At 40.8% G+C, this 144,179-nt stretch overlaps 5 protein-coding genes and 2 long non-coding RNA genes across 14 annotated transcripts; 4 read left to right on the top strand and 3 right to left on the bottom strand.

Annotated features, from left to right (window-relative positions):
- Window positions 1-30,668: 30,668 nt before the first annotated feature.
- On the top strand, window positions 30,669-53,847 carry LOC128622164 (lysophosphatidylcholine acyltransferase 1). Of its 5 annotated transcripts, none has more exons than XM_053648654.1 (16): window positions 30,670-30,997; window positions 31,191-31,240; window positions 32,151-32,291; window positions 41,214-41,353; window positions 42,068-42,282; window positions 42,606-42,718; window positions 42,920-42,980; window positions 43,698-43,759; window positions 44,069-44,103; window positions 44,449-44,503; window positions 44,642-44,724; window positions 45,646-45,771; window positions 46,676-46,823; window positions 47,794-47,892; window positions 48,086-48,227; window positions 48,485-53,847. In XM_053648654.1, the coding sequence occupies exons 3-16, from the start codon at window positions 32,166-32,168 to the stop codon at window positions 48,643-48,645; spliced, it is 1,566 nt and encodes a 521-aa protein (XP_053504629.1). In that variant the 5' UTR covers window positions 30,670-30,997; window positions 31,191-31,240; window positions 32,151-32,165; the 3' UTR covers window positions 48,646-53,847. The 5 variants fall into 5 exon arrangements, with proteins under 5 accessions (XP_053504799.1, XP_053504629.1, XP_053504547.1 ...); XM_053648572.1 differs by having other exon boundaries at window positions 32,046-32,291; XM_053648741.1 differs by lacking the exon at window positions 31,191-31,240.
- A 5,849-nt stretch (window positions 53,848-59,696) lies between these two features.
- LOC128622095 (mannan-binding lectin serine protease 2) lies at window positions 59,697-68,527 on the top strand. Its single transcript, XM_053648362.1, has 11 exons — window positions 59,697-59,783; window positions 59,961-60,159; window positions 60,437-60,617; window positions 60,805-60,927; window positions 62,261-62,445; window positions 63,178-63,325; window positions 63,446-63,561; window positions 65,261-65,327; window positions 65,454-65,579; window positions 67,125-67,208; window positions 67,585-68,527. Exons 1-11 carry the CDS (start codon window positions 59,770-59,772, stop codon window positions 68,325-68,327), a joined length of 1,986 nt encoding a protein of 661 aa, XP_053504337.1. The 5' UTR covers window positions 59,697-59,769; the 3' UTR covers window positions 68,328-68,527.
- A 7,868-nt stretch (window positions 68,528-76,395) lies between these two features.
- Window positions 76,396-91,429, top strand: slc6a3 (solute carrier family 6 member 3). 2 transcript variants are annotated; one of them, XM_053648008.1, is made up of 14 exons: window positions 76,396-76,819; window positions 77,876-78,007; window positions 81,950-82,163; window positions 82,418-82,556; window positions 82,669-82,803; window positions 83,415-83,518; window positions 86,861-86,985; window positions 87,985-88,097; window positions 88,458-88,586; window positions 88,751-88,850; window positions 89,983-90,083; window positions 90,459-90,626; window positions 91,076-91,147; window positions 91,353-91,429. In XM_053648008.1, exons 1-14 carry the CDS (start codon window positions 76,396-76,398, stop codon window positions 91,374-91,376), a joined length of 1,980 nt encoding a protein of 659 aa, XP_053503983.1. In that variant the 3' UTR covers window positions 91,377-91,429. The 2 variants fall into 2 exon arrangements, with proteins under 2 accessions (XP_053503983.1, XP_053503905.1); XM_053647930.1 differs by lacking the exon at window positions 91,353-91,429 and having other exon boundaries at window positions 91,076-91,250.
- Window positions 76,673-79,322, bottom strand: LOC128622047 (uncharacterized). Its single transcript, XR_008388350.1, has 3 exons — window positions 78,981-79,322; window positions 78,766-78,847; window positions 76,673-76,802 (listed from the first exon to the last, which is right to left on the bottom strand). It is a non-coding gene; the product is annotated as an uncharacterized LOC128622047 (long non-coding RNA).
- Window positions 90,877-100,308, bottom strand: LOC128621993 (uncharacterized). Of its 2 annotated transcripts, XR_008388346.1 has the most exons (7): window positions 100,164-100,308; window positions 99,293-99,429; window positions 95,648-95,721; window positions 95,284-95,446; window positions 94,679-94,901; window positions 94,312-94,433; window positions 90,877-93,816 (listed from the first exon to the last, which is right to left on the bottom strand). It is a non-coding gene; the product is annotated as an uncharacterized LOC128621993 (long non-coding RNA). The 2 variants fall into 2 exon arrangements; XR_008388344.1 differs by having other exon boundaries at window positions 95,284-95,721; window positions 100,164-100,232.
- A 12-nt stretch (window positions 100,309-100,320) lies between these two features.
- On the top strand, window positions 100,321-115,483 carry LOC128621809 (doublecortin domain-containing protein 2-like). The gene is made up of 9 exons (XM_053647824.1): window positions 100,321-100,918; window positions 101,387-101,438; window positions 102,221-102,297; window positions 102,997-103,131; window positions 103,367-103,516; window positions 105,683-105,737; window positions 106,321-106,474; window positions 113,463-113,545; window positions 114,577-115,483. Exons 1-9 carry the CDS (start codon window positions 100,632-100,634, stop codon window positions 115,045-115,047), a joined length of 1,464 nt encoding a protein of 487 aa, XP_053503799.1. The 5' UTR covers window positions 100,321-100,631; the 3' UTR covers window positions 115,048-115,483.
- Window positions 115,484-117,984: 2,501 nt separating this feature from the next.
- nrsn1 (neurensin 1) lies at window positions 117,985-123,037 on the bottom strand. 2 transcript variants are annotated; one of them, XM_053626500.1, is made up of 3 exons: window positions 122,914-123,037; window positions 119,960-120,147; window positions 117,985-118,576 (listed from the first exon to the last, which is right to left on the bottom strand). In XM_053626500.1, exons 2-3 carry the CDS (start codon window positions 120,137-120,139, stop codon window positions 118,193-118,195), a joined length of 564 nt encoding a protein of 187 aa, XP_053482475.1. In that variant the 5' UTR covers window positions 120,140-120,147; window positions 122,914-123,037; the 3' UTR covers window positions 117,985-118,192. The 2 variants fall into 2 exon arrangements, with proteins under 2 accessions (XP_053482475.1, XP_053482386.1); XM_053626411.1 differs by lacking the exon at window positions 122,914-123,037 and having other exon boundaries at window positions 119,960-120,884.
- Between the last annotated feature and the right edge of the window lie 21,142 nt (window positions 123,038-144,179).

The following is a 144,179-nucleotide window of genomic DNA, read 5'->3' as shown; positions in this document are numbered from 1 at the left end:
TAAGTGAAGTAGGTGTGGCCCCATGTCTGTCTTTTAAGTGAAGTAGGTGTGGCCTCAGTGTCAGTCCATACTCAGTGAAGTAAGTGTGGCCTGAGAACATTGAGAACATAGAAAAACCAAGAACACTGAGTACACTGAGAACATCGAGAACGTTGAGTACACTGAGAACATAGAGAACATTTAGTACACCGAGAACATCGAGAACATTGAGAACATCTAGAACATTGAGTACACTAGAGAACATCGAGAACATCGAGAACATCGAGTGCACTGAGAACATCGAGAACACTGAGTACACTGAGAACATCAAGACCATAGAAAAATCAAGAACACAGAAAACTGAGAAGATCGAGAACAGTGAGATCATTGAGATCGTATCCTGTCGACACACATCTCTAACACAAACACAATTTTCATCTTTGAATGGTGTCAGATGTGTGTCAGGGATATCAAAGCAAATTAACATGAATGGGGCCTGTCACAGGCATGTCGACTTCACGCACGCACACACACACACACACACTCTCTGATCCACAGCTGAACCCATTCCTCTTTACACACACACCCTGTCTTCCCCATCTTGCCCTCACTATTCTCCAGAACATGCAATCAGCGCCCGAGCGAAAGGTCACATTTGCAATGCAGGTGACTGTACAGGAGGAAAAACGCAGGTAATTGGCTCTAATACCTTTCGGCGTGATACTGTGATGGATGTGGAGCGTTTTTGGAGGGCAATTAAACATTTCCGAGGTCCGAGAAAGTCGGCACACGCCGACCTGACAGCCGCCACCTTATTATCCGATCCAGAGGGGAAAAAAAGCCCGGCTGAATCAAAACGCTTTTCATCAAAGTCTGGCTTGTTTGGCTTTTTCTTCAGGATTTTCCTGTTCACTGAGATGAGATGCTAATTAAAGCACGTCACTGGCTCCGAACCGTGAGCGCCGTTATCTCACGCTAGCTCTTTCGGTGTCAAACCCACAACGCGGTATGAGTAGCGTCCTCTAAATCACCGCACCCGCTCTCTCACACCAAATTTGTGAGAAAACCTTCTTCGAATTTTCCAACGCAAACAAAATTTCCCCTATCGTTTACGTCTAAGTTAGCGCCTTCACGTTGAACACTTCAGCAAACTAGCTAGCGAACTTGGCTAACTAACATTAAAACGAAACGCCAACGGTTAGTTTGCGAAGCTGTAGAAAGCTTAACATTACTTAATTAGCGTGAACATTCCTACGGTTGACAGTGGAAAACTCCGGAGTTTTCGCCTCGCGTCACTCGTATTACTCAACACTGAACACTTGTGGGCGTGTCCTATCTTTAGTTTAGTGCTGTAGCACTAGGCTAGTGCAGTATCCACACCAGCTAGCTACAAAATAACGTTCTGGTGACATCATGTGTGTAAATAAGGTTTTGCGGTTTCATTTAGGAACAAATACAATGGAAATGAAACTTTTTGCTTCCCTTTTGCATAAAATGAAACTCCACTCTCAACTCTATCGCGACGGTCGTCCCGCCCACTTTGTGCCGCTATTGGTTGCTTTGTCAGCTGTCACCAGGAAGTCAGTCTAAGTTAGAAACGTGCTGTGTGACTCCGCTGATTCGTTGATTCTTTTCCGATAACCGCACAACACGGAAGGTTTTACTCCTTACACACGAATCACGACGAGTTTTAGTTCATCTTAACCGATAAATCAGAAATCAGTGTGATATTTTTGGTTTTTTTTTTTTTTTTTTCCTCCCTGCTGTCTTCTCCAGCTCTTCATGTCCTCCATTGTTCCCCTTCAGTTCCTACATTAATAATAGAAGAGGCCTGCGTTCTATGCAGCCATTCCACCCTCCCACCCCCCCCCCCCCTTTTTTTCACGCTCAGTTTCACAAAAAAATGGAGCCGCAACAAGCGGCAGGTTCAGCAGCTGGCTCGGACGCCTTAAAGCCAACAATCCCCCACTCCAATACAATTTGCTTTCGGTGAATGCTATTGATCTTTTCTTCCCTCCTTTCAATTACAGCCGGTGAAGTCAAGCACACGAGTGTTTGTAGTCATTAGAGTGGCTCTTTGTTGTGTCACCGCTAGCAATTATGTCAGGCCGATGGGACTCTTTCCTGAAAACCTCCATGTGGAACCATTAGAATTACTTTGGAGAACCGGCGGCCCGGCTCTGTTCCTGCTTGGACGACTCCACCACTGTGGAGCGTGCTACTAGTAAAACAAAAACAAAAAAAAGAAAGAAAAGAGCTTTTGGTTTGCACTAGATGTATTACCAGTAGGACCAAAATGCTCAGATGAACACTAGAGACATGGTATAAATGGTTAAATATTATTTAACAGTATCGCTGTAGACCTTGAAACTTTGCCCGAGTTTGCATTCTTCATCAAAAGAACTCCGTGTCCGAGTTACAGTCAAAGACTAGCGCTTAGATTTTTCAGTAGCAAATTCCTTTTTTTTTTAAACTATGGTAATTTTGTGATAAAATCCACATTACGTCATGCTTGTAATGCGTAACCTTACCGTCCAACACCAAAATTATCACCACCCTTCAGAAGGATGAGTAAAAACGGCTGCGTGACGTAAACAGTCGGCGTTTTGCGCTAGAAACCGATCTCTGTCCGTAAAAAAAAAAAGAAAACAAACAACAACAACAAGAAGAGCGTGCGCAAATTCCTTAAGAGTTTCCTCATTCCGCAGTATGTAACTGTGAAATAAAAATTCCACAGAAATTCCCTTCGTACAGGTTTATTTTACAAACATAATCCGGCTATTCACGCATTAAATATTTACTGAAGATTTTTATTTATTTTTTTTTAAATTCCTGAACTTTCCGCTGACAACTTTACGTCCAAGTTGAGGTTTATATACTTGTTCGTGAGTTGATTTTTTTTTAGGTTTGAATTAGTGTATTCAATTCAAGTGGCCAGTCAAACAGGCAAATAGACAAAGATATATAGATCCCAGACATTCATAGCTGTGCTTTGATACACTTTGGTAGAAGTAATTCCAATAAATATAAATACAATTGTTTGCTTTTTTGTTGTTGTTGTTGAAAATGTGTAAAATGAGGACATGGATTTGACTCAGTGGTACTTTGGGTCTGTTTTGAGGTTCTTAATAAGATTGATGGCATTTTGAATTCTGATAGTAGGATATTTCACACAAAACTTGGTTTGCTCTGCCGGGAAGTTAAGTCTCGGCCATAGATAGAGCTTTCAACGAGACGCTCATCCAGACATACTTTTTGTATCTGAAAGACTATCTCAATGTCTAAAATGTGTGATATTACCATGTACTATTGGACCACACAGTGTCCGTCAAACCACGCGTGAACGAATGATATGTTCTGTACACTGTTAAATATGACAAAATATCATTTTGAATAAATGACAAAGCTTCGTGACATTCTGAGAAAACGAACGCTTTGGAAGTTCATGACGGTATCCGTATCAGTGTCCACGCTGTCCGTCGCTTGTGTCCACAGCTCTGTTTGTTCATCCTCACCACAGAAATGACTTGCATATTGACCGAAAAGATTTGAACACTGGCGTCCGAGCGAATTTGCTTTCTTTCCGTTCGGGACCGTGGCAGCAGTTCAGGAAAACACCAAACAGCACTGGCTGTGGTTTTAATCCTCACTGTGATCTGCTCTCATAATAACATTTCATTATTAGTGTTTGACAGGATGTATGTACAAGGAATACAAAGAAAAAAACATGCCAGATTGAATTTAATTTACAGTCGTATTGAGAGCAGCTCACAACTATATATATATATATATATATATATATATATATATATATATATATATATATATATATATATATATATATATGTATATATATGGTAGGATCGTGTAGAAAATGTTGACATCGTTACTGATGGAGGATTAAAGCTTAAGTTCATGTGTGAAATAATGTCGGTTATAGGTTCCAATAAAATCGGTCAACTCGGACAGTCGATTCATTGAATCGGACACGCCAAATGAGTCGACTCGGTAAAATGAATCTTGAGGATATCGAATCATGGAACATGAGAAATAATGAAACAAGAAATTAGTCAACAAAATAAAATAGTAAAAAGCCAAATGATGATAATGCAATAAATAAGAGCAGTGACAGAAAGAAGAAAAATCATAACGATATATAAATAAAAAAGAAATACAAATGTGCATACAAATAGAATAAAAGCACAATAATTAAAGTAAGGTAAACAGTAGCAAATAATAAAAGCTAGTTAAAAGCTAAAGTGAAATATATATATATAATATATAATATATATATATATATATATATATATATATATATATATATATATATATATTAGCTGTATATTTTAACATTAGCAAATGTTTGCGGTGCATAAAAACAAAAGGCTGCTTTCATAAGTGGAATATGGACAAGGCTAGCATTAGATGATCTGGCTTAGCTATGCTTTGTTGTTAATTTGAGACAAATCTTTATGAGTAAACACACCAATATGCTATCAGGTTCCACATGAAGAAACTCAAGAACTGCAATTTGAATACAGTCCCCAAACTTTCAAACTGTAATACCACCATAACAGCACCGATGACTTAGACATACAGCTCTGGAAACTGTCAGTCCCAAACTACACCTCCCTAGCCTAACCTTACAGCCCCAAAACTCCTGAGCAGAGTCCCAAACTCCCAAACACAGGCAGGAGCTAATAGTTTAGTAACATAACAGCAAAAAGAAAAAAAGTTGTGATTCAGTCTGAGGTGTGATCTGGAGAGCCAGGGATTTTTCTTAATAATGACATGAGCTCTGTGTGTGGGTGACAAAGTGAGCGAACGCGACTCGAGTACTTCACTCTCCCATCTATCAAGCCGTGTTCTTTTAGTAATTACACGCCAAAATGAGTTAAAACCCTCGGCGCGCACTACACGCCGGCACAGGAGCTTTAATGACACGCCACTTTCACCTCCAGGAGTTCCACACGTCCTGTAGCAACTAATTACAACCTCTCATAAACCCCGACATCTCCCCCATACACACACACACACACACACACACACACACACACACACAAAACCTCAACTCCTTTATTCGAACCAAACAAGTTTTCCTGCAAGAACGAGAGAACGAGAAAGTGCAAGAACATCCATCCGCCATTCAACCCTGACGATAATCAGCTTGGGCGCTCATGAGACGCAATGTTCGCGACAAAGGTCCATGCTGTTTGTTGAGTTTAAGAGTTCTGAAATGTCTTTGTTAGTAAATATAAGCATTTAAGTGTTCGGTCTTTGGTTTTTTTCCTTCATGATGGAGTGGAAATGATAACGCAGTGTTAAGAAAGGTGGCTCTGAAAATCAAAAACTGGTCCATGTTCCAAGGATCGTGCTAAAAATACTTTTCTAACAGACCCTGAGGTAAAAAAATAAATCATTTTAAAAAACCTGTCTCAAACATCACACGTTCACCTCAGAAAACATAGTTGACCTCAGTAATATGATTTATACATAAACAGTTTCATTAGAAAGCAGAATAAATCAGAAATACGAATCAAACGTGAATTATTTTATCCTCCAATACACTTAGCTGCTGCTGCTAAGTGAGAACAGGAACTAACTTGTTTTCGCAGACGTTACACAGTCTTAAATGTAAACAGATTAAAGTATGATGTTGTCGTTCTTTAATAAATAAAACATTGTGTATCACAGGGAAACTGCTGTGGAACAAGAAGAATAAAACACCACATTTTGTTTAGACAAGTACTTTTAAATTTATATTCAGGCACATCGCCATTTTAAAATAGTTTTAAAGCTGAGAAGTGAACTGCAGCGCCCCCTTGAGGTTAGGTGCTTAGATTAGCATTCTGCAGTTAATTAGTATCAGGAAAGGCGGAAAACTTTGGCAAGCTGCTCGTTGAAACTCGGTAGTCTGAATATAATATCACTTTATATCAGGTAAGCAAAAAAAAAAGTCATTTTCTTTTTTTCTGTATCTCTCCAGGTTGCGCTTTATGCTAGCTATGGGGGAAACTAGCCGGCTTTTGCAGTTGTTCATAGCTGTCGATGGAAACTTGCACAAATATGTTGTCATTGAGTACTATCACTAATATTTGCATATTATACGTCTTGTTGTAAGATATGATTTGGCCATTCAGTTTAAAAGTTACTAATGTGTAAAGCTTTGCAGCTGAAGATTTTTTCGGAGTAGCGTCAAGAGAGATAACTGGAAAGGGAGTGTGGACCAACTCTCGCGAGAACTTGCGCTGCTCAGTGCTATGAGATTTCAAATGAACTACACTTCCACGAAATTGTGTGTGTGTGTGTGTGTGTGTTTCAACAAATTGTGATCCAACAACCATTTAAAACAAAAAGAGTTAAATTTGTAAAAGTCTCGAAGACATAATAATAATAACAGTAATAATAATAATGTCAGTTTAAAAATGATTGCTGCTTCTCAGTGTGGATTTTGGGTGAACCGAGTAAGATACTCTATACACATACTTTTTTTTTTTTTTTTTTTTCGAACCCAAGACACCGCCTAATTTCATGGTTAGTGATCCTAGACACTGTAGATTAATTTTCCATTTAAACTGTTTTGGGCTTAAACAGTCATCTATTAAACACTGCCACCTGATACCGACTATTTCTTTACATAAAAGTACAGAACAAACTGCACACAGTACAATAAAAAACGAGCACCTAATATAAGTAACTCCTAAAAGCCAATTAATAAATAATAATAATAATAATAATAATAATAATAATAATAATAATTCGTTAAAAAAGTGCTTACAATTTTTATTACTTTAAAAAAAAAAAAAGACAGCACCGGAAGCCTGCACTTTTTCTTTACTAAATCAACACTGACCTCTTTCTTTAACCGCAGGAACAGCAGTAGTGACTCTTTTCAGTGAGTCAAATCGTTTGACTCGGTTCATCAAGAAGAGTCGACTCAAACGACTCACTCCCATTTTTGTTCTAAAACCAGACAGAATTTGTGATGTTTTGTGGCTGGAGCTCCTTCGGGAAACGATGCTCTCTCTACCTTGTAATAAATAGAATTTACATTGAATTGCGTTGTTATAAAATATATTTAAAGAATTATTTTGAAGCAAGCGCACGTCTCACGAGTCACGTCAACAAACAGTTTCAGTGGTGAGCAACGATTTGAAACATGGAAATTTTTTGATTAAGTTAAAATAGCAGAATTGTGGAATTGTCTATATTCACTGTATATCTCCAAAAAAAATAAAAAAGGGAAGGGGGGATTAAACTTCTCACAGGGGAGTCGGCTCTCAAAAAGAGAGTTGACTCCAAGAGCCAATTCATGCACAAACGACACTGAAATTCTGTTTACTCACACAAATCTCTCTTTATTTATTTTAAAAAAAAGAAGAAAAAAAAAGAGCAGAACTGTGGAATCAAAATGTCGTTCTTTTTTTCCTTAAAAAAAAAAACAGGACATTCTTGGAGCACTCAAATAAATAAATAGATACATAGATACATATATAAATAAATATGCATGCATGTTGTCCTAATGTGATGTTGCACACTGCACTGCAACACGCAAGAATGATGCAACGTGACTAATATGGCGAAAATACCACAATGTCATGCTGGATTATAACAAAATGCCAGCAAAACAGGATAAGGGTGATAAAAAAGAGCAAAGAAAAAAATTGGACAGTATTTTTTAGTTACATAAATTACTTGACCGGGAACAATGAGAGCAAACAGATGAGAGAGATGAAACATCAGTATATTTCCTTTTCTCCAAAACATGTGCAAAACATCCCGTACCAGTAAAATTCTGGAAAATTTGCACTGTTTAAAAAAAAGTCATAAATATTGAAATGACATGATCCGCACACAGTTTAAAAAATAAAAGTCTGTATATTTCCCCGTATATTATTTTAACTTCTTTCCCCAAATAAAGTAGCACGAAGTCGTGTTTGTTATCATACGATTATACAGTTTCCCTCAAATTAGCTACCTTGCTAGTGTGTAATTGATAAAATAGTTTCATTATCAAATGTTAGCTAGCGCAAGTACACGTTAAAATAGTTTATATAATAGTAGCGACCTTTTCAGGATCAAATGTTAGCTAGAAGAGTTACACAATAAAATAGTTTCTATAATATAAGCTAGCTCAGTCACACGATTAGTTTCGTTATCAAATGTTAGCTAGCACAGTCGCGCAGTTCATATTTACATAAACAATCAAACAACTTCCCTTAGACTAGCTAGCTAGTGAACTTTATCTGGCTTTTCGTGAGTTTTAAGTGCGCAGTAAAAAGGTATTTATATGTGTAGGTATGATGGCATTGTATTAGCTGAATGATTTTAGTTAAAAACTCAAATCGTGGCATCACTGATTTTATTTTCATGCACAGTTTAGCATAAAATACTAGTTTTAATCACACAATACATATTTACCTTTATTTGTTAGTAAACCTGGCTAATAATTTTAATTACACAATAAAATTTCTACCTAAGGTCAGCTAGTTCATTAGCTAGCTATATGATCAATTTGACCAGGCGATGAGAGTCACTTATTTGAATTGATGTGCTGCTTAGCAGAAAGAAACTAGCTTTAAAATCTAGCAGAATCAAACATTTAGTGATATCAGCTAATAAACCAGATAATGGCTAATGCTAGCGTCCTAGAGCTAAAGGTTGAAGATGAATGTTAAAAGTTAATCCGACCACTTCGCCCTCTCGCGTTGAATGTTTTTCATTTTCTAAACAAATATTTAGTCATATCAGGTTGTGTTGACTTAAACGACAAAGTAGTGACACTCCCACTGTGCTAAACTAGTCAGTTTATTAATTTTCATTGTGAAAATATTTCATGTTTACCTCAGATTAGCTAGTTATGTCATGTTAACATTTGCTAAGCGAAATAAGGCAACTTGGCTAGTTTTGGTGATGTTGCTAAACTATTATACAGTATTGTGTAAATAAAACCTGTTGGTTTTTTTTTTTTTAATGCTAGTCCCGTAATGTTTATAGCACTAATTGGTCTCAGGATTGAGAATTTCAGCAAAACGCAATACAAGAAGGTGGAATGAAGGCACATGTTAGCGTGTTCATGCTAGTTCCCCACATGAGAGTTAGCTACAAGCTACACTAAAGCTACATTTCTTTGATGTTACTTCTTTTGCTAATCTGAATAGGTGGTAATCTGGAGGTGAAGCAGCTAAAAATGGTGGAAAAAGCAATTTGCTGAGGTAAAAAGGAAGCAGGATGTGCGTAGCTTCATTGCCTGAAACAAAAACAGAGGCGCTGCTAATTATGGAGTAGCGTCACACTAACCTTTCGCCTTGCTGCGCTGTTTTATTTTCCTATTGTTGCGTCTGAAAAAAGTGCACATCGAATTAGCTGCTTCTCGTTTTAATTGTTTTGTTTTTTTTAAATAAAAGATATTTCAGAAAAGTGTATTGTGACATAGTTTATCATGATATCATCTCATCCAGCGACGTACGCTCAGATTTTCCTTCCAGCATTATACATTTCAGGAAGGCGGAATGAAGAAGTGTGTTCATGCTAGTTACCCAGAGGAGCGTCCGGCACCCCTCAGGCCGCCGAGTGTGACCGGTCCGGCCGAGTGAACGACTGAAGCCTCCTGATGGGACCTGAGCTACAAGCTACAAGCGAGCGTGTTGTAGAGCGCGGGCACCCTGGCATGACGGCTCGCTTCGGCTCGGCTCGGCCTGGCACGGAAACGGCAGGATGGAGCGGCTTCCTGTCAGCATTCATCATCTCGCTCCCTACTGAGGGGGAAAAAGTTTTTGGGGCTGTGAGAGAACGAGCTCCTGACAGCATGTCACGGACTCGAGTTACATGGCACCGCGATACGTGTTTATATTTGTTGCTGTTGTTGTTGGTGGTGTTGGGTTTTTTTTGTTTTTTTTTTCTCGTTTTTTTTTTCACGTCCTCCTGAAAAAATCAGGAGGTACGTCAGTGTCGGGGATCTCGGACATGCGAGGAAAACAAAAGCGAGAGGAGAAATACAAAGTGGAGACAGCTGCATTTTTCGCCGTTTAAGACTCAAGATGAAAGCAGCGATGAGGAAAAAGTGGGCGACGAAAACCACTGCTGCGGATTCACAACATGTCACGTAACATTAGATAGCCCTGTCCGTAAAAGTGTCTCTCTCTCTCACACACACACACACACACACAAACACACACACACAAAGTGCAACAATAAATAATTTGTTTCACTTTTTAAAGGAATAGTTAGTGGTTAAGAGAAAATATCAAAATCTAAATAAAACGCTTTAGTTCCAAGCTAACAGTAGTGATATTTATCACATGGACTGGCGAACTACCGTAACTCCTAGAGTAGCAGGGCTACCGTAAATACACTAACAAACACGCATATTGCAGTTATAAAAAAAAAAAAAACATGATAAATGATATGTATCTGTGTCTGAAACAATATTTAAAGTATAATGCTGAGCAGGCTACGTTAAAAAAAATACCTAGCTAAAGCTAGCTAGCTATACTTCAAGCTAAATTTAGGTTTGATGACACTACTTTTGCTAAATATTGATGTTGTTGTTTGGTTTTTTTAAAACAAAACAGTAGCCCGACAAACAACGTGTTCTTGTAAACAATCGCTATTATTAGCAGTCACAGTAGTGGCGACGCTTACTGTTTAATTGTAGCGTTTCCGATTGCAATGGTTTTTTTATTGTCTGAGTGAACTTTGACCTGTGAATTCATGAGCCAATAGGAAATGAGAAGGCGGGATTGTGATCTCTTGGCGTATGCTCACCGACATACGCTAAGGGTTTTTGCGGTAAAATTCAGGGTATTTTTTTTTCTTCTTAGCAATGATGGCACTTTAGGATGTTTGCTTAATTTAAAGACTAGCAACACTCTCACTTTTGCTTCTGGAAAATATAGTCAGCTAAACTAGCTACAAAACTTTACTTCTGGTGCTAATTTAACCACAGGTAGCTTGACTAAACACTCGGTGGTAAAAATAAAGCAGCACGGTTCGGTCTGAAGATTTCCGCTGTGTTGTGTTAGCGCCAAACTAACGGCCGTGTTCATTTACTACGTGGAATCGACAGCTACCGTAATTCCTGGAGTAGCAGAGCTCCTATGAAGACTCTTAACAACTGAGCATATGAGAATTAGGCCAAAAAGTGATGAATACTATTTAAAGCTGAAAGAATATGCAATTTTGTGCAGGCTAGTTAAAATAATAATAATAATAATTAGTTAGCTATAGCTAGCTAGGTACACTACTCATCTCAATTTCCTCACAGTGCAAAAAAGCCTAGAGATCTAACCCTTAGGTGTTCCTCTTATTCGGATTCCCGGACACTTATGAATGGGAAATGTATCCTCGGGACTTTAGGGGGGGTTAATCATAAAAAGTTTGGAGGACAGAAATCGTGAGTTTGCATCGTCAAGTCGGATAAACCCGCTAATTCGGCGTGTGTGTTCCAGAGATTAGCGATATGTGACGACGGACTCCAAGAGATTCCAGAGAATTCTGATTCACGGTGTCGAAAAGTCCTCTGTTTGTGGATTTGCATGCTGGTTATTGTCACTTTTGGGGGAAAAAAACGAACCTGGATATGATCGCGAGGGGAAAGTCAGCTAGCATGGCCGTCTTTGTTAGCTCAATGTCCTCTGATTGTTTTTCATTGTTTCGTCTAGTTTTGTGCTCGAATGATAGAGCCAGTTTTCTAAATTCCATCAGTGGGAACGTGTTGTGTAGCTTGGATTCATACACACACACACACACACATATCCACATGGCCCACGTCACCGTGTTAAGCTGTTTATGTTCCACATCCAGCGTGTAAACACAGCAGCGGCCTTTTAATTGCGCTGATGAATTATCGCTCGTTCTCTGTACAGATTATCGCCGCATCGGCTTAAACTTTGCACAGCGAGCGTGGCGGCGCGCGATAACGCTCCGGCTGTGTGTTTGCCGTGGAGTGACTTCCCGAGCCTGGCACAGAGGAGCAGAGGAACGGAGCCCGTTAAGGTCATGTGATCACAGCGATTTTTAGTTTGATTCCGATGCAAGTAGATTTGGGATTAAAAACGGTTCCCTGAGCTGGAAGAGAAAGATTCCGGAAGTGACGGGGATGAAGAGTAGATTAAGGCTTTTGTGGACGTGGGTTTGGATTTGGGGAAACCAAGTACGCTAAACGGTTTCCTTTTCAGAAAAGTTACACGTAAAACACTTTTAGAAAGTTAGAACTGTTAACCGGACCCTTAACTAATCTCGTTTTGTTTTGTTTTGTTGGGGTTTGTTTTTTTTTTTTGCAGCGTCTTATTTCCTCATGACTGAGATCTCACTCGGCCAAATGAAGCGATTTTGAGCCGTTCCTCCCCTCTCTTAACCCTTCACCGCCCAGCTGTGGCTAGTGACATTCAGATCCAGCCTCATTATGTCACGCCTAACAGCTGTTCCTTTCCTTTTGAATATCGCGATGGGGCAATTAAACGTCCGTCTCCTTCACTTCCTGTCACTTCCTAAACACTCAGCAGGGTTAATGAGAGCCTGCTCGGGCCATTTTCACTCCCTCCTCCTCCTCCTCCTCCTCCTCCTCCTCGAGCCTTCAGCTTCATCGTCCTCGGATCCTCCGGGCCGGGACGCTCCTTATGCTTATGTCATGTCGTCGTATCCCTGAACGCATGGAGAAAGGCCATTACAATATTCATGAGAAATCTCCTTATTCCTCCTTCTCTCTCACTCTCGTTACACTCGCAGCATGAATGCCAAAGGTCGCGACCTCTCGCTTGTCGGTTTTGGCAGGCCTCAGCTCGGAAAAAAGGGTATCTGCACTATTAAAGGCCTCCGAGACAAACAGAAGAGGAAAAAGGGATGCTTTTGCGCTTCTTTAAAGTTTGAAACTGCCGATGTCCAAACCAATTAAAGACCAGCTGAGCGATCTGCGTTAAATATGCAGAAGGGCTCTTAGGAACTTTCCTTTAATCAGTGGCATCCAACTAGCATATTAATGAAGTATTGTGGATTTTCATGGAGGTAGATTTGACAGGAAGTGGATCTTACAGAAACTAGATTTTACAGGAAATTAATTGTGCAGTGGATTTTAACGGAAGTAGATTTTTTAGGAAGTAGACTTTTTAGGAAGTGGATTTTAATGGAAGTGGATTTTTTAAGGAAGTGGATTTTAATGGAAGTAGATTTTTTAGGAAGTGGATTTTAATGGAAGTAGATTTTTTAGGAAGTAGACTTTTTAGGAAGTGGATTTTAATCGAAGTGGATTTTTTTAGGAAGTGGATTTTAATGGAAGTAGATTTTTTTAGGAAGTGGATTTTAATGGAAGTAAACTTTTTAGGAAGTGGATTTTAATGGAAGTAGATTTTTTAGGAAGTGGATTTTAATGGAAGTAGTTTTTTTTAGGAAGTGGATTTTGCAGGAAGTGGATTTTTTTAGGAAGTGGATTTTTTTAGGAAGTGGATTTTAATGGAAGTAGATTTTTTTAGGAAGTAGATTTTTTTAGGAAGTGGATTTTGCAGGAAGTAGATTTTTGTAGGAAGTGGATTTTTTTAGGAAGTGGATTTTAATGGAAGTAGATTTTGCAGGAAGTGGATTTTAATGTTTAATGGAAGTAGATTTTGTGGGAAGTAGATATTTTTTTAGGAAGTGGATGTTAATGGAAGTCGATTTTTTTAGGAAGTGGCTTTTAATGGAAGTCGATTTTTTTAGGAAGTGGATTTTGTGGGAAGTAGATTTTTTTTAGGAAGTGGATGTTAATGGAAGTAGATTTTAATGGAAGTAGACTTTTTAGGAAGTGGATTTTAATGGAAGTAGATTTTTTTTAGGAAGTGGATTTTAATGGAAGTAGATTTTTTTAGGAAGTGGATTTTAATGGAAGTAGATTTTGCAGGAAGTGGATTTTAATGGAAGTAGATTTTGCAGGAAGTGGATTTTAATGGAAGTAGATTTTGCAGGAAGTGGATTTTAACGGAAGTAGATTTTGCAGGAAGTAGATTTTTTAGGAAGTGGATTTTAACAAAAGTTGTCTTATTTTTAGGAAGTGGATTTTAGTGAAAGTAGATTTTTTTAAGCGAATTCTAATGGAAGTAGATTTTGTGGGAAGTGGATTTTAATGGAAGTAGATTTTTTAGGAAATGGATTTTAACAGAAGCTGTCTTATTTTAAGGAAGTGGACTTTAACGGAATTAAATTTGGCAGGAAGTGGATTTTAATGATGATAGATTGTGCAGGAAGTTGATTTCTTTTCTTTTCTTTTTCCAGAAGTGGGTTCCGATGGCTTTGTTGATCAGAATCTGGAAGTGGATTAGGTGCAACATGAAGTTCGTCTCTTGTGGCGGTCATGAACGAATAAAAGACTTATGAGTGGGAAAAGTAAATGTTTTCCACAAGACCGACCGCGATGGTAATGTAAAACTCACGCTAATTTTCTACACAATATTGTAATGTATTCAAATACTGGATTTCTTCTTTTTTTTTTTGACAGTCCTGCCGGCGTCGGCAGCCGGCGAAGTCGTCGGCGTTTTCTGAGAGCGCTCGCGGCTAAAACAAGCCGCAGTTATTTTCACATTGATTTACTCCAATTAATCCATCATGGCTGAGAAGTGAGTTTTCGCTCTCAAGCTCATAAAAGCAGATTCACCTTCTCAAAGACTTCACGATTTGACACGTTGACATTTTTTCCCCCGCCTGTGATATCTCCGTGCTGGAGAAGCCTAAAGGTTGCTGTCTGTAAGAAAGGCGAGATTAGCCGTGCTCCTCTTGTCAGGTGTGTATGACGAGCCGTGCCGAAGCTGTTGAACCGTGAGATGCTCCGGTGCGATGTGGAACTCCTCTGCAGTGTTCTAGCGGAGATAAAACTGCCGTATTTCAACAACTCTCTGAGATAGACCAGGTTCGAGAGCTGAGATTGCTACGTGCTAGCGACTGGACACTTTCACAGAAGTGGGGTTTTTTGACAAATTCTCATGAGTCATGGCTCCAGTTAGCATTATGGCTGCTAGCAATGTGGCTAGTTTGCAAGTATTCATAAAAACAAGGAATTACAAATCCTCTGTCAATTAATTCCTGTCCATTGATGGAACAGTTCTTCGAATTGGGTTTTATTATTGAACTTTATTATGCTTGCCATTAAGGTGCATTAGTATCGGCACCCTTGGTTTCATCAGCAAAACAGAAAGCAAATGGCCTCAGTATGAAAAGAAATCCCATTTTATTGCTGGGAATGGAGTTACATCATATTGCTGGTGAAAGCCAGCCGAACACCGTCTCGGGACGAAGTATGCTGAGGCGCATTTTTGACGTATCACTTTTTTCTAAAGAGTTGATTGGTGATTAAAAATCTGAAAAGTCCAAAACAGCTCCAGGTCACATCATTTAAAATAAAGTTTTTTAAAAAAAAATGAATCCAGGAAGTAACAAATGATTGGTTTCCACACGAGTTTCTGGAATTCGGAGTGAAACAAAACCATCAATTATTTTTGGAGAATCTTTACTTTTTCCTCAGACTGAGCTGAGATTCCTGAAGCATGTCCATGACTTTGACAATAAAAGTCAGATTTCGAAAAAAAAAAAAAAAAAATTCCCCTCAGAGGGGGGGAAAAAAAAAACACACGACGAGGTGATGAAACCGAATGCAAATGGAGTAGGCTAGGTGAGGAAAAAGGAAAAGTAGACTCTCTCTGTCTCTCTCTCGCTGTCTTCGTTCAAAACTCGGCGAAAAAACCTGCAGCTCTTGTGACAAGCCGCTGTCACAGAGACAGGAGAGCGCCGGCAAATTAGACGGCCACGGATCCGGAGAGAGCGAGAGAGGGGGAAAAAGTTGGCGCTAATGCGAATAATTCTCACTTTTCAGACACGGCGACGGTACGGACCGAAGACAAACACCTGACAGACTGCTTGTCAGGGTGTTGGGTAACTAAAGGAGGATAAAATCAACTTGACAGCCACAAACCCAGAGTGCGTGCGCCCACCGTGGACAGACACGCAACATTTTACAGTAAGACAGTCCCGGGCTGAGTGACACCCTCCCTAACCTTCCAGGTTACACTAACACACATCAAGGCAACCAATCAAGAAAGAAAGAAAAAAAAAACGGGAGAAATTTCCGCTCGGCCGTTTTCGACTGACAACCACTTTAAAAAGACCTGTCAGTCCAACACGAGGCGCGACGTGACCTCCGGGGGCCTAGTCGCGGAAATCCCCCCCCTCCAAAAAAAAAAAATTAATGTAAATGTACACGGAGTCATTCTCCTGTGAAGCCTCGGCCCTTCCAAAAAAAAAAAAAAAAAAAAAAATGAAATATTCATTTTCAGTAAGAGTTAATATACGAGAAGTGGAAAGAGGTACATGGACGCCGGCTTGTGTTTTGAATTTATTTATTTTTTTATCCAGAATATATTTCATCCTCGCCTGATCTACTTTAAAAAAAAAAAAAGTCAATGAATTATTCAAATGGTATTTAAAAAAGATCCGGTCTTTAATCGCAGAGAGAGAGGGTAATAGGTCACGAGGGGACGCGCCGGAGCGTGACGGTGTGATGTTCGCTCGCTGGTTCTGGTTTATTATCAAAAATGGCACGGTTCATGAGAGTAGCCGAAGCAGTGCGCTGATCTGGGAACAGTATTTTAGATTTTTATAACTGGGTGAATAAAAATAACGTTTTAAAAACAATCGTCTCTTTGCTCCCATGACTGAACGAATCAGTGAACTAATCTGATTTTTTAAAATTCTCTTCCTTTCTAATGATGGAGGTGTGGCCTTTGTGCCTATCTCAATGATGGAGGTGTGGCCTTTGTGCCTCTTATTATGAAGGAGGTGTGGCATTTGTGCCAGTCTCAGTGATGGAGGTGTGGCCTTTGTGCCTGTTGTAATGAAGGTGTGGCCTTCATGCCTGTTATAATGAAGGAGGTGTGGCCTTTGAACCTATCTCAGTGAAGGAGGTGTGGCCTTTGTGCCTGTTATAATGAAGGAGGTGTGGCCTTTGTGCCTATCTCAGTGAAGGAGGTGTGGCCTTTGTGCCTGTTATAATAAAGGAGGTGTGGCCTTTGTGCCTGTTATAATGATGGAGGTGTGGCCTTTGTGCCTGTTATAATGATGGAGGTGTGGCCTTTGTGCCTGTTATAATGATGGAGGTGTGGCCTTTGTGCCTGTTATAATGAAGGAGGTGTGGCCTTTGAACCTATCTCAGTGAAGGAGGTGTGGCCTTTGTGCCTGTTATAATGAAGGAGGTGTGGCCTTTGTGCCTATCTCAGTGAAGGAGGTGTGGCCTTTGTGCCTGTTATAATAAAGGAGGTGTGGCCTTTGTGCCTGTTATAATGATGGAGGTGTGGCCTTTGTGCCTGTTATAATGATGGAGGTGTGGCCTTTGTGCCTGTTATAATGAAGGAGGTGTGGCCTTTGTGCCTATCTCAGTGAAGGAGGTGTGGCCTTTGTGCCTGTTAGAATGAAGGAGGTGTGGCCTTTGTGCCTGTTATAATGAAGGAGGTGTGGCCTTTGTGCCTGTTATAATGATGGAGGTGTGGCTTTGTGCCTGTTATAATGATGGAGGTGTGGCCTTTGTGCCTGTTATAATGAAGGAGGTGTGGCCTTGTGCCTGTTATAATGAAGGAGGTGTGGCCTTTGTGCCTGTTATAATGATGGAGGTGTGGCCTTTGTGCCTGTTATAATGATGGAGGTGTGGCCTTTGAACCTATCTCAGTGAAGGAGGTGTGGCCTTCATGCCTGTTATAATGAAGGAGGTGTGGCCTTTGAACCTATCTCAGTGAAGGAGGTGTGGCCTTTGTGCCTGTTATAATGAAGGAGGTGTGGCCTTTGTGCCTATCTCAGTGAAGGAGGTGTGGCCTTTGTGCCTGTTATAATAAAGGAGGTGTGGCCTTTGTGCCTGTTATAATGATGGAGGTGTGGCCTTTGTGCCTGTTATAATGATGGAGGTGTGGCCTTTGTGCCTGTTATAATGAAGGAGGTGTGGCCTTTGTGCCTGTATAATGTGGCCTTTGTGAAGGAGGTGTGGCCTTTGTGCCTGTTATAATAAAGGAGGTGTGGCCTTGTGCCTGTTATAATGAAGGAGGTGTGGCCTTTGTGCCTGTTATAATGATGGAGGTGTGGCCTTTGTGCCTGTTATAATGATGGAGGTGTGGCCTTTGTGCCTGTTATAATAAAGGAGGTGTGGCCTCTGTGCCTATCTCAGTGAAGGAGGTGTGGCCTTTGTGCCTGTTATAATGAAGGAGGTGTGGCCTTTGTGCCTGTTATAATGAAGGAGGTGTGGCATTTGTGCCTATCTCAATGATGGAGGTGTGGCTTTGTGCCTGTTATAATGATGGAGGTGTGGCCTTTGTGCCTGTTATAATGAAGGAGGTGTGGCCTTTGTGCCTATCTCAGTGAAGGAGGTGTGGCCTTTGTGCCTGTTAGAATGAAGGAGGTGTGGCCTTTGTGCCTGTTAGAATGAAGGAGGTGTGGCCTTTGTGCCTGTTATAATGATGGAGGTGTGGCTTTGTGCCTGTTATAATGATGGAGGTGTGGCCTTTGTGCCTGTTATAATGAAGGAGGTGTGGCCTTGTGCCTGTTATAATGAAGGAGGTGTGGCCTTTGTGCCTGTTATAATGATGGAGGTGTGGCCTTTGTGCCTGTTATAATGAAGGAGGTGTGGCCTTTGTGCCTGTTATAATGATGGAGGTGTGGCCTTTGTGCCTGTTATAATGAAGGAGGTGTGGCCTTTGTGCCTATCTCAAAGATGGAGGTGTGGCCTTTATGCCAATCTCAATGAAAGAGGTGTGGCCTTTGTGCCTGTTATAATGATGGAGGTGTGGCCTTTGTGCCTGTTATAATGAAGGAGGTGTGGCCTTTGTGCCTGTTATAATGAAGGAGGTGTGGCCTTTGTGCCTATCTCAAAGATGGAGGTGTGGCCTTTATGCCAATCTCAATGAAAGAGGTGTGGCCTTTGTGCCTGTTATAATGATGGAGGCCTTTGTGCCTGTTATAATGAAGGAGGTGTGGCCTTTGTGCCTGTTATAATGATGGAGGTGTGGCCTTTGTGCCTGTTATAATGAAGGAGGTGTGGCCTTTGTGCCTATCTCAAAGATGGAGGTGTGGCCTTTATGCCAATCTCAATGAAAGAGGTGTGGCATTTGTGCCTGTTATAATGATGGAGGCCTTTGTGCCTGTTATAATGAAGGAGGTGTGGCCTTTGTGCCTGTTATAATGAAGGAGGTGTGGCCTTTGTGCCTATCTCAAAGATGGAGGTTTGGCCTTTATGCCAATCTCAATGAAGGAGGTGTGGCTTTTGTACTTTAGCATCAGAAGGAGGGGTGGCCACCATACCTGTCCATCACAGTGAAGGAGATGTCTCGAGGTGTTATTTAGCATTAGTCACTGCTTTTTATTAGCAAGTGTAACGGTTTAGTAACGTTTTTGAATTTAGCCCTCTTCCTGTTAATCACTCACACAACCCTGTGGCAGATCTCGCCTAAATCCACAGGCTCCAGCATCCCGTCGTTTCCAACTTCTCAGGATGAATAAAACAAGAAATGAATGAATTTTGGATGAAAGCGTCACACAGCGAGTCGACATGCTTCATTAAGAGCTTTATTGTTAATCGCAGGAAACCTCATCGCTAAAACTCGCTTCGGAAAAATGCTAATGACTTGTAGGACAGTGACATGTTGGTGCTGCTAAACGAGCAGATTTTAAACCAATCAGCACTGCCGGCTGACGCTGAAATGAATAACATTAATATGCAGAGCGCTTGTCTGGCCTGATTAATGCTCGACCATGTTTCAATATGAAAGGTCATGCAAAATACAACAAGAAGCAAGACAGAGCCGGGAGTGTTTCAGGAATGAGTCGGTTTTAAAGGTTCACAGGACCTCATACAATTACACTGCTCTCTTCTTAATGAGAATAATTATACCTGGAAAAATGATGATGGTTAAATAAAACTGGATAATATTCAAAAGTTCAGTTTTCAATGCGGGAGGTGTGGCATTTGTGTCTTAGTCACAATGGAGGAGGCGTGGCCTTTGTGTCTTAGTCACAGTGGAGAAGGTGTGGCCTTATTATTGAAGGAGGTGTGGCCTTTGTGTCTTTGTCAAAATGGAAGAGGTGTGGCCTTTGTGGCTTAGTGAAAATGGAAGAGGCATGGCCTTTGTGTCTTAGTCACAATGGAGGAGGCGTGGCCTTTGTGTCTTATTCACAATGGAGGAGGCGTGGCCTTTGTGTCTTAATCACAATGGAGGAGGCGTGGCATTTGTGTCTTAGTCACACTGGAGGATGTGTGGCCTTATTATTGAAGGAGGTGTGGCCTTTGTGTCTTTGTCAAAATGGAGGAGGTGTGGCCGTTGTGGCTTAGTGAAAATGGAAGAGGCGTGGCCTTTGTGTCTTAGTCAAAATGGAGGAGGCGTGGCCTTTGTGTCTTAGTCAAAATGGCGGAGGCGTGGCCTTTGTCTCTTAGTCACACTGGAGGAGGTGTGGCCTTATTATTGAAGGAGGTGTGACCTTTGTGTCTCAGTCACTTTTTTGCGTATATCTTAACTGGTAAGTGTGCAATACTCCAAGTTATTAATTGTTTTCTTCTTGGACACTAAACTTGGAACCTTCTTGAAGTTGGAAACTGGTGCTCCTAGAAAAAGGGTTCTTCAGATGTTCTCTAAGGTTTGATTGGACACTTGAAGGTTGAAGTGAATGACAGATGAGACCCAAAGTGGAATGTGATACATAGCAGCTTTACAAACAACTTAATTATCTGAAGAACCCTAGAAGAACCCTATTACTGAACTCAATATTAACCATACAAGTTATTATCCAATAAACCCTTAAAGAACGCCAAAGTATTGGTCCTTATTTTCTTTTTAATTCCTGTCAGGCTTATCTAGGCACATGGTTTTTCACAGGTTCTTTATGGTTCCTTGGGTTCTTAGAGTCCAAAAAAGGGTTCTACTTGGAACCCTTTCTGATCGGGAAACCACGCTGTTCTAGCCAACGTTCTAATTTTAAAAGTAAAAACAGAAACTTAGCATGGGAATGTAGGAGAATGAACCCGAGCTCTTTTTATCGTTCGCTGGTTCTTCTTTTGGACACGTGACCCAGCAGTTCAGAAGCACCTTCCACATCTTCCCTCGTTGTTTTCTTCCAGGCGCCTGTTTTGTTTTCCTGTGGAACAGCTTGCCATGAAAGATTTAGCAGACACCGAGCAGCTAATGCGTTTTCTCCGTCTCGGATAAAAGCGATGAAAAATTAACAATGGAAATAATTAACTCTGATCGGTATCCTCTTTAATCATTTATTCATGCGCATGCAAATGCATCCAGAATCACGCTGTTGTATAAATTCTGTAAGACTTTGAACTTATGTTCCAGTGTGTAGTGATTACAGCGTGCTAAAACTTTTAGCGTTTTTATTCGAAAGAAGTTCTTCTGGCGTGTTTTATACGTCTGTACGCGGGGGATGAACAAACTCCGCTGACAGCGAGACGCTTTGTAGCTATTAATCCTGACTTTTCTCTACACTTTCTGTGACTTTTACTTACACAAACCTCCTCACAGGAGAGAAGAGAAAGAAGGCGAAGATTAGCCGCTAGTTCTGCTAGCTAGTTCTCCAAACATTGTATAGCTAATCCTAATAATAAATATTTATTTTTAAAAACACACACACATTTCTGTGAAAGGAACGAAATGGTTTCTCAGAGAAAGTGTACAAATTAGGAATGCGACTAACGTGCTAGCGGACAAAAATCTTAGCTAGTTTAGGTAGTGTAAATGTTAAATGATATGGTTGATGGACTGAATGAATTAAATTAAATGTTCAGATTTCTTACTTAATTATAAAAATGTTTTTTTTTTTGTTGTTGTTGTTGTGTGTGCTTTTATTTCCTGGAACATTGTGAGGGAAGAACCACAACAAAAAAATTCTACTTTTCTCACCTTCTCTGAGGGGCAGTTAGCATTATCAAATATGCTAATAGTGATATGAAGTAACAGACATCAAGGTCCGCTTAGCATCGTGATGATAAATTCTGATCGCATTTGTACAATTTAAGGAATGTTAGCAAGCTAGGTTTGATTTGCGCATTTATGAAGTTAGCATAAAACTTCTGGAACACTGTGAAGTCAAAAAAAAAAAAATGTCTGCGGGCCAGTTAACTTTATGCAAGCACTACCATGCTAACAAGCTAGCAAATATTCTAAAAACAGCTAGCAATCTTTTGGTGAACATTACGATAATTAAATATGATAGCATTGTAGCTAATATTGTACAATTGACAGAATGCTAGGAAGCTAGTTCTGCTTTTTGTTGTGTCATTTTAAAGCTGGCATCAAAATGGTGGTCGGAAAGCCATTTTTACACGCGTATGGACGTAAGAAGAAGAAAAAAAAAAAGTCGTGCTGGATTGTTGAGCTCGGCGATGTCCGAGAATCAAAGCGTTTTCCGATAAAAACAGATTTGTGCTGCAGTTTTGCGCTGATAACCTCCAGCACGGCCTCGCTCAGGAACAAGCGGCATTCTCCAGCCTGGGCCCAATCTGATCCTTGTCAAATGATGAAAGAGGCTGTAAGAGGTCCTGACAGTGTGTGTGTGCGAGCGTGTGCGAGCGTGTGCGAGACTGAACGTGTGCTACAGAAGAGGAGCAACGTGATAAACGTTAGCCGTAGCATCGCTCTGCTTTCACTCCTGTCTGTCAGGGTCAGGGTCGATTTGTGTTTAAGCTGGGGGCTATGTGTGTGTGTGTGTGTGTGTGTGTGTGTGACTGTCCTGAGGAGTGTGTGACTGACAGCGCCTACGGTATTTGAGCACACACACTGTTTGACCTCTTTAAAATGGGGTCAGTCTCAGGTCTCACAGCGCACAAAATGTTACCTGAGGTAAAAAAAATGTAAATAACAATTTAAGCTAGCACTTACGTCCCAGTCAGAAAACATTTCTGTTCCCGGTGATAAATTTGTGCTAGCGATGCTAACGCGGTAATACTGAACAGAACATTAGGGCTAGTTAGCATCACTCAAGCAGTATCATGCTAACTGGTGTCCACTCGCGTTTGTTTACCGTTGTTAGCGCGAAATAGCCTAACGTTGATGCTAACACGATAGTAAGGACAAGCCGGACGAGCCGGAGTCGCTGCGAACGAGCTGTTACTATGGAAACGATAACGTTTTAGAACGAGCGTGTACTGACCAATAAGAGCTCGGCTGACAAGTTGATCTAGATTGTGGTAGACATGTTCAGACAAGTCTCTCTCTCTCTCTCTCTCTCTCTCAGTTTGTTTTATACAAAGTCATCCATATTTTCGTACGAACGCCACACTTTTCTACCCTTTTCTTTCAAACCCTCTTTAGACTGACGCATGATTCACACACACACACTTTTTTAAAGACGGCGTCCCCGGGGCACACGACGTCGCCGCCTCACTGAGCATCGCGTCGCTGTTTGAATAAAATATAACGAGGGAGGAAGATAATTACGCCGACAGCGTCGGATGAAATGTATTTCCTCTGTTTCGGTTTACTTTCCCCGCCGAGGAACAACGGCGTCCCGGCAGAGCGCAACACAAAGGAACATTACAAACACCGATTTATATTTCATACGCACCGAAATGTTTGGCGCCGCTTACCAACGGAGGTCCGTTGAAGTATTTACGTTTTATTTAAGTTTTTATTATTTTTTTTATAGCATAATAATAATAATAATAATAATAATAAAAGTGTTGGGTGATTACATCGTAAAAAAATATCATATCGCGATACTTCGACGACTTTTCCACCGCTTACGACTGCGGTTACGTATGTCCTATGCATTTTGGAACGTCGCTATAAACAGTGGGCAGTTGTCATGGCAACGGAAGGTTACGTTGCTAGCTAGTTGACAGCACTGAGACGTTGGATATCGTAGTACACCATTTTGGACGTGTCTGTGCGCTTAAGGTGTCGAGTTATGATGTGAAGTCGACGAAGGCACGATAATAAAATACAGTAGTTTTACTAACGGTCACATGACTCGGCCCCGCCCTATAAGAATACGCCGGGCATCCTAGAACGGTTTTAGTTACAAATGTCAATGTACGACGTACAAACAAGTCCTGTGATTTGAGGCTGCGCTACTGTCCGAGCTGCTCTTTCTGGAACGTTCCCCGACACCTGACCGATCAGAATCCCGAATTCTGGATATAAATGCTTTTATTTGCCGGTCGGATAAATACGCACCTGGAGGCGCGTTTAGACTGGAGATTTAGACTGTCGGCAGCTGTAATAATGGCTATCCATTAAACGGAGCTCGCGGCTAACGAGGTTATGCAAAACACGGTTCGAATCCAATACTGAAATGGAAACGGATGGGTTCTTTATTTTTTTTCTTTTTTCCCTCCTCCATCTGCATTCCGTACGGTAATTAAGTATGCGCAGGTGAGAGGCGCTGATACCGACGCTCTTCCTGAACTAATCCAATAGCCGGGCGTGATAGCGATCTTCTCTTTCTTCCCGTTCTCGCTCGCCCGTGTCCCGCGGTTATCAAATAATCAACGGAATTTGTCCGAGAACCCGGGAGGAAGACGTTAATTACACGTCGTCCCGTGGCAGGTCATTAATAAACCCTAGTTATCTTCAGTCCAGGGATGAGGGAAGCCCCTCTTTTTTTTCTTCTTATCCTACTCATCTTTTTTGCTTTTTTTTTTTTTTAAAGAGGAAATTCCATGAAAATAATTCAAGATGATATCAGTGGCGATGATATTCACAGTACGTGTGTGTGAGTGTGTGGGTTCTACAAGGTCCTGCTTGGAGAACATTGATGGATCTTACCAACCTGCGAATGCAGATAAGGAGCTAAATGTTTATTTAAAGGCCTGTAGGTTGCATACGCTTTAGGTATCGCTTGGTACACATGCATCAATGCCACTGCGGGCGGAAAAATGAATATCGGGACGGTGCATCGTACACGGAACAGGGTGTAGCGTCTTCGTTTTCCTCGCGTGTGACCCTAAACGGAGATACGCGCAGGCCGGTCCTGTAGCATGTCACCGCGCCGGACGGACAAAAAAAAACAAACATCCAAATTACACCGACTGAGTAGCACGCTGACTCACACGGGATTAGCGCTAGCGTTGTGACGTCATTATTTCACACAGGATGGATCTCCAGTCAGGGTGTAGCGTCGAGCTTCTAAACTCTTCACTCGTATATTCCGCGTACGTTATTATTCTTACGCGTTCTTCCGTCCCACCATGGAAACCCTCGAACATTCTAGAACAGGGGTGTTCAATCGTATCCGCAAAGGGCCGGTGTGGGTGCAGCTTTTCAGTCTAATCGGGCAGGAGCCGCACAACGACGCAAGTCATTGGCCGTAGCTAGAGTTGGACTAGCATGTTTCCTGTGTTTTACATGAACCTCGGGAGATGAACTGATTTTGAAGCGACGTCCATCTGGCGCCTTTTATCTTCCTAGCTGTCTTTCTCTCAGCGCAGGACGCCACGGACGTTCAGAGAAGACAGAAGAGAGAGAGTCTCTATCCGTTCACTCGAAGTACTCGAGTTCATTCTCCCGGCTCTCTGAAACCCCGGTGTGCTCGGCTTGGCTGGAAATCAAAGGGCGTGATACGGACTGTTCGCCCGGATATCAGGTTCGCTCAAAACGTCCTTTCATAAGCGTGACGCGAGGCACTGAGGAGGAGCAGGTGTTCAGGCTTGAGTGGAGGAGCTGCAACCTGAAGCCCTTCATGATAAGCGTGACCAGGTGGCGTCCACGACAGACGATTAGCCGCTGTTGCTAGCTTTGGCGATACGTCGGCCATGTTGGAAGGGAACCGATTCGGACGTATGACGGTCTATGGAGAGATGCTCCGTGTCGTGCTGGCCTGAACATGCGGCGCTGACTGGCACTGGAGACTCCTTCCTTTAATGTATGCTTATAAATAAAGGGTGCTGCCTCCTAGAAAAACAAAGCTCAGGTGCTTGAAGTAAGACGACTTGCAGAAACAGGCTTAATAATCGAATCATTTAATAATCTAATCTGAGACGCTCTCGTTTGTTGTTTTATAATTCGTGTTCCTGGACATCGAGTGCGACGTTTCGCACTGAATTAAAACAGAACCTGCGAGTGAACCTGCGACGTGTCACGGTTAAACACAGAGCCTCGTTTATTCGACTAACATGACTGTCCTCGTGTCAAAACACCTACAGAAAATAGATCAGACTGCTCACAGAAAAAAGACTGCTCTGTCTGTCTCTCTCTCTTTTTCTCTGCCTCTATCTCTCTCTCTTTCTGTCTGTCGCTCTCCTTCTGCCAATAAAGTTTTATTTAAAGGCAAGTCTCTGTCTCTCTTCCCCATTCCCCCTCTCTCTCTCTCTCTCTCTCTCTCATCGTTTTTCTGACTCTCTCTCTTGCTCTATCTTTCCTTCTCTCTCTCTCTCTCAATCATTGTTTCTCTCTGTCTCTTCCCCATTCCCTTTCTCTCTTTCTCTCTCTCTCGCTCTCTCTCTCATTGTTTCTTTTTGTCTCTCTTCCCCATCCCCCCCTCTTTCTTTCTCACTCTTATTGTTTCTTTCTGTCTCTCTTGCTATCTGTCTTTTCTCTCTCTCACTCTTATTGTTTCTCTCTCTCTCTTTCTCTCTCTTCCTCATTCTTATTGTTTCTTTCTGTCTCTAGTGCTCTCTCTCTCTCTCTCTCTCTCTCTCTCTCTCTCTCTCTCTCCAGATGAATGAACATCACTAGAGCTCCCCCAGCTGGATGTTGTAGAAACCGAACATCCCCAGGAGCTCCAGCCTGCTCGACCTAATCAATAACGATAATAATAATAATAACAATAATAATAACAATAATAATAATAATAATAATAGAGTTTTTTTCAATCATATATTTGATTTCTTATGGGAAAAAAAAGAAAAGAAAAAAAAAAACCCATAAGCGATTTTTCAGTTTAATTTGTATAAATGTACATCCCTACGTTCTGATGCGTATTCGCGTTGTGTTTATTTTCTACATTAATTATTGGGAAACGTCCATAACGACATCATAGACCGTGCCGGTTGTTTATGCTGCTTACACCAAACTCCCGCAGATTCACACAGGTGTCGTGCTCGCACGCCGGATTCGAATAAACCGAAAAAATACTTTTTAATTGTAAAAAAATAAAGAGTAACTCTTTGCGTAAACGCTAGATCAGCTAGCTTAATATCCAGCAGCTGTCACTGGAGCGCTAGCTAAACATTTATTCACTCATCTTTGTTAGCTAAACATTAATTAGCTAATAGTGCTATAAAGTATGAGGTAAATTACAGCTAGCTGGTTAGCATGATTGTGGCAGATGAATATAAATAGCTGAAAGGGCTGATTAGATCTACTTTTAAGTGAAAGTATTCAAAAGAAGGTGATAACTAAGGTAAAGCTGTGTTGAGGAGCTTTTGTTCAGCTAACACTCGCTGACAGGGAGTTACTAGCCAGCTGGCGTTAGCATATGTGTGTGAGACGAGACATTCTGCCCCGATGCTTTTTTCAGGCTCGAAAGACACTTGTTCGCACTCGAGCTCTGACTAACAGGAGCGTTTTTGTTCTTCTCGTCAGGAAGAAACCCGAGCTGATATGATTTTTTTTTTTTCCCTCCTCACTTTGATTCGGCCGTCATCGGCGCAGATGCTCGGCCAAATCCTGTCCCGCTCCGAGCGTCTCCACGTGCTGCTGTCCGTTTCTCACGCCGCTGAAAGACATGGCAGGGTAGAGGACGAGGTCAAGGTCACTTCATCGGTGTGTACGTCCTGTATTACACTGGGCTCCGGGGTTAGCGTTTTGTAGCCGTGGTAACGTACACTTGTGGTTAGTGTCTGTGGACATTTGTTTTTGGAAAAAAAAAATAAATAAATGAAGAGAAGAAAGAAATCTTAGAGAGAAAAAAAATCTGCTCCTGAGGTGAATCGTGACACCGTGGAAAAGTTCCGAATTAGCAAAACAGCTTTCAAATGCTAATTGTTTTTTTTCTTTTTTTTATTTCCCGTATTTTTTTTAAGCAGTCGTAAAACAAATGCTAATTCAATCCGTTTGTATTTGTATCATGACTAGAGTTTACATAGAGATAACAGAGGTGATGGTAATTGCCAAATGCTAATTCTTTCTATTCCAGTAATGGCTTGTTTAAGCTAGCTAAAAGTCTGCTAGCCAGTCCGTTAATCGTTGACTAGCACATCTTGACATTAGTGCTCTACGTACATTACCACACTCTACAGTATGCTAGCTGTAGATAACTTTTTGTGTTTTTTTATGACTGTCGCACTGCTCATAGTGCATTCTGGGTAATCTAGACGCTACGTCAGTATGAAGAAAAGCTCAGAAATCTCTATAAACTTGAGATCTTTCTTGGTTTTGTTTTGTTTGTTTTTTTAATGGTCATTAGATAACTAGCATTTGGGGCACAGCCATCACTCTGAACGCTAAACCAGAGGAACGCGCTTGACTCTGTGAGGTGAAGGTAGACGGACAGGCCGCAGTTTTCGTCCCCCTCCCACCCGAGTCGGATAACCTTAAAATAAGAACCGAGTCAGAGGTCAACGACGCCGTGGCTCTTATCTCGACTCGCTCATGGGAGAAAATCAGCTCCCACTCGGCGAACACTCGAGTCTGTCCATGCCGGACGAGTGGAACACGTTTTCCTCTCCCTCCACGTCCTCCGCTCGCATTCCACACTCATCAACCAGAGAGATAAATAAAAAATCTCTGCTTTGAGGAGCACGGTGCATTCTGGGATGTAGGAACATGACGGGCGGAGCGCGTGTAAATGAAATATTTTTCAAACGTTCTCATATTGTAAAAGATTGCTAGGATCATAGGTTTTAACAATAAATAGCTAGTGGTTGCCATGGTAACATTCTATTTTGGTACTTATAACATAACATGATGTGGTTTGGGCTACTTTTGGGGGCGTTTACGAATCATTGCATATTCATGTGTATTCAAATTAATGCAGAGAGATGTTTATTAGGCATTATTATTTGTTTTATTTATTTTCTTTTTTTATAACATTCGTGTTAATTTTACGCTAATGTTTTTCTTTTTATGCTGGCATTTTTTTCTTGCTAAAATGTTAGGTTTTTTATTCTAACATGATGCTAATTTAGTTTATTTTTATACTATTTCTTTACATTTTCATGCTAAATGTATGTATTTATTTATTTATTTTTTGCTAGAATGGTTATGCTACATAAACGAGTTTTAATGACGGGAGTTTATATCACATTATGAATGCTAGCCCTGGACACCGAGAGCCCAATGATTGTATTGGGGTTTTGCGTCTGCCTGTACTTCCTGTGTGTACTTCCTGTGTGTACTTCCTGTGTGTGTACACTTGCTCTAAACTCTTGCTCTGGTTTATTGATGTGGAAAAACATGTGGCTATATTGAGTTATAATATCATACATCCTCTCCTACAACACAGCGGTCACGCTCCTGTGCCTCCGTCTGATTGGACGCCATTTTGAGCGTGGAAAGCGTCGCTCGCCGAGTTTCCCGAGCACGCCTCGGGTCGTGCCATTTGCATACGCCGAGGCTGCTGGGAAAAAAAGTAGAGGGAGGAAAGACAGGGGAAAAAACCCAGGATTGTGTGGAAATTAAAGCGGAAGAAATGCAATTTAAAGACATGAAGTAAACAACGTGTTCTCGGCGCCGATACAATTTCTCAGGCCGTGTTCAATTTGGGAGCGTAGCCCGAGGGCCGGCGGCGGCTTTACACGCCGTTCTACACCGATGATTAGAATTGTAATTCAGCTGTAAAAATCAATCCCGATGACATTTGGAATGAGAATGAGACGTGGCGGTTTATACACACACTGTTTCCCTACGGAGAGGAAAAGAGAGGAGCGTGGAAAAGACTGGTATACTGCCAGCGCACTGTGGACGTGTCCCAAACCACACGTCCTGTTCACTATAAATAGGCCACATAAACACCATCGTCTGTCCGCTGTGGACAGCTCACAAACCACACACCATGTTCACTACACAGGCCACTGTGGACGTCTCCCAAACCGCACACCCTGTTCACTATAAAGGCCACATAAACACCATCATCTGTCTACTGTGGACGTGTCCCAAACCACACCTCCTGTTCACTATATAGGCCACTGTGGATGTGTCCTAAACCGCACATGTCCTGTTCACTATAAGGGCCACATAAACAGCATCAACTATGGAACGCGTCGACGTGTCCCAAACCACACGTTTTATTCACTATATAGGCCACTGTGGATGTCTCCCAAACTACACTCTCTAGTCACTGTATAGGCCAATTAAACACCATCATATGTCCACTATAGACACGTCCCATACCACACTCCTTGTTCACTATAAAGGCCACATAAACAACATCATCAGTCCTCTGTGGATACGTCCCAAATCACACTCTCTAGCCACTATGTAGGCCACATAAACACCATTATCGGTCTACTGTGGACACGCCCCAAACCATGCACCCTAATCACTATGTAGGCCACATAAACATCATTATGGGTCCACTGTGTGTGTGTCCCAAATCACGTTTTATGCACTGTATAGGCCACTTAAACAACACCATGTACTACAGCCGCTACACTGGGCATGTCCCAATCCACATGTCCAATTCACAATATAGGCCACCTAAATATCCTCAGTCTACTGTGGACATGTCCCAAACCACTAGTCGTAGGACCAGTGAATAGTCATCATATCGGCCACATGATAATGTCTTTATGTGGCCTGTGTAGTGAATAGGGCCTATGGTTTGGGACAGAATAGGTGTTTACGTGCTCTATATAGTAACACTGCTGATGTGTCGTTCTGAGCGATTCGGCTCTTTGATCTGGCTCTTTTTAGCTCAACACTGAGAGTCGACTCGAATATATTTAGTTAGATTTACGTCATATCCTTACTCTTGCTGTTGATTTAATGTTCGAAATGATTCCATGGAAACGTTTTTGTTTTTAAAACATCCGAACTGTTTCTTTGGCGTGAACAAATTCATGTTCTGTGACCTTGTCATCCTGATCACGGTGTCGGAATCGGAGTCGCGGTGATTGAATCATTTCTCTCGACTGTCTCCTTCGGTAATGTTTTATGTTTAGACATCGCACTGAATCACGCGACTCATCTTCCTATATCGTTATCAATTATTATTGGTTAAAAAAATTATAAATATATATGTATATGTTATTATTATTATTATTATTATTATTATTGTTATTTTAATTATTATTTTAATTATAATAATAATAAATCGAAAAAATGTGTCCATGTTAGCCTCAAATCGCGATGATCCGTTTTCATGTCGAAAGAATCGACGCTCATTGGTGAGTTAAGTCAGATGACCTGACTCATTATTAGATGCCAGTTCGGCTGTTGGCCACAAGAGGGCAGCAAATCTATATTATTTTCCCCTTTTAATAATGACGTGTAAATGCGTTTATCCACCACCAGAGGGCGGCACAGGTGTGTGTGTGTGTGTGAGAGAGAGAGAGAGATCTTAATCTTATTATTTAATTATTAAATTACAAATATAAATAAAATGAATAATGTAAACACGATACGAAAAGAATTATACATTTTAAAAACTTTTCTCTGAGCCGAAACCCAAACACTACACCTTTTAAAAACGTCACTTGCTTTTGAGTTTGGTTTTAGGTGAAAAGAAAAGTTTTCTACACGAACTGAACAGACGTCGATGATCCGCGTCCATTTCGTTTAGACGCAGAAGCCGGAATTTGAGTGTTTTTTCTTCCTTGCAGTTGTATCACGCTGTTTGAAATAGAAGTAGAAAAAGTGTAGAAACACCAACTTTAATTTATTTTAATTTATAAGCACTTGAAGACGGTGACACGGCTAACAAAGAATAATAAATAAATAAATAAATAAATAAATAAATAAATAAATAAATAAATAAATAAATAAATAAAGGTAAGGGCAATAACGAGAGGGCGCGTCACCAAAAAAAGGCGTCGATTTGAGACACAACCGAACCGCGCATGCGCAGTTGCGTTGCTTTCTACTTCAGGCCAGAAGCCTGTGCGCGTTTGATAATCCAGCGGGATTGTAGCGACTGTTGCGCACGAGAAACACATGATCCGATTAATATCAGACTTCTCTCTCACCCGCAAGGACACTCGGATAAACCCTCAGGTGCGGAAAAGGCGCTCGTGTCATTAACTCGAGTGTGATTTGGGCTGGTGTGTGTGCGTGTGCGCGCGCGTGTGTGGGGAGAAGAAGAAGAATAAGAAGATGAGGCTGCCGGACTGCAGAAAGCGGCGCGGGATGGATGGAGAGGTTGGAGAAAAGGAGCTGGCTCTCCCTTTAAAGAACCCGTTTGTGCACGAGTTGAGGTTTACACTGTTTCAGAAGCTCAAGGTGAGATCTTCAGGCTGTTTTGGTTTTGCATTTTCATGCAAAAGATGCGCCAAGATGCTACATCACACCCATGCACTGTATTAGCCTGCTGTAGGACCTCATGCACGTGCGCACAGGAACATCTCTCTCTCTCTAGCTGTAGATTAAAGATAAATAAACACACATTATTATACAGATATTTTAAATAGTGCTTTGCCTCATTTGCGTTGCTGTGTATGTTTAACTCCATATGCATTGGCCTTGGCTTTGTAATTTGCACTTTTCCTTCATGCGTTTATATGGAGAAAAAAAAATCAGGGTTTTAAGATAAAACAAATTTTACACCTAAAATGAAAAAAACTATATATCTGTATCTAACTGTAATTAGAGTTTAAATGCTTTTCCGAGTGCAACAGTTGTTTAAACTGTGTTGTAATAAGTCAGTACACTAAAACAAATAATAATAATAATAATAATAATGCACCATGTTTTGTTTTAACGCGAATATAAAACGCACTCATTTTCACATCACAATGAAATACTTCAGTTTTAAACGCTACAGGTTGTTTTTGTTTTTATTTGGTTTATTGCGTTTTAGCCCCGATGCTAACATCCTGGCTAATCTTAAGCTAAATGAAGTTAGCTAGTGCTCGCGAGCTCTGCCTTTTCCTCTCATTTTAATACATATCCGTGTTGTTTTTTTTTTTTTTTTAAAGCATTTATAGTTAGTTTAGTGTCGTTGTATTACAGTTTGATTTTCTGTTGTGTATTTATTCCTCCTCCTTCTCCTCCACAGGTTTTTATTTATCATTAGCGGCTTGACTCGGGGCCTTTCTCACCGCCTCGGCTAGCTGTGCTGCTGCGCTAGCTAACGTTTGACTTGCTGTAAGCTCTTTTAAGAGGATTTAATAGTTAGATAAACTCCGACTTCCTGCCAAAACAGGAACTTAAAGAAGAAAAAAATAGGAAATAGAATTTTAGTCGGTTTGTTGTTCTGCTTTTGAGAAAGCGGGGATGTTGTTCGTTTTGCCCAAATAACTAGCATCTCTGTGGATGTTGGACTTGAGACACAACTAGAAAGACCGGATGGATGGAGAACTGGGTGGGTGGATAGGTTTGAGGATGGAGAGATTGATAGATATAGATTTGATAATGGAGAGATGGATAGAGTTGAGGATGGGTGGATAGACAGACTTGAGGATTGAGAGATGGATAGATTTGAGGATGGGTGAATGGATAGATTTGAGAATGGGTGGAGGGATAGGTTTGAGGATGGGCTGATGAATAGATTTGAGGATGGAGAGATGGGTCGATTTGAGGATGGAGAGATGGGCTGATGGATAGATTTGAGGATGGAGAGATGGATAGATTTGAGGATGGAGAGATGGATAGATTTAAGGATGGAGGGATGGATAGATTTGAGGATGGAGGGATGGATAGATTTGAGGATGGAGAGATGGGCTGATGGATAGATTTGAGGATGGAGAGATGGATAGATTTGAGGATGGAGAGATGGATAGATTTGAGGATGGAGAGATGGATAGATTTAAGGATGGAGGGATGGATAGATTTGAGGATGGAGAGATGGATAGATTTGAGGATGGAGGGATGGATAGATTTAAGGATGGAGGGATGGATAGATTTGAGGATGGAGAGATGGATAGATTTAAGGATGGAGGGATGGATAGATTTAAGGATGGAGGGATGGATAGATTTGAGGATGGAGAGATGGATAGATTTAAGGATGGAGGGATGGATAGATTTGAGGATGGAGAGATGGGCTGATGAATAGGTTTGAGGATGGAGAGATGGGTCGATTTGAGGATGGAGAGATGGGCTGATGGATAGATTTGAGGATGGAGAGATGGATAGATTTGAGGATGGAGAGATGGATAGATTTGAGGATGGAGGGATGGATAGATTTGAGGATGGAGGGATGGATAGATTTGAGGATGGAGGGATGGATAGATTTGAGGATGGAGGGATGGGCTGATGGATAGATTTGAGGATGGAGAGATGGATAGAGTTGGGGTGGAGAGATGGATAGATTTGAGGATGAAGGGATGGATAGATTTGAGGATGGAGAGATGGATAGATTTGAGGATGGAGGGATGGGCTGATGGATAGATTTGAGGATGGAGAGATGGATAGATTTGAGGATGGGCGGATGGATAGATTTGAGGATGGGCGGATGGATAGATTTGAGGATGGGCGGATGGATAGATTTGAGGATGGAGAGATGGATAGATTTGAGGATGGAGGGATGGGCTGATGGATAGATTTGAGGATGGAGAGATGGATAGATTTGAGGATGGGCGGATGGATAGATTCGAGGATGGAAGGGATGGATAGAGTTGAGGATGGAGGGATGGATAGAGTTGAGGATGGGCGGATGGATAGAGTTGAGGATGGATAGAGTTGAGGATGGGCGGATGGATAGAGTTGAGGATGGAGGGATGGATAGAGTTGAGGATGGAGGGATGGATAGAGTTGAGGATGGAGGGATGGATAGAGTTGAGGATGGAGGGATGGATAGATTTGAGGATGGAGAGATGGATAGATTTGAGGATGGAGAGTTGGATAGATTTGAGGATGGAGAGATGGATAGATTTGAGGATGGAGGGATGGATAGATTTGAGGATGGATAGATTTGAGGATGGAGAGATGGATAGATTTGAGGATGGAGAGTTGGATAGATTTGAGGATGGAGAGATGGATAGATTTGAGGATGGATAGATTTGAGGATGGATAGATTTGAGGATGGAGAGATGGATAGATTTGAGGATGGAGGGTTGGATAGATTTGAGGATGGAGAGATGGATAGATTTGAGGATGGAGAGTTGGATAGATTTGAGGATGGAGAGATGGATAGATTTGAGGATGGAGGGATGGGCTGATGGATAGATTTGAGGATGGAGAGATGGATAGATTTGAGGATGGGCGGATGGATAGATTCGAGGATGGAAGGGATGGATAGAGTTGAGGATGGAGGGATGGATAGAGTTGAGGATGGGCGGATGGATAGAGTTGAGGATGGATAGAGTTGAGGATGGGCGGATGGATAGAGTTGAGGATGGAGGGATGGATAGAGTTGAGGATGGAGGGATGGATAGAGTTGAGGATGGAGGGATGGATAGATTTGAGGATGGAGAGATGGATAGATTTGAGGATGGAGAGTTGGATAGATTTGAGGATGGAGAGATGGATAGATTTGAGGATGGAGGGATGGATAGATTTGAGGATGGATAGATTTGAGGATGGAGAGATGGATAGATTTGAGGATGGAGAGTTGGATAGATTTGAGGATGGAGAGATGGATAGATTTGAGGATGGATAGATTTGAGGATGGATAGATTTGAGGATGGAGAGATGGATAGATTTGAGGATGGAGGGTTGGATAGATTTGAGGATGGAGAGATGGATAGATTTGAGGATGGAGAGTTGGATAGATTTGAGGATGGAGAGATGGATAGATTTGAGGATGGAGAGATGGATAGATTTGAGGATGGGCGGATGGATAGATTCGAGGATGGAAGGGATGGATAGATTCGAGGATGGAAGGGATGGATAGAGTTGAGGATGGAGGGATGGATAGAGTTGAGGATGGGCGGATGGATAGAGTTGAGGATGGATAGAGTTGAGGATGGGCGGATGGATAGAGTTGAGGATGGAGGGATGGATAGAGTTGAGGATGGAGGGATGGATAGAGTTGAGGATGGAGGGATGGATAGAGTTGAGGATGGGCGGATGGATAGAGTTGAGGATGGATAGAGTTGAGGATGGAGGGATGGATAGAGTTGAGGATGGATAGAGTTGAGGATGGAGGGATGGATAGATTTGAGGATGGAGAGATGGATAGATTTGAGGATGGAGAGTTGGATAGATTTGAGGATGGAGAGTTGGATAGATTTGAGGATGGAGAGATGGATAGATTTGAGGATGGAGAGTTGGATAGAGTTGAGGATGGAGGGATGGATAGATTTGAGGATGGAGAGTTGGATAGATTTGAGGATGGAGAGATGGATAGATTTGAGGATGGATAGAGTTTAGGATGGAGGGATGGATAGATTTGAGGATGGAGAGATGGATAGATTTGAGGATGGAGAGATGGATAGATTTGAGGATGGAGAGATGGATAGATTTGAGGATGGAGAGTTGGATAGATTTGAGGATGGAGAGTTGGATAGATTTGAGGATGGAGAGTTGGATAGATTTGAGGATGGAGAGATGGATAGATTTGAGGATGGAGAGATGGATAGATTTGAGGATGGAGAGTTGGATAGATTTGAGGATGGAGAGTTGGATAGATTTGAGGATGGAGAGTTGGATAGATTTGAGGATGGAGAGATGGATAGATTTGAGGATGGATAGAGTTTAGGATGGAGGGATGGATAGATTTGAGGATGGAGAGTTGGATAGATTTGAGGATGGAGAGATGGATAGATTTGAGGATGGATAGAGTTGAGGATGGAGAGATGGATAGATTTGAGGATGGAGAGATGGATAGATTTGAGGATGGATAGAGTTGAGGATGGGCGGATGGATAGAGTTGAGGATGGAGGGATGGATAGAGTTGAGGATGGAGAGATGGATAGATTTGATATACTTATATATTAGACTTACTAGGATAGCCTTCTTTCATCTCAGAAATATTTCTAAAATAAGAAACATATTGTCACTACATGATGCGGAAATACTAGTTCATGCATTCGTCACCTCTAGATTAGATTACTGTAATGCCTTACTGTCTGGATGTTCCAGTAGGAATATAAATAAGCTCCAGTTAGTCCAGAATGCAGCTGCTAGAGTCCTAACTAGAACTAGAAGGTACGACCATATCACACCGATATTATCAATACTGCATTGGCTCCCAGTAAAATCTCGCATTAACTATAAAATACTTTTATTAACCTATAAAGCACTAAATGGTCTCGCGCCACAATATCTAAGCGACCTTTTGGTTTTATATAATCCGCCACGCCTACTTAGATCAAAAGATGCAGGCTATTTGACGGTACCTCGAATAGTGAAGGCTACAGCAGGGGGAAGAGCTTTCTCTTATAGAGCCCCACAGTTATGGAACAGTCTTCCTATTAGTGTTCGGGACTCAGACACAGTCTCAGTGTTTAAGTCTAGGCTTAAAACGTATTTGTTTACTCAAGCCTACCCTGACTAGATTCTGTTCTACTACTTCGCAGTCATAATAATCTTTTTTCTCCCTCTCTCCTTTCGCCGAGCCCCACATGAATTTATGGAGATACTAGAGATCCAGATCCTTTCTGCCTCTGGATGGAGCTCAAATCTTCTCTAATTCCAGACTGCTGGGACTACGGCTGCTCCTAAGGCCATACAGACTTCATATAAATCCATAATGAACTTTTTCACACTATCTGTTGTTACCCAGATGAGGATGGGTTCCCTTCTGAGTCGGGTTCCTCTCAAGGTTTCTTCCTCTTAAAACATCTTAGGGAGTTTTTCCTTGCCACCGTCGCCACTCAGTGGCTTACTCAGTTGGGATAAATTTGCACCTTTAATATCTGTATACCATGTTGATATTTCTGTAAAGCTGCTTTGAGACAATGTCTATTGTAAAAAGCGCTATACAAATAAAATAAATAAATAAATAAAATAGATTTGAGGATGGAGAGTTGGATAGATTTGAGGATGGAGAGTTGGATAGATATGGATTTCAGGACGGTTCGTGTGTCAGGTTTAACGTCCTTCGCGTTCTTCAGTGTTTTTTATCCTCTCCATCCTTGCTCCGACCACACAATTACGCAGCGCAGCTTTTCGTCCGCGCCTCGCACATTACAGCAAACACGAAAGGTCTGGGGCAGAGACAAAGCGGGGGATGAGCTTTCTAGGAACCTTTTAATGTTTCCCTCCCAGGAGAGAAAGACGAGATCAATAGAGGAAGATTTCTAAAGCTTCAGGAACGTGTGAATACGTGTGAATACGTGTCTAGGCCGAAAAACAGCGTCTCGACACGACGTATCACGATACATGTACGTATGTAGGTTTGGTAAACAAAATACTAGAAAAGCTTTCACGTCTACAAAGATACGTTTAAGCGTGTCGTATCGTCGTGGCCCTGCTGCCGAATTGTGATTGGTCAGGAGGTGTCGATGAATTTTCTAGAACAGCAGCAAATCGCAGCTTGAGCTTAACGCACTGGACAAGTTTCTATAGTAACGGCTCATTCACAGGTACTGATGCAGTTCAATGATTGTCTTTCGCTTCAGCGGGAGTTTTTGTCCGTTTAGTGTCACTCGATACACGCCATCTCTTTCACGTGAGGAAGTCATTCGCGGTGATGCGGCGCAGGTAATACCGGTTTGTACCTGAAACCTGGCTCTGTCCTCTCTGAAGCCGGGATTAGCTCTTAACAGACGGTTATCAGTAAGCTAGCAGTGTTATCTCCGAGGTAAACGTTGACTCGAGATAACGGCGAGACTTTAATGGCGCTTTAGTGATAAGCGCCGTAAATAAACCCGTGGCTGCGTGTAACAGAGACACGAGCGTTCAAATCGGATCACTGGACAAGTTCCGGCGTTCCTTTTCTTTTAATCGATTGTTTATTAAACGCTAAAATTGTTTACAAACCTGTGATAACACGTGCTTTCTTTTCTTTTCCTTTATGTTCTCCCCTTTTTTTAAAAAAATTTTAAAAACCTCAGTGTTTGATCTTCTTATCCTTGTTTTTTGTCTTCCTGTTCCTCTGTTTTTACTTTTCTCCCTTTCTTCTTTTCTTTTATTAAATGATTCACATCTTTTTTTTTTTTTTTTTTTTTCCTTTTTGCGTTCAATTAAATTATTCCTGTCATATGTTCTCCATCTCCTTTTTTTTTTTTTTTTTCCCTCTGTTATCGTGTGAAAAGTGGGGAGTGTTCATACCTATATTTTTGAATGCTTGCTGCTAGTTTAATGTTTTGAGAAGAATCAGTTGGGTAATAATTAACAAAACTAACCCTCACGGAGGGTTAAGGCCTCGCTTGAAGACCTTCGGCGTTCACTCGTTCACGTTTCAGCAGTAAACGTATCCACCTACTTTCTCAGCAAAGTGCATAGTTCGATAGGCGATAGCAGTTGGTCAAGTTTAGCATGCGGACTTGACGCTGATAACAGCTCGGACGGTCCTTTTCCTCTTTACCCCGGTGAACACGACGGCTGTTTCGTCTAAAAACCATTTGAAATGTCGACTCGTCAGACCACAAAACACGATTCCACTGTTCTACTGTCCATCTCGGATGAGTCCGAGCCCAGAGAAGTGGGCGGAGCTTCTGGACAGTTTTGCTGCACGGCTTCTGCTTTGCATACTAAAGCCTTAACTTGCATATGTGGATGCAGCGGCGAATGGTGTCGACTGACAAAGGTTTACCGCAGTATTCCCGAGCACATGTCAGGATCTCCGTTACAGACTCATGAGGATTTTTAAGACCGTGACGTCTCAGGGATCGGAGATCACGCGCGTTCAGAAGTAGTTTTCGTCCTCGCCCTTTACGCACCGAGATTCGACCGGATTCCTTGAATCTTTATTTATATTGTGCGCTGTAGAAGGTGAAATGCCCAAAATCCTCCCGATTTGTCTTTGGGGAATGAATGTTCTTCTCAAAGTGTCGGATTATTCTCTGACGCATCTGTCGGCAGATCGGCAAGCCTCGACCCGTCCTCGCTCTTGAAGGACTCTGCCTTTTCTGGAGGCTCCTTGTGTACTATGATTAGACGATTGCCTCACCTGTTTCACATCACTCCTCTTTGTTTTTATTAGTGTTTTCCACACTGTCCCAACTCTTTCCGAATTGGGGTTGTGCGTGTGTTTTTATTTATGTATAGCTGACCAACGTCGGATAAACTAAAAGCTTGTTATACACAGTGTCCGGTAAAAATATCAACACGAAGCAGACGTTAGTCAAAGTACGCATCTACATAAGGTCTCTCTCTGCACAAAATTTGTTTTTTAATGTTCCTCTCCAATGTCACTTTCACTTTTCAGCGGCACCATTCAACAACACGCGTCTCTGTACTGCTCGTCTCTCTCTCTCTCTCTCTCTCTCTCTCTCTCTCTCTCTCTCTCTCGCTCAGTCATTACAGGAGACAATGGAAGCACAAACAGACATATAAGTAAACATAAGGCTAACCGCTGAAGCTCTGTCACGCCCTCACCGCCACAATCGCATATAGCGATTACGCATATATGCATAGTCCAAAACGTTCCAGTGCAAAATAAACACCGCAACAAGATGATCTGACTTTTTCCAGTTTGTCCCTTTAAACTTAATCATTCCTCGACACGTCGACCAGCGCCAAAATTTCCCTGTGGAAACTCTGAGAGAGAGAGAGAGAGAGAGATATATATATACACACATAAAATATGCATGTGCATGTGTCATTAAAGCCATATTTCCATTCATAATAAAACATCTGTCAGAGCCATATCTCCCTGCAGCTCTCGCCTGGATTCCCGTTGACGCTAAGCAGGGTTGAGTCTGGTCAGTACCTGGATGGGAGACCTCCTGGAGAAAACTTAGGTTGCTGCAGGAAGTTGTATAAGTGAGGCCAGCAGGGGGCGCTCACCCTGTGGTCTAATGCCCCAGTATAGTGACGGGGACGCTATACTGTAAAAACAGCACCGTCTTTCGGTCCTGATTCTCTGTGGTCCAGGACACTTACGGTAAAAGAGTAGGGGTTTAACCCCGGGGTCCTGCCCAAATTCCCTCATTGGCCCTTCTCCATCATCCCCTAATAATCTCCATCTGAACTGGCTACACCACTCTCTCCTCTCCACTAACACGAGTAGCCTTCTCGTTCTCGTCATACACCGATTTTATCCGGCTGTAAATACGAGCAGTTTCAGACGATTGAATTAACCTGCACACGTTCATTACATGTCTGACTGATTGTAAATAATAACGGTGTGATGTAATTGTGTGTGTGTGTGTACAGCTGTTTGTGATGACGCTGACCCTGTTCCCCGTGCGCCTCTTCTTCGCTGCGTTCATGATGCTGTTGGCGTGGCCCTTCGCCTTCATCGCCACCCTAGGACGCAGTGAGAGCAGCGTAGAACACCAGTGCTTCTGGAGGAGGTGAACACACACACACACACACACACACGTATTTACATGTTTTTTACATCCTTTTTTCACGTTTTTACATCCATACGATGACCTCGTTAATGAAACATCCACGATAATGACATCATACTCGTCGAATGTCAGCATCTGGCACAGCTGTAGCGACTAATCTTCATCTCTTAATCTGGAGTGTTCTCTGGAATTCTCCGCGAGTTTTCCCTTCATCTCCCCCCTCTCCTTTTTTCTCTCCTTTATTTACTCTCTTTTTCGTTTTTCTTTTTATTATCGTGGCTCTCTGGCTGCTTTTCCCTTTTTTTTCCATTGTTCTTCCGTTATCCTTCTGTGGATATCTGTTGCTGTGGTCACGCAGCGTATTTCATTTAAACACCTGGGGAGTAACCGAACGAATGTGAAGAGCGATTTGCATGAATGAAGTGTAGCCTGACGCTGGAGTTCATAACACACTTCCTCTATTCATATCGAGTGGTTTAGAAGTTCATTGTTAAAGATCTAGATCTGCTGAACTTGCACTGAGTTTGTGTTTAGCTCGCACGCACGCATGCACGCACGCACACACACACACAGAGCTTGTTTGTTAGTGCTGGAGTTCCTCACACATCTAATATAAGGACCGTCTTCTCCATCCATGTTGTCTAGGCTACAGGCAGGTCACATGACACACACACACCCTTGTGTGACGGGGTTTTTTTTTTTGGTCTTCCTCAGGGTGGTGGACGTCGTCCTGCGTTGCATCATGCGGGCCATGTGGTTCGCAGGCGGCTTCCACTGGATCCGGGTCAAAGGTCGCCGCGCCCTGCCCGCCGAGGCACCCATCCTCACCCTCGCCCCACACTCGTCTTACTTCGACGCCATGCCTGTTACCATGACGATGGCCTCCATAGTCATGAAAGCTGAGAGCAAGGACATACCGCTGTGGGGGAGTGAGTGCGCGCGCACACACACACACACACACACACACACATACACATACACGTAGTAACAAGCATGTGAGCTGAGACTAGCCTGATATGAGCTTGTCCAGGTGCTGTTCTAAATAGACTAGTGAGAAATGTTCTAATTTGCATATTCATGTATATTCGTATCATATTGTTGCATTTTAATGAGGGAGACGGTGTAGAGATGTTGCGCTGCCGTTTTTAGCCGGTTTTCGAGTCTCAACGGTTACATTTTAAGATGTGATGTGTGTGTTTGTTTGTTTTTGTTTGTTTTCCCCCCTTTCACTTGTTTTTGTCGTCTCCTTCAGCTCTGATTAAGTACATCCGGCCCGTGTTTGTGTCGAGGTCGGATCAGGACTCGCGCCGGAAAACCGTAGAGGAGATCAAACGCAGGGCTCACTCCGAAGGGGTGTGGCCTCAGGTAGAGTGATGGGTCTTTGACCACACCCACTCAAAAGCTACAGAGACGTAACTTTAAGCGTTAAAACGTTCTTTCGGCGTTGTTAAACGCTGCACGTGATGGAATAGGAATTCAGTACGTTTTTGTTTTTTTTCTTTTAAAAAAAAAAGAAAAGATATTTTGGTGCTAAATCTTTTCCACTTTTCTTATGGCCTTTCACAGATAATGATCTTTCCTGAGGGGACGTGCACGAACAGGTCCTGTCTGATCACGTTTAAACCAGGTGTGTGTGTGTGTGCGCACACGAGTGTTTGCACTTCAGCTCACGTACGACACGTGCACACTTCCTTCCTCCTGTAACTGTCGACTCACCGTTGACTTTATACTGATACTGAGTGTTCGGCTAAAACACGGTCATGTGCTGACAAACAGGATATAATAATTACGGAGGAACGAGTCCTCAGAGCGTCTCCGCCACCAGCGAGTCTAGTCAGACGTAAAGGAAACTATTTGACACTTGACCTTGCTGTGACCTTGACCCTGTTCCAAAATCAAACCGGTTCATCTGCTGGTTTACAATCACAATTCCGTATTTAATCCTATAAACGTTCAACCACTCGCGCTACCCGGAGTTCAGATATAAGTTAGATGAAAAACATGTTGCGTTAAAGGAATAGTTCTTTACCGTCAGGCAGTAAACGTCACTGTCTGGCTAGCTTTGCTCCCAGAAATGTTATTGGGACAAACAAATTAGTCGGTAAATATCTAGCTAGCTTGATATAAATAGTTAGCTAGCTGTTGTTATTATGTAAAGTAAACGTAGCGTTAAGAACGGCTAAATGGCTCGCTAACTCGTGCTGAACATCACAGCGACGCTAAACGGACAATGACAGCTTGTAGATGAAACGTGTGAAATGGGTATTTTACTGTGGCGTTATACACGTAGTGATGTATTGGTTGAGATGATCATTGTTTGTTTTCGTTTTCTCTTCTTCCACAGGTGCTTTTATCCCAGCAGTGCCCGTACAGCCGGTTGTCATTCGCTACCCCAATCAGCAGCTGGTAAATAATAATAATAAATAAATAATCCTTTTTTTTTTTTTTAATTTTATTTTAAAACTCTATTCTGCTGAGAACTTTGTGACGTTTGTGATTATAGGGGTCCAAGCACCAGAATAATAAAGATTCAAATCAGACAGCAGGGGAATTGTTGCATGTTTTTTTTTTTTTAAAAACAGTACTATATGCTCAGTTGGTATTAGTCGTTTTAGAACGTTCATTTTCTATTTTGTATACCGTACAAACGTACTGTATGTACTCAGTCAGTACACACTCTCGTTATGGTGGTGTTACGCACCTTTCTCTCTCCAGGACACCATCACTTGGACGTGGCAGGGTCCCGGAGCGTGAGTACTCACTTTTATTTTTTCATAAACTGTTAAAAAAAAAAACCAACAGTGTGATGTTTAACTGTTGCATGTGAAGTTTGATTGATATATATGTATATATGTATGTGTGTGTGTGTGTGTGTGTGTGTATATATATAATCACACACACGTATGCGGGGTTTGTGTGAGAGTTTGTTCCCATGGTGCAAAAGTCGCATTAAAATTTTTTTTCCAATGAAATAAATATTCCTTAGTGTGTGTGTTCAGCACCGATGTGGGCGTGGGTACGTTTGAGACGCAGCCGAGATCTGCGTGTTCTGCCGTGATTATTAGTATTATTAATTATTTTATTTTAAATCTCAGGTTTAAGATCCTGTGGCTCACCCTGTGCCAACTCCATAATGAGTTTGAGATTGAGGTGAGGATATTCTCTCTCTCTCTCTCTCTCTCTCTCTCTCACACGCACACGCGCGCACGTTCTGATACTGTGTCGTGTAAGTGTGTGTTATCTAGTGAGCGTGTGAACACTGATCATGCTTTGGTTGTGGTGTTTCAGTTCCTACCGGTGTACACCCCTACCAAGGAGGAGACGAGGAACCCACAGCTGTTTGCTCAGAACGTGCGCCGCATCATGGCCACGTAAGTGTGTGTGTGTGTGAGTGAGCGAGAGAGAGAGAGACCTAGACAGTTCCCCTAAACATAATCTCATGTGCAGGGCTCACATTGTTCTGTGTGTGTGTGTGTGTGTGTCTGTCTGTGTGTGTGTGTGCACACTCAGGATCAAGGATGTATTTATTCCCTATGATTCTCATTTCCACTTTCTCTCTACCTTTACATCAACCATATAAAAGCCCTATTGACTGCATGCGAGCCCTCTAAAGTGTTCGCTTCAGCGATTAGCTAGTCTGTGCTCTGTTTTTAGCAACCGCGCTCTCGCACTTGTGTCGATTGATTCATTAATTGATTTTTATTCATTCATATTTCGGATGTTTCCTTATATTCCCGAACCCATAACCCGTGAAAGTTAGGTTAGCAGGTGGCGCGGAGTATATTTTCAGTCATACGGAGTGTTTTTTTTTAAAATTTTTTTTTTTTTCCGTGTTATTTTACCGACGCATCTGAGGTAAATGTTGATATTCTCGAAGATGTCGTCTCGTTTCACTGCGGCTTTATATCGACTATATACGAGATATAACTAGCTCAGTCGTTGGCTTCAGTGATTAGCTAGCTTGTTGCCTAGCAGCAGCGTCCTCGAAATGTCCGAGCACATGAAAGTTAGCAGTCGAGGCTAACTGTAATTACAGTGTGGAGTCTTATTTTAGTGATTACCCATGACACCTGAGGTAAATGTTGACGTTCCGGATGGTTCTGTGTTTTTTTTTTTTGTTTTTTTTTTAAACGGTCATTTTGTATTTCCATTATATTCGATTTTATAGCTAAATTATTAGCCTCATTATTAGTGTTCTTACAGGTTTGTTTTTTACTGCTTGCTGTAGTATGATTTGTGTTTGAATTCGTGTGTGTGTGTGTGTGTGTGTGTGTGTGTGTGTGTGTGTGTAGAGCGTTGCAGGTCCCCGTGACCGATTACTCATTTGAGGATTGTCAGTTGGCCATGGCGGAGGGACAGCTCAGACTGCCGGTGGACACGAGTTTGCTGGAGTTCGCCCGACTCGTCCGGAGAATGGGGTGAGACACACTCACGTGCGCACACACACACACTCACCATCACTGACTCATGAGTCCTGTTTAGGGAATTAAACACTCCTTGTTGTGGAAGTTCATCAACAACAGATACGTGGTGTGTGTGTGTGACGAAGCGGAGTTAATTTTACAACCCTGGTTGATTATTTCCTAATAACAGCACGCCCCGGGGTGTCCTGTTCCGCTTGCACCACACCATTTCGCGCTCCAGCGGAACGTCCGTGACAAACAATCTAGTTCCTGTTCTAAGCTCGTGCTACCGCAGCTTTAAACGGTCGTTGCCTCGCTCTGATCTTTCGAAGAAGGAAACGAAAAGCACGGCTTATCGTCTCTCTTCCAGAGAAATCGCAAAGCGTGAGCTGCTCTGGCACTGGGGACTCCTTCCGTAAACGTTGACTAAACGCCGTCGTACAGAAAACGGCACATGCTTCTTTCACGTCCCCGCGAACGAGCTGCTGCTATAGGAAACGCTAACATGTCAGGACGAGCGCTTTACTTTAAACCGGACCCGCGGCGATCCGCGGACCTCGTCGACCCGTACGTTCTTCACAGTAGAACGTGGAAAACGTATCAAATGTTTAAACCGAGGAAGAGGGAAAAAATAAGGCGATTTTGAATCCGATGGCCGCGACGTGCGTCCAAAAAAGTTGGGACGGGGGCAACGAAAGACTGGGGAAGTAAGTGTTACTCGAGAAAGTTAATAGCTGATCATTCAGTGTTCACTCACACTGTTTTATTATTTATTTATTTATTTATTTAACAATTCCGATACATAATGTTTCTAAAAGAATGTGAAATGTTAAGTCTCCATCTCCAAAACACTGCTCTACCTGGTACACTGATCCGTGTGTGTGTGTGTGTGTGTGTGTGTGTGTGTGTGCATGCGCAGGCTGAAGCGGGAGGACAGCGAGATTGAGGATTACAGTCGGCGTGCGCGGGAGCTGCAGGGAATAAAGCAGAACGCGGAGCAGTTCGCTCGCTTCCTGGAGCAGCCGCTGTCCGACGTCCTGCGGGACATGTTCGCCCTGTTCGACGAGGTGGGGGACCTTCGTTACTCACGCTTTTCAGCTGCAGTTAGTCACCGGGGTGTGGTAATTCACACCGGGGTGCGTTCGGCTCCTGCGCGCCAATCATCGTGTCCTTCTATTTATATAAGCAAACGCTGCTGTTTATTTCTATTAAACACTATATTTATTTAAATAACGCATGCTGTTTGTTTTTCAGTCCATAAAACAAGCCAGGCTTTTTTTTTTTTTTTTTTTTTTTTAAATACATGCAAATAAAAACACAATTTTTGTCTACAAATACAAGCTTTTTTTTTTTTTTGTTTACGGATTATTTCGTAATTTATGCAAATGACATGAGCTGCTTTTATAAACCTATTATACAAATAGAACACGCCGTGTTTGGAGAAATAAAAAGCACTGTTTATTTTTATTACAATCATTTTTTTCCCCCAATTTTAAAAAAAAACAAAAAAAGCTCAGCGCTCATGTGAAATACATTTTTTTTTTTTTTTTTTTAATGCTGTTTGTGAAGCGTATTATACGAATGAAAGCTCTATTATTATTCAGCTGCAAAAGTGTTTTTATTTATACAAAGTGTTGTTTTTTTTGTGAATAAATAAAATGATCGCCTTTAGCTTCCTGTCAGTTCTCTCTATCTCGGTAAACTCTAAACCACGCGAATGATGGACTGTGTATCTGTGACGTTTCTGCCGTCGCTCGCCCTCTTCAGGAGTTAACACCAGTTTCTTGGGATTTATTACACAGACACGAGGGCCGCCCATCCCCCATCCCCCCCCAAAGCTCTTACCATCAGATCAAAGCGGTGTGCTGTATTGTTTCCTGCTTTTGCCTCATTTGCATATAAAAGAGGATTTTTCAGCGTGTTCGTTTATTTTCGAAAGCGACGGCCGTTACTCCGAGGTTATTGGATGAGATGATCAGGCGGTGTATTTTGTTGGTTTCTTCTTCTCATTTTTAACGGCATGTTTTTGTCTCGCAGCCTGATGAGGGTTTGATGGACGTGCGCGAGTTTGTCATCGCCTTCTCCGTAGTGTGCAGACCCACCAAAACGCTGGAGACCATCAAGCTCGCCTTTACGGTGTGTGTTTTCCTGTTACGTTTACGTTCCTCATTTAGATAATAGAAACATTGTGATGTTGAGAAATTGTACGATGAACCGTATACATGTTTAGGCCACGCCCACTAGAGACAAAAAATGTCTGACACATTTGAGACTTTTTTTTTCCCCCCCTTTCTTCTGCCCCCTTCCTCATTGTTGATTTCTGGCTCAGATGTTCGAGGCGGAGCAGAACGGAGGAGTAACGGAGGAGGAGCTGGAGTGTATCCTGCACACCGCCCTGGGAGTGACGGAGCTCCGGGTGTCGCGGCTGTTCCGCGCCGTCGACGTGGCGAACAGCGGAAAAGTGACGTTCGGTACGGAAACAGGAAGTGTCCCGGCTTCAGGTTCAGCCGTCCGTGTTTTCCGCGGCGCGAGATGTGTACTTAATTGGAGTAAAATAACCGGATTCAGCTAGTGGTTTGAAAATAAGTTTTTCGTGTTGCCAAATTGTGCTCCGTTACCCCTTATAACCACCCGTGGGTTTACAAGTAAAGCTCTGAACAGTTATTTAAAAAAAAATATTTAAAAGTGTCATTTGTGACGATTTGTTCCATTCAACCTTTCACGACAGAGATGTTCCAGAGTTTTGCCGAGCAGCAGCCTGATTTCGCCGAGGAGTTTCTGTACGCCGAGAACACGGGCTTCTTCAGCAACTTCCTGTCCTCCGGCGTCGCCTCGAACGGCTTCTGCGCCGACTTCTCCCCCACCGAGCGGCAGAAGAAGGCCAACTGAAGAACGTCGGGTCCTAGACGAGTTTACTCGTGATGCTTATATTCTTTTATTGCTCATTTTTTTTCCTGCTGCCTGTCCTTCCACTCCCCCCTCTTTTTTTTTTTTTTTTTTTTTTCCCCCCATTTCTTCTGATGGAAGGGTTACGATTCATTACATCCGACGACCAATGAAAAACAGGAGGCGGGGTTTGAGACAGCTACACGTTTTCTTACGAATTTAAAACATGTTTATCGTTTAGAAAGAGAAATACAAACAATTGAAAATATTCAGTTTTGAGCCAGTAGCTAGCTTAAGTCATGTTGCTTAAAAATTTTTTCTAGTAAACGCGTTTTTTTGTTTTTCTCGAATACTTTTATAGCTAGCATTTCAGCTAGTTCTTGCAAGCAACAAATCAAAATCCTTTCATACTTGAGAAGAACTTTTGTTTTTTTGTTTATTAAAACTCTTCCATGAGCTTCTTTTTCCTCGGTCAGTTCTTGAACTTTTTTCGGGGTCTTTTTTTTGAGAAAGGGGCGGCGTATTTTTTTTTTCTTTTTTTTTTTTTTCTTTCTGCGACCCGAACGATGCTGATTTCCGATCACGCTTTACTTGAAATCCGAGCACTTGTTTAGTTTTCACGTTTGAAATGCTGGAACTGAGAATAAAACAAAAAAAAGTCTAGGTCAAATCAAACATTTTAAAAATATATATATATATATATATAAAACTGTAGATGCCTTTCTTTAGTGTGCATGGGTTTGATGCTTGCGATCACAGTATCACATTGGGGGGTTTTTTTTTTTTTTTTTACTCGGATATGAATGCACCGGTGATTAACATCTGATTCATCAGATCTGAGGTGCGGAACGATCCGACTGGTCTGATTTCAACTGAGCCTGTATGATATATTATTTAGTTTGTTTGGTTTTTTTTTTTTAAACTGTTCTTTCTAGAGTCTTGTTTGTTTTTGAAGCTCAGGGTTTTGGTCAGAAGTTCAAGTTTATAGGCGTGTCTCTTGCATGTCGCCAAACGATGAATTTTTCATTATGAACTTGTGCCAATATTCGTTTCATATCACAATAGTGTCTGACAATATTATCATGATGATGTCGCCGTTTTCTCGTTTGAGTACACGATAACGATGATCTTAACGAGCGTGTAATCACATATCAGCACGAACCTACTTAAGAACAATTGGAAGTAACCTACAAGCATTTAAAAAAAAAAACAAAAAAAACACAACAAAAAGCTGTCTAATGGTTTTTTTTTTATTATTTTTTTTTTTAAGATTAGTGGTGAAAGTGTAAAACTGCGATATAGCGACCAAACCTTTCACTGTATTAAATTTCCAGACGTTCCGATAACTTTTTAGCGTTGTTTGTTTAAACGGTGCTAAATTTTCACCTGTCTTTTTTTTTTTTTTTTTTTTTAACTTTTTTTATTGTATGTTGTAGAGCTAACGCTAGCTAGCAGGATTGCTAGCATCCGCAACATGTGTTCACGCTAAATTTAGCATTTAAATAGCACTTGTGACGACCTACAAACACGAGTACGTGATCTTTCCACAATGTATCACTTCTTTCACTTCTCGTAAACGGTCACACCACAATTTAGCGTAAATGTCAAACGTAAAATCGGTTTTAATCGACCGAAAGGAAATCATTTGGCACGGCAGCCATGTAATATTAAATTGTAGAACTTTGTGTAAATTTAGTCAAAAAAAAAATAAATAAACGTGTATTATAGTAGCTTGCCTTTTTTTTTTTTTTTTTTTTTTTTTCACGATTTGTTTACTTGCGATATTATTGGCTATGTAAACAGCTACGAGACAAACATCCGCACGCATGTAGATCTATATTTTTCGAGGATACTGTGCGTTTTAAATGCGTTTCTCAAAGTCCTACTGATTTCAAATGCCGTAACGGGAGAGATTGTCGCGCTACGTCAACAGAATCGCGGTATCGTAGCCTTTATATACAAGGTCGTGATAATATGGTAAAACTGTGATCAATTATCGTGATAGGAAATGAAAATATTGGCACACGTCTTCACGTCGCGGTGTGCGCGAGTCCAGCCGGAGTCCGGTATTCAACCTTTTCGTGTTCAGCCTGGAGACCAAAAAAAAAAAACCATTTCACGTTCGTTACGAAAAACGTCTCGTTCTTTCTTTTCCGTCACTTTCCGGAAAGCCGATTTAACCCAAAAACTCCGCGTGCCTCGGGAACGATGTTCAGAATGTTTATTTCTGATTTGAAACACGGAGGCTTCTAGCAAAACCGAGGTCATGCTTCAACTCCATTTCAGAGCAAAGGGAACTTTTATCATGGTTTTTTATCTCAGTAATTACAATATCATTTCAAGAATTCATGTAAAGGCCCCCCCCCTTTTTCCAAAATAACAACACTAACTTGAAAACAACCTTTAATTGAGAAATAAATAGGTTATGAGGCAATTATTATTCAAAAATTTTTTTAAAGATAACATCGATTGTATTTTCGCTTCTCCTTTTCACTTTGCTGTTTTTTTTAAAGCACGCGAATGCTGACATTGATTTCGTTTCATTTTCTGGACCAGAAACTTCAAAGTGCTGAAAATGTTTCCCTTCATTTTTTTTTTATTTCTTTAATTTATTTTTCACTTCCTTGTTGTGTGGTTTTTTTTTTTGTTTTTTTTTTTGTTTTTTTTTTAATACCCCACCCCCCGTCATATAACGGAGGGTTATTTAGAATTTGCATGACACACGAGGTAGAACTTTTTTATTTTTGTACTTTGTTTTTGTTTTTTTTTTTTTAAATAAGTGCTGGATTATTTTAAAGAAGTCCTGTCGTCACTGTGGAGTGTGTTTTTAATTTTTTTTTTGTTTTGTTTTGTTTTGTTTTTGTTTTTTCGTCCCCTCCCTGAAGGGATCGTTACAGGTCTGTACATTTTTCTACATTCGAACAATCATAATGTACTGTAACAGGTGTTTATTTTGCTATTGAAACAAAGTGGCTAAAATGACCGTATACCTTTTTATATACACGTCACGCTGACTGGAAGTAATATTTCATAGATTTATTATTATATTTTTTTTTTATTATTATTATTTTATTTGATTTTTTTGGGAAATATTTGTGACCAGACTCTGTTTTTATACAAATTTGCCACCGCGCACGAATTAAAAGTAGGAATGCGTGCCGATCGCGTAATCGATCATACGATGTACCGCGACGCTCGACTCGTGAGCTCTCTCTCGACGACCGCGTCACGGCGGCTTTTTATTCACGTCCGTCCTCTGGGACAAATTTCAAGACGTTCGGCGCAGGTGAAGATTGAACTCCTCGCTCAGACTGAGGGATTATTTATAAATGTAGAGCAGCTTCCATTTGTTTTTGTTTTTTTACACGGAGTATTGATGTAACTCGCACTCTAAATATTGACTAAAAGTTATGGTTTTAATTATTTTAATCATCATTTCACGATGGCCGATTGGTGTCAGGTCAAATATCGATTGGAAGGAGGAGGCTGTCTCCTGCTATGTAGGCACCATTTTTGAGCAAGTTTTGCTTTACTGAGAGAAAAGTTCCTCTTATTTGTAAGTGTATTGCGATATATACATTTTGCATTATATATATATATATATATATATATATTTTCACGTACCACTCTGCTGGAGAGCAGGATTATGAGATGGCCTTCATGGAAATGTCCCACAATGAGGATCGTTGCCTGCCTTATTATTTTCGTATAAACGATTATCCATGAACACCTTTGTGAAATTTGGACGTTTATTTCTACTGCCATGGAGATGTGCAATCAGATTGTACCTCTGTATGCTGTATTCCTTCATAACGCAGACTACTTCTTCTTCCTCTTATTATTATTATTATTATTATTATTATGATGATGATGATTGTGGTAATTTAATATTTTTAGTCAAATCGGGTAACAAGTTTCGGCCCCCCCTCCCCCCATCACAAGTTATGAAGTGAATGTACAGACAATCCGTCACTCCAGTCCGTCCTCGACGTGCTTTTCTTCCAAACGTATGACAGGACGGAAACGCACCTCGCGGAGAGTTGACGCTCGTCATTCCTTAGCGCACTTTAGACTTTTTTTATTTTATTTTTATTTTATTTTAAAGGTTTGTTTCATTTCAGTCTCTTCATTCCTCTGACTGGAACGAATTGTGTAATGGTGCGCGATGACGGTTGCCAGTGTGAAGACCGTGGTATTCCCCGCCCCCGTTCCCCTTACAAGAGGACTCGGTTTGAGTTAGCTACGTCCTCCTCTACGTAGCCGCTGCAGCGTGTATTTTGTTTACTGTTCCGAATTTATAGCGTGACGGTAGGTTAATTTACCGCACGTGTGGATTGTTGACTTGGGAAATTCGATCACGCGGTTTATCAAGCGCTTATTTGGTCGATGATGCCGCTTTTTACAAACAATCGTGACCAAAAAGTTGGAAGTAATACTTACCTGCTTCAATGTCGTTCCATTTTAAAAGTTAATAAAGTTTTATTAGCGTCGATTATTTTTAATTGCCAACCTTGTTTGTTTGTTTGTTTGTTTGTTTTTTTCTTCCAAATTTGTCCAAAGACGATTTAATAAATCAACATGTTAAAGTACTAAGAAATAAAAAGTCCGGTTGGTCGGTTGCACTGTCGCCGTCGGCTTATTTAACTGCACGATGACGCACGATGGCGATCTTGCGTTGCTGCCTTTCATTTTTATTGATTTTTTTTTAAACCCAACTTGGCGAGCGTGTCGTGTTTTTGGGAATCGCCAGCGTCTTCACACGGCTCCCTGTAAAGCGCAGAGTGAGACTTTGTACAGATTTCTGAACACGTTTTGCGGAATGTTTTACGAATATTAGAAAATCGTCTTCACTGCCAGTTTTGTCACGTGACCGATGAGCAGATTAACACCGTCGAAACCGAACAAAACCCATGCGAGGAGATGATCAGGACCCGGAGCCCTGAGGGACACGCACTGCCTGTTTTTATCACCGTTTTCCACTCCTCACCGAGAGTTCCGAGTGGCTTCCATCCAATCACGTCCATTTCTGTAGTTTCCTGCGAGCTGAAGACGAGGGACAGACTCCGTCTCTCTGATGGCTCAGACGTTTTCTTTTCCTGGTTTTGTTTTGTTTTTTTTAATGAAATGTTTCCACTTGTCTTGTTTTGACTGCCATGTAATGTCTGATCATTCCAATCCTTAAATAAACAAAAAGTTGACAATGAAGGACGTCTGGCTGCTTGTTTTATTGTATGTTTTATTGTTTATATGTAATGTATTTATATAGAAGTGTTGTTGTATCTGTGTGTGTGTATATATACACATTGCTCTGCTGAGGTCACATCACCTGGCCGATTCCATATGGCTGGCTGGTACCGTAAGTGTTTGAAATAAACATGACTACTCTTAGTGCATCCCTCTAGAACCCCTCAAAGGGGTTCTTTATTTTCTCCTTATTTGTAAAGATTCCATGTATGATGAATTTCAGAAAAGGTTTGAAGCAGAACCCCTTTTGACACCTAGAACCTCCAGCAAAAAAAAAAAAAGTATGGCGTTTACATCAGAGCAATAGCGCCGTCTGCTGTTGAGGTGGTGTGTGTGTTTGATATTAACTTTGCTATGAGGAAGGTGCTGTGTATGCTGACACCTAGTCAATAATTGGGGACGTCTTCACTTCGCCTTGGACTTGACTCTGGGACAGGAGTTCTCTGAGGACCTGGAGGAGGAAGACTGGAAGTGTCAGGTGGGGGCGCACTTGTGCTAAAAGTTGTAGAATATAAATTAATCAGTTGTGTCCAAAGTATGAATTTCTGCCTCATAAAATCAATTTTGTGTTTTATAGGCCACAGTGGACACACCGGCTCAGGGGCAACATACTCCACTTGGTAATAATAAATAATTACTAAATTACTAATAAGGTACTAATGATATGTTCAAACGTTTTAAAAATGTTTAAAATTTGAAAAAGCTATTAAATTTTGTGAAATTATTGTTTTGTTTTGTTTTTTCCAAAAAAGTGTTTTACTGAAATCAGTGTAGAAATAAATGTGTTTATTTTCCTTTTCAAACTGGCTAGTGTTAAACATGAGTTAATTTAAGAAGAGAAATAAGTGTAGACAACAACGTTTCAAAATTCTTTGCTGAGTGTATGTGGAAGAGGCGCATCTCTGCCCCCTAGTGGCCGAACATGGAAATGTGAATAAAAATCTAAATTATTTTACAAATTATTACACACTGAGGATGTTTGAGATGTTTTATTTTTATTTATTTTAATTTTTTTGAGAATCAAATTGTAACACTAATTTATATTTATATATATATATATATATATATATATATATATATATATATATATATATATATATATATATATAAAAATATGAGAGAGAGAGATATATATGTGTGAGGGATTCGCGATGTATGTGCCCCCTGGTGGCCAAATCAGGAAATACTCCAGTTTATACAGTGTATATATAATGAAGAAGGAAAATAATAACTGTTAATAGGATATAATTACTTGGGTTAAACAAAATATATCAAAGTAATACATTTGCATCATGTAAATAAAATCAATTAAAGGTTTGTGACCTCTCTCTCTCTCTCTCTCTCTCTCTCTCTCTGTCTCTCTCTGTCTGTCTGTGTAGGTACTGCACCTGAAAAGCAACAGAAAGCAGGAGTTGCAGTTGGTTGCCAAGGATGATGCAAAGCATTCTGGGAAATCTAGCGGCACCAATCAACAAACCAATGATGTCACTCGATATTAACATGCCAGCATTTTGATTCAAGATTAATAGACATGGAGATGCATGAATCTTTAAACATTCTGAGAATTTAGCATTTGTTAGTGGCTAGCCTCTTAATGGTGTTTAGCTTTTTCTTTCTTCTGTATCTGCCTGTGAAGATAAAACCCTAGTGCGTATGCTAATATGTTGAAACAAAGAATTTTTTTTTTGTCTCATAACTCAGAACTGTCCTTTCAGTAAAGGCTGTGGGTTTGTCATGTTCCCGTTTTGTATACAGTCCATTTGTATTGTCTTGTCATGAAATGTTTTCTTTCTTAGCATAATTTGTTTTATGTTCCATTATAAATGTGTGTTTTGAGACAATTTACTGAAAGTGTAAGCTTATGTGATGATAAAGTCCTTTAACTGCTTGGTGTTGCTCTTGCTGTGGTTGTGGTGTTTGATTTATTCACATTGAGTTGGTTGATACTTTTATTCTGTTTGACCTGACCTGAGACTTGACTAATGATCCAGCAGTAGTAGTTTGCCTTTTCTTGATCAGTTAGATTAAGTTTCAGTATTATTTTGTGTGTGTGTGTGATACAGATGTATAGCAATGTATTTAATGTGTATATAGCAGTGTATACACATAGGCACACAAGTATAATAGTATACATACATAGTTGTATTCAGAGGGCTTTGTGGAAATACGTTTAAGAAAGCAGTAGTGTGCACATGTAACATTTAAAAATACTATTATACAGTATATATTAACAGCAGTATGATGTCTACAAATCTAACTGTGCAAATAGGACTATACATCATAATATATACATAGCTGGTGTGAATGTATACACATTCATTATATTCAGTATAACTATTAGTACATGGTACATATATTTACAGGTATTGCGTATATACATATTAAATATTGCTAATTTGATGTATGTACATATATGCAAATACACGTACGTATACTGTACACATATATAGGTATATACACGCATGCACAAATACACGTATAAATATACAAATGTGTGTATATATACGTATACATATATGTATGCACATATACACGTATAAATTTATACATATACGTCTGTGTATATATAGTGTATATATAGTATATGTGCGCATATATATAGTATATATATATGTATATATATATATGTATATATAGTATATATATATATATAGTGTATATATATAACGTGTATATATGTGTGCATATATATATATAGTGTGTATATATAGTGTATATATAGTGTATGTGTATATAGTGTAGTGTATGTGTATATAGTGTGTATATATATATAGAGTATATATAGTATATGTGTGTATATATAGTGTATATATATAGTATGTGTATGTATAGTATATATTGTGGTAGAAATAAGTATTGGGTGTAGTATTGGGATAAATTCGCACCTTTAATATCTGTATACCATGTTGATATTTCTGTAAAGCTGCTTTGAGACAATGTCTATTGTAAAAAGCGCTATACAAATAAAATTGAATTGAATTGAATATAGTGTATATATATAGTGTATATAGTATAGTATATATATATATATAGTGTATATATAGTATATGTGTATGTATAGTATCTATATATAGTGTATATATATATATAATGTGTATATATGTGTGCATATATATAGTGTGTATATATAGTGTATATATAGTATATGTGTATGTATAGTATATATATAGTGTATATATATAGTATATATAGTGTGTATATATATATATAGAGAGAGTATATGTGTGTGTATATATAGTGTATATATATATAGTGTGTATATGTAGCGTATATATAGTATATATATAGTATATGTGTACGTATAGTATATATAGTGTATATATATAACGTGTATATATGTGTGCATATGTATATAGTGTGTATATATAGTGTATATATAGTGTATGTGTATATAGTGTGTATATATATAGTGCATGTGTATATATAGTGTATATATAGTATGTATGTGTATATATAGTATATATATAGTATATGTGTATGTATAGTATATATAGTGTATATATATATATATATATAGCGTATGTGTATATATGTGCGCATATATATATGTATATAGTGTATATATAGTGTATGTGTATATATAGTGTATAAATAGTGTATGCGTATATATAGTGTATATATATAGCATATGTGTATATATATAGTGTATATATAGTGTGTATATATAGTATATATATAGTGTATATATATATAATGTGTATATATGTGTGCATATATATAGTGTGTATATAGTGTGTATATATAGTGTATATATAGTATATGTGTATGTATAGTATATATATAGTGTATATATATATAATGTATATATATGTGTGCATATATATAGTGTGTATATAGTGTGTATATATAGTGTATATATAGTATATGTGTATGTATAGTATATATATAGTGTATATATATATAATGTATATATATGTGTGCATATATATAGTGTGTATATAGTGTGTATATATAGTGTATATATAGTATATGTGTATGTATAGTATATATATAGTGTATATATATATAATGTATATATATGTGTGCATATATATAGTGTGTATATAGTGTGTATATATAGTATATGTGTATGTATAGTATATATATAGTGTATATATATAGTATATATAGTGTGTATATATATATATATATATATAGAGTATATGTGTGTGTATATATATAGTGTGTATATGTAGCGTATATATAGTATATATATAGTATATGTGTACGTATAGTATATATAGTGTATATATATAACGTGTATATATGTGTGCATATGTATATAGTGTGTATATATAGTGTATATATAGTGTATGTGTATATAGTGTAGTGTATGTGTATATAGTGTGTATATATATATAGAGTATTTATAGTATATATGTATAGTATATATAGTGTATATATATAGTATATATAGTGTGTATATATATATATAGAGTGTGTGTATATATAGTGTATATATATATAGTGTGTATATGTAGCGTATATATAGTATATATATAGTGTATATATAGTGTATATAGTGTGTATATATATAGTGCATGTGTATATATAGTGTATGTGTATATGTAGTGTATATATAGTATGTATGTGTATATATAGTATATATAGTGTATATATATATATATATATATAGTGTATGTGTATATATGTGCGCATATATATATGTATATAGTGTATATATAGTGTATGTGTATATATAGTGTATAAATAGTGTATGTGTATATATAGTGTATATATATAGCATATGTGTATATATATATAGTGTATATATAGTATATATAGGTAGTGTGTGTGTATATATAGTGTATATATATGTATGTGTATATGTGCATATATAGTGAGTGTATACATATATATATAAAATTTTGGGGGGTACATGGCTTTTCTCTCTCTTTCTCTGCCAGTTCCCAACCTGGTTCCAGCACTTTCACCTCACCCTAGCCGGGCCGAGCCTCGAACCTGTGTGCTTCAAGCAGCGACAGGATGGACTCATCCTCAGCCTTCTAAGCTGCCAGTGCCTTCGCTTGACAAACTTTCAGTACAGGCTTTAACTTTTACTTTGCATCACTTATACAACAAAACTAGTGGCTACATGTAAAACAGAAACCACCTACCTGAGAGTGGTCTAGAACCACTGTTCTCATAGAGGCAGAGAGCAACTTTCAGCACATACCCTTAACCCACAGCACCACACAAGCAGTTAACATATAGTTGCTTTCTCATGTTTACATCTTCTGCGCACACACATTATATAACCCACAAAACCAGCTGCACCTCTTACATGATTGAAAGACTTCATAGTTCAGCTGTCTCATATAGTAGTGTCATCGTGAAGTTATAAGTTCTCTGTTTGAACGGTTTGGGTTCAAGCCTCACCTTGCTTGTGTGTACGTGTCAATGCAATGTCAAAATGCAAACAAATAAAGCAATTGTGTGTGAAACAATGAGTATGAACATGTGTGAATACTAAATAACAAGACAACTTTGAGAGAGTGTACAAATATGACTGAAATGTGTGACTGAGAAGTGTATCAATAGGAGGATCTGCTGCTATGAGCAATGATTGTATGCCCCCTTCAATATGAATATCAGTGTCAATATGAGAATACATCTGTGTCAAAATTAACATCATCAATATATGTCAGTGTCACTATAAACCAACATGAGTAAAATTGTAGTAGAAGAGAGTATATAACATATAAGTTCAAGACAACCTTCCTCAAACAATTTTTTATTTCTATTTGTAGTGTTGAACATGTTTAGGATCATGTAGACTGTACGTCACTGCAGCATTACACTCATCCCACAATGATCAAATAAGTGTGTGCGTGTGTGTATTAAACTAATAAAGGAACTTGGCAGAAGCTGCAGCACACTCAGTCAGACAGGGTTGCTTCCACCATGCTCATTTTCTGGTAAGCCGAATCGTCCTTTTGAACATTATCTTTCTAACACTTTGCTATAATTTGGTATACAGTAGCATTTGATGAACATTTACAACTAAAAACTTGGTGAGAACGGAGATGTTGCTGGAAACTTCTGAACACGGTGCCTGTTTATCCATCTTCCTATCTGATCCGTCTTTCTCTCAGTGTGTGTGTGGTGTTGGTGAGTGTGTGTCAGTCTCTCCCTCTCTCCGGATGGATTCAGTCTCCTGGTTTTCCTTACGGATACGGCTCGCATGTATCTGAAACGTGGAGACGCTGTGCACCTCCAGGTCACATCCTGTCACTCACACTGCTCCACCTGGACCTGGAGGAAAGCTACGAGTGTAAGGACGACAGCCTGCAGGTGGACGACAGGAATCAGCTTGCTTTTTAGTGCTTGTATTTCCCTCATTTTTCCCCTCACCCCTGTGTTTCTTTACATTTTTTTTACTTTACTCCTTTTCATTCTTGATTTTAGTTAGCAGGTTCTTTTCTCTCTTTGTTTGCCTTAGGTGCTTCTCATTGCTGTTGTTCTTTTTAAGAGTTTTTCTTATTCATTTCTTCATGCCTTGCTTTGTTTTTCCCCCCTCCTTTGTAAACCTTTAATTCCTAGTTCTTCCTTTTTTGTTTCCCTCTCCCAGATTTCTGAGGGTCAGAACGTCCTGGCTCAACTGTGTGGTAAAATGACCCTGAAGGAGTTGCAGTCGTCTGTTAATCCCTCGCTCAGGTCTTCCTCTGGAGGCTGTCTCTCTCTCACCTTCCAGTCTGATTACTCCAACACGGAGAGACACGCAGGATTCAAAGCGTTTTACACCACGCAGGGTAAAAGAACAAGGCTTTGTTCTTGTCAGCGTGTGAGGTGGACCTCGCCGTCGCACATTCGCACCGGTTTCGCTGTGATCTAGCGTTTGTGTTTGTCAGCTAACTTAAAATAGCTGAAGTTTTACAAGGAACACCGAACAGGTATGAATGCTCATGTTCACAGTTGACCTTTGACCTCTTCCTCCAGATGTTGATGAGTGCTGGGAGAACGATGTGGAGTGTTCTCATTTCTGTCATAATTACATCGGAGGATACAGCTGCAGCTGTAAACCGGGTTACTACCTCGATGATGATCAACACGAATGCCGTGGTACGTGTACACACACACACACACACTCCCAATTCACTCTCACATCTCTGGTTACAAACGTTTTCCGAGAGCGTACAAGGAGAATAGCGCAGCTTGGTCAAATAGTTTTGTTTGTAAAGTGCTTTGAACTATTTCTCTTTTATTCCTTTTCATTGCTACATTTTTTTGATTCTCACTTCTCTATTCATTCCCCCCCCATCTTTTTGTGTTTCTTTTTTTTGTTCCGAGGTTATCAAGAGTTATTTTCCTTTCTATTCTCGCTTTTTTTCTATAAAATAAATAAAACCCAAAAAAAACAAAACCAAACACCCCAAATTTGAGACGAATACATACGGTTCCTCGTGGACCGCTGTTAAGATTCACCATAAAGTTCTTGCTCGTGTTGGAAAGTTTTGATTGTTCTTCCAAAAACTGCTGGAAGTTCCTCTTTCGGTTCTCTCTTTACTTCTGGTGACACTCAGAGAGAGTGAGAATGAACATAACTGTGGACAGTTTCACATCCCCTATTATTATTGGATATTTAGAAGACTTCCCAAGGCTAAACCGAGTTAAAATGGAGGTTAGGGTGTGTTTTTTTTTTTTTGGTTGTTTTTTTATGCAAGTGTGTACTTTTACGCTGCTGGAATTCCTCTATTTCATGGCTTGGCCTTTCCAGTACCGATAAAATAGCTAGGTTTTTGCACTAGTTGCTTCTGCTCTACCCTCAGCTCAGTGGTTTCTGGTCCTCAGAAAGCTCTTCCTCCATCCCTAATCTCCAGGAGAATCCTCCCCGCCCACCCCACCTTCTGGACTTGGTCTAAGAACTTCACTCATTAGTGGAGAATCTTTCGCTGCCAGTAATTCCATCTCTAGCCTCTTCTCCTAACATCAGCTCGTTCTGATGGAAGGAACTTATTTTAAAATTTCTCTCCCTTCTGTTCATCAAATTGATACTCCTCCAAAAAAAAAAAAAAAAAAAAAAAAAGCACTCTTCAGTTTCTGGTCCTAGCTCGATAGTCTTCACTCTTTAGGCACCCTATGAATTACAGTCCAACCCCTGTCCCTAAATTTTCAACGCCCAGGGCTGCTAAATTAAAGATTGTTTGGTAAGCCCAATCCCAGCCATTCTGCAGTTTAAGTTTTAAACTTAAATGACTTCGCTTCACATCCAACCGACTGCATGAGAGTAAAAAGCACCAGAACCTACAACATCCACCTTTACTCTTGTTCTCTTGCATTAACGCTCGTCTTTTAGTCTCAGTCTCAGTCTCCACGCTTGTATTTACTGGAGAGGATTTTTCATTCTCCTTGCCGTTGTATCTGTCGCTCTTTTTTTTTTCCTCCCATCATTTAGCCAGCTGCACGGAGAACCATCATGGAGCTGGAGTGTTAACGGCCCCAGGAAGTCCCGGGCCGTACTTTGAGAACGCCGATTGTATATTCTATCTCTCTGTGGATGAAGGGGACCAACTCGAGTTAAAATTCACCGGAGTGTTCGATGTGGAAAGCAGAGACGGAAAATGCATCGATTACGTAATGGTACGTGCCACTCGGTAACTATAAGCACTATGACGAGAAGAGGACGTCTGTACAACTGGCAGAACGTGGTCACAAAGTGGACCAGCCAAATATTTTGGGGGGGGGGGTCCTAGGAGGGTGGAAGGTAATGACGAAAACAGAATAAGAAACTACTCTATCCCTTGGTTTTTAAACGTTCTAAGTATAAAACAGGAATCGCATCTGATGCGAATGTCTCACTAGTTTAAAGAAAAAAAAAAAACCTTAGGAACTAATAAAAAAATAATAATAATAAAATAAAATGTACTCTGGCACTTACACCTCTACTCTGCACTTTGCTTCTTCTGGAACTCAATTAATAGATCTTGTACACGAATTGCACTACTTGTATTGTTCTCTGCTTGATAGATCGCTTTGCTTGTATTTTCTCACTTGTAAGTCACTTTGGATAAAAGCTTCTGCTACACGAATAAAAAGTAAATGTCTTCAAATGTGGAGTATTGATTAAGGGCAGTCGTGTAATTCCATGCAGCCGATCTGCACCTACTCGAGTGTTTAGTTGAGTGTTTCCCAAGTTTGTCTTTTTAACATTTCATCCATGATAAAAGGTTGTGTACGGTCAAAAAAAAAAAAAACCCTTTTATTTTAGTTGAGAAACAGGAAGATATTTGGGCAGAACTTCCGTTGCGGTAATCTTAGTCAATACTGTTCTGTCATCACTCCTAGCAACCATTTTGTCTTTGTTCCTATCAGATTAAGACAGACACGGAGACCTTTGGGCCATTCTGTGGCAAAGACAAACCTGCTGACATCCTCACCGCAGCCCAACAAGTTAGAGTCCTCTTCCACTCGGACGTGGAGGGAACGAATCGAGGCTTCTCTCTCGAGTACAAACCTAAAGGCAGGATTTAAACAGAACCATTAGCAGTGCATCGTTAATGATCATTTTAATCACGTAACATGACCATGTCAGTTTACTCCCACTATGTGGAGGATGATTTGTTGTTATTTTCCCTTGTAGTAATGGAATGTCCTGGAAAAGTGACGCCCAACTCCGTCGTGTCTCCTGTGAAAGATCGGTATCAAGTGGGCGAGTCGGTCACCGTGCGCTGCCTGACTGGATACGTTTTACCCGATGTGAGTATCGAGTGTAAAATTAAACTGGCGGGGAAAAACACTTGGGTTTTGTAAATGTGACTCGGGATCTTGTTCGTCCCTGCGAATGAGCCGTTACTACAGAAACGATCACGTGTCCGCACGAGCATGTTAATATAAACCTGTCAATTAACCTTCTGACCAATCCGAATCCAGAATTCAACAGCACTGGAGAACAAATACTCCTAAAGGTTTCACCCATCAAGGGTACGAATCCCAATCAAGCCAATCCGAATAATCATCCCAAAAAGTTTCTATTGTCAATTTGAGTTGTGCTGGGAGTATAAACATTTATTCATCTAAACAAACTAGCATTGTTTGCTCATCTCAACAAACACATACTCGAGTACTATTCTAGACATTTATGGCGTACTAAGATTAAGCGGTTTTTCAAATTACTGCTATGTAATGTCTCCTGCAGAACAACCGAAAGTGGTAAATGGTTTTGAACATAAGGTCAGAGTTTTCAACGCGAGACGTAGATCACCAAACGTGGAACCTGTCCTGGAACATCTCTCATACCTAGTGTCTGGTGTTCCCTTTGTTATTGAGGCATGTGGTTTCATCATGCCAAGATCTAGTTCTGCAAGACCTTCAGACAAAAAGGTTGCAGATACGTACGAGTCTGGCAAAGGATTTTTTTTTCCAAATTATTTGAAATACATCATTCCACTGTAAGGAATCCATATCTACAAATGGTGCAGATTTCAAAAGACTGTCAGTGAGTCCAGGACTGGCCGTCCCAGCAAATTCGGCCCAAGAGCAGACCGTCTGATGCATAGAAAAAGTCTCCAAGAACCCCAAAATTTCACCACAGCATCTGCTAATAAGTCTTGCAACTGTTGGTGTCAAAGTGCATGCTAGGACAATCAGGAAGAGATTGAATAAATTTGACCAGGAAAAAACCTTTGCAAAACTACAGTTTGCCAATGAGCATATAGGTGAAGACCAGAACTTTTGCAATAATGTGCTCTGGCCAGACGAATCAAAGATAGAGTTGTTTGGCTACAGTAATAGCAGACATTTTTGGCACAGACCAAAGACAGCTTTTCAGGAGAAGCACCTCATACCAACTGTGAAGCACGGTGGTGGAAATGTTATGGTTTAGGGTTGCTTCGCTGCCTCAGGGACTGGAAGCTTGCATTCAGTGATTCAACTACGAGTTCTGCATCACATCAAAAAGTGCTTGAGGAAAGTTGAACTGAAAGTGGGCCTTTCAGATTCCTAAGCACACGAGCAAATCCACCGAGGAACAGCTCAAAAAGAAGAAATGGAGGGTCATGGAATGGTTTAATCCAAGCCCGGATTTGAATCCCATTGAATTGTTTGGGGGGGATTTGAAACTGGCAGTACGTGCAAAAACATCTGGCAACTGAAAGAATATCGCATGGACAAAAATAAAAGTGGTAAAAAATTCCTACATTTCTGCTAAAGAGAGCAATACTGGCTTCTGAGGCCACGGGTGTACTTACTTTTTTCCACAGAATCTCACAACTATTGATATTTCTGTTGAGTAAGTGACTGAAAAAGCTACTTTTCCTTGTGGTTTTGTCCAAGTATATCGACTTTAATAGGCACTGTTTCCAAGATGATCAAAATGTTGGCTTTTTTGACACATTTGGACAAGCAAACAACTTCCATGGGGGTATACTTCAGTTTCTTCCTTCTTTTCTGTGCACAGGCCACTGAAAAGTTTCGCTCCACTTGTCAGTTAAACGGGAACTGGAGTCCCAGACAAAACTGCGAACGTGAGTGAAAATATGAAAGTGTCGACAACGCAATAATATTCTGCTTACTAGACAGAATATCGAATGAAAATAGAACAGCCACAATCCTATCATCATAATCACGGTTTCTATATCTCCTTTTCGCAGTGGTGAATTGTGGGCCTCCTGAGCTTCCAGATCTGATGGTCCTGACAGAGGAAAACCCAAGTACCTCATACAAGGACAAAATCACTATTGAGTGCTCTTCAGTGTACTACAACCTGGTTGGAAATGGTAAATATGAGCACGAGCGCGTACAAACACTGGCCCAAAATTTCTCAGAAAAGCACATCGAGCACTAGGACCCAGGAGCAGTACAAAATGTTTACGAAAGCAAAATCTAAAAATCTGAAACTTTATCTTGGTACGAGAGCAAAGTTCAATATCGATATCCAGAGCAAATACCGTAAATCCACATGACTATTTAAACAACAGCCAAAACAACATGGTGACACTACAGCCTTCTGACCGATCAGAATCCAGAAACAGTGTCCGTTTGTATAAATCCCCCAACAGTCTGCCAGTTCTCTAAGTCATATACATCTTCCCCTACATCTTGTACCTTGTAGTCTAGGTTCAACTTGTAGCGTCACTATGGTCCAGTTGTGACCCTTTTAAGAATTTAGCGCCAAAAACTAGACTCAAGCCTCGCCTCAGTAACAATACCCGAGGAAACGGAGTGAAGACGAGCTGCAAGTGCCTTGAACCTGTATCACTCCCCTGCTTAGTGGATTTAATCCAGCAAATAAAGCCTACCCAATCTGAATCAGAGAGTACTTAATAATTAATCTAAACTGTCCTCATCAAAAACCCAAGAGAAGGTTGCTTATCATCAGCGCTCTCCTTTTTTAAAAATGGAAATGGTATTTTTCATAAGTTGCAATCTGGGTTTAGAGCGCAACACAGCACCGAGTCGGCGCTCCTAACTGTTGATCAAAGAAATTCTAGTCCTTCTTGATCTCAGTGCCGCCTTCGATGCTGTTGATCATGAAATTGTGCTAGAGCATACAAGACAGTGTCAGGGATTCGAGCCTTGAACTGTTTTTCTCCCATCTTAAAGGGAGAATTCTCTCTGTAGAATTGGGAAATGTTTCTTCCTGCTCTGCACCCATTACTCATGGAGTTGCACAAGGCTCGATACCGGACCCAGTTTGATTTTTTTCATTTATTTATATACGCTTCCTTTGGCCCATATTTCTCACAAACACCATGTCCAACACCATTGCTATGCTGATGCTACTCAGTTCCCTCTAAAGCCAAGGTACAACTCTGTTTAAACGATATTAAAATGGAAGGATGGCAACAAATTTTCTCCACTTTACCGAATCGAAAGCTGAATTGGTTCACATCCGAGCCTCCTGGTTCTACTAAACATAATCAACCAACTAGGCCCTCTTGCATCTAAATTACACAATCAAGCAAAGAATGTTGATGGGATTTTTGATTCCGATTTAAATTGCGAAATCAAAACCCCTTTTGGTCTTTTAAGGATCTGGAGGTTGTTATACATGCTTTATTTTTTCAGACTGGATTACTGGTATTCCTCATGCCCTTATAATCACGCCTACACTTAGCCCAAAATGCTGTGGCTATGCTTTTGACTGGGACTAGGCAACGTTCTAGCGCATCACCCGTGTTAGCACTGGCTCCCAGTTAAATACAGAATTCAATATAAGGGTTTATGATACGTTTTTAATGGTCTAAGTGGCTTGGCCCCTCCCGTCATTGCAGCTAGTGATATCACCTTCATTCCTTTCGTTCCTGTTCCTCTTGTTTCAGCGCACTTCACCTGTGACGCTGCAGGAGTATGGGTGGCTGAAAACGGACAGAATTTTTCCCAAAATGCACCACAGTGTGTCGCAGGTAAAGTATACAGTACTGGCTCAAATATCAATACGTCCTGTGATTTATTTATTTATTTATATCCTATACACAACAGTCCTGGTTTTTTTTTTTTTTTTTTTTTTTTTTTCCCCCCAAGTAGTAGCTTTCGTTCTTGAAAATGATCAGCAGATTGTCCAACGTTTGCAGTTGGAACTTGTTTGCTTTTAAATAAATAAATAAATAAATAAATAAATAAATAAATAAATCAAAGACCTGTAACATTTTCAGGGTCCATGTACAAGTTTGATTTTTGTATGGAATTTATAAAGAAGTTCACTACACTGACGTTAAAACTCTTTCTCCATCTTACCTTTTTTTTTTATTATAATTTTTTTTTTTTTTTTTTTTTTTAAAGTGTGTGGCGTAACTAAAACATCTGTTGGCGGAAGGATTTTTGGGGGAGAAAAAGCCACACTGGGGCAAATTCCCTGGCAGCTCCTGATTAAAGATCCTGAGCGAGGAGGTGCATCTCTAATTAACGACCGCTGGGCCATCACGGCTGCTCACGTGGTGGAAAACCAGAGATCGTTGTTGTTCACTGGCGGCATGGTCGACGGTCTGGACGCGGGGAAGGTTGAAATGGAAACGGAGAAGATCATAATTCACCCCGACTATCCACGCCAAAAACCAAACTACGATAACGACATCGCCTTGGTGAAGCTGTCCTCTCGGGTCCCTCTCAGTGAAAAGATCATACCAGTGTGTCTTCCAAAGACAAAAACCAACGGGCCAGCGCTGGAGGGAAAGATGGGGACGGTCTCAGGGTATGGCTCAACAAAAAGCAGGACGAAAAGTCGATATCTGCAATACGGTCATGTGAAAGAACACAAAGGTTTTTGTTTTGAAAATAATCTGAAAGTCACTGAGAACATGTTTTGTGCTGGAGAAGACGACCGCAAGGTGGACAGCTGTAAAGGAGACAGTGGGGGTCCACTCGTCATTCCAATGGTGGGGTTTGGCTCTTCCGACACACCTTATACAATCAAGGGGATTGTGTCATGGGGTCCTCCTGGATGTGGAGCTGCAAGTTATAAAGGTTATTATACCAAAGTGGAGAATTACCTGGACTGGATTAGAGAAACCATGGCGAATAATTAACACTCTGTCCATCAGCCTTCCTCCACCAAATACATCAGGACGTGATCTGTGGTTGATTTTTCACATTCATGCTAAGCTGATTACATTATTTACACGCAGCTGTGCAGGTTTAAGCACGATTCTTTAGCCTTCATTTTAAATCAAATACCTGTTACTTGTAAATCTGATGAGTTCAGGACAAATAAACGCATTTCAAAAAATATTTGTGCGCCTTGCCTTTATTTCCACCACATCAGCGTACACGCATCCATGCCTGAGCTGAGCCGCCATCTCGTGAGCCGTTCTATACTGCAAAAAATAATTAGTATTTGTACTTGATACTAGTACAATTACAACTAGTATTAATACTAGTATTAGTACTTGAAAGCAGCAGTAATGGTATATGATATATCATCTGTCTCCATTGTCTCAGACGTTGGTACATTATGTGTAGACTTTCATCAGGAATTTGCTTTATGTTGATCGGCTCTCAAATATTTGCATGTACTCGCTTATTAATTGGCTTACAGAAAAAGGGGGGGGGGGGGGGGGGCACACACTAAAATCCAAGGTAGGAGAACAAAGTTCAAAACTGAAAGCTGGTCTGATCTCCAGAGCAAATATACGAACATTATTTAATCCAGAATCAAAACATCCACAAAACAGAAGCAAAAATCACTGATCATTTTCCTGTAATAGAAATTAACCAATACACAGTCAGATAAATTCAGTGAACAAGGGGGGGGGGGGGAATCAAAAACAGTACAATTTGTCCATAAATAAGTAAGCATACATAAACGAATACATTTACATCACAGATTCTTGAAGGTAAACAGAATTTTCCAAAATTCGCAGTTGCTTGAAATGTTAGAAAGTAAAAATAAATCAATAAATACCATTTTTATTGACGAGCAGCACGCGAGTTCCGTACAGCATTACAGTAACCTTTATTCCATCCATTACTCTTTAATATGTGGCATGTGTCTCCCTCTAGAGGACAGATTTGTAGAGACATCCAACCGCCATTTTGCTTTAAAACAATTTATTAACCTTCACCTCTTACTAATCAATGAAATCTTTATTACACTAATGACAGTTTAAAATGTTCATTCTGCACATTGATTTTAAGAAAGGACTTGATCTAATTTGACCTTTTAGTTTATTGTAAGTGTATTTTTTTGTAGCTTAAACAAACACCCAAATGCAATTTTATGTTAATAAATATTCTATTTTATTTTTTTTTAAAAAGTGTTTTTTTCCCCCCCAATTAAAAGTGTATTTTAATTGAACTGAATTTAATTTTCGAATGTTTAAACTTTATTTTTTGTGCTGCATTAAATATTATTATTATTCTGGATATTAGCAGTAACGCTAAATTGACATTAAGACATCATGAAGGCAAAGGTGGCTTTTAACACACGCGTATAATAGAAAAAATAAAAACCTGAGCAGAGAAGCAAAGCAGGCCTGAAGCGAATATTGACTCGTGTACGGAGTGAGACGGATCAGACGGGAGGATCGTTTTGCTCAGCAGATGTGGAAGGTTTGGTCGTGAGCCATGTGAGATGTGGTACATAATGTGGTACCTAAAAAAAGAAGAATGCTGAAATCTCCAGTGTGGATCTTCCAGCAGTCAGTATTTACACCGGATGTGTCCTAAACATTCTATATTCAACCTGCGTTTTCAGGAAGAAACGCTTCCGGTCATACAGTCTCGTCTGAAACGATCCTTTATATAGCAGATTTTATTTTTGGAGTGAAGTTCCATGTAGCTTTTTTTGTCTTACATATCCTTAAGTCCAAAACACACCAGCAAAGCGAAAACACATGCAAAACTAAAAGAATAACGTTAAAACCAAAAACCATTACCGCTAATCCGGAAACGCGACAGGAAATTCGCAAACATGATGACAAAACCAAAACACACAACAAGGCAGCGAATTCGCAAACATGACCGCAAATTCGGAAGTGTGATCAATTTAAAAACACCACAGCAAAACTCAAACATGACAAACAACTGTAAACCCAAAGCATGACCGCATGTTTGATATAGTCGAATTTAGAAACACCAGAGCACATTGGGAAGCATGACAGCACAAAAAAAAAAACCCAACCCACAACTGCAGCAAAACGCATTGTGTGCACGCAGAGTGCCTTGATATGGATAAGACTTCCCATCGACAGTTAGCTGTCTCACATTGTTCCCAGGGTTCCTGGAATTGGCGCCAGATGCACCGCGACCCTTAAGATAAGGCAACTGCAACAAATACTGCTGCGAAGATGGGAACACTACAGGAGATTCTGAAACTTGACCGTAAATTCATGAATCATGTCTACAAATTTGAAAAATATGACCGCAAAATCACAAACATGACAGGAAATTCAGAAACACTACAGCAAATATAAGAACACTAAAGGAAATTCAACAACATTATAGCAAATTCAAAACTCTGATAGCCAACTGGGAAACATGACAGCGCACTCAAACATGATAACTTCAGAAACATGACCGCAGATTTAAACACACAAACGCAAATTCGGAAACACTGCAGCAAATTCAGAAACGTGACAGAAAATTCAGAAGCAGGGCAACAAATATAAAAACAAGCAAGTTCAGAAACACGACAGCAAATTTGGAAAACAGCAAATTGGGAAACACGACCGCAGATTTAAAAACAGATGCCATTTAAAAAAAAAAAAAAAAAAAGCAAATTGGGAAACAAGCACAAATTGGGAAACATGAGCACAAACTCGGAAACACAGCAACAAATTGGGTAACGAGCACAAATTTGTTAAACATGAGCACAAATTGGGGAACACAAGCAAAAATTCGGACACATGAGCACAAACTGGGAAACACAGCAGCAAATTGGGTAAGGAGCACAAATTCGGAAACAGCAGCAAATTTGGAAATATGAGCACAAATTCGCAAACAGCAAATTTGGAAACATGAGCACAAATTGGGAAACAGCAGCAAATTGGGTAAGGAGCACAAATTCGGAAAAAACAACAGCAAATTGGGTAAGGAGCACATATTCAGAAACACAACAGCAAATTTGGAAACATTAGCACAAACTGGGAAATATGAGCACAAATTGGGAAACATGAGGACAATTTCAGAAACACAGCAGCAAATTGGGTACCGAGCACAAATTCGGAAACAGAAAATTGGGAAACATGAGGACAAATTCGGAAACATGACAGCAAATTGGCAAACATGAGCACAGTCGGAAACGCGACAGCAAATTGGCAAACATGAGCACAGTCGGAAACGCGACCGCAATTTGGGAAACATGAGCACAAATTGGGAAACACAGCAGCAAATTGGGTAATGAGCACAAATCTGGAAGCAAGACAGCAAACGGGTAAAGCCAAACGCAAATTCAAACAAACAGCAGTAATTTCATCACCGTGGCAGCAAATTCACCGCCTCACAGCTCCAGGGGCTTCAGTTTGATCCTGAGAATTGAGACATTCAGCAAGACGGAAACCCGAAATCACAAACAAATCCAGCAAAATCGGAAATACGACAGCAAATTCAAAAAGAGGAGCAAGTTCCGAAAAGAAACCGCCCCCCCCCACCAACCGTAATCGATTTCAAAGCAACGGCAAATTCAGAATGCGTTTTGCACTCACGGGCCTGCGTATGAAGTCCTACGAGTCATCTTGTGTGCAGAAGTCACTCGGTAAAAAATGTAAACATTTGCTCTATAGAAACTAACTGAACACACGCATCCACTCTACACACAATAAATCGTCCCGCCGTCAGGTCAGACGAGAGCGTTAGATTCACATCCGACTTCAACTTTCTGCTTTCGATAAACTTGGGACTTGACCGACGATATTGAAGGATTTCCAGCGACGGGGTTTTCCGTAAATATTCGCCCAAGTTTCGACATTCATACAACGCTGTTCAGACCTCTATATGATTTGGTGTGGTGTGTGATGTTCGTTTCTGAGGACAATGATCACATGATCTGAGCCTCTGAGCCTCAATCTTTTAGGTGTCGATCTTAAGAAGCCCTCATTAAGTTCTTAGCCTGTGGATGGACTACAGCTGCGTGAGCCGCTCCTAGGACCCGGCGTGTTTGTGATATTCTGTAAAGGCTACGATGATAACCTGCCGTTTGATCTGAGATTCGCCGGGTTTGATCCCGAGTGCTTTCGCAGCACAACAGATGCCTGCTTCAGATGATTAATTGCTCGCCTCGGGGGGAAGCTCAACGCAGATCCACCACCGAGCCACGAAATGCCAAATCACTGCTGCCGAGAAATAAACAGGGACGAGACAAAAACAAAATTATCCTCGTACTTAAAATGGCTCTTTCAGTCAATTATTATTACTACTACTCCTCGTACTAATACAGTATTTCAGTATATTATAAATTACTGTTTTGAAATCCATCACCAAGCCTTTGTTTTTTAAAAAAAAAAAAAAAAAAAAAAACAAAGCTGCTGATTATTATTTATCCCCTTTATACTCGACATTAAACAATTTATATTCATTTATTTTTTATATCCGAGCTCTGATCCGTCACCGTCGTCATCTTCAAGTCCTATAAATGTTCATTTTTTTGGTTGTAAATATTAAAATGTCGTGCTTTCTGTTCTATATATTTTTTGCTGCTGATGTTTGTGTTGTTTTGGTTATTAGCTTATGGTCAATTAAAAGTATTAAATGTACATTTTTTTATTCTAAGTAAATAAAATAAATATAAAAAAATATTAACTTTTTGTTAATGCTACATGGGATATATTTATTTTTGTTGCCTTTATTGCGAATAAATTAAGACGTTTGTAAAACTAAGAAAATATAACGAGAAGAAAAATAGAAGTAAAAAAAGTATTTTTTTCCCCAATGTCAATATTTAAAGCAAGTTTTTTTTTGCTTTTCATTGTAAAATTGTTAGAATTTTTTTTAATTCATTGTGATAAATTTGTTCTTTTGATTAATAAAAAAACATTAATCTTATTTATGCAACTTATAATGACTTCTCCAGTGTCTAAATTATTCACCCCCATCATGACGAGCATCTCTAGTACTTAGTAGAGCTCCTTTTGCTGTTCTGACCTGCTGCAGACGAGATGCAGAGCTTCTGCAGCGTTCCTGAGGAATCTTCTCCCGTTCCTCATGAGCAATGTCCTCCAGTTCAGTAATGTTCTTGGGTTTGTGTGCTGCGACCGCCTTCTTCACATCCCACCAGAGATTTTCTATGGGGTTCAAGTCAGGTCACCGTGATGGATCTGTAGAATCTTCCAGGACGTCTTCTGCAACCAAGCCTTGGTGGGATTTGAGGTGTGCTTCGGATCGTTGTCCTGTTTGAAGGTCCAATGACGCCCAAGCTTCAGCTTCCTCACAGACGGCGTGACGTTTTCTCCTAGGATTTCCTGATACTTCACTGACTCCATCTGTCCTTCCACACGCTGCAGGTTTCCAGTGCCAGAGGATGCAAAGCAGCCGCAGAGCATCACCGAGCCTCCACCATGCTCGACTGTGGACAGAGTGTTCTTTCTTCATTCTTCTTCATTCTTCTTCCTCCAGACATACCGCCGATCCATCGTGCTGAAAAGTTCCAGTTTTGCTCCATCGCTCCACAGAACAGAATCCCAAAACTTCTGTGGATTATTTATATGATTCTGAGCGACTTTTCTTGTGCTTTTGGGTCAGTAGTGGTGAACGTCTTGGAGTTCTGGCATGGAAATCTTCTGCGTTTAGTACGCGCCTTACTGTGCTCACTGAAACCTCAGTGCCTGTTACACCAAGTCTCGCTGCAGGTCTTTTACAGTCACTCGAGCGTTTTTCACAACCTGCCTTCTTGCAGCCACTGATAGCTTTCTTTTTCTGCCCCGTCCAGGTATTTCATATATTTCTGCCCCTAGACAGTTCCGGTATTTCATGTGTTCCAGCTCAAGCACACCTGCTGCAACTAATGAAGCCCTTGATTAGTTTACATCAGGTGTGTTTGAGACAACACCCGTATCGTAGATTTGTGCTGTTGTGAGGGATTCTATTCAGGGGGGTGAATAATTTTGAAACTGGAGACGTCATTATAAGTTGCATTTTCAGTTGTATTTGGTGAAACCGCTTGAAGCGTTCGTCGTGTCGAACTATTTCAATTGATTTTGTTTGATTTGTTCATCGCAAGCAGCTGAAAGTCTGAACATTTTGACAATACACCTGATTTACAGTGCGAGTTGAATAATTTTGATGACAACTGTAAAGATACTAATGTAATGTTCACTTTTAATCTTAAGATTTTTTAAAAATCATTGTTAATTCAAATAACAGCAAATCCAAAAAAAAAAGTCATATTTTCAGCCTATAGCGTTTTGATCTCATGGTTTTGATGAAAGGGAAAGTGTCATTTTGAAGTTTTAATTGGATTATTAACGTGTTTTTTTTTTATTCAATGATCAGGTATTATTTCGATGTTTCGGATTAAAAACTAAAGATTTTAAGAGTTGAACATTTTATTCTGAGGTTGTAAATAATTGAGTTATAAACTTCGTGTAAACATTTTTGTTATGAATTGTGTAAATATGTGTTTTTACCTAAAAAGTTTCATTTTTGGACTTTTTTTTTTTTTTTTTAAACACAACCTTTAGACATTCTAATCTAATACTTAATTTGTTGTTGATTCAAACGACGCATCAGTAGCCATACTGAATTTATTTTTCAGCCAGTTATTTTGAGGTTTTAATTTCATGTTTTTGATACGATGGTAATATTTTGACGCTTTAGATTAGACACCCGACTTTTTAACTCCGATTTAAACGTTTCATTTAGAGGTTTTAAGGTTTGGATTAGTGTTTAGAGTTATATTTTGGAGGTCATGATTTGTGGAAGTTGAGGTTGTAATTTAAAGGCGGTATTTTTGAGGTCATCGTTCAACGATCGGAGTTGATTATTTTATTTTACGACCAAGAAAATCGACAAATTAACTTATGAACTTTTCAGATCCTTAGGATGCAGCAGCATCTATTTAAGTCTTGCTCAGAATTTCAGGAAAACAAGCGTCCTTCAAACCCAGATTGGTTTGGTAAAAGATGCTGATTGGAACAGAGATTAAATAAAACTAAAGGCAAGTGTCTTCTGTCTCACATTTCCTACAATAATGTTTATGTTTGCCCGTGTGATATCTCAGTTTAACAGACTGGACGAACAGCAATCGCCTCGGAGATGGAGGAGATGAAACAATCGAGAGAGAGAGAGAGCGAGGGCGAGAGAGAGAGAGAAAGGAGGGGAGGGATTGTGGGAAGGCACTTGTCTCTCATATTCGAGAGTGGCCCCACACACACTCTCAGCTGGACCACAAACATCTAAGAAACATTATCTTCTTATCCATATCTTCATTTCCACAATCTTTTTCTTCTCCAGAGTTTAGGTCGAGTTTGACAGAAATGGCCAGTTTTATCTTGCAGCATTTGTACATGGACAAATAAAGAATTTTTTTGCTTTTTGCTCAGCTCGTTTTTACGCCTCATTTCTTTTGAACTCGGCTGAAGGTAAGACTTTAACCTTTTATTTGGGGGTGGTTGTTTTTGTTTTTTTTTAGCTTAAAATCTGACCGAGAAAACCCGAGAGTTGCTTTCAAGCTCCAACAGGTGTTTGTTACGACACCACAGTGCTCTATTATTCCAGATATTTTTTAAAACCTGGCAGTGAGTCCACAACCTATTTATTCATTTTCAAACTAAAATGCTTTGAAAATAGATTCATTTAATTATGTATTTAATAAAATGTATTTTCCTTCAGCTATTTTATTTACTTCTTAAAACCCCCCATTCAGGCTTTAATTATAGGTGTTAAATTGAGCTGCTTGAGCTCGTCGTCATTACCGAAAAGCACGTTTTCCGCACTTGCGTGGAAGCTCTAGATATGTTGTAAATAGATAACTCCCTTTATTACATTTGATTTTTTTTTTTTTTAAGAGAGCTCTCATTTCATGTTCCCTAATTTTGTCAACAACTATAATACTCGTCATAATATTATACCCAATCAAAAAATTCCTATTATGAACTTCTAACGTCAGACCTCAATCGAGACAACTTGTTTGTGGAAATTTTTGGTTGTGATCCGTGAACAAACATGGCAGCCTGTCGTGTCAGGATCGTTTTTTTCGGAGTGTTGCTCGTTTGTAACATCAACATGGCCGCTTCGCTCCACCCCTCCCGTCATCAGTCCCTTTCCTACATCTGCATTCTCTTCCCTCAGCAAAGCCCCATGCTCAGAAGCAGAGCTCCGGCCGCACTCATGTCCTCAGTCATCGCTCCCTCCAATCCCTCTGGCTCCACGGGACCCAAAGAGGTGGAGTTGATCCTGGTGAAGGAGCAGAACGGTGTTCAGTTCACCACCTCCGCCCTCGTTGCACCGACCGGCCAGACTCATCCGTCTGGAGAGGAGCGAGAAACCTGGGCCAAGAAAATCGACTTCCTGCTGTCGGTCATCGGCTTCGCAGTGGACCTCGCCAACGTCTGGAGGTTCCCGTACCTGTGCTACAAGAATGGAGGAGGTAAGAGGGGAAAATTTTTGTTTTATGGTCAACTTTGATCATTCTTTAAAAACATCACCAGGGTAAGCCAGAGACAGTTACTATTAAGCAGAAGCTCCTTAGATGCCTGCAGAAATGCCTCCAAGATGACCTGCAAGATCAGTTCCAAATTAACTGAGACAATTTTGTGTACGAATTTGATTCGAATATGATCTTAGATATTCTCAACAAACCTAGCGTTTATTAGTACCTAGAAACGTGTTAACCAGCCAACTCTTCGAGCAGTTTATCAGCTCTATCTCAGAAGATGCCTTTCTTTTCTCCAGACGTCAAGCAGACAACAGGACTACAGAAATGTCAATCCTGCTTATCCTGTTAATCCAGGGCATTCTGGAGCGCCAACTGGAACCATTTTAAAATGAGCACTTCTGAGCCATTATACAACTATATATTATTACATACGCCCAGGGTGCAAAGAAACCTGGACAATCCAAAGCTTTTCTTTTTTTTTAAATCAACTATTAATTCTGTGAGAGGCAAAACCCTAGCAGTTGCAGCACTCCAAAGCCATTTTAGATACATCCAAGAGTCATATAAATATATTTTTGTGATGTCAGTTTATATATTTAGACTTATATATTTATATTGAGATTTAATTCACATTAGGAACATTTTTTTTGTTTTGTTTTTCCGTTGTCCTCAGCATCAGTGTAAGGTCTGCTCTGTAAATGAAAAAATGTCTGATCTCAGCCTCAGCTTCTAATTTATTCGCTTAAAGAATTACTTTATATTTGTGCTCGTTTTTAGATCACACTAATCGATGGCTCTTTATTATTTTCCTGTAGAATTTTTTTTTTTAACCTGGAAGTGAGCCATCACACTAGCACAGCATAGTATTTTTAAAAAACCTATTTATTAAATGAATTTAAAAATGACTAAAAGTTAGCTTATTTACATTATTACTTTTTATTTATTTATTTTGTTTAAATGTAATGAGTAATAAAAACACAGAACATGTCCAATCTCATGTCCAAATCTGATCTCAATAATAACTTTTACTTCCTTTACCCCACCGAGGTGCCTTCCTCGTCCCCTACATGTTCTTCATGGTGATTGCCGGGATGCCGCTCTTCTATATGGAATTAGCGTTGGGACAATACAACCGTGAAGGAGCTGCGGGAGTATGGAAGATTTGTCCGATATTTAAAGGTAACACCTTGACTCCGATTTAATCGTTATCTGATGCGCATAAAATAAGTAGTGCGCATTGTTCCAATCTTCTCAAACGTTCCTTAATGTAATCGACGCTTGTTCGATTCGGGTTAAGTGTAATTACGGCGTTACTTTAGTCACGTTTACAACCTCACTCTGCCTCTACACCGACCGTATACAAGCCAACGACAAGTTTCTAGAACTGTGAGAAGTTTTAACTTGAAGTCTCAAGAGTGTTCACGCTGATACAGTACGACGCTCATCTTGAAGAGGATGACGGCAAACGAAACTGAAAAACGAAACACGCGAACGGACGGCATCTTAAAAACCCGCACGCTCACGTTCAAGAACGTCCGTGTTTAAGCAAGCCCGTTTTCGGATTGATGACGTAAGCAGAAGCTAGTCACACTCTTAAAATCACAGATCTATCGCTATAGGATCGTCATCGTCACGTACGCCGACATGGAGACATGTAATCTCACGGTTCTTAAACAACAACAAAAAAAATCGTACAGTGTAAAACAGTGTAGCTAGCGATTAGCTAGCTTGTGCAATTCGTATTTGCCAGTTGCCTAGCAACACCTCCATACTGTAGCCATGTGGTCATGTGTTTGCTTTCCCAATCAGTAGTTGCAGAACATTCAGTAATTTATTACCATTTTGTACTGATTAAAGAATCTATATGTAATACATATACACACACACACACACACACACACACCATTGCAATATGAAAGTGTAATACAGGTACGTACCTGCTGTAGTGTCATATCGGTAGTCGGTATCAGGTGTTTTCCATGAATGCTGCGTGTTAGGTGTGTACATGCAGTGCATCGCCTGGATGAAGGAACAGAGGACACGTTCAGTCAGACACGAGACAGGTACTGTTTATCTCTCGACAAAAACTCTGAAATGGAAGACAGTCAAATTGGCTTTTAGTCTCAAAACCCTAAAAGCACGCCATTTTCACCTTAGCTGACTGGAGGGAGATTAACACGCTTCAGGAACCCGCAGATCCGCGTCACCTCTGTTGCAGGTTTTTTCCTATAACTTGTACTCGGGCGTGTTGGATGGCCAGTCATGAATATATTATATATACAGTATATAGAAAAATAATATAGAAACTTTAGAACATGTTGCATTTTTTTCATCCTCAAAATATGTACAACATCCATATACCAGGCCTTTTACTTTACATATACTAAAGCCAAAAAATAAAAATCTGTGTGAAAAGATATTTCATACCTAGAACATGGAAAAAGGAACCGTACACACCTGAGGAAAACCTCAAGCAATACATCTGCAAGAATAAATGGTATTTTATGAGAAAAAGAGGAGCTGCATGCTTTTCTTTACAGAACAATCATGCCAAGTTACAATCACTGATAATGTTAACACGGGTAACTAATGTACCAAAAGAAAGTTATTTATAGCTAGCTAAAGTTACCACAAAGATGTTATGTCTAACTACCTAAAATTACCACATGAGGATCTGGATGTTATTCAACAGAACCCACAGAATATTATTCTAACTAGTTATAATTACTACACAGTGAGACTCAAAACAAGTAAATGTACCACAGGACGATAACCAAACTCACAAGGTTTACCACAGAAAATTATTCTAACTAAAGTGACAACAGGATGTTTATCTAGCTAATATCACCACAGACTGCTACTACAACTGGCTAACGTTACCGCATAATGTTATGTCTGGCTAGCTAAATTTACCAAAGCCCGTTATGGATATTGAATCTCAAGTTAACATAGCATGTCGTGACTAGCTAGCCAAAGCTACCACAAGAGGGTCTAGCTACCAAAAATGATCACGTAAGGTTATTTCCTTGCTCAAGTTACCACAGGATGATAACCTATCCAGCTAAACGCAAATTCTTGCGTCTAGCTAGCTAAATTTACCACACAATGTTGTTGAATAAATATGATTCAAACTTGCCACAGGATATATTCAAACTAGCTAAACCTACCACTGGTGTCTCCTCTAACTAGCTATGGTTAACACGACATTATCGGTGCCTAAACATACAAGATATTTCAACTATATAAATTTACCACAGGATATTATATAAATGAGCTAGACTTGGCAGAGCGTAGTGTTCAAACTTCAGCTAATTTGAAAATCTCCTGCGGCTCCTGTAGGAAAATCGTGTCTGTAGGTAAATGTTCAACTAGCTGAATTTATGACGGGAGTTTATGGACGTTCTTCATACTGAAGTTAAAAGGTACCCGACAATCCAGGTTTACCATAGAAAGTTACTGTAGCTAGCTACATTTCAGCACACAAACGTTATTCAAGCTAGCAAAGGTTGCGCTAGCTGGCTAAATTTACCACAGGTGGTTATGGAGGTCATTCAGACCAACTTAAGCTCCTACAGGATATTCTCCAAACTAGATAAAGCTAGTCTAACTAGCCAAGTTTGAACAGTTAAATTTACCACAGGATGTTATGGCTGTTATTCCAACTAGCTCATTCATCACGCGAATAACAACAAGCATGATTGTCCGCTCCCCCGTGTTTAGCTACAGGTGTGCGATCAAATTTAGATTCGGACAGACCGAGCCATCAGAACGAGGGAGAGGAAGAAAGAGAGACAGACATCTTAATGACAAGCTCTGTTTTCTGTGCGCCTGCCGCTCGGCGGGAGATTACTGTAATTACTGCTGATCAACACGTTCACTTCCTTGCGATCGATGCTCTGCAAAGCGCCCGAAAATTGCACATGTGCACACAATGAGAGGACGCGAATGTGTCTCCTAGCAAACCCCCCCCTCCACCCACCCACCCCACGTTAGCCACAGACGTCCCTCCGATCCAGACAGAGATATTTTATCACATCGCAATTACAGCAATTAGAAAATCCCTGATATTAACCCTCTTGTCAAGCTTAGGGATCCTCCTGATGGCATGGAGGTGTGGAAATAATCAGACGACACCCTAATGCCGTTACAGCGCCCTCCAGAAATATCGGCACCCCTTCAGAAAATGAGCAAAAACAAATGTATAAAAAGGTTTAAACACATGCAACGTACACGGACATTACGAGATTAATAAAATTTTTGTTTTTGCTGTTTTCAAAACTATCAGCACCTTTATCATTTTTATTTATATATACACACACTTACCATGAGGGGAGTATAAAGGACTTATTTATTTATTATAGGTGTGCAACCTTTAATTTATACCTCAGGGAAACAGGGCATGTTAAAAAGCAATGATAAAAACATTATGGGAACTAACAGAAATGAATTGATCGTTTAAAATATTCCGTAAAGCATGTCAAATTGTATATTTTGAAGAACACAATTTCAATTAAAAAAAAAAATAGTTGTTTTAGTTGGAACAAAGATAAAAACTGGTTACTGGGAGCAAAGGACAATATAAGTTCTTCCAGGAAATATTTCTTAATGATGTCAATAACTTTAGCACATGTATTTTGCCTTAAAATAAAAAAAAAAGAAGAATGAATGAATGAATAGTTCTAATGATATTTGAGCAAAGTTAAATAATACTCCATTGTCTGTGTGGAGAATTTAACTTAGTGTGTAACGTTTGTTCGCTTTATGAAGGGTGCCAATAATTCTGGCCTGCACTGTAAATTCATTGAAACTTCCACGATTTTTTTCAACTACCCAAACGCTTTGTTACTGCTTCACATTCCCCGTCTGCGCTGAGGATAAAATATTCAAGCTATTTTCCTCCTGGTTCGCGCCTCGAGGGATTAGCGGATTTATTACCGCCGCTTTGGGCTGCTGATGAGAAGAGACAGACAGATGAGACGTTCTTTTGGCGACGGGGAGTCAGAAATTATGAGGCGTGATCTAAAAACCCACTAGCAGCAAGAACGTCAGACGCTAGTACTACGAGCTACGAGTCGTGGAGAAGTATTCCTGCGTGTACTGTACGGTTCCCCCTGTCCTCAGGTGTCGGCTTCACGGTGATCCTCATCTCGCTGTACGTGGGTTTCTACTATAACGTCATCATCGCCTGGGCGCTGTTCTACCTGTTCTCGTCGTTCTCCGCCGAGCTGCCGTGGGTCGACTGCAACAACACGTGGAACAGTGCAAACTGCTCGGACCTGAACGCCACCTTCCTGAATGACTCGCACAAAGCCACGCCCGCTTTGGAGTACTTCGAGTGAGTGCGCGCTATAAAGCACAACGTTAAACTTTAAAGCAGTAACCCTAGCTTGCTATTAGCTCTGAAAGTTGGTTTTATAAACGTAGCGCTAGGCTAATATTCGCTACGTGGTTAGCATCACTAATGATAACATTAGCGCTGTGATCTGTTATGTTGCATATCTAGCTAAACTTGCTAGCGAGATGTTTATCTAGCTTATCTTTACAAATGTCGTTGTTTGTCATTTATGAGTGTTTTTTTTTGTTCTGCAGGCGTGGTGTTCTGCACCTTCAGGACAGTACGGGGATCGATAATCTCGGCCTGCCTCGCTGGCAGCTCACTTCCTGTCTCGCTGTCGTCATCGTCATCCTTTACTTCAGTCTGTGGAAGGGAGTCAAGACCTCAGGCAAAGTGAGACAATTCTTTAGATCAGAAGGGCAGAGACTTAAATGAACGAAAGGAGATGTGTATAAAAATATAGGCGGTCACGACAATAATAAAACCTGTGTGTGTGTGTGTGTAGGTGGTGTGGATCACTGCCACGATGCCTTACGTGGTTCTGACGGTTCTCCTGCTGAGGGGTGTGACTCTGCCTGGAGCCATCGACGGTATTAAAGCCTACCTCAGTGTGGACTTCCTGCGCCTGTGTGATGCTCAGGTACACACACACACACACAAATCATTGTGTGCAGAGTTGGTCATAGCAATGGTGTGATTAATTGGCAGTTGAGCTGCTTAAGTGCACATGGATGTGAAAAACCACTCGCACAAGTACAGTATATTACAGAATATTTACGACAAACCTTAACGGATGGATGAACAGAAACACATGGGTGGAGGGATACGATATCAAATTCAAGTTCCCGACTGTTCGAGTAGGTGGACAGATGGAGAGCTGGATACCTGGACAGAGGGAAAGGTAGATAAATGGATGGAGAGACAGACGGACAGACGAACAGGCTGTAGCGGTGTGAACGCGGTCTGGTCCGTATCCTCTCCTGGTGTGTCATGGTGGAAGTGCGTGAATCGCAGGATCGCTGTCGGCGTTTGTGATACATTTCGCCGTGTCTCGCTGGTCACTCGCTCAAACGACCTCAAAGCTGCAGTTTGAGAATTAGATTAGACGCATGCGAGCGGCGGCAATTTGCAAAATTACCCTGCATTCAACGAGTTCCTTTCATCTCTGAGCTCAATGAGTTCCTGCAATTATCCCTAATGACGGCACTGCAGCCGCTTTGTGTGCGTGCGTGTGTGTGTTTGTGTGTGTAGGTCTGGATCGAGGCGGCGACGCAAATCTGCTTCTCTTTAGGAGTCGGCTTCGGCGTTTTAATCGCCTTCTCCAGCTACAACAAATTCACCAACAACTGCTACAGGTACACACACACTGTACACACACTGATTTCGTCATCTTATCCAGCAACAAGGTCATCGACAAATGCTACAGGGTACAGACATACTACACACATTGTACACTCACGGTACACACTGAACGTACCCATATTGTACTCACACACACTACCGAGTCCCGAACACTAATTGGAAGGCTGTTCCATAACTGTGGGGCTTTGTAAGAGAAAGCTCTTCCCCCTGCTGTAGCCTTCACTATTCCAGGTACCAACAAATATCCTGCACCTTTTGATGGAAGTAGGCGTGGCGGATCATAAAAGACCATAAGTTCACCCGGGGACTGTGGCGTGTGACTATTCAATGCTTCATAGGTCAATAATAGTATTTCATAATCAATGTGAAATTTTACTGGGAGCCAGTGCAGTGTTGATATGATCGGGGTGATGTGGTCGTATCTTCTGGTTCTAGTAAGGACTCTTGCAGCTGCATTCTGGACTAAGAAAAAAAGCAGTGGGCCTAAAACAGAACCTTGCAGAACACCAAACTTTACCTCAGTATGCATAAAGTTACATCTACGAACTGACCGCGATCAGTCAAATAAGACCCGAGGCAGGAGAGGGCTGTTCCCTTAATGCCAACAACGTTTTCTAGTCTATCAAGGAGAATAGTATGACCTATAGTATCAAAAGCTGCACTAAGGTCAAGTAACACGAGCAAGGAGACACAACCCTGATCAGAGGCCAGTAGGTGGTCATCTACTACTTCAACCAGCGCTGCCTGTGTTATGATTAGGTCTAAACCCTGACTGGAACATTTCATGAATGTTGTTCCTGTATGTAAGTACGAGCATAGCTGCTGTGTACAACCTTTTCTAATATCTTGGAGATAAAGGGGAGATTTGATATAGGTCTATAGCTGGACAATTGACAGGGGTCGAGGTCAGGTTTGTTAATCAGGGGTTTGATAGTTCTTTGGGATCAGACGATGATCCAATAATAGCTGATAAGTCTGGGAGATTCTGTATTCAGACAGTACACTGTACTCACACACACACACGCCACTCAACATATGCTCACACTGTTATATACACGCTGTACTCATGTAAACTACACTGTACAGACAACACATTGTATGGAGTGTATAAATTGTACTTAATCATACTACACAGTACTCACAGTATACACACTGCACATACACTATAGACAAAGGACACTCACTATACACATACACCATGTGCTTACTCAATATACTCACTATATACACACACTAAACTGAACACACAGACAGTACAGTGTACACACAACTCACATTCGTTACACACACACTATATAAATTGTACTCTATCATACTACACATTGTATACACACTGCACAATCATTGTATACGCAGCGCACATACACAGTAGTTCTCACACTACACAGCATACATTCGCCGTACTCACACTGAGTACTCACGCACCCTACACACTGCGTACACACTGTACTCAGTCATAATACACACTGCAAATACACTGTAGACAACATACCCTCAGTGCACTCACGCCACGCTCATACTGCACACAATGTACTCACAGTGCTCATACAAACTACACACTGCACAACGTACTCACACTACACACACCACTCACACTGCAACTCACTTTACACACACTGCAAGTCACACTGTACACACACACACACACCACAAGTCACACTGTACACACACACACACACCACAAGTCACACTGTACACACACACACAAGTCACACTGTACACACACACACCACAAGTCACACTGTACACACACACACACCACAAGTCACACTGTACACACACACACAAGTCACACTGTACACACACACACCACAAGTCACACTGTACACACACACACACCACAAGTCACACTGTACACACTCACAACAAGTCACACTGTACACACACACACACACACACACTACAAGTCACACTACACACTGCAAGTCACACTGTACACACTGCAAGTCACACTGTACACATACTGCACACACTGCAAGTCACACTGTACACACTGCAAGTCACACTGTACACACTGCAAGTCACACTGTACACATACTGCACACACTGCAAGTCACACTGTACACACTGCAAGTCACACTGTACACATACTGCACACACTGCAAGTCACACTGTACACACTGCAAGTCATACTATACACACTGCAAGTCACACACTACACATCACACTACACACACTGCACATCATGCTATACACATTGCAAGTCACACTGTACACACTGCACGTCATACTATACACATACTGCACACACTGCAAGTCGTACTGTACACATACTGCACACACTGCAAGTCATACTATACACACTGCAAGTCACACACTGTACACATTGCAAGTCACACACTGTACACATACACACTGCAAATCACACTGTATACACACTGCACATCATGCTATACACCTTGCAAGTCACACACTGCAAGTCATATTGTACACACTGCAAGTCACACATTGCAAGCCACACACCGTACACACTGCAAGTCATACTGTACACATACTGCACACAGTGCAAGTCACACACTGCAAGTCACATACACAGCAACACACTGTACACACTGCAAGTCATACTGTACACACTGCAAGTCATACTGTACACATACTGTACACACTGCAAGTCATACTGTACACACTGCAAGTCATACTGTACACATACTGTACACACTGCAAGTCATACTGTACACACTGCAAGTCATACTGTACACACTGCACACACTGCAAGTCATACTGTACACATTACAAGTCACACACTGTCACACACTACACACTGCAAGTCATACTGTACACATACTGCACACACTGCAAGTCACACACACACTGCAAGTCACACTGGCCACATTGCAACTCACATCGTATACACACACTGCAAGTCACACATCGTATACACACACACTCACTGCAAGTCACACGTTGTACACACACTGCAAGTCACACTGTATACACTGCAAGCCACACATCATACACACACACAGCAAGCCACACATCATATACACACACACAGCAAGCCACTCATCATATACACACACACACACACACACAGCAAGCCACCCATCACATACACACACACAGCAAGCCACACATCATACACACACACACTGCAAGTCACACATTAAACACACACACGCACCCCGTACACACACTGCAAGCCATATGTTCACACAAATGATTCATTCACACTGTGCACACCCATGCGTACACGGTACACTGCTGTGAACGTCCTGTTAGACATTAACAGGCCTGTTGTTTATTGCAGTTGCCATTTTCAGACTGGACTCCACACACTGCAAGTGATAAAGACTCTGATACTGTTCATCACAAGGCTGTTTACTGTGTGTTCACAGAGACGCCATCATCACCAGCTCCATCAACTCCCTGACCAGCTTCTTCTCCGGCTTCGTCATCTTCTCCTTCCTGGGCTACATGTCGCAGAAACACAACGTGGCCCTGGATAAAGTCGCCACTGACGGTGAGTGTGTTCTCTGTCAGGAGAGGGAACTTTGTACGATTACCGGGACCTACTGGAAACTGCGAGACTGGACCAGATGGATTTCACTGAGAGGAGGAAACCGTATTTAAATGAGTCGGCTTGCGTTATAGTATTTTCTAACGTCATATTGCCGGTGATTTTCATATTGAAGTTATTTTCTAACGTCATATTATTTATTCAGTATTCATCCATTTCAAGCTAAAAGTAGCACCGAACTGGTGAGAAAGAGACGGACGCTTTGAGAACGTATTTAGAGATGGACAGAGATTGAGAGAGCAAGACAGACAGAGATAGACAGATAACCGAACAGAAAGATAGTCAGACAGGCAGACAAGCCTTTGGATGGATGGATGGATTGTTGGATGAGGCAGACATATGGATAGATGGAAGGAAGGATGGATGGATGATGTATGCATGGATGGATGGATGGATACAGACCCTTGGATGGATAGATGGATGAGGAAGACCCATAAATGGATAGATCGATGAGACATACTTATGGATGGATGGATGAAGACAGGCCTACGGATGGATGGATGGACTGATGGATGTGGCAGATATATGGATGGATGGATGAATGAATGCAGACAGACCCTTGGATGGATGGATGAGAGACCTGTGGATGGATGGATGGATGGATGAATGAATACAGACCCTTGGATGGATGGATGGATGAATGAATACAGACCCTTAGATGGATGGATGAGAGACCTGTGGGTGGATGGATGGATGGATGAATGAATACAGACCCTTGGATGGATGGATGTAGAGAGACCTATGGATGGAGGGATGGAAGGATTTAGACAGACCTGTGAACAGAAGAATGGATTGAAAGATTGATGAATAAATAGATGGAGATGGTAAAGAAAGAGAGACAGATCATTACGTGGATGAAGGAACAGATGGAGACCTTTGGACGGAAAGACAGACAGATTAATAAACAGACATTAATAACGCAACATCTTTCATGTCCTGCAGGTCCTGGTTTGGTGTTTATAATTTACCCAGAAGCCATTGCGACGTTGCCAGGCTCCTCCGTTTGGGCTGTGATCTTCTTCATCATGCTCCTCACGCTGGGCATCGACAGCGCCGTGAGACCCTCCCAAAATCTGTTTATTAAAACACCTTAAACACACTAGTACAAACTTTTCAAAACTAAACGTTTACGTATGAAGTGTTATACATACAATTATAAATAAAATTTTTTTTTTAAAAATCACAGAAAGTACAACTTTGTGAAGGTTTCTCTCAGAGATGTAGCGAATGCTGGATGAATCTGTGCTCACACGAAAAGTTACAGCTTCACCTCTGACTGCTGCAAAGCGCCGACACTGGAGACTCCTTCCATAAAGTTTTAAACAAACGTCTCCTAAGAGAGAAATTCACCATAGCAATGATTCGTCACTGTCGGCGAGAATCCGTGTATTTATTCTGAAATGTATCTGCTGTAGATGGGCGGGATGGAGTCTGTGATCACGGGACTCATCGACGAATTCAAGTTCCTGCACAAACACAGAGAACTGTTCACACTCTTCATCGTGGTGTCCACCTTCCTCATCTCGCTCTTCTGCGTCACCAACGTGAGTGAGACACAAACATGGCCGCCTGGCCAGGCCGGGGACCAGGACCGAGGCTAGACTTCAATTTAAGAGACGGAATTCATAGCTTCATCCGATTCTACAAATCTCTGATGCGTGCTAAGACACCCCCTCCCTCCCCCTCCCTCCCTCTCCATTCCTTACAGGGAGGAATCTACGTCTTCACGCTGTTGGACCACTTTGCGGCAGGGACATCGATCCTCTTCGGCGTGCTGATTGAAGCCATCGGCATCGCCTGGTTTTATGGTGAGTGTGTGTGTGTTCAGGGAAGCTGATTCTCCATTACAGAAGTGACAGCCAATCAGGGATGAGAGAGGCAGGTTGTGTTCCAATTCGTCATCGCTTCATTAGCTCAGTGTGGACGCGTCCCAATCCACACACACTACTCACTACATAGGGCCAAACGAGCACCCTATTCACTCCGCTGTGAGTGCGGCCCGAACGCACAGTTCACGACACGGAGCCAAATCTCATGATTACAGCATATACATCGTGCCATTTGAATTTTATGGGTTAAAGAGGAGACCATGTGAGCTGTGGTTAATACAGTGGAAGGAAAAAAGATAATCTACGGACGAGTACATCCTGCTGAAAGCTGAACTTTCCGAACGTTCCCCGAGGCGATTCTCATCTAAACGACTGACCTGAACTTCAAAAGACCAGCAGGGTCATCAGAGACCAATTTGAAGAGAACGCTGACTGACCTTTGACCTGGCAGGTCACCAGAATCAAGGCTGTGACCCAAAAACTTGGGCCTTTTTTCCCCAGAAAAAGCTAAACGAGTCACGCCTGAGGAGCATCAGCGCTGACAGCGACCTGCGGCGGGAAACGCGCGTCACCGACATGCTGCCGCTATTTATAGCCGCAACGTCTCTCCGAATCTCTCGTTCCTCTTTGATTAGAGCATCTGGTCACATATATAAAAGGCACAACGTGCACCAGAGGGAACATTCGGTTCTGTTCACGACTCGGCAAAAGACTCGGGTGATCGTGATTAGTTTTATAGAAAAACAGTTAGCAAAGGAAAACAATACAACTCTCACACAGATCGCACTGAGCTAATGGGCGTGGCCTAATACTTAAATGAGCATGTAGCAACCACCCAATTATAGCGTTACGCAGTAGCTACGCTCACTAGATTAGCTTTCAATCTACAAGTTAGATCGCTAGGTCAGCCCATGTATTTCACTCGCTAGGCCAGTTTTTGCTAGCTACGCTCGGTGAAGACTGGTTTAATAAATGTAGCCTTATGATTGGTCAGGGTGAAGCTTACGCAATGTTTTACCAATGATTAGCCCCACCCACTTTACATTGAAAGGGAAGAAATTCTGCTGTTTCCCCAGTGAAGTAGTGTGTGTGTGTGTGTGTGTGTGTGTAGGTGTGGATCGTTTCAGTGACGATATCCAGGAGATGATTGGGCAACGACCAGGAATTTACTGGCGACTCTGCTGGAAATTCGTCAGTCCTTGTTTCCTGCTGGTACACGACTCTCTCTCATCACTTATAGAAGTTTTGGTGGTTATGCAGCTGGAAATTAACCGCGCTAAACCAGCGCTAGTTACCAAAAGGTTCCGAGTTCCCGAAAGCACCACTCTTGACTAAGACTCTTATGCTTATGTTTTCACCTCCAGGTTGTAAAAACAAACACTATTGCCACATGGTAGTGCTTGTAGATCCAAGTAATGCTAATGCTAATAAAGAAGTTAGCTGAAAAATTGTTTCATACCTGTAGACGTTAAACTTGTTTGGTGTCTGATTGGTCAGGAGTTCAAAATGTACCTCTAAACAGGTTGTTTTTTTTCCACCGTTGTAAACAAATTCCTGCATTTTCTCCCTTTTCCATCCTGTATCTAGTTCATGGTGGTGGTGAGCTTCGCGACCTTCAACCCCCCGAAATACGGCTCCTACTCATTCCCCACATGGGCTAACATGCTCGGCTGGTGTCTGTCCATCTCCTCCATGATCATGGTTCCCATCTACGCCATCTACAAGTTCTGCGTCCTGCCCGGAAGCTTCTGCACCGTAGGTCCACCGCAGTGCCTACGTTAAGTGTTTACATGTTCGGAACTTTCTGGTTGTACTTAAGCATCTTACGGTGGTTCCCTGGTGGTACATGTCATCCCCCTCTAACCTACTAATGTAGAAGGTACCAAGAGCTAAAATGTTAAACTCCTGAAAAGTTCTAGAGATTAAGAGAGAAAATAATGGGCAATAATTTCCGGTTTGTACCGCACACTTACCGAGTTAATACCCACACTGTTTGAAAAAAGGGTTCCTCAGGGGGTTCTTAAAGTGTTCTCTGGCTTCTTAGCTTCCTAAAGGATCCTGCTTGGAACCATTTACGAGAGGACATCACTTTGTTGTAAGGTTCCCTCAGAGGCACAACCACAGAACCCTGAAGGTTTCGAAATGTTTCGAGTGTCGCCAACTTATGACTAAATTGTTTTGAATCATTTGTTTTCTGGTTGTAGAAACTGGCGTATGCAATCACGCCAGAGACGGAGCATCACCTGGTGGAGCGCGGTGAAGTGCGGCAGTTCACGGTACGTTCAGATGAGACTTTTAAGCTTGTCTTAAACGTGCACAATTTAACCATTTTTGTTGCATAATAATAATAAAAAAAAACTACTTTTCTTTCATATAATTTTTCTTCATTTACTTCTTAGGGGATGCTAACTTTTGCACTTGACCAAAACAAATCCTAAGAGCTGCATGTGATGTTCTCATGTGTTTTCTGTTTTCTTCTAGCTTCATCACTGGCTGGTGGTGTGAACATTGCAAAAAAAACAACAAAAAAAAAAAGAAGTAAATTCCTCCAGCTCCGTAGGGGGCGCTGTGTGCCAAACAAGCCGTACGTCTCGTCCTTCTCTTTCTCGCGTGAAAAATAATAAAATTTGAAAAAAGTGTGGCAGTGATGTGGTTTTGATCACAACATGCTCGACATTCGGTCAGAAAAAAATGAATCTATTTAAAGGCTGTATCACAAACGCTAATAGCAAACAATAGAGTTAGCGGGAAAACTTGTTACTTAGTGGTTAGGATGGTTAATAAAATTATATTCGTGCTCGATATAACTTAGCTAGCTAACACATAGCGGTGCCAAACACATCCGACATCTCCAGCACCATGTCGGAGATAACTTTGGATTTTATTTTGCCGCCATTTCCCACTGCTAAAGCAACAGGCAGCAGTACAGAGTTTCTCTGAAGCTAAAAACAGCACCACGCTGATCCTAAAAAATCGAAAGAACACCGCATTTACGCTTATAACGATATCGTTAGAGTCGACGCTATGTTTTAGTGTGTGTTTGGGATTTTTTAAATTTTATTTACAAAATGGCTGATGTTAAAGTAAGTAGGCGTGAATTTTAGCGTTTGGGACACGGCCGAATTCTCGCTGTACGATGACTGTTACGACGACTGTTTACTGTTTCTATATATTTTTTTGTGATTAGAGTACAAGCCGAGCCTTATTGATCAACGTGATTGAAGTGTCGAAAACCGTATACTGACTAAGAACCTAGAAACAAACGATGTTTAATATTATCTAGTGCTATAGTAAAACCTATACATCTTATTTGTGTTAGAAACGAGAAAAATGATGGACGTGCTGATCAGGTTTATCGAGTTAATTAAGCCATATTCGTGCATCAGCTTTACGCCACCGTTTGTTTATATCTTCACAAGTAGTTAGCATGACTCGTATTAGACACGAGGCGATAATTGGTATACACACACACACGATATACGACATTCAGTGATGAAATCTATACAAATTTCAATTTACGATAGTCATTTCTTAGTATTTTTTGTGAGAATATTGCAGAGTATTTTACTTTCAAATAAATAAATTTAAAAAACACTTAAACCAACAGTTCAGTGAAAATGTATTTTAAAAAAAAATTAAGTGTAAAGCTTCGGTGTAAAACCTGCTGGAACGTCGGAAAGCAAATTTCAGTTTTCTCAGCCGAGTTTTAAAAAACTGATATAACCAAGGAGAAATCAGATGTGCGTATATTTATCTATCATAACAGCATTGTTTCTTATCATGTATCGGAGTAAAATTGATCACCTGCTGTAAAAAAAAATATCAATAAAGAGCCTGTGGATGAAATGATTTGAGCGTGACTGGTTTTCCTGTTCGCATGGATTATTTGTCGTGGTTTCATTTCATGTCTGTAAATCTATTTATCGATTTATGTTTGTTCGTTGAATTTCGATTCATGATTTGTTTTTGACACGTATGTATATTTATAAGATGTATTGATATATATTTGTGCTTCAGAAATAACGTACTTCATGAAAACTACAAAAGAATTACTAACAATCAAGTGTTGTTTTACACACAAACATGTGGACGTGGCATCATTTTATTTTATGCTAGGTACGCTTATGGCTCTGGTTTCTGGCCAGTTTTATACAATACACTAAACCAAATACACTGACCGTACCATAAATACACAAAAACAAGAGGAAACTACCGTAACTGCTGGAGTAACACAGCTACCGTAACACAGCTACCGTAAATACACTAAACAAAAAAAAAACTACCGTAATTGCTGGAGTAACACAGCTACTGTAAATACACTAAACCACAAAGAAACTACCGTAACTGCTGGAGTAACACAGCTACCGTAAATACACTAAAACACAAAGAAACTACCGTAACTGCTGGAGTAACACAGCTACCGTAAATACACTAAATACAAAGAAACTACAGTGACTGCTGGAGTAAACTACCAGGGTGCAATGTGTAATAAATATGATGTGTTCATAAACCTTATTGGATTTGTGCACTGGTTCAGGGTTTTACGGTAGCTCTGCAACAACAGAAGTTACGGTAATTTTCCTAGTTACTCTAGACTATGCAGTTAGAGTAGGTTATGAGTGGACACATCAGTGTTAGCTTGTAGATACAATAACATAAAAAATGGCGGCAGTAATTACAACCAGAAGCAAGTCAAGAACATTATCAATACATTTAAAACACGTATATAAACATTAAAGATGGAGGAGAAAATTGGTTATATTTCTATTCTGTATATTTTTCATTTCTATGGCCTCGTTATTAACTGCGTAAAAGCGTGCTAAATCTTCTGGATAAAATTAGCGTTAAAGGACTCGGTTGTCCAAGACCACAAACCTGACTCCTTCCTTCTTCTGCTTTTCCTCAACTTTACGTCATCCTCGTCCTTTGCTCCTCTTCCTCTCCACTTCAGCGAATACGCGAGATTGCGGTAAGAAAAATAAATAATTGGGTAACACTCATGATCGCACACTGATAATATTAAATAAACGAAAAATCAACAAACGAGCATGCGCTTGTTTTAACATCCATCTGTCCGTCCTTTAGGAGGCGCTACACTAGCTTTGCTGACCTTCTGACCCCTGAGACGGTGCACGAAGCGTGGAGATTTAACAGACCTAAAACAAACCCTGCGCTAATCTTAATCTCTTTAGCCTCATGCTAATTTCGTCGACATTTAACTCTGTGCTCGTGCCGCAAAGCAATAAGCCGAACGTCTGCGCAAACGCGTGACAGATAAAGGTACAGATTTATGCGTTTACACCGAGAGACGTGTGAAGAACAGATCGCTCTTAAATCATCTGGTACAGAGATCTCGCTTTGGGCTTTTAATACTTGTGTCAGTTACACGCTTTTGGCCAGTTTACAAAAGACGTCCTGCGCGAGAGGTCTCCTTCCGTACCTGTGCTTTGTGCTTTGACGGATGTTCTGACGTTCTTCTGAGTAAACACACCAAGAGTGAACTGGGACCTGGGATCAGAGGGGTGTGAAAGTCCACTCCAAACAAGCGTATCGACTCCAACACTTATCCAAAAAAAAAAAAACAAAAGACAAATTATTACACTGGTGTTAAACAACATGCTCCTCGATCAACAAGCCTCAGACCAATGAAAGTGTGTACGAGTGATGAGTAACGAAAGAGCTCTTGCCGCATAAACTGGCATTTCCATATTGATTTTTCATACGCAGAAAAATCCAATCCTGTTTCCTCGCCAACGCGTCAATATCCAATCTGATCGTCGGCCTCGACACCACCTACCCCCACTTACACTTAATAAAAGGGGAAAGCAGATGGCCGACGCGGCCTCATAGCCATCTTATTGCTCCGTGATGGTTCTCGTGCTGCTGAATCCGAGCGTCTGATTACGCAGAGACGGACGGACGGATTGTCGTATCCGAAACGGATAGCAGCACCTGAGCACGATGGAGTCCAGACAAATCATCACAGGAGCAGGGAAAACTGCGTTATATTGGATTGGGACATGGCCTACACTGTGAGAAAGAGAACATGTAAAAATATTTCAAAAGAATTCCAACCAAACAAGATTAAACAGAGATAAATAGGCTCGTTAAGGAATAACACACTGTGTGGGGGCGCTGTGACGGGAAAATAATCAACGTCAGGGTGCCGACAGTAACCCTGCTTCGTCACAGCATTACACGGAGTGTTTTATTCCTTTTAAAAGTAATCGAATAAACAAAACCGGCGCTGAAGGGAGTCTTCTCTATAGGAAACTTTTTAATAAAGGATTCATCATCAGGGTCGCACTGGAAATACTCTTACAATCGCATACATAAACGAATTTTACATACGATTTATAGTGTTATCACAACGTCCGTGACTCTAAAATGAAGGTGTGTGTCGGATGAGAACCTGTTCCCGATGGCTGTACGTGCTGACCCCATCGTGGCGCCTCGTCCTTTCAGGAAGTGCGTGTTCACCGCTCGTGTTGTCACCGCGGCTCAATTATGAAGCACTTTAGGCTGAGTGTAAACTCTTATTATACAACACTTAGCACTCAAGCGTAATTTACAGCCTCGAAACACCAAAAAGGGACAACAAAAAAACAAACAAAAGGAAAAACCCATCAAGATCCGTGTGTTTGTGTGTGTGTGTTGGGGGAGGGGGTAGGACTCATGCATCTTTACTACACTAATATTTACTATTACAATTATACAACAGAAATATTCATGTTCTACTAATATACATATAACATAATATGATCCACTACACGCACACTCTTTGGTAACCACGTGGGTGGCTTGCTTGGGTTTGTTCCCTCTTCTACGATGTTTTGAGGCGTGGCCGCATCTAAAAGGAGGAAATTAAGCAGAAATCAATCAGTATAATATTATACAAAGATTCTACACCAAGGGTTTGGATACAAGAGGATTAAAATGATATATAAAATATAATAAATATATATGCGAGCAAGTTCATGAGCTACGCAAAGGTTAAGTTATTCGATATGGTGCAAGTAGAAAATGGCGTCCAAATAGCAGTGAATGCTAAGCCTAATTAAAGTGTAATTTTATTTGTTTCTTTTCCTTTTCACACTTGTATTTTTTATTTTTTTTTTAAACATCTACGTGCTTATTTAAAAACTGCGGTTTCACTAAATAGCTCATATCGTAGCAGTTACACAAAAATGGCGGGAATAGAAACCTTTTTCCTCAGAAATTTTGTTAAACGACTAAGAAAAGACTCCCTGAGACAAAAATTGCGATGTCGCTAAATAGCGTGCAACCGTTAAGTGCAATCGTAGTCATATACGGTCACAATTTTAGTCACACTGAGTTGTTCCATATTATTTTACCGACACGTCTGAGGAAAATGACGATTTTCCAGACACTTTTTTCGTGCGTCACTGGGAGTTTTGAGTCATATTTTTCTGTAGAAAGACCCATTAGCTATTCGCTATTTAGAAAAATCAGCCATTTTAGTCATGTGGAGCCATTTCTTAACACTTTAGCCACACATCTGAGGAAAATGTTACCTTATACTGTATGCTATTATATGCTAATTACACAAAATAGCACACAGTAGTTGTCCTTCATTTACAGATAGATGAATTTTCCTCAGATGTGTTGCTAAATTAATAAGAAAAAAGCTAAAGAGAACTAGCAGTACAATTGCGCTAAATAGCACATAGCTGTTGAGTCGAAAGACGGTGTGATTTTAGCCATAATTTACCAACACGTCTCAGGACAATGTAGCTGTTCCCGCCATTTCACTGTCATCCCCTACATAAAAGACTCAACAGCTACATGCTATTAAGCAAAACCACAATTTTAATCATATGGAGCTTTTTGGAAGTAAATTACCAACACGTCTGAGGAAAATGTTGGTATTCCCGACGTCACTGCATGTTTACATTTTCCCGTATGAAAGACTAAACAGCCGTGCGCTGTTAAACTTACGATTTCGTTAGACTACACATAGCACTTATTTTCCTCAGATCTGTTAAACAATTAATAAAATAAACACCTCCTATGAGTAAAATTACTATTTTGCTAAATAGCCTGTAGCTGCTAGGTCAAATTAGTGTCACTTTAATCGTACGTCGTCATAATTTTACTCGTATCGAGTCATTTCTTAGTTATTTTGCCGACTCATCTGAGGAAAAAAAAAAAGTGCATTAAATGTTTTTCGATATAAATAACTTAAAAGCTACAAAATTGTCATTTTTAGTCAAATCAAGCCTTTTATTTTTAAACAGATCTAAAAGACATAAATTTACATTAACCCCACCAAATCTGAGGAAAACGTTATTCCTGACTGTCTTTTTTTTTTTTTTTTTTGCAGTGCCATTTTTCTGTATATATATATATTTAAAAAAAATGCAGTGTAAGAGCTACCTGCTAGTTAGCAAAAGCATTATTTTAGTAAAATGGAGCCTTTTCGTATTAATTTAATGACGCATCTGAGGAAAATGTATTCATCTAAAAAATGTGTTCATTTTTCAACACTGTATTCTGCTCTTTTAACATGTATCCAAACCCATTTTCTCAGGGCAAAATTAATACTAAATAATAAAAATGAATTTGTAATGTGCTAATGCTAATGGGGAAAACGACGAAGACGTGTTAAACGAGCACTTTGAACAGAATTGTTTTCCTAATTTTTTTTTTCATTCCTTGTATTCCTGAGTGATGGTGCCATCTTGTGGCCAGTACCTGAAACACACTGGAGTCCAGAATGAACATGTCCAAGAGGCACTCCATGGTGCTAAACTGGAGGCTATAACCTTCTCTTACTTATTAGCAACATTACCCTTGACGCTCAGAGAGCAGAATTAAACATGTTAGACTCTACATGCAATTTAATATTATAATTATATATATGTGTGTGTGTGTTACACCTCCACACACACACATTCACACAACCCAAAACCACCTCTGTCACTTAATAAAGGTGATGCTAATGTGATGCCATGCTAACATCTATTTTGTATCTTGTTGCAGAGTATTTACTTCAAATTAGCAAAACATTCACCTTGGAACACAGCTAACGCCAACACTACAGTCACTAACGCCAGGTGCAGGGATGATAAAGAGTATTCTTTGTATTTTGGAGAACTCGATCGTGCACGTACAGCGCACACACGTTGGTGACGGAGGTTTTCGCAGAAGGACAGAGTGCTAGCGTGTTTCGTGCAGCTGTTAGAGACCAGCGCCGCGCTGGTATGAAAATTAAAATTATTAAAATAAAAATTCATTTCTGATGTGCTAATGCTGATGGGGAAAACAACGAAGATGTGTTAAACCAGCACTTTGAACAATTTTTTTTCCTAAATAAATTAATAAATAAATAAAGTGGGTCAGCGTGCCCGTCTTCCACGGTTAACAACTTTAACAATGTTTAAAGTCACGCCGTGATGGACAGAACGTGTTTCTAAGTGCAACAATGAACTAAATCATCTTATTCGTCGTCGTTATTGAGGTCATATTTTGGTTAAATTGTTTATGATCGTTATATTGCTGATGTCAAGTTGCTTGGATTCTCGTTGCTTATGTTGTGTTACTGTTAAATTGTTAGCCATGTTCCATTGTTGGTTGCTGTACGACGTTATATTAGCGGTGTGTTAAATTGTTTGTTTTGTACCTCACGTTAAGTTGTTTACCGTTTTATATCAAGTCGTTTTGTCTTGTTTTACGCTTCGACTCTTGTGTAGTTCTATCGCAACACGGTTGCATTGTTAATATTCAATCATTAGATTGTTATTATTGGTTGTAAACAAGTTGTTTCTAGTCTTTATGTTGTTCTACAGTATTACTACGTTGTTTCTTGTTATGTTCATGTGGAGATGTGGGATCGTGTTATATTGTTAAGTTGCTTTCCAAGTTTCTTTTGTTATAGTTGTGTCTTTTCTAGCTACGTTATATTGATACTGTAAAGTAGATCTTTTGTTGTTTCTTGGTGTATACTGTTGCTAGGTTACGTTACGTTCTGGTTCGATTGTTTATGTACACGTGCTATTATTTTATAGTTAAGCCGTTTCTTCTTGTTTTATTGTTGCTGCGTCGTATTAAGTTATTATATTGTAGTCTTTCCTCGTTATGTTTGTCATTTTATGTTATACTGCTCATATTATTGTTCAATTACGTTGCTTCTTGTATTAATGCTGTTTATCGCTACTTGTAGCTTCTTGTCAGTGTTATATGATGCTTACAACTAAAAAAAATTGTATTGCCATGTTCTGTATTATATTATTGGTAATATTTATTATTATTATTATTATTATTGTTAGTGGTATACTCAGTTGTAATAGTTACTTATTCATGACTAAGCGTCAGTAATTGAGAGCACACTTCATTTGGCTGGCATCATTAGAAGAAGCATCATCAGTGTGTATGTGAGGGGTGTGTGTGTGTGTGTTCACCTCACATCCTGATACAACAGCTGATGGTTTTACATGCACCTGGAACCATAAGAGCAGAACAATCTAGATCACCGTGTTCAGGTACACCGTATCTCCTGTGTCCCCTGCACGTGACGCACCACCTCAGTCTTACTCGGCTGTCACGCGACAAACAAACAAACAAATAAACTCCAGAACACATTCCCTGTGCGTCTAATTAACTCCCCTCCCTGCCAGGCAACACACAACCACTGGAACAGACACACTTATACACAAGAGCTACATCATTAACACCACTATAAGGCCTACATTAACACACTATTACCACCGCGCCGCGTGATGTATAGCCTAATAATTACGCTTATATGACTCGCATTTAAAAGCGGAACGATTATATGATCGTACATTTACATTAATCCTGGATTCTGATTGGTTAAAAGGTGTCGACTATGCTTTTGGTTTTAGAGGGGAATGAAAGGTTAATCGTTGATACGGTGAAGTTTTCTCTGCGTGTCTAACATTCACGGAAGGAGTCTCCAGTGCCAGTACTTTGTAACAGTCAGAGGGAAATCTGTAACGTTTACAGTGTGTGATTTTTCTTCCAGAGAGAGGCTTCTTTCGAGATCGTAACTAAACGCATAAAAAGTAAGGCGTGTCGCAGTTTAATAATAATAATAATAATAAAATTCGACCTGATTGGACAAATTGCTGTGGTATAAGAGGAATAAAACCTCAAGTCCCTGTGAATGAGGGGTTACTATAGAAACAGAGCACTTCCTGATTCTGACCAATCACAATCCAGTTGGATTTGTAAACCGTTAATTCACCAGTGTAGAATTCCTTCCAGTTCAGATGATTTTTCTGAGCTGGATCCTAACCCGTGTTTCCTCACCTGTACTTTCCCGTGTTTGTTTCAGTTTAACCTATCGGAGAGAAGGGAGGGGAGGGAGGGAACGGAGGGAACGGAGGGGAGGGGGGTCACGACCTCTCCATGGCAACCATTCAAAATAAACACCGGCGTACCGGAGATGCTCGGCGTCAGTTCTGCGCGCGCGTGGCGCGATCACTTCGGTTTATTTTCTCTGCACATAATGTTGTGTTTGTGTTTATTTATTTATTTATTTATTTATAAAAAAAGATCATTAATACGGAGTGATGCAGTTTTCTTAACACTGAATGATGGCGTGCACGCGACTGTCTTCGGTAATTTCCGGTAACTTTCGCATCAGTATTTGGAACGGAGATTTAATCTCGCGCACTCGGTGCTCAGAGTAGATTTTCTGATTTATTTATTTAACTTTTTTTAAATAAAAATAAAAAATAGATATATTTAAGTTAAAAAAAAAAAAAAGTAAAAGCGATGTCTGGTGAGAAGCCGAGTTTCCGCGCGCAGCCGGCGGTCAAGAGCATCTTCGTGTACCGGAACGGGGACGCGCACACGGAGGCGCGGCGCGTGCTCGTCCACGAGAGGCGCGTGTCTGACTTCGAGACGCTGCTGCGCGAGGTGACAGGGCGCGTGCGGGCCCCGTTCGGCGCCGTGCGCTGCATCTACACGCCCAGAGCCGGACACCGCGTGGACGCGCTCGAGCACGTGCGCCACGGCGAGCAGTACGTAGCGGCGGGCAAGGAGAGGTTCAAGAAACTCGAGTGAGTGACGAACACCACGAAAACAAACCAATTAAGCCATTTCATTAAAGAGTATTTAAATAAATAAATAAATAAACACAACGGCGAGCCCTATTATATTATGCATAATATATAGTCTATATATAAAAAGGGGCGTGTTTATAGACATGTATAGAGTTATCACATCAAATGACCATATGTTAGTTATAGAAAGTAGATGTAGTAAAAACTTATTCATGTGGAATGTTAAACGTAGTAAAATACATAATTGAATATTAATAGAAATAATTTTTTTCAAATTTCATTTGTTTTAACAAAAGCTAATAACACTAACTCCACCCCTAGCTCCACCCCTAACCCCACCCATCATTCAGTAGAACACTCAGACTTCCTTGGTTTCTACACCTTAACTTCACTCTCAGCGCTACACGGATTGTTTATTACATACATGTATGACAGACGAGAGATGACAGTTCTTTCCTTTCCCAGCTACCTGCAGATCGGAAGCAGGAAGAAACAGATGCTCCAGAACAACGGACTGGTGAGGACAAACGGCAAATATCTGCTTTATAATCTAGAAATCAAAACGCTTGCGTGTGTGAACGATGCAGTTTCCATGGTTCCACAAGGCTCTCTCTGGGGCTAAATCCTACACCGCTAGTTACGTTAGATAGCTAGCAAGTAACTCAGCCAAGCTGTCAACACACCCCCCCCCCCCCCCAACACCGTTATAGGGAAATGATCAACTTCAGTGTGGCATCACTTACACTACTCTAACAGCAAACACAAGCGAGCTTCCACACATTTAACATCTGCCCTTCAGCTGCATTAATTAGCACACATGTTCTTGACTTTCAGGATTTGGTGATGAATTATTCATTAGGACAAAACTTTCGAAACAGATTGGTTATATGTACCGTTTTCAGCAGAACTCGAGCTGTATCGTTGGTAATCGGCACCTCGATGGCTCGAAGTGATTCCAAATAAACACCGTCCTTTGCTTTCCAAGAAAAGCCTGGCTGTTCCCTCGACACTCGCACCTTACCATGTTGCTACGAGCTGACGCTAAACAGGAGAGAGGAGCTTTAACAGTACGCGCACACACTTCAATAGCGAGGGTGTGTACGACTCAAGAGTCCAGAAGTCGGTCCTAATTAAAATAATAAATAAATAAAATAGTCAGTGTGGGTTACCATGTTCAATTCCCTATACGGAATGATCAAGTCCCTGTTTTTAATAAACTTGTCCGCAGAGGAAAACCTAGCCGCTTTCGCAGACGAGGAAACGCACTCGTGCTATAACTGGTGTGTTTTATCTGGACAGGTGAAAGCTGCACCGCAGAACCGGATTATCGTCTCAGCCCGGTTCCTGAAGCCCATCAAAGAGCCGTGCGCAATATTGTGAGTTTTTCTACTATTGCAGCAACGTCTCAGTCTAAGACACTGGGGCAGCGGTGGCGTGACGGTTAAGGCTCTGGGTTACATTTACATTTTACAGCATTTGGCAGACGCCCTTATCCAGACATTTCTCTCATTTATACAGCTGAGCAATTTAGGGTTAAGGGCCTTGCTCAAGGGCCCAACGCTGGCAGCTTGGCAGTGCTGGGGCTTGAACTCTTGACCTTCTGAACAGTAACCCAGAGCCTTTAACAACTGAGCCACTGATCAGAAGATCGGGGGTTCAATCCCCAGCGCTGCCAAGCTACCACTTGTGGACCCTTGAGCAAGGCCCTTAACCCTCTCTGCTCCAGGGGGCGCTGTATCATGGCTGACCCTGCACTCTGACCCCAACTTCCTAACATGCCGGGGTATGCGAAATAAAGCATTTCACTGTGCAGTAATGTATACGTGACTAATAAAGACTCATTATCATTATATTTCACACACATCTACATTAAGCTGCTTTTCACGAACAACAGAAAGTGCAACAAACATGTCCGTCTGTCTGTCTGACTGACCGTCTAGCCATCCATTCATCCCCGTCTTTCTGTCTGACCACGCATTCATCCGACCTGTCTGAAAATGCATCTCTGCACTGATCAATCAATCAGTATCAATCGCCTGGTATGATTGTGTGTGTGTGTGTACACGTGTGTCCAGCGTCATCGCTAACGGAGACATGCTGAATCCGGCTGTGAGGTTTCTGGTTCCGAACCGTCTGCTCGGTCAGTTTGAGCGGATCCTGGAGATGATCACGGAGAAGATGGGGCTGAGGATTCTGGGAGGAGTGCGCAGGTATCAGCACACCTGTACATCACCCGTTCATTAGGTAGCTAGCGAACAGGATCGTAACCTTCAGCTACAGCTGAAGTTGTCATGTATGATATCAATATCAATATTCCAACACTCACTGCTCTATCACTAGCAGGCTGGTTTACCGTACAAGCAGCAGACGCGTTAAAAATGGCGGCTGCTTTAATATGACCCGTTGAGTAAATGGCCGATTAGTGTTTTTGTTTACGTCCCGCAGTCTGTGTTCGTTCGACGGCGTTCCTGTTACAGACGGGAAAGATCTGGAAAACGGGCAGTTTTACGTCGCAGTGGGCAGAGACAAATTCAAACGCCTGCCTTACGCCGATTCGCTCTTCACCAAACCTGTGGGCATGAGGAGGATCGTCAGGTGAGACAACATTTACCATACCACTTCTGAGGTGAAGAAGTTTCTAGAACAGCCGCTCTGACAGTAGTGCAGATGCAAAGCAAGTTAAAGCGCGTTATTGTTTCGCGTTCAAGTTTTCCAGAACTTTTATGCAACGTTTGTTGGAAGGAGTCTCCGGTTTCAGCGGTTTGTAACAGCCAGGGGTGGCGCTGTAACGCCGTAAAAACAGATAGCATAACAGTGGGGCTTTATTTTCCTTTCTAACTATAAACGGATAAAAAGTGTCATTTACAAGAAAGTAAATCATGATCAAATTGTTCATTTGATAATAGGCTAATATTAAAATGAGACATTGCCTCATTTGCATATTTTAATATTCATATTCAACAGAAAGAGAATGTATACATTATATACTGTATACTGATGCAAGTCAAAGAAATAAGCTTGTTAGAGAATTTTTTAAGGGGGAAACAGTTACGCTATACTGCTAATTATTACCGTTAATGTACAGTGAGGGAAAAAAGTATTTGATCCCCTGCTGATTTTGTACGTTTGCCCACTGACAAAGAAATGATCAGTCTATAATTTTAATGGTAGATTTATTTGAACAGTGAGAGACAGAACAACAACAAAAAAAATCCAGAAAAACGCATGTCAAAAATGTTATAAATTGATTTGCATTTTAATGAGGGAAATAAGTATTTGACCCCCTCTCAATCAGAAAGATTTCTGGCTCCCAGGTGTCTTTTATACAGGTAACGAGCTGAGATTAGGAGCACACTCTTAAAGGGAGTGCTCCTAATCTCAGCTTGTTACCTGTATAAAAGACACCTGTCCACAGAAGCGATCAATCAATCAGATTCCAAACTCTCCACCATGGCCAAGACCAAAGAGCTCTCCAAGGATGTCAGGGACAAGACTGTAGACCTACACAAGTCTGGAATGGGCTACAAGACCATTGCCAAGCAGCTTGGTGAGAAGGTGACAACAGTTGGTGCGATTATTCGCAAATGGAAGAAACACAAAAGACCTGTCAGTCTCCCTCGGCCTGGGGCTCCATGCAAGATCTCACCTCGTGGAGTTGCAATGATCATGAGAACAGTGAGGAATCAGCCCAGAACTACACAGGAGGATCTTGTCAATGACCTCAAGGCAGCTGGGACCATAGTCGCCAAGAAAACAATTGGTAACACACTACGCCGTGAAGGACGGAAATCCTGCAGCGCCCGCAAGGTCCCCCTGCTCAAGAAAGCACATATACATGCCCGTCTGAAGTTTGCCAATGAACATCTGAATGATTCAGAGGACAAGAGGAAAGTGTTGTGGTCAGATGAGACCAAAATGGAGCTCTTTGGCATCAACTCAACTCGCCGTGTTTGGAGGAGGAGGAATGCTGCCTATGACCCCTGGAACACCATCCCCACCGTCAAACATGGAGGTGGAAACATTATGCATTGGGGGTGTTTTTCTGCTAAGGGGACAGGACAACTTCACCGCATCAAAGGGACGATGGACGGGGCCATGTACCGTCAAATCTTGGGTGAGAACCTCCTTCCCTCAGCCAGGGCATTGAAAATGGGTCGTGGATGGGTATTCCAGCATGACAATGACCCAAAACACACGGCCAAGGCAACAAAGGAGTGGCTCAAGAAGAAGCACATTAAGGTCCTGGAGTGGCCTAGCCAGTCTCCAGACCTTAATCCCATAGAAAATCTGTGGAGGGAGCTGAAGGTTCGAGTTGCCAAACGTCAGCCTCGAAACCTTAATGACTTGGAGAAGATCTACAAAGAGGAGTGGCACAAAATCCCTCCTGAGGTGTGTGCAAACCTGGTGGCCAACTACAAGAAACGTCCGACCTCTGTGATTGCCAACAAGGGTTTTTAAACCAAGTACTAAGTCATGTTTTGCAGAGGGGTCAAATACTTATTTCCCTCATTAAAATGCAAATCAATTTATAACATTTCTGACATGCGTTTTTCTGGATTTTTTTGTTGTTCTGTCTCTCACTGTTCAAATAAATCTACCATTAAAATTATAGACTGATCATTTCTTTGTCAGTGGGCAAACGTACAAAATCAGCAGGGGATCAAATACTTTTTTCCCCTCACCGTATAACGAGCCGCGATATACATTTTTTTTTCCTGCTAGTTCTATTTAACCGACGTGTCATTTTATTGTCGTTTACAGATCGAAAGCAGCTTCTCTTCCACCTATTTACAAATACACAAGACAAAACGGGGACGTAAGTAACCACTTATTAACCATTCGACGACTCATTTCCACATGTGTCCACAACGAAACTAAACGTTTAACGTTCAGATCAATATTATCTTCAAATTTCACGCGTGAAATTTTTAGCGGCGATTCAATAACTAAACATTGGATTTTGTTCCGATGCTAATCCATCTTAGCATCTTAAATCTTAGCATACTGTATCTAGCTCAGTAAATATCTACGATTTAGTCGATATTTAGTTTAGATTTCAGTTGTAGTCTCGTTGTAGCAACTCATACACCCTATTCTTTAAATTTTATTAGCTTTCTGACCTACTGCTGCTAGATTAGCATTAACCTTAGTAAATCTTAATATTTCCATAACAGAAACTAGCTTGAGATTAGCTCCGGTTCATATATGATGTACGGTGTGTAAATATACTACATTTAACTTTATGAAGCTAAAAACGTACACTCAGTGGACCGAGTTAAAAAAAATACCTAGCATGTGTGTGAACATCGTTGCATCACATAAACATAAAAAGGTTAGCGTTCCTGACGTTAGCCGTAAAGAAATCCTTCACACGTTGTGCGTTTTTAACTCTCCATCAGGCAGTGAACGGCGTGAGCAAATCGAATCACTGCGACGATGTGAAGAGCACCGAGCCGGCGATGTCCCTGGTGCGACAGATTTCCCAGGCGAGACTCATGGCCATACGGAAGAAACGGAGCAACCTGACCAACTCATTTAGCACCCAGGATAACGGTAATACACGCTCACTTCGCGGTCGTCTTAACGCGGTATCGCGTCATGCCCATTTGTTACACTTTACCTGCGGAATGTTCTTGATCATGGATCACGAGGCAGCCAATTATATTTGAGAATTGCACAATATTAATTTAAAAAAAAAAAGTTACTTTCAATTTCATGTTCGGTTGGAATTGAGATTCGGCGTCCAATAGGGTCTAGATCAACACCTTTGCTGTCAAATAGTCAAAGTCACACTAATCAGTGTGAATGTGATTTAATTGAACAAAATCATTTATTAATGGTCATATTTACGTATGCAGTATAAGCCCCATCATTTATTCCAACCTCTGTATAGCGCTTAAGACCGACGTTTTAGTATTAAATCCAAACTACACACTTGACTTGAAACGCATGGTTTTAATGAACACACACTGTAATATTGTGTGTGTGTGAGAGAGAGAGAGAGAAAAAGAAGGGATGATGTCATGCTAATCAGAGCTTACTTATAATTAAATGCACAACATGCGTTCCTTCTATTTAGGCCTTGCCTTTCTTGCACTTGGGTGCATACGGTATTTATTTTTAAAACACACACACACAGATCGTGCCAGAACTGACATCACCATGTGGATGCCATCATGTTTGGCATCCTTCCTTCCTCTCTCTCTATCCCTGTCATTTAATCTCTGGTTTGCCGTCTTTAATCTCTTCCCTCCCTATGACGTAATGCAGTTGTAGTTTGGTGTTATGATGCGTTCCGACCCAGAGATGGCACTGTCGCTTCACGAGCGTTGTCGAGCAGACAGTGTCAACGAGTTCATGGTGGTGTGAAAGGCATTACAACATCCCTCTACTTGTCCCATCATCATCATAAAGCTAGCGTGCGCGCGCACACACACACCAGTTATTCAGTTGTTCATCAACACCCCGGGTGGCTGATGACACACTATTAAATCGCCATGGCGATGAAATAAACATCTCAATCTCCAGGGAGCTCATGTTCTTCCTTAAAAACGCTGATGTTCTTAGGATATGGACTAACCACTGAAAAAGCGATTACCGCTCAAAGTTACGGTTTGGTTCTGATCGAGGGATTTATTCCAAGCTTTCTCGACATGTTGGAATCTGTTCTGTTCCATCGTGCCCTGCCTTCATTTCCATTATATTTGCTTCGTTCATTCTCTAATGCATTTCTTAGAAGATTCCTTCATTATTTGGGATGGTAATGGAGATTATTTGTTTATTGAGGTTGATAACGGAGACTGGTTAGGTTATTGAGGTTGATAATGGTGATTGGATATTGGGGTTGATAACCGTGATAGGTTGGTTACTGGGGTTGATAACGGTGATTGGATATTGGGGTTGATAATGGTGGTTGGTTACTGGGGTTGATAATGGAGATTGGTTGGTTACTGGGGTTGATAATGGTGGTTGGTTACTGGGGTTGATGATGGTGGTTGGTTACTGGGGTTGATAAAGGTGATTGGATATTGGTGGTTGATAACCGTGATAGGTTGGTTACTGGGGTTGATAATGGTGATTGGATATTGGGGTTGATAATGGTGGTTGGTTACTGGGGTTGATAACGTGATTGGATATTGGGCTTGATAATGGAGATTGGTTGGTTACTGGGGTTGATAATGGTGATTGGATATTGGGGTTGATAATGGTGGTTGGTTACTGGGGTTGATAACGTGATTGGATATTGGGGTTGATAATGGTGGTTGGTTACTGGGGTTGATAATGGTGATTAGATATTGGGGTTGGTTACTGGGGTTGATAACGGTGATTGGATATTGGGGTTGATAATGGTTGGTTACTGGGGTTGATAACGGTGATTGGTTGGATATTGGGCTTGATAATGGAGATTGGTTGGTTACTGGGAATGATGGTGCAGAATGATTGCTTAATAGTCAAAGGTTACAATATCTTCCATAGTAGTTTTTTAAAAATATGTATATACTTTGACACTCTTCAACCACAATTCAGTCAACCCAACACTTTAACCTCAAACATTAATTCGTTCTCCATCTACATTCACTGTAACGTTTAGAGCTCATATGTAATTTGGCATGCAGATCGTATGGTAGCTGCTTTGATTTCCAAAGCAGGTTTCTGCACTAAAACATTTCCAACCTATGAATTAATCCCTATATTTTTCTTTGACTAAAATCATCCAGCAGTGGGTTTTTTTAACACCTAGAGCAACATGCTCGCAGTTTAAAATGAATCTTTCACAGGGGAAATGGCACAGTGTGCAACAAACTGAAAATGTTAAATGACTGCAGGGCAAATGACATCAGTTAATGAAGCCAAGGAGATGGAGCGATTGATGGAAGAGAGAGTGTGTTTGTGTGAGAGTGAGAGAGAGAGAGAGAGCACACATGAGTGGAACAGAGCAAGAAAGACAAAGGCAGAACTAGAGATGGAAGGAGGTAGTGAGGAAGATACGAGGAGGAAACCTGGCATGGTGCAGCTGCCTTGCTCTGATAATGGCAGGAAAGATGAGAGGGTTGAGGAGGCTTGCGAGAAGACCAATGATGGCTTTCACACACTCGTTATGTTCCTTTCCATGGACAATCTTTCCGTAATGGTGAGAAAATGTTCAAATGGGTCGTCAGAGCCTCGGCGTCCACTCCGAGCAGAACACATCCCTATTGTCTGGCAGAGTTTCTTCTTCTTTGAAGAGACCAGACCCTGGGAAGCTGTAAAGACTTTCTAATCAGATGATAGCTGGTAAAGAAGGAGCTAATACGATAATGGAACTTGATGGATCGACAAATTGAAAGCGCTTTTGTACTTCTGGTGCCCGAGTTCACTATAATAGGGGCTTTTCGGTCTTTTCAAGCCTCTTTGGTGAACTCTGCAGAAAGCTCTGCCGCACCATTACCACCATCTGAAACCCGATTACACGACGCAGTTACAGGAAATACAAGAAGCTAGGACAATTGGGATTGATTTAAAAATATATATATATATATATATATATATATATATATATATATATACACACATATGAATAGAACGAACAGAAGCTTACAACACTCTTGACTTCAACACGCAACGCAAGTTCCCATGTTGCAAAAACAGCGCCGCTGGAATTAAAGATTTCTATACAAATTAGTTAAAGATGCTTTAACGCAACAAATCCAATGAATCCCCAGAACGATCCTATGGCGCCTCTGATACGACGTTTCCACTCAATTAATTCCTTAATTCGAGTAAATAGTGCAACAGTTCCATTCCACCACACAGTAAAGCCTTAACTTCATACTGCATTCGAGAGCATTCGGAGCACGTCGGTATCATACTGCTCCGTCTCTTTATAATACCGAGGAAGTGTGCTTGAGGAACGAGTATACACACTGCTCACCCTTAAGCAAAAGTTCGAATTTCTTTGTTCATGAAGAGCCACTCCGTTCCCTTTCACTGATCAGAGTGGGTGTTGTTTTCCCCCAGCTGGTATACAAAGACTCCTAATTAAGTCTCAGTCTAATGTTTGTTTCCGTCTCTGCTGGTACGTTTGGGGATTAGCAGTGCTGCTCAAACGGTCCACGCTGGCTCAGGCTGGTTTATGCTGGTTAGTGCTGGACTGGTGTTGACCGGGCTGGCTGAAACTAGTCTTGCTAGTGTGGTGCCGATCTGAGACACACTGTACAACACACTATAAAGCTTAGAATACAAAGCTACAAAGGATAGAAATATTATAACGGATATAATACGCTAAAGCACACATTTACGCCTGTAATACACTATAGCCTCTACATTAATGGCTATTAATGGCTACATTATTCACTAGTACACTGGTCAGTAAAATAATGCGGATAAAGCAATGCAGTTACTGTAACTTAAAAATGAGAATCTGCTGTTCCATCACTTCTTGGTCTTGACAACTTGACACACTGTCAGTTGCTTTCATTCACTGTTGTGTCAGTTTGTGACTATTAACGATGACCTTGTTTGGAATATACTACAAATGTGTGTGCGCACGACATGAAAGACCCAGACGTTTCCTTTATACGCGGGATCAATAGCTGGTTTGAATTCTTTTGTATAATTTCACCAAAAAAAAAAAAAAAGTGTTTTAATCACTGGACCTTTGTTTCTTCCTCCCAGGTGAGTTTATAAGCACCTCGTACAGACTACGATACGAGGAGAAGTGGTGAACGGAAAGCTTTTTAAAGTCAGCTGTAATCAGTTTGCAGATCGTGTTCTCGGAATGCGACAGGACTCGAGACTCGGGTTCTATTATGCCCATTTCAGAGGCGTCTGGATTCTTTGTACGCGTCAAGGGCTTTCCCTATTCATAAAAACAAATTCTTTTTTTATTATGTTCAGACCAAGTCAACGACCTTGTTCAGAAGTGCTTCGTTTCTCCTCTTCTCAGGTCACGCTTTCAAACCCGTTTATTCCATTTAAAAAGCACCTTAAAAGCTACCGAGCGCCAACTGAGCGGACGTTTGTGACGGAACACGGAGAGAAATCTGACAAAAGCAGTGCCGTGGCCTCGATCGGTGCCGCGGAAGCAGCAGTACACCGCAAAACGTGTTCGATATTTGTGTCTTTAATTTGGCGCTGGAGAAGAGCCTAATAGCTACATATCATATCTATGGGGTTTTGTGGTTTCATCTCCAGAACCGTGTGTTTCCTCCTCCAAGCGGAGAGGCAGGAGATGGAATCGGATTCCCAGAGGCTCCATTACTGCAGTGCTGGCCTCTCGCACGCACACACACACACACACACGTGTACGTGGAATAAGATCTCGAAAACAAGTGAAACATGGTTTAAGCGTTACGCCGTTTCCCAGAGGACATCTCATCAAGCTCATATTTACAGAGTGAAGCTGTTATTTACAACAGGAAGTAGGTTTTATTTGCAGAACCGTGGAGACTGGGTTGCTGGGGAATGCCATGGATCCCCTGGAGGCTTCCAGTTTATTAAAACGGTCCATAAATATCACATCGTGTCGTGTTACACCTCGGAAAATGTCTGGCTCAGCGCTAACGAACCAGCGGATATCGGACTGGAACACTCGAGTATTCCGTGTTGACCGGAATAAATCACACGGGGACGCACTGGTACGGGAAAATAATCAACTTCCGGGTAGTAACAGTAGCTCCGCCTCATTATTCCAGCACAACGTTAATTAGTTTACTGTATGAATGTCTCTGAGCGGTTCATTCGGTTCTAATGACACCGTTTCATGACGGTACGCGTGTGTTACAGAAAACTTTACATTAGCTACGTTAGCTCTAACTGCATTTCCTAGTGGGGGTGGGGTCAATTAAATTAATTAAAATATTCTATTAATAATTAATAAAATAAATTATTAATTTAATATGAAATTAAATATTTAATTTGAAAAATTTAATATTTTTTAAATAAAAAAATATTAAAAAACAAACCAACCCTGGCATTAAAATGTTGTGTTTAATTCGACTTTGCAATTTTTTTTTTTTTTTTACGAGTCCTTTTCTCTAATGAAGACGTTTATGCCGAGGCCAAGCGTTAATAAACATGCATTATTTCTGTAAATGAGCCATCATTTAACATTTGACACCAACAACATTCGACACGCATTAAAACATCAGCACAGCAGTATTTCTTTTCTTTTTTCATTCATCCTACTGCTGAATTATTAAGTGGTTATTGATTTCTGGCACATGACCTGGCTTTCTCAACACAGCTAAGACACGGGATCATTTTACTCACTCAACACCACCTCAGACTGAAAGGTCGTTTTAAATGGGATAAGTCTCATTAATATTAACAACAACAAGGCCGTGGATGTCATCAGCTATGTGTGTTCATCTGTACTTCAGAGTGTTAAGACTTTAAATAGACTGCATAATAAGAAATAAACAAAAACCCATACTGCACAAGCACACCTTTCCTCAAAAGTTCCTCAAAGACGAGAAGTAGAAATAAAACGGATGAATCTCGCCAGCAGAATATTTTACTGCGTCCAAATGATCCACGGCTCACGTGCCTCTGAAGTCTCTCAGCCTTAGACTACTGCAGTAAGAATGGATTTTAAAAGGGGGGAGGGGGGGGGGGGGGGGTGAGTAAAAATGATTAAGAAACTAACAACTGGATGAAACACTGACAAAAATTAAACATGAAACAAACTTAAAAATACAGAATTTAAAAACATTAAAAAGGGAGGAAGGAAACTAGATGGGAAAAAACACGTTGATTAAACTGAACACTCAGACTAGATAGAAAAACTAACCACCAAACAGAGTTAATCACCTACCAGGTGAGATTTATTAGCGAGCAGGTGAACTGTGGGTGTGGCTTAAAGCAGGGGATTCTGGGAGTTGGAGTTCCTGGTTCCATTTTCATACTTAACATTAGTGCTACCTCAAAAACCTAACCATATCATCGATTACACGGTTTTTTTATTTTGTTTTGTTTTTTTTTGTTTGTTTTGTTTTTTTTTGTTTTTTTAGTAGATGTCAAAATGTAATTAAACTTTATTGAAACGATAAAGTGAGACAGTCTGCAGAAAGTCTGAATTATACATACACAAACATGTCTTTATATACTTTTCTGAAGCAGTAAAATTATCCCTAGGCAGGGCATTCACCTTTTATTTCTAGAAACAAACCAATCTCCACTGCCTTAATTAATTATTCATATCCATATGATACCTTATATATGTGGCGCACGTGTTGTCAGTTGTATTTTATTAAATGTTTTATCAGGACAGGGTTTTAACTTTGTCCCATAATTCACCCTTATTTTTTTCCAGTTTCATTTTTATTGAACATTTCTGCTGAACATTTCTGCTGAACTTTTTTTTTAATCAGTTTCAAATCATTCAACACCTTCTGACCAATCAGAATCCAGAATTCAACAGCGCTCTGGTGTGCATTTTCCATCATCACGTTTACAAAAAAAAAAATTCCATATTGACATATTGACACACAGAATCTCTTCTCCTTGCGGTGTTTTACACTCCATCCGCTCTTTTTCTCTCTTTTATTCGGTCCTTTAACAGATGATGCAGATCCTAAACCTGAAGGCGAGGACGCGGAGAGCGAAGAAAACCCTGTGGGAGACGACAATTCACCAGCTGAGCAGGTCCGAGTTCTCTACACCACTGACCACGCAAAATAAACCTCCAGGGTTTGCCCAAAGTCCAGTACACTGTATTCCTACTGGCTGTGAGCTGTACAGTGTGTTCCTATTGGCTGTGAGCTGTACAGTGTGTTCCTATTGGCTGTGAGCTGTACAGTGTGTTCCTATTGGCTGTGAGCTGTACAGTGTTTTCTATTGGCTGTGAGCTGTACAGTGTGTTCCTATTGGCTGTGAGCTGTACACTGTGTTCCTATTGGCTGTGAGCTGTACACTGTGTTCCTATTGGCTGTGAGCTGTACAGTGTGTTCCTATTGGCTGTGAGCTGTAGAGTGTGTTCCTATTGGCTGTGAGCTGTACAGTGTGTTGCTATTGGCTGTGAGCTGTACAGTGTTTTCTATTGGCTGTGAGCTGTACACTGTGTTCCTATTGGCTGTGAGCTGTACACTGCTCATATTGGCTTTGAGCTGTACAGTGTGTTCCTATTGGCTGTGAGCTGTACAGTGTGTTCCTATTGGCTGTGAGCTGTACAGTGTTTTCTATTGGCTGTGAGCTGTACAATGTGTTCCTATTGGCTGTGAGCTGTTCAGTGTGTTGCTATTGGCTGTGAGCTGTACAGTGTTTTCTATTGGCTGTGAGCTGTACAGTGTGTTCCTATTGGCTGTGAGCTGTTCAGTGTGTTGCTATTGGCTTTGAGCTGTACAGTGTGTTCCTACTGGCTGTGAGCTGTACAGTGTGTTCCTATTGGCTGTGAGCTGTACAGTGTGTTGCTATTGGCTGTGAGCTGTACAGTGTGTTCCTATTGGCTGTGAGCTGTACAGTGTTTTCCTATTGGCTGTGAGCTGTACAGTGTTTTCCTATTGGCTGGCAACAGTAGGGCATCTGCACACTTCCACACTACACCTGCACACTTCCATACTACATCAGCAGCGTAAAACTTTTATCAAGAAACATCAAACTAGGAAACGTCTCACACTTACCGACTGTGAATACTAGTAAAGTTTGAAGGGTGATCAAAGACATTCACTTGCTCACAGGGGTACAACAGCGAGGACAAAGCAGCTGGAGAGGAAGAGGCAGCGGCACAAGAGGAAGAGGCAGCGGCACAAGAGGAAGTGGCAGCACAGGAGGAAGAGGCACAAGAGGAAGAGGAAGCAGCACAAGAAGAAGAGGCAGCACAAGAGGAAGAGGCACAAGAGGAAGAGGAAGCAGCACAAGAGGAAGAGGCAGCAGCAGAGGAAGAGGCACAAGAGGAAGAGGAAGCAGCACAAGAGGAAGAGGCAGCAGCAGAGGAAGAAGCAGCAGAGGAGGCAGAGGAGGAGGCAGCAGCAGAGGAAGAAGCAGCAGAGGAGGAGGCAGCAGAAGAAGAGGCAGAGGCGGAGAATGAAGCAACAGCGGAGGCAGAGGAAGAGGCAGCAGCGGAAACTGAGGAACCCGCAGAAGAAACGGGAAACGGAGGGGCGGAGGGAGACGACACGGCAGCAGGAGAAGGAGGAGGAGAAAGCTAAACGAAGAAACTAGCCACAGCGATCTAATAAGAGTAAATACAGAGAAATTTAGCAACAGTGTAAGAGACCGTAGCACTTCATATTTTATTTCTTTTTAACAGGCGACAGTGGGGGAAGTCCATATAAGGTCAAATGAAAACATATTCCCAGATCACGTCAGCATGAACAGAGAATATCCAACTAACTCGAACTTTCCGCACACTACAGCAGGCGTGTCTTTGACTCCATATACGGGAATGAAGCTCGGAACGCGGACTCGGGGCCGTGTATGAACGTGTGGTGACGTATATAATAACGCCAGTCTGAGCCATAGCGTGTGTGTGTGTGTGTGTGTTGGTTTTAGTTATGTAGTAGTGAGCGAATGTGTCAAGTTTTGATGTAACGAATGCTGCTTTGTTTTATACACGTAAAAAAAATATATATATTTACAGAGGTGTATTTTGGGATGGTGCTTCATTATTCTGTGCAGACCTGCTAATCATCTTGAATAAAGAGAATGAATAAACTTACGTAGTCGTGTATTTGCAGTGTGCTTTATTTGCGAATTTGAAAATTTCGAATTCGTATTCTTGTGTAAGAGTGACAACGGCACTACACCATCGATACACCAAATTCAGAGGAACAGGCAGCCATTTTGGGTTGTAAAATAGTTGGTTCTTTCCATGCGAGCTCAATGATACCGCCATGTACCCTGTTTAGTAGCTACGCCCATTATGATTTGCTGACATTTTTTCTCTTTCGTTGCTGCTGTTGTTGTTGTTTTTGAAACCGTAGTCATCGATTGGAAATGTCTAAAAGCTCCGAATTGCACGATGTCACGTTATAAGGTCCCTCCAGGGTTCCGTGGATTTTGCGATCGCGGAAATGAACGCGAAAAATCGAGCAAACTTTTCAAAATTGTCCGAGGAGACGTGGGCCGAGACGCGTCACGTGTGACGTCATCAGCCAGAATCCCTCTTTGATTCACGTGCGTTAAACACGAGTACAGCTTAAAAGGTCTCGTTTACCAACGGACGTCGCCGCGACTGGAAAAAAAAATGGCACGGTTAAAACAATTAGTCAGCATTTTCAGAATTTAACGCTATACCCGTCTATAAAAACATCCCCAATTAAATCGCGGCCATTTTTTAAAGAAATCACGCGAAACAGACTGTATATAATCGTGCAGAAATGATTCAAATGCAGAGCTGAGGCGTGACAATAAGCAAACACGGACGCAAACGTCCACCTGGCTTTTATTGTTTTTACCAATATGGTACACTCAGAACATAAACCATCCAACAGACTTGACTTTACATGTCAAACTATGGGATTGTTGTACATGAGGATGTAAAAACAAACGCAATATCGTGAGTATATTTAACAATAATTGTCGGAATTAGCACCCCCCCACACACACACACACATACCCCCCCACCCGATTAGCATTAGTATCTGGATTCGGCGGTCATACTTCTGAGTCTTTCAATCAACACATAAATAATTACAAATGTTAAGCATGGAAATAAAAGTCACTAAACAGTGAAGTCAAAAAGAAAAGAAAAGAAAAAAAAACACGTTTCAGATGACATTCACAAACATTCGCAAACGTTTTACAGAAGTTTAAAAAAAAAAACGCTAGACGTGAATAAACGCACAACTCAATATCAAAGCGTACGGACAGACTTTACGCTCGGACCCTTACGGGATCCAGGTGCGTTTTTGTTTGGTCAGCGCCATCCTGTCGTCGCTGTACGATAACACCGCCCATTAAAACGAACAGACGGATCGGGTTAGGAACGTCCCTCGTAGCTCTGCAAGCAAAACTTCATCGTAATCGTCGTCGGAGGGAAAATCCGGCACGGATCAGGAATTGGATTCGCACGCGGGAAAATTCAGAAAAACGCTCGCGCGGTGACGAGCCGATCGGGATGAAAATCGGCCTCGTCGGATCTCACGACTAGCATAAATGATTAGCATTGTTGGAGAAAATATAATACACGTCTGTGCACCGCAGTGACGTAGACAGAAACTGACGCAGAACAAATAAGGTAGCTTTACGTAACATAATTTTTACGGTTTGTTTATTTATTTATTTATTTATTTATTTATTTTTACGGACGTAGAGATCAAATGTACTGCAGGATAGTGCGGTTACTTTGGGATTAGCATGTTTGGAGAAATCGGCTGTAATCAGACGTGACAATAAGTTCCTATTTTGTTCGGGAAAACTGTTCTACAGTCAGATAGTTAATGCTTCCGACGACGACGATGTCATGTAAAAAAAAAAAAAAAAAAAAGCTATTTAAAAGTTCATCCCTGAAGAACTACGTCCTCGTATAAAAACGTGGCGTGGTCACTTGCTGGTGTGAACGTACAGTAGTGTGAGGACACTACACTTCAACTTGAAGGCCTCATGGAATGAACGTCGCGATTTAAATGCTACTTTGATACTTGACCATGGACTTCTCTCTTCAAATATATTACCGCTTGACTTGACCACTTTTTTTTTTGTTCCTTCTCCAAAACAAGAATTAATGACAATCGAGGTTTAATTATGCGAAATGTCTTGTCTACATTTCTGAGTATACATATTTCATTACACTGGTGTCGTCAGATGGCCAGGGTTTTCCATTTAACAGAAAAAATGTGACTCCCGTGTGTTCCAGCGAAGATTAGCAGCTGCTAATAGATTCTCTTGCTAAGCTAATTTGTTCCTCTCATGATATTTAGCAAAAATGCTTAGCTTCGAGATATATATATATATATATATATATATATATATATATATATATATATATATATATATATATATATATATATATATATATATCTCAAAAACTAAATAATCTAGGCGTGAACCGATCATCGGTTTTACGATATATTGCAATATAAACACGTGTACGTATTTAATTTAGTCGTTTTCTGTTATTTAAGGTCATTTTCAAACTGACATTTTATTTCATTTCGAGGAATTCAGTACGACGTGTCGTCCTCAGGAAAAAGAGCCGCTAGGGAGAACCAGGAAGGAAAACTGTACGCATCAGTTTGTGTCGTAAATTGTGACTGGTGAAGCATTCTTAGGCTTGATGTGTGCTGCTCTACAAACGAAACATATTTATGTATTATATAATAATCAAACATGTTGACGTTATGTGTGTGGAGGTCAGGGTTCAGCGCCAGGCTGGATGTTCTGGACTTTGGACAGCGTGACGGGAACCTTGGCCTCTCCGGTGTTAGGAACGGACGCCTGGATCTCCGCTAGTCGCTCTTTGAAGCGTCGCTGGAGGCGGAGCTCGTCTTTGACTCCGCCTTGCCCGCAGGCGGCCAACAAGAGGAGACCGGTTGCCACGCCGGCCCCGCCCACACAGAAGAGCACGGCCCCGCCCAGTTTGCAGGCATCCAGGGCCCGGTTAAAGCGCACGGCTCGGCCGTCTACGAACAGCAGCTCGTCCTCTCCGAACGCCTCCAGACGTGGGGGTGTGGCATAACCCACGAGCAGCACCGACAGACCTGAGACCAGGATTACCGCTCCTACCGCCACACACACCTGAGACAGAAACCAAAAGAGAGTTTCAAATGAAATACGTTCACCTGGTTTGCTCCCAAGCTCCCAGTCACAGACGAGGCAGTTATAGCTACTAAAAGGCCGTCTAGTTAAATATTAAAAACGTATGCAAAGAGGTGTACAGATTCTACTGGAGTAAAAAGGATGCTCCCAAACGCCAAATTCAAACCAAAGATCGTAAAAACCTACATGAATAAATGTCATTTTAAGAACCTGTAGCTATTAAAAGGACTACAGTGAAAAAAGTCTCAAATATTACAACAACGTCAAATACACACACACACAAAAATAAAGATCTAAAGATGATTCTAAAAGACAAAAATGAAAACATGAAGGTCTCTTTAAAGCTACAAGAATAAACTCATTAAGGTAAACGCCTACCGTTTCAATGAAACATTTTCTAATAAAATTATAATGATTATAGGATGAAGAGGATTATAGTAAAACCTTGCGATTGAAAATTTGAATCTGAAAGGCTACAGAAAGGACTACAAGCCGAAGATGAAAACTACGAGGTTTTTCAAACTATGAAAATGATGAGGTTTTAAAAAAGTTAGTAAAGACTTAGTGTTAGACTGTAAAGAGCTACAGACGACACTAAAGGTCCAAAGTTACAACAACTAAAACCCTACAGTAAAACTGTGATCTAAAAGGTGTGTAAAAGCTGTTTTTCAACAGAACCTGTCCTATACAAGCCCGTTGAGGTTACCGAGATAAAATCAGAAAATAAAAATGCTAATTAGCTTCTAAACGCCTGAGAAGTTAAAGAACCTAAAGCTACTAACGCTGGAAACCGTCGGTTAGAACCTGAAGCCTTAAATAAGACAGTAACTGAGTAAAGTCAACATTTTTTAAAATAAAGGAAATATCCAAAACATGTAAAAAATAAGAATCTGAAGATGTTACTAAAGACGGTCTTTTAAAACCTAAGCGCACAAAATTTTAAAAACACACAAAATTAGAAGATAAAAGGCTACATTAGCTCATAAAGGCTCAAAATTCAAACTTTAGCACATAAAACTATCAAGTAACGGCCTACGCTAGCTCCAAAAATGTAAACCACTTCAATTAAAACCCGGAGATTTTGGAATATAAAGGGCTAAAGCAGCTGGTAAAGAGCTAGCAAGAACCACAGAAGCCATCACAGAAAGTCCAAAAGTGAAAACCTAAAACAACCTGAAGGACTAAGAAGGTGACTGAAGGCGCAATCTTAAAAACCCAAACACATAAAAATATTACATTATCGATTAAAAGAATTAGGACCTTAGAATTAGGAAAACAAAGACATATGACTGCACAAAGCAGCGACTAAAGGCCCAAACCCACAGCTGAAACGCTCCAGTTTAAACATGCTGTATGTCTGACCTTCCAGAGGACAGAGCTCCACCGGCTGGGCGATCTCTGCGTCTGGAACTCGTCGTGGTGGCGCTCCCAGATGGAGGAGGTGCAGTCCTCGTAGAACTGGTGGAGGTAGGAGCGAACGCCGTAGCGCTGTGGCCCTCCGTCACCGTGCTCCGAGCCGCACAACTCCGGGCATGACGCCATCTTCACATCTGCCACACACACAAACAAACCTAAACGCAAATGCCGCAACACCGAGACTTTAATTATCTGAGCGGCTAGTCTCCAAGGAGAACCAGTAACCATGCAAAGAACCACTGACGAGGGTCTACACCTGTACTCTTACCATTACTCTTACACTCAACATGTGGACACGTTGAAATGGCTATCATCCGTAACTATTTTTTTTTTTAAACTATATAGATAGTCGTTATTTTATCTTGGCGCGTCTCTGAGTCCCAGAGAAGAGGATTAATCAGGTTCAATCTAGAACCCCTAGCATTTACTCAAACCCTTACAGCTTGTATGAAGAAGTCTAGAGGTTTCCATAGTAGCGAGGATACAACGTATAACTCCTTCAGAAGGCTACACGCTTTACTAGCCAAAAAAAAAAAAAAACGTCTATGTTTTAGAGTGTGGGTGATGTTTAATGAAGGTAGCACACACACATCTGTCAAATTCGCGTGTAGCTGATGTTCTTACCGTATTACAACGTCCAACGTTTTCCTACACTTAGGAAAATAAGAAACACAAAGCTTTCTTCAGTTTGTTCCTCTGGAGGAGAAAAAGGTTTGTAGGACGCTTTCAGAAACCCAAGAACCCTTAATCATCGAAGAAACCTTGAGGAACCCTTTCTTTTCGAAGATGCACAGCTTTTTTTTTTTTTCTTCTCCTGACATGAAGCCTGTCCTTTTCGTTCCACACGGAAACCGTCCTTGTTTTGTTATTTAGGACGAATCCGGAGGAGTTGAGAAGATTACTTCGGTAGATTTTTATTTATTTATTTATTTTAAATACAGCAGCGTAAACCGTGATGAAAGATCTTCATGGTATTAACATTTCTAAATTAGATTCAGTGGAGGACATGAGCAGAGAGAACCAAACGAGCTTCCTGCATAGTGGTGTAATTAAATCATGCCTGGATGAAGACGATGATGATGATGATGTGTGTGTGCGTGCTCCATTCTGGCTTGGAGTCAGCACGGTGCGCTATTTTCAGGTCCTCATGAGTCACTTCTCCTCCACGAGGAACCAAACGACACATTTAATGAGTGTGTGTGCTGCTATTTTTACCTGTCTTCGTGACGCATCCTCATTGTTTTGCGTATAAAGGCATTAGCGACGAATTAGTAATTAGTAACACGTGTAAATATTCTTTCTCTTTAAAATTTAGACTACTTGTAACACTGTTCGCTAAATCAGCTTGCTAGCTGCACTAACGTTAGCTGATCAGGTCACGCGACAAGGTCCGTACTTGGCTATAAACTTAACGTTAGCTCGATTTGAAGTTGTTGTGTGACGCTAGTCATTAATAACACACGACGAGTGTGATAAAGTTCATAAATAACTATCGTGTCGATGGCGTACCGTGATAGGTAACTAAGAAATCCACACGGAACTCTTGTCAGGCTGTCTTGTAAAGCAAAACAACTCAGCAGTTCAGCGGTTTATGGAAGGATGGAAAGATAACGCGACAAAGGCTAAACATTAGCAACCGACGCGTTACACACTCAGCGTTGTGACAGGACAAATTTCCGACACATGTGGACCTCACGGTTATTTTAAACCCTGGTTACAGTCCTGGTTGTGGATGTTACAACGATCGAGCCAAATCTGGTAAACTGTCATACATTAATTGTATAAATTTAACCAGAATGGAATCTTGCGTCGTTTCCATTAGGTTCGTGATTACTAGCTGGAAGGATGGAATGTGTAATCTGTAAATAAAAAATATTATAGAAATGAAAGGAAGATTTTCTCTCTCTCGTCTAATTCTGTGCTACTCTTGGGCCTCTGTGGTCAAGAATAAATAAATAAACCTCCCTCAAATAAAGTTTTACAAAAGATATATATATATATATATATATATATATATATATATATATATATATATATATAAACACCAAGTCACAATTTTTTTTTCTTTCCCTGTAGTGTTTTGGCTTCGGACACGTGGCGCGCGCCAGGACGGGATGTAAGCGAACGTATTGCGTCATCACGCAGTCCTACCGTTGTCTTGGTAACAGCAGCTGCTCTCGGTTGGCTCGGTCACGAAGACACGAAGGCAAAACAAAACCACTCTTCATTTAAAACATATATATATATATATCCAATTTATTTTTAAAACAACATCTAAGATTGTGAGCATCTTTAACCAGCTAATTTTACTAATCTTCTTAAAAAATAAATAAATAAATAAAATAAATTTAAAAACGTATTTTCAATAGCATAGCGAGTGACGTCACGCTCACCACTTCCATCACATCCGTTTCTCCTTTGCTTTCTAGCAGTAGTTTAAAGATAAGATAAGAAAGCAAAAGGTGACCTATTTGTTGATATTTATTAATTCATTCATTCATTCATTCATTCATTGAAATAAATATCCATTATTACTGTCTTACCAGCGTGGCAACGTATTTATCAAAGTGCTAATAAACCCACATGTTCATATGATGACTTTCTTACAAAACAGGATTATTTTATTTTGTATACATGTATTGTTTTAAATAACATTTCATTTTATAGCATGATATGATCATAGCCAGCGATGAAGAAACGATTCGGAAATAAAAAGCTGTCGTGTATTTTGTATTATATATATACATATATATATATATATATATATATATATGTTAATACTTTCTGCACCATAAACACCATTTTAGACATTTTCCCGCGCTGAGAAATCACCCCAATGCGTGTAGGGAAAACATTAGAATCAATATTTGTGTATAAAAGTGTAGAAAACGCAGTCGTACCTGTGCTATCCGGCGGTGGAGAGTGATAATTGTCCTCCTGCTGTCTCCCATCACTCTGAGCTCAGCATCTCCTGCAGGAGAGCGTCCAGACGCGCACGGACTCCACTGCGCATGCGCAAGACCCTCGCCGCTTATATAACGCTCTAAAGGGTTTTAAATCTTAGTAATGCAAAATATTTACAAAGGTAAATAGAACACAGAGCATAGGACATTTACAATCATATAAACAATGATATTCATAAAATCGAAATGCCAAACATTTTTATAACCAGGCCTATATAGTAAAATACATACATACATAAATAAATGACAGTGATAAGAAAAGAAAAAAAATTGGCGAATAAATAACTTAATTTACGTAGCACGTTTCATTTTGAGTGCTTCACATAAAAGCTTTTTAAAACATTAAACAACAAATGAATCCAATTCATAATACAGCAATGCACATGAGAGTGATAGAATTTGAAAATAAAAGATTTTAAATAATAATAATAATAATCATCATCACTTTGGGGGAAAAAAATGTATCAGGAATGCCCAGTTCCAGAAATACCCATTTGCAAAGTTTTCACTTTAAGAGAGATGAGCCCAAGATTAGATTAGATTAGATTAGATTAGATTAACCTTTATGGTCAATGAGAGGAGTACAAGTACAAAGCCAGTGAAATGCAATTAGCATCTAAGCAGAAGTGCAAAATAGCATTAAGTGCATAGTGCAAGAGGAGACAATGAGGCAGGGTGGCAGTGAAACGCAAACGTGACACGTGCAAATGGGACAATACGGCATGATCCGTGAGTAACGTGAGTCCAGAGACACGGATTAATATAATCCCAGACAGTGGCTATGGATCTGGTGACATGAGTGCAATCCAAAGGCGCATCAGTACAACTACTGTAAAAGATAGACTTGTTTGGTGTGTTAAATATGAGCAGATCCTGGACGCAAATCTGTCACAGCCAGTCGAGTCACTGAAGCTGAAAAGAGACTGGCTTTTACAACAGGACGACGATCCAAAACATACCTCAGAATCCAAAATAAACGCGAGCGGAGGCTTTTATAACGGCCCTCACGGTCGTTTGGATCCAACGCCACGTGTGCAGATCTCAAACACGCAAGAACATCTCAGAGTTAGAAACGTTCCGTGAGAAAGAGTGGGTGAAAATTCCTGAAACAAAAACAGAAAGAGTCCTACCTGGCTACAAAATGTTTGCAAGCTGGGAGATCTGCTAAAGACGGTGTAGTAAGGTGTACAAATTTTCGCACACACCACAATGACTATTTTGTACATTTTTTGGGAGGGGGCAGAAAAATGCAGAGGTTATATTTGTGTGTTTTCAGCATTTTTTTTTTTAAGAGAGATTTTGTGAGGGGTGCCAAAACTTTTGCATACACATTGTATTGTACTGCATAATAACGTAGGATTTATGCTGAACCTTTCACACAAGTACTGCTGCGTGTGACATTAGCAGCGTTAGAAAGTCTGAGCAATTCTTGTGTTAGTGTTACCGTAAGGACAGTGTCCTTGGGTCTGCTTCAATGACACACACACACACACACACACACACACACGGCCATATGTGACTCATCCAGCTGACTCATCGCTGTATCTGCTGTACTCAGTGATATTTACAGATCACACACATACACCTCTGTAGATTCACTGGATATTATACAGGAAGTGTGTGTGTGTGTGTGTGTGTGTGCGTGTGTGTGTGTGTGTGTGTGTGTGTGTGTCCAGATGGAGTTTGGTGAGAGCGAGACGCCAGACTTTCAGCCTCCTGCTGCTTCACTGCTGTTTTTTTTTTTTTAACTCCATAATGAAAGAAAGATACAGACAGACAGACGGACAGACAGACAGACAGACAGACAGATAGACAGGACAAATAAACTGACAGATGCAGACAGACAGATCAACTTACAGACAAACGGATAAATAAATAAACACATGAATAAATAAATAAATAAATAAATAAACAGGCAGACAGATAAATAAAGAGGCAAGGAGACAGACAAACAGGTAAACAAACATATGTAAATAAAAAGTCAGACAGATAAACAGACAGATAAATAGTTGAGCAGTTGAACAGGTAAATAAAGAGACATACAGGGAGACAGTAAATCAGTTGTAATTACCACAAACAGTTCTGCACTCGAGTCTCCATCAGTGATCAGTGGAGAAGTTCAACACAACAGACCTCATGTAGAAATTGTGATGAATTTCCTGCTTACACAACTGCACTATTTGAGCATGTAGTATTAGCACATTTATAGAAGGGGTGTATTTATTTATAATCGCACTATCCGGTGTCACCCAGAAGATGATGTAGTATTAGCACATTTATAGAAGGGGTGTATTTATTTATAAGCGCACTATCCGGTGTCACCCAGATGATGATGTAGTATTAGCACATTTATAGAAGGGGTGTATTTATTTATAAGCGCACTATCCGGTGTCACCCAGATGAGGACGGGTTCTCTTCTGAGTCCGGTTCCTCTCGAGGTTTCTTCCTCATATCGTCTCAGGGAGTTTTTCTCACCCCCGTCTCCTCTGGCTGCTCATTAGAGATAAATACATACACTTAACATCTATATCCTGAGTTTATATCGTTGTGGATAAAAATGACATGAAATAAACATGAGGGAGACTTAGTATGAGTAATATGTAATTTTATTGATAATTCACAGGACTGGTGGGAGCGGTGGGGGGAAGAAAATGGGGTGTGTCCTGGGAACATGGGCTAGTCAGCGAAGGTGAAGTGAGAGGACCACTGAGAGTGGGGCGGACTGACAGGTGAGAAGAGGGAAGGATGGTCAGAGCCCAGATCAGAGAAGGTGACATCTTCCTCAGACTGAAAGCTGGAGGGGGGTTTTGGCTGTGTAGAGGCGTCAACACACACGTTCACGGGGCAGATTCTGTATCGGGGTGGGGGACCCTGCATTTCCATTTCCAGAGGGGGTGCTGCGAAGAAAGTTAAGTAGCACCATGATATCAGCAGTGAGATGCGCAAGCTGATAATGAGTGTCCAGATCCAGATCCAGATCCAGTAAAGGGGAGAAGAAGGACTGACGACGGGCACCTAGACACACAGAAGCGGTATTAGGCGGATATTGACGAATTGGATTTACACTTTAAAGATCTTTAAGAGTAACACACTATGGTTTATTAGTCGAAGAGTCAAAAAGAAGTATAAGAGCTGAGGAGTGCTAACACACACACACACACTCTCGCACAGTCAAGTTCGGGCATGTAGACATAACACACACACACACATAACATTATAACTTTATAAGAATAATAAAAAGGAGTATTAAGATATTATAAGGGTAATATCTTATAATAATAGAAAAACTCTTTATAAAATACAGAATAGTAGGATATGTAGGACAGTAGAAGGGTAATATAATGATATTATGAAGTAGGAAGTACAGTAAACCGTTTTTCAAGCAGTATAACTATATATAAAATAGAGATATAGAGCAAATATGAAAATAAATTATAAACCAGAAATACAGAAAAATGTAACTTACTCATAATTCAGATGGTGAAGATTCTCGTCTCGCAAGGAAGGCGTTAATTTTAAGAGAAAACCATGAGGAGCCATTTATAAGGGCAGCTGAGTCAAGCTGCCCCCCCGCGAGATAATAGTACGACCAAGGTCACTCTAGATTGTTTTGTCTCTCCACTTTTGAAGCTAATGGTAAATTGAAATACCCTGTTTTAGACTCTATTGGTAAGCTGAAAAGCCCTGTTTTTTGAGCTAATGGTAAGTGGAATAGGCCTTTTTTAGAACATAATAGTACTGTAGATGAGCTCTTTTTTAACCCTATTGGTAGTGAGATCGTAGTCTTCTTGAAACATCTGGGTTATTTACTGTGTAAGTACAGTATAAATACTGGAGCTCAAGCTCAGGGTATCGGATCACTTCTGAGAATTCTCATCGGTGTGGATCTCGTGTGGTGGAACGGAACAATAAAGCTGGACCCTTGCTTCTTCTCACTCACGGCTGGTGTCTTTTTCCTATCTCCAACTGGGCTCAGAGGTAGATGTGAGTATTGGCTTCTATGTTGAATTTTAAGTGTTTTTAGGTAATAGGCTAAATTTGAGCCAGCAATATATTTCTGTAACGCTGCTCTGGGACAATGTCCACTGTTAAACACGCTACACACACAACACTGAACTGAACTGACTGACAAGACTACACAGACAGACAGGCAAACAAACAGACAGACAGATCAATAAACACACAGGTAAACAAACAGACAGGTAAATAAACACACAGGTAAATAAACAGACAGATCAATAAACAGACAGACAGATAAATAAACACACAGGTAAATAAACAGACAGGTAAATAAACACACAGGTAAATAAACAGACCGATCAATAAACAGACAGACAGGTAAATAAACAGACAGATCAATAAACAGACAGACAGATAAATAAACACACAGGTAAATAAACAGACAGATCAATAAACAGACAGACAGGTAAATAAACACACAGGTAAATAAACAGACAGATCAATAAACAGACAGACAGGTAAATAAACGACAGATCAATAAACAGACAGACAGGTAAATAAACACACAGGTAAATAAACAGACAGATCAATAAACAGACAGACAGGTAAATAAACACACAGGTAAATAAACAGACAGATCAATAAACAGACAGACAGGTAAATAAATACACAGGTAAATAAACACACAGGTAAATAAACAGACAGGTAAATAAACAGACAGATCAATAAACAGACAGACAGATAAATAAACAGACAGATCAATAAACAGACAGACAGGTAAATAAACACACAGGTAAATAAACAGACAGATCAATAAACAGACAGACAGGTAAATAAACAGACAGACAGGTAAATAAACACACAGGTAAATAAACAGACAGATCAATAAACAGACAGACAGGTAAATAAATACACAGGTAAATAAACACACAGGTAAATAAACAGACAGGTAAATAAACAGACAGATCAATAAACAGACAGACAGATAAATAAACACACAGGTAAATAAACAGACAGGTCAATAAACAGACAGACAGGTAAATAAACACACAGGTAAATAAACAGACAGGTAAATAAATAAACACACAGGTAAATAAACAGACAGGTAAATAAACAGACAGATCAATAAACACACAGACAGATCAATAAACACACAGGTAAATAAACACACAGGTAAATAAACACACAGGTAAATAAACAGACAGACAGATCAATAAACAGACAGATCAATAAACAGACAGACAGATAAATAAACACACAGGTAAATAAACAGACAGACAGGTAAATAAACAGACAGATCAATAAACAGACAGACAGGTAAATAAACAGACACACATGAATGCATAGATAGACAAGCAAACAAACAGACAAATAAATATACAGACAGACAGATCAATAAACACAGAAAGATAAATAAACAGACAGACAGGCCAACAGACAGAGAGACAGATAAATAAACAGACAGAGAGAGGCAGACAGATAAATAAACAGACAGACAGACAGACAGGCAAACAGACAGATCAATAAATAAACAGACAGGCAGAAAGACAGACAAAAGCATACGATAGACAGATAAATAAACAGGCAGACAGACAGACAGATACATAAACAGACAGGCAGACAGCCAGATAAATAAACAGACAGATAGACAGACAGACAGACAGATAAATAAACAGACAGACAGACAGCCAGATAAATAAACAGACAGATAGACAGACAGACAGACAGATAAATAAACAGACAGACAGATAGACATACAGACAGACAGATAAATAAACAGACAGACAGACAGATAAATAAACAGACAGACAGATAGATAGACATACAGACAGACAGATAAATAAACAGACAGACAGACAGATAAATAAACAGACAGACAGATAGATAGACATACAAACAGACAGATAAATAAACAGACAGACAGACAGATAAACAAACAGACAGACAGATAGATAGACATACAGACAGACAGATAAATAAACAGACAGACAGATAGATAGACATACAAACAGACAGATAAATAAACAGACAGACAGACAGATAAATAAACAGACAGACAGGTATAATGACTGCTATTTGTTTTTTATGTACAAGTGTAATATTTTTCTCTCAGTCATGCTGTTAGTGCTGAGGCTAACAGGGGACATCAGCCTTAGCAACCTGTTAATGATTTGTTGCTTCAGTAAACCTACTCCATTTTACACACACACACACACACACACACACACTGTTCTTATTACAGCTGCATTACAGGTCAAAGGTCACTACTTCACAGGTTAGCGATGGGCTAGCAACATTCTATTGGAATGATATATTTCAATAATTAGATGAAGCACTGTATAATAATGTGAGTGAAGGTAGGAAGGGAAGAGGAAGGGAAAGTGTAAAGATATCATGAAAATCTGTTTGCGTAGCTATGTATAACAGCTTACTGAGCCCTGTGCAGCCTAGCGCTGTGCTAACTAGCATCCAGCACGTCTACACGCTACCACAGCTAGCCAAACAGCTAACTGACTCAGCTCTGAATACGGCCCTGAACCAGGAACAGAGCTGAGCACACTTGGCTCGTGTGTTTTATCTGTGATTATTGAGAATATTCATGGTTGAGTGCGGTGGTGTTTAATCTCTGATAAGCAGCGGCTCTGATTGCTGTGTTTACACTTCAGGAGCCACCGCACCTCTCTCTCTCTCTCTCTCTCTCTCTCTCCTCCGTTTCTATAGTTACAGCGCTGTAAAGGTCACCTTCAGGAAGTTCCCAGTGAGCATGTGCAGCATGATAATAAACACATTATCACACCACCATGATGGCTGGCTTCATTAGCTGTGTGTGTGTGTGTGTGTGCTAGTATATTTTTTAACTCTACTGACTGATTAGAGGTGTAAAACTAGCAAATTAGCCTTGTATATCATTACACAGATGAATTTAATCCACATGTACAGTAACATCAGTGAAGGAATAAGGATAAAGGTCTGGGAATTAAAGAAGAAACTAGCACACAAACGGAGTGCTCCCAAAGCATGCTAGCATCATGCTACCCCTGACATGCTAATGCTGAGTCCTTCAGCAAGAGCTGAGAGAGCAGGCTCACACGAGTTGCCACCAATCACTAATGTTCCTGACAACCAATCACTAATCACGATTGTTCCTAATAACCAATCACTGATCACTGTTATTCGTGCAACTGCACACTTCTTTGTTCTTGTTTTTTAAAAATGATTTAAATATTTTTAGCGACATATAATTTGTTTTGTAGTGCCGTGACCAAAGACAACGTCTATAAGATATAAGTTACAGTATAGTCTATCAGTTTCTATTCTGATAAAAAAATAAAACTGCATGATATGCAAATTATAATGAAGACAAGTCATTGAATATGCTAATTATGACATCCGTGACATCATTTGGTGACATCTAGCTACTTTAAGCTATTTTTCCCCTGAAAGAGCTGGGATAAAATGTGGTTCAAATTCAGCCGGACTCCTCACACTCGTACTTGACTTCGGTGCTTTGAAGCATGAAAAATGACGTTGTGAAATTTGTAAAATCACAACCTAACTAGGGTTAAGCTAGCGTTTACAGTATAAGACTTTTCATATACAGACTTTTTTTATGTTACCACTTTTTCATAGGTGGTTAAAAGAATGTGCAACCAACACGGATGAATTTATAACATTTAGACTTGCTCAAAAATAATAATACATTTATTTAAAAGGGGGGAAAAAAGACCGGTTTTTAGCTCATCTTACGATCAAACAAGAAGACCAAAGTGCATTATGGGATTTGCTGCCACCTTGTGGATGAGTTTGAAATTGCATTATCGGCTAATTATTCGATGATGATGATGATTATTTTGTAGCTATTTTTTTTATTTTTTTTTTATTTTTGCAGTACTACAGTACTAATAAGAAACAACTTTGAAATATTACAATTATTTGAAGTTTTAGGTTGAATTATTTGCGCTCTGTTTGCTTTTAAAATCAATCCAAAAGGCAGATAGAAATGCGATCTAGTGATATATGTTAAGTGTCATTATTAAAAGGGGAGATAAATATATCTATACATCATGTATCATGTTTCGCAGATCTTCCCCGACATTAAACGCAACTAGAAACATGATCTATAAATGGAACTGAATCGGTCGGAATCATTTGAACCGAACTGAATCATACGACACATTTCTGAAAAGTGACTCAAGAAATGAAAGCTTTTCTCAGATCGTCTCTCTCATTTGGTGCTTTTTATCATGAAAACAAAAAGCATCGCTCTCAGAGAAGATGCTATTCTTCAGTCTGTATTTGTACGGTGTTATTTTCCTCTCCTTCCTGCTTTGTATTGATTCTTTATCGTTCCTTTTGTTTCCTTTTTCCCTCCCCTCTGTCTCTCTCAGTGTCTGAGGTGTTTGTGCTACTGTACTCTACGTCTTTCCATTCCTCTCTCTCTCGCTTCCTCTCCATCTGGGATTTTTGTTTTCATTTGCTGAATGGACTTTGGATCTGGGGGGGGGGGGATGGGGGGGGCTTTATTCCCATCATAATAAGACAGAGAGACATGGAGAGAGAGAGAGAGAGAGAGAGAGAGAGAAGCCGTTTCCTAGGCAGCAGGCGATGGGCATTTCAGCGCTCAAATGATAGCTTTGGGCCCATGTCTCGCTTTGCACCTGCCTCCATTCCTCCTTTCCTCCTGTCCCCTAATCCCTCCATCCACCTGCCTTGGGTGTTCAAAAACGCTTTGTGGTAAACAGGGGAGACAGAGCGTGTGTACAAAAGATTATGTACAAATATTAAAACCAAATGAACTCCAATTTAGTCCATAACGAACACTTAACAACACTCAGATAAAGAGCTGAACACACCGACCGGACTCGCAAGCTTCTCGTTGTAATGATAACATGGATGTTTAAACCCCGCCCCTCGCACATGTGTAACTTTGTGTCAGATTAGTTATGCAGGACAAATTGTGATGTAAATAAATGATTGTAAGTGTGTCTGTGTGTGTGTGTGTGTGTGCGAGAGAGAGAGAGATGTAGTGAAAAAAATGTGATGTAAATAAATTGTTGTAAACATCTGGCCCACAAGAAAAGATAAGCACCTGGCATGTCTCATGAGGACATCTGGTCCATTTATTTCACGTTTCCTGAATGTGTATAGAAACACGGCGTGTGTGAGAAAGGGAGACACGTTATGGATAAAGAATGATCTAACTAAATTGTTGTAAACATCTGGCCTGCAAAGTAAGCACCTGACATGTCTCATGAGGACATTCGGTCCCCGTAAACCACTCATTTCCTGAACGTGTGTATAGAAACACGATGTGTGTGAGAAAGGGAGACCATGTAATGAAAAAAATGTGATGTAAAATAAATTGTTGTAAACATCTGGCCCACAAGAAAAGAAAAGCACTTGACATGTCTCATGAGGACATTCGGTCCCTGTAAACCACTCATTTCCTGAACGTGTGTTTAGAAACACGGCGTGTGTGAGAAAGGGAGACATGTTATGGATAAAGTATGATCTAACTAAACTATTGTAAACATCTGGCCTGCAAAAAAAGCACCCGACATGTCTCATGAGGACATTCGGTCCCCGTAAACCCCTCACGTCCTGAACGTGTGTACCCATTAGCACAAACTCCTGTAATCAAGACGCATGACTTCCATCTCCTCAGCGGAGTGCAACAGCGTCATGCTGAAATTAGATAACGGCGTTCTCCTTCTCCTGCTCCGCTCCTCCGTTCGGGTCAGTCAGATCGGACGCCCCCTGCCCGCTGACTGCGCTCTCTGATAAATGACGAGACACAAACGACACTTTTAACCTTGCTGTATTGAGTAAACGACCCCTGGAGCTGAATGACGGAGAGTCCATTTTATTATTTATGGTACATTATTCCCATTGAGAGTTAAATAGCACATTACACCTCATTCCCGCGCTCGACTAAATTACACCGCTGTCCGTCTGAGAGAGGAATGAAGAATATCCAGACGATAACCGCGCAATGCAACATTACCCTTTTTTTATTTTTTTAGACTTTTATATATAAAGCAGGTTTGTTATGTGGTTCGATCTGATGGGTTTTTTTTTTTCTTCGTAATGCTGTTTTCTTTAAAGTCGTTGCATCAAGAAATGACATTTTTATGCTAATGGTACAAATAAACATTACCGCTATAGCTAATCCAGTCCGCGCGCTACGAAAATAAGCAGCGACAGTGTAATGAAGCGGATTTGGATTATTCTCCTTTAACATTTTATCCGTTTGTAGATACGTTTAACGTTGTGGAACATCTGTAGAACAAGTTGCTTTGTGTTACAGCTTGGGGTTTTTTTTTTTTTTTTTTTTTTTTTTTGCTTATGTGCTTTTTTGAGGGATTTATACTGAGCGCTACCGTTTAAATTCGTTAAATTGTCTCCGAAACGCACGCTTTTATTTTTTCCCCCCACGGCTTTTTCCATCATAAAAAAAAAAAAACAAAACAAACGAAACTGAGGCTAATTTAAATGTTAAAGTCATTTAAATAAGCAACAGCGATTTTATTGGATAGAGCTGCAGGGAATTATGGTTAACCCCCACACTAGCCCCGCCCCCCTACCCTACGTTAACCGTACGTTCACACTAGCTAGCGACAAATCCCCAGGCGGTCAATCACAAAAGAACGGGGTTTCTTCGGGGGGGTTTTTAAAATTTTATTTATTTGTTTATTTTAGAAAGGCCGTGCGTCAGGAGTATACGAATACAAATTATCGACGTGTACATTTAAGATTTCCACCCGAACCCCATTCATTACTGCGATTTGTCTTTTTCTCTGCATCACGTCACATTTCTGTATGAGGATTGTTGCCACAACCCCCCCCCCCCACCACCTTCTTCCATGCATTATGCATCTCGATCCGTCATTTCGTTGCCGATAATGAGCCCGTACATCCGCTCGCTGTCAACGTTCACATCCTGCCATGTCTGTCGTGTGAGAAGAAAGCGGCTGTGTGATTATTTATACACTTCCACTCTCACACACGCTGCTGATGGAGATGTGTGTGCACGATTCCCAGGAGTAAAGCAGAGCTGATTAGGCTTTTACAATGCAGTCCTTATATATTACACCACTGACTATATTTAATTTCAGCTGAAGAGACTCGACAGAGATGGAAGTTTAGTACTTACGGCGTTTGTCTTTAATAATTACTAAACAAAGAGAAGTGAATGATAAAGGCGATGGGATTTAAGTCAGGAAGATCAGGACAAATCATTTAAAATCACAATTTAAACGCGGGTTTATATGCGCAGAGGTGCCAATATTTTATCACGATTTCGACCTGTTGTTACAGCACTACGGTCGAACTTCGCTTTTCCACCAGACCCAATAAAGCGGATTCACAGAAAGGGAAAGGACGCCGGATGCGAAAGACGCATTTCTGTGTGCTTTTTTTTTCTTTGCGCTTTTATGAGCCAATAGAAAACAAGTGGGCGGGACTTTGGAGCCTTTGCTGGGAAAACAAAATGGAGTCGTCACTAATAGGCTAATTAAGCCACGTCACGCCGTTTAAGCAACGTTTGCCTCGTTGTTTATGTAATGTACGAAATAAACAGCTAGCTAAATAATGTTCCTTTTACATTCGCTTTCTCCTGATTTAAATTTTGGGGTCTTGGTAACAGAAAATTCCTCAAAATTGAAGTCGTTTAACCCAATTCTGACAAGTCCAGACATAATAAAGGACATCCTAGTACAAGAATAATTGAACTAATGCGGCTGTGATCCAATAACATTAAAAAGAAGAAAGAAAAAAAAACAAACTTTCATCCGGTGTCTAATTAACCAAACCATACGAGTGTGTGTGTGCTGAAGGTTAGGAGCCTGCTGATCTACAATCTTCTCTCACACACACACACACACACACACACACACACACGCACACACAGGTCAGAGGACCTGCACGCTGCTCCGATCCATCAGTAAGTAATCAAACTGTAGGTGGTCTGGATTAAATACAGTAGTGAGCACTTACTGCCTACAGCCAAGTCCCCTTCTCTAAATTAGCGCAGTGATGGATTCTGCCCGAGTGTCTAGATAATAAGAGACCTCGTATGCTCAACATCTGTCTCTACACGCACGGGAAAAGATAAAAAGAAGGACAAAAAGAAAAATGGATGGATGGAGGGAAGGAGGGAGGGAGGGAAGGGTGCTGGGCTTTAATTGTGAAAAGAGCCGATTGTAATGTAACAAATCTTCTGAGAGAGAGAGAGAGAGAGAGAGAGAGAGAGAGAGAGAGAGAGAAATGTAGTGAAAAAATGTGATGTAAATAAATTGTTGTAAACATCTGGCCCACAAGAAAAGATAAGCCCCTGGCATGTCTCATGAGGACATTTGGTCCCCGTAAACCACTCATTTCCTGAATGTGTATAGAAACACGACATGTGTGAGAAAGGGAGACACGTTATGGATAAAGGATGATCTAACTAAATTGTTGTAAAGAGAGAGAGAGAGAGAGAGAGAGAGAGAGTAAAACAGTGGGACACAGAGAGTGAGAAAGATGCAGAGAGAGACAGAAAGACAAAGAAAGAAAGAGAGAGACAGACGGAAAGAGAGGGAGAGGGACAGAGTCATGAAGAGAAAGAGAGCGGGAAAGAAGGAGAGAGAGACAGACTGACAGAACGATAGGGAGAGACAGAAGGACAGAAAGAGAGAGGGAAAGAATAACAAAGAGAAAGAGAGATAGAAAGAAGGAGAGAGAGACAGGGAGGGAGAGAGAGAGAGAGAGCAAGAAAGACATACTGACAGAAAGAAAGAGGGACAAAGAGAGAGAGAGAGATACAGATGAAGACAGAAAGATACAAAGAGAGAGAGAGAGATGGATTTTCTTTTTCTCCTCTTCACGTTAAAGATGTCCACACACCAGGCTGCTGTGTAAAGACGTCTGTCTCTCCGTCAGCCAAACCCGTCTGTCAGGAAGGAAAAATGGTCCTGTTGTAGGAACAAACTTCTGGTTCCACAGCGGGTTCTCTGAAGCAGAACAGTAGATGGCACTGTTACTCCGGAGTCTGCGCTCGGCCGCGGCGGCGGAGCTGGTGGTGATGATGTAATCCCTCCACCAAGTGGAGATGAATGACATGACTATGGAAAAACATGCTGGTCTGACAGCGCTGCGCCCCAACACACACACACACACACACACACACACACACACACACACACACACACACACGTTCTCCATGCTCTCCATCATCCAGAGAACCATCATCCTCATATATCCACTTACACTCCTGTTAGATTTATTATTATTATTATTATTATTATTATTATTATTATTATTATTATACACCTGCAAGAGAATGTGCTCCGCGTTTATCACATACACATGCACCGAGGTCACTTTATAGCAGATCATTATCCATAAAAAACAGTCGAATGGTACAGAGAAACACTTACACATGTCGATAAAGTAACCTTCCTGTCTTCCTTTGAGGTTAAAATGAAGAAAATTTTATGATATTATGCCATAATTTCAACATCATAAACTGTTCCAATAGACACGACGCGTTGTTTCGATTCCGTTTTAAAACATCACGTCGAAATAAGGAGACGTTCATTAGAAATGACGACAATATCGTTTTCTTTTTTTTTATTAACAAAAACAACGCCGCTCTTTTATTACTTTGACTCAAACCAGCGAGATAAAACCACCTTCATCCTACACACGCATTATAATTCACAACCTCGGTTTAGTATCCCGCGACTTCGTTAGTAACCGCTATCAAAAATCGATCAAGTGCTATTCTATTCTAGTGTGCTGCTTAATAACCAGCGCGGACGCCGTTTTGTTCAGTTAAACCAGCGATTAACGCCATCATAACGCAAACAAGCGCCGTTCCCGCAGCGATATACTGGAAATGTTTCCAGTTCATTTTTAAATTGTGCTCTGCTCTTATGTTAGCGGAAGTGCAATGACGCCATCTCCGTCTTCAGTCCGCATTTTCTATCCCGGAAAACGTAAATGATCTAGAAATCCAGCCTGTCTCAAACGTATACACTCGAATTATATTATGCTAATTTGAACCAAGCCAAAGCTTAGAACGTTGTACGAACAAGTTGTTGTTTAAAAAAATAAATAAAAATATATCGATTTTTTTTTCTACTTCCTTCCACCTCCTGTTGTGACATTCCGACATCCGGAGCGAATGAAATGTCACAGGAGGTCTACACGGCCAATTTACTGAAGAACATGAGCAGGGACATGAAAATCATTACGGCGAGATTCATATCGACGGGCGTTCTCTTAATGCGCCGAGTTTGGTTTAAAGTCCTGCAGCCAAAACACTCAAGGATAGATCAATGTCGTCCGAGCGGGAACGGGAACGGCAATGGGAATGAAGCAGCTCAAAAAACGAGCAGCTTCAGGCATGAAAAGCCATATCAGGGGGTTTCATTTCATGAATTCTTTAATGTGAGGTAAAGTCCAAATGGTTCCCCCAGTGCACAGGTCCCAAAAAAAAATAATTGAGGACTTTTCCAGGTTCTTTCAAAAATGACCTCGTCGCGTTTGAGAGCTTTGATGGCTTCTGGGCCGAAAGATGGAGTCGTGTCGAGCTGTAATCTGGAGAGGTGTCAGGAAATGGCCCCCCAGAGGATTCCCACATATCCAACATCATTTATCCGGCTGTCTAATCTAGGGGCTCGCAGATCAATATTAAGAGCCCAAGTGAAAGAAAGTGGAAGACCAGAGAACATGGAGTGAAGTGACTTCAGGTCTGGGATTGGAGATATTTTCAGGGTTCAGGGTCTACTTGGTAATGATCAACCATTGCATACGAAAAAGTACGACGTGAAATAAATTCCTTAACGTCCGAGAGGACTCAAAGCAACGGGACGACTCGGTTAAAAGTCAGGACTGGAGATAGTGAGATAGTGTTGCTCATGAGGAATTCAAAATGGAGGTCATTTCATTTGAAACCTTTCTTTGATTCTTTTTATAGACGTGTCATTACCTCAGTGAGAACTCCTACGGCGTAAATCGCCAGTGACAAACGTATAAACATGTAAATAAATCACCAGTTGGACTCCTGCTTTTGATTTCGCCTGGCAGCAGGTTTAAGCGATACGGATCTGGTTCCTATTTTTACACCTAAATAAATAAAAAATAAACACGCCTCTAAGTACGGACCCGAACGTTATGGCGAAAACGTGAAAGCGGCCGCGTACGTGCACCGGCTCTTCTTCCCGTCACGGCTCGTAGCGCGATAAATGTCCCTGACTGCTACGCCGCGTCCCCACAAGAGCCGAGAACGATGGCGTCATTTTCAAGATGAATGAAGCTCGCAGCTTTCAGGTACACAACAGAAATCCAATGAAAGTGAACGCAGCATCATTTGATGAGGCGTCCCGGAGGTGGGGTCCCTGGGGAAATTGAGACCCGAGGCTATGTGACAAATATACACTAGTCGTGCTGGGTTTTTTTTTTTCTCTCTCTCTCAACCCACCATCAGATATTTTCAGACATTTGCATGTTGGTGCACCCGCCACCAAGTTTCTTTTACTTTCACTTTTTCTTTAAGAAAGTGGGTCTGGGAAACAAATCTGCTTTTCCTGATAAACTGCAAGCGGGCGTTTAAATCCCAGAGGTCTCGATCCGTTTTTCAATCCGGTCCGGCGTTCGCAGTGTCGGATTATTTCATTTCGTTTATTTCATCTCGGCACAGGTTTTCAGCTATTTATGAGAGACCGACACCACATCCATCCTCTCTGACAGACCACAAATAGACCTCAGGCCTCTATCCGTCTCCTCTGGGGATCCTCGGAAAGCGAAATATAGCTTCAGCGGTGCATTCGAAGGTCCTCAAACTCTTCGTCAGACAAAAGCCCACACACCCCACGACCCCCCCCCCACCCTCCCCCCTCCCCCGTCCTTGCTTTCTTTTTAAAAAATGAAACTCCACAACATGTCTTTCACTCGCTTCGGTTTAAGCGCGTGAGCCCTGTCCATTAAAGAACTCCTATCTCGGGTTTGAATTGCGTTATATCGTCCCGCTCGGTCGGCAATCGAATACGCTTTGGGTTTTATAAATCTAAAGAAAGTGCCGCGGCTCGAATAGGGGTCTCGTATTAAATTTGTAAAGCTTACAGCCAAGGACTAATGTCATATTCGTTGCTTTTTTTCCTCAAGGATGGCGGAATATCTCTCTCTCTCTCTCTCTCTCTCTCAACGTCTTCCTGTGTCTCTATCCATTTCTGTCTCTGTCTGCTTAATACTCTTTCCACTCGTTATATCTGTTGACTTCGTACGCTACAGGGTATTAGAACACAGAGCACACTTCAGCTTTCCTAGAACACTTCATGAAAAAAAAAATCTCCAATATTTCTCCACAATATTTCTTCACGTACTATAAAACGCTGTAACTATAACCTGAAATGTTTTAAATTCCATGCAGTTTGGATTTCTAATGAAATGAAATTGAATCTCTCTTCAATAGAAACTTAACAGGTTCGTTTACAGTAGTACTGTGACGGCGTGTTATGATCTCGACCCCACGAGTATGGATACGTCATACGGCTTGGGGCGACGCATGCGCGCTTCTGTTGGCATTTCAATTCCACGTGAACCCTCCCATCCATCGCTGCGTGACACAGTAACGCCCGTCGACGTCAAGACGCAGACTTATACTGTACATCACGATGAGAAAACATCCACGCATATACGCAGATCACCGTCTCATGCGGCACGGTCGTACGGAAAAAAAATCGCATTATTGTAATAAACATTGTAAAACAAATCGCCCTATTAATATGTGAGAGGAGTTCAGTGACGGTGTGATGTGATCGGTCTCTCACGTCCTTCACGGTTCTCTGCTGCACGGCGAACAAGTTCCGTCGCATTACCGCTGTAATTTAGTGTGACGTTGAAACGCTTTCCAGACTAAGAATAAATATTTCATCATCGATAACTTTATTAAAGGTTACTTCTGAGTACAGATTAGGATGTGGATAACATCACTCAGTTCTCTCTGAGCAGGGTTTTATTCGATCTTACATTTGAAAAACAAAGCAAGTGACTAAGTGAAAACAGCAACGTTGATTGTTAAATGTTTTTTTTTTGTTTTTTTTGAAGCTGAAAATATTCTTCAGTTTCCCACTGGGGGAACCCTTATAGTTATACTGAATCTCATAAAAACAGTGTTTCCCAAACAGAAACAGAATTAGAAGATTAACTGTCCAACGAAGCCTTAAGGAACCCTCGAGGAACCATTAATTGCCCTTTAATTGTACCGTTCATTTCCTTTTCGGAATTCAAGAGTTGCTTAGCCTTAAAGAACCTTTGAAAACCCCCTTTTTAGAAACTAAGGAGGAAATAATATCTAATGAACCTTTAAAGAACGCTTTTTGAAGCTAAGGACCCTTAACCATCTGATCAAGCATTAACGAACACACCAAAGGACCATTTTTGGAAGCTAAAACACTTAAGTAGCCAATGAACGCTTCACAAATCCATCAGCAAGCTTTTGTAGACTAAGAATTATCCAAGGAACCCTTTAAGAACCAACAAAGAGCCAATTTCAGAAGCAAAGACAACTTCTAGTATCCAGCGAACCATTGAAACCGTAATAAATCTTTGAAAACTCTTAAAGAACATTTTCATAAATGCCCAAAAAAATTTCACAACTCGCTGATTCCTTAATTAAGCTTTTTTGGAAGCTAAGAATCCACAAACACCCAGTGAACCCTTAAAGAAGTCTCTTTTTCTAAGCATGTATGTAACTTGGTAAGTGAGCAGACCTCCAAATAATTGGTACACGTTTAGAAAAAAGGGTTCTTCGGGGGTTCTTTAAGGGTTCATTGAAAACTTCGGGGGTCTTAGCTTCCTAAAAGAAGTCTACGTAGAATCCGTTGGATAGTGAAACGCTGTTGTACGGCTCTACATAAGACCTTTAAGGGTTTCCCCCTAGAGGGACACCCGAAGAACACTTACGGGTTCTACAGTTTCATCAGTCCCTGCATTTGATCTCTACGAACGCTGGTGTAGAAATAAAATGATTACTCTGATCTGGGTGACTTCTCCTGCAGCTTCTCCTGCAGATATTAGTGGATTCTAACACAACATTAACAGCTTTCATATCCCTCATTTCTCAGACACTCACCCCGCCAAGGTCACCTTCACTAGATCCCTCGAAAGGATGCGTGATTACTCCGACTGCGGCCATCATTAAGGCGAGAGGAGGGAAGAAAAATAGACTGGGGCCTGGCCGTTAAATCAAAGTGTAGCAATATCTGCACGTTAACGCCAGCGCCACGTTAATTATCCCTCACGGGTTTGAAGTTTGCATATTTAAAAAAAAAAAAAAAAAAAAGCACAGGTGATGAGGTCTCTGGTGGGCATCATGAGACGTGAGTAATGTTTCATTTACACGCTGTTTTCGAGAATTCACAAATGTGTGCGCGTTATTAAAGTCATTAAGAGTGGGGTGATACATCAGCGTGAGGAAATACGTTATACTGATGAAGAGGAGTTACTGATTCCATCCTGAAGTGGATTATTTTCACATATGAGCACGTCCTGAAGATGTCAGAAAACAAAATGACAGCTTTACCTCTTGCTGTTACAAAGTAGTGACACTGGAGACTCCATCCACAAATGTTAAATAACGTCTCCAAAGCTTTGGAGTCGATTCCCTGATTCCTGGCGTTGTACACTAAGAGTCAACTCGAAAGGTTTGGAGTCGATTCCCTGATTCCTGGCGCTGTACACTAAGAGTCAACTCGAAAGGTTTGGAGTCGATTCCCTGATTCCTGGCGTTGTATTCTAAGAGTCAACTCGAAAGGTTTGGAGTCGATTCCCTGATTCCTGGCGTTGTACTCTAAGAGTCAACTCGAAAGGTTTGGAGTCGATTCCCTGATTCCTGGCGTTGTACACTAAGAGTCAACTCGGAAGGTTTGGAGTCGATTCCCTGATTCCTGGCGTTGTACACTAAGAGTCAACTCGAAAGGTTTGGAGTCGATTCCCTGATTCCTGGCGCTGTACACTAAGAGTCAACTCGAAAGGTTTGGAGTCGATTCCCTGATTCCTGTCGCTGTACTCTAAGAGTCAACTCAAAAGGTTTGGAGTCGATTCCCTGATTCCTGGCGTTGTACTCTAAGAGTCAACTCGAAAGGTTTGGAGTCGATTCCCTGATTCCTGGCGTTGTACTCTAAGAGTCAACTCGAAAGGTTTGGAGTCGATTCCCTGATTCCTGGCGTTGTACTCTAAGGGTCAACTCGAAAGGTTTGGAGGGAATTACAAAAAGGATTGACTGCCTGATCCCAGGCTTTGAAAACTAAGATTCAATTCCAAAGTCGATCACAAAAAGAGTTGACTCACTGATTTTCATTAAGTAAACACATCTGAGCTGGTAACCAGAAGCAGGTGAAATGAGACTTCGCAGTCGTTGCCCAAAAATAAGTCACGTTTTTATTGTTACAGGTTTAAATGTTTATTCTTTTTTTTTTTCAGTGACGTTTTATCTTCGTTCAGCGTGTCATTAATGCAGTCACGATATCGCTGCTATCATAATTCATCATCCAGTTCCATTCTAATGAGCAGATCCATCTCAAAATGTTCCAAACTCCCACCAGCTTCAGGTTTTAATCACAGTGTAACATTAAGGCTTATATTTAAGGAACACAGCATGCAAATGACCGAGTGAGTGGTAACGCTCATGATGCACTAGCTAAAGGTCAGTAGAGTGGACGAATTCAGGAAGGGCATTTGCGCTTCAAGCCCACGCCTCTCGCTGCAGGCTGGCCCTCTGACTTAAACCGCTTAATGTAAAGCCAACTGTCTGGGGTCCAGGAGAAAAAAATATAGAAACATTTGTGAGTGAAAAATGAGCAGCGGGAAAAACGAGTTCTGCGGATTTTGGGCCTCAGAGGAAAAAAGAAAACAGTAAACGCAGGCAATTATGGCAGAGTGATTTAACGAAGCAGTTTCTCGAACAGCATTTCTCTAACTGCGACCCGAGGAAACGCTGCGATGTCCTAGAGTAAGAGCTTCACTTTAAATGCGCATAAATATGACATCATGACCTGCATACTTTTTACTGGGTTTACTAGGAAATCACGCACTAAACAACAAATAAAATAGAAAAGAACATCAAACATTATAATTCCATCGTCAAAAAGGTGTGTGGAGTGAAGGAGGCGTGGTCTTTGAGTCAGTCTCAGTGAAGGAGGCGGGGTCTTTGAGTCAGTCTCAGTGAAGGAGGCGGGGTCTTTGTCTCAGTGAAGGAGGCGTGGCCTTTGTCTCAGTCTCAGTGAAGGAGGCGGGGTCTTTGTCTCAGTGAAGGAGGCGTGGCCTTTGTCTCAGTCTCAGTGAAGGAGGCGGGGTCTTTGTCTCAGTGAAGGAGGCGTGGCCTTTGTCTCAGTCTCAGTGAAGGAGGCGGGGTCTTTGTCTCAGTGAAGGAGGCGTGGCCTTTGTCTCAGTCTCAGTGAAGGAGGCGGGGTCTTTGTCTCAGTGAAGGAGGCGTGGCCTTTGTCTCAGTCTCAGTGAAGGAGGCGGGGTCTTTGTCTCAGTGAAGGAGGCGTGGCCTTTGTCTCAGTCTCAGTGAAGGAGGCGGGGTCTTTGTCTCAGTGAAGGAGGCGTGGCCTTTGTCTCAGTCTCAGTGAAGGAGGCAGGGTCTTTGTCTCAGTGAAGGAGGCGTGACCTTAGTCTCAGTGAAGGAGGCGGGGTCTTTGTCTCAGTGAAGGAGGCGTGGTCTTTGTCTCAGTGAAGGAGGCGTGGTCTTTGAGTCAATCTCAGTGAAGGAGGCGTGGCGTGCAGGAGTGGAGGAGGCATGGCTTCTTTACCTGCCAATCTTAGTGAAGGAGGTGTGGCTTCTTTATCTGTCAATTAGTCCGTCCAGGATTTCACGATTTCAGAAACGAACTCAATCAAACAAAAGCCGCAATATTCGGAGGAACTTGCAATGTTTCAAAATTACTGCAGATTTTCCACAGATTTGGGCCAAGACGCCTCATGTGACGACATCACAACGCGCATTCAGCCAAAGCCCTCTTCGATTCACGTGCGTCGAACACGAGTACAGCTACCAACAAACACCTCAGTGAAAGAGTGTGCACAACTATTTTGTGCGATTGCAATTTCACCAATTAAAGTAGTTTTCAACAACAACAAAAAAAGCACAGAAAACCTGCAAATTGCTCGGCAAATACTGAATCAAGCATTTTTTGGCCACAACAATCACAAAAAAAACTCTCCAAAATCCTGCATGCATCAGTCTTAGTGAAAAAGCA

Source organism: Ictalurus furcatus, chromosome 1, assembly GCF_023375685.1.
Source record: "Ictalurus furcatus strain D&B chromosome 1, Billie_1.0, whole genome shotgun sequence".
NCBI classification, from domain to species: domain Eukaryota; kingdom Metazoa; phylum Chordata; class Actinopteri; order Siluriformes; family Ictaluridae; genus Ictalurus; species Ictalurus furcatus.
This window is presented reverse-complemented; position numbering and strand designations above follow the sequence as displayed.

Excerpts from the sequence above, each read along its gene's own strand:
- LOC128622164 (XM_053648741.1), top strand. The coding sequence starts at position 32,166 with ATGAGGCTGCCGGACTGCAGAAAGCGGCGCGGGATGGATGGAGAGGTT. Across the intron at positions 32,292-41,213 it reads CACTGTTTCAGAAGCTCAAG|CTGTTTGTGATGACGCTGAC; the intron begins GTGAGATCTTCA and ends GTGTGTGTACAG. Across the intron at positions 44,104-44,448 it reads ACGTGGCAGGGTCCCGGAGC|GTTTAAGATCCTGTGGCTCA; the intron begins GTGAGTACTCAC and ends TTTAAATCTCAG.
- LOC128622095 (XM_053648362.1), top strand. Across the intron at positions 60,618-60,804 it reads AGCGTTTTACACCACGCAGG|ATGTTGATGAGTGCTGGGAG; the intron begins GTAAAAGAACAA and ends CTCTTCCTCCAG. Across the intron at positions 60,928-62,260 it reads TGATCAACACGAATGCCGTG|CCAGCTGCACGGAGAACCAT; the intron begins GTACGTGTACAC and ends CCCATCATTTAG.
- slc6a3 (XM_053647930.1), top strand. The coding sequence starts at position 76,396 with ATGGCAGCCTGTCGTGTCAGGATCGTTTTTTTCGGAGTGTTGCTCGTT. Across the intron at positions 82,164-82,417 it reads CCCGCTTTGGAGTACTTCGA|GCGTGGTGTTCTGCACCTTC; the intron begins GTGAGTGCGCGC and ends TTTGTTCTGCAG. Across the intron at positions 88,098-88,457 it reads CGCTGGGCATCGACAGCGCC|ATGGGCGGGATGGAGTCTGT; the intron begins GTGAGACCCTCC and ends TATCTGCTGTAG.
- LOC128621809 (XM_053647824.1), top strand. The coding sequence starts at position 100,632 with ATGTCTGGTGAGAAGCCGAGTTTCCGCGCGCAGCCGGCGGTCAAGAGC. Across the intron at positions 102,298-102,996 it reads AAAGAGCCGTGCGCAATATT|CGTCATCGCTAACGGAGACA; the intron begins GTGAGTTTTTCT and ends ACGTGTGTCCAG. Across the intron at positions 106,475-113,462 it reads ATTTAGCACCCAGGATAACG|ATGATGCAGATCCTAAACCT; the intron begins GTAATACACGCT and ends GTCCTTTAACAG.
- nrsn1 (XM_053626411.1), bottom strand. The coding sequence starts at position 120,241 with ATGGTTACTGGTTCTCCTTGGAGACTAGCCGCTCAGATAATTAAAGTC. Across the intron at positions 118,577-119,959 it reads GGAGCTCTGTCCTCTGGAAG|GTGTGTGTGGCGGTAGGAGC; the intron begins GTCAGACATACA and ends TTTCTGTCTCAG.